Raw genomic sequence first — 122,908 nt, 5'->3', positions numbered from 1 at the left:
TGTTAAGCCAAGAACAGACCCCTGGTTGAACGACACCACCCGTGCTATCAGGCAACATTGCAGGCAGGCGGAACGCAGATTGAAGAAGGACAAACTGCATGTGTCTCTGGAAATGTTAAGGGACTGTCTCACTGATTATCAGAGAGCCGTACGTGAAGCAAAATCTCAGTACCTCTAATATTATTTCTAGCAGCAGTCATTGTCCTAAGGTGTTATTCGATACAATTAATGCTGATGTTAACCCATGTACTTCTGCTGTGACGGATGTATCGATAGCCACTTATGAGAATTTTCTTCTTTATTTTGTTGACAAAGTTGATTCTGTCAGAAGAAACACTAATGTTATTTTGAGTACAAATAAGGATCTGCCTGTTGTCCCAACTCATTCTGCTGTGTTTGATCAGTTTGAGCTGGTTTCCCTCTCTTGTCTCTGTGATGTAGTGAAATCTCTGAAGCCTACAAATTGCCTATTGGATATTGTCCCTTCCAAAGTGTTGAAAATGGTTTTCAATACTGTGGGGCCCAGTCTCCTGGTTCTTATTAACTCCTGCCTTAGATTAGGAACTGTCCCAGCAGCCTTTAAAAATGCTGTGGTCAGGCCCCTTCTTAATAGGCCTAATCTTGACCCCTCAATGTTATCAAATTTTAGACCTGTTTCCAATCTGCCCTTTCTTTCTAAGGTTTTAGAAAAAGTAGTTTTTATACAAATACAGTCCTTTCTTGAGGATAACTCTGTTCTTGAGAAGTTCCAATCTGGATTTAGGTCACAGCACTCGTCACAGCACTGAGTCTGCACTGTTAAAGGTGCACAATGATATTGCTCTGTCTGTGGATGCCAAGTGCCCTTTTGCCTTAGTGCTGCTTGATCTCACTGCAGCCTTTGACACGGTGGACCATGCAGTCCTCCTATTACGTCTAAGTAATTATGTTGGCATCCATGGCACTGCATTGAAGTGGTTTACATCTTACTTATCCAGTAGAACCTTCTCCGTTATGGTTGGTGACCTGTCCTCTTTCATTGCTCCTCTCTCCTGTGGAGTCCCACAAGAATCTATTCTTGGCCCTATCCTCTTCTCATTATACATGTTACCACTTGGGTCAATTATAGCCAGGCACAACCTTTCTTTTCACTGTTATGCAGACGATTTACAAATCTATCTGCTAGTGAAGCCAAATAGTAATAGTGCACAATGTTCTTTGTTTGATTGCATTGCTGACATTAAGCAGTGGTTGGCCCAAAATTTTTCTACATTTAAATGATGACAAAACTGAATGTATTGTGTTTGGGGATACTGTGACGGCTGACTTTAGCACCTTGTCTTCAAAGCTCAGTTCAACCGTCAGAAATGTGGGACTGACCTTTGACAGTCATCTGAAGTTTGACAAACAAATTAACAATGTTGTCAGGACTAGTTTTTTCCAGTTGCGTCTCCTGGCCAAAGTTAAAATGTTTTTAAGCCGTCACGATCTTGAGAAAGCCATCCATGCCCTAATAAGTTCAAGGTTAGACTACTGCAATGGACTTTATGTCGGCGACTTCTCTCAGTCGCCTTCAACTTGTGCAAAATGCTGCTGCCTGTCTTTTAACCAACACTAACAGACGTATGCATATCACTCCTGTTCTTAACTCCCTTCACTGGCTTCCTGTCCTTTATAGAATTGATTTTAAACTTTTAATGTTTGTTTTTAAAGCTCTTAACGGCCTCACCCCATCGTATTTACGCATTTACATGTACATTTACATTTACATTTACATTTACATTTACATTTACATATTCTCCATATGGTTCAGTTTTAGCTCTGAATGGGCCTCTTCTCATCTTATTATACCACTGAGAGTACATTTCTGATGGTTCAGTGTAGAGCATTCTATTTTTTCTCCTGACTTCTGCTTTTTTACTCAGGTGGGCACCCAGAGCCGTGAGTTATTTTTTGCCTCAGGTATGGGCAGTTTGTATTCCTTGGAAACTTCTTACTTCATTGCACCTTTTCTGCTTCTCTCTCTTTGTGTTGCCTCTCTGTTGTGTAGTTATTATTCCTCGTGTTGCCTTTTTTCCTTTTCCAAGCTACTCTAGGATCTCTACTAGTTTGTATTCACATACATTGTATTCACATGTCCCAGCAGACTTTAAAAAGACACTTTGTCACTCAGTTGTGCCAAAGGGCACCATAGAGCCAGAGTATCAAGGTTATCCATGATCTTCTATCTCAGGTCAGGTGCCCTTATGTTAAGGTTTTCAGGGCTTTCAAATGGTGCTTCATACCCATTCTCGGATGGTGAAGATGATGATGTATCCCCTGCCCTGTCCCTCCTGGTTAGGGTCTTGACAGGCTTGGCTGCTTTCTCTGTTTTAGTTGGATTGGTGGGCAGATCTAATCTGGTCTCCACCTTCGGGTGGAGTCTTATATCCTGGGCTTGCTCCCGTACACCCGCACGCCATCTAATCACCTGTTGCTGTGCATCTCTGCCATATTGTCCCATCCACTATGGCGGTAAATTAGTTCTCTCAGTTGTTTCCTGTACTTTGATTCAGCCTTTTGGTAACTCTCATTTCTTGCGTCCTTCCAAGTGCTGTGTGTAAAAGACTTAGCAGACCTACCTGTTCTACCCACCTGCCTTGCCTCATGGAACTCAGCTCACAGCCGGATCCATCCTCCCTGTCCTCTAAGTCACCTGCTCCACTTTGGTAACCACTCAACCTGGATGCTCACCTGCCTGCCTACCGCCACAGCCCTACTTGCTCTGAATTCCCCAAGCATCTTCCTCTGAAGAGACTCTCACCTGCCACTATAGAAGTTAGAGTTGAGATTACAGCTTGTTCAGATCCCTTTTCCTCAGACATCCATAAGCGTGCTTTTGTTAATAGATACCAGGGCACAGGCCCAGCACCACAACCCATGCTACCCACCCAGAGCCAGCGTCCATCACCACAGGGTCCTCCAGCGTAAGGTGACCAGATTTATGAAATGAAAATCGGGGACATTGAAGGTGGCAATCAAAAAAATGAGTGACATTACAGTTATCTACAGTTATCAGGTTTACTTGTTGTTCCCAGAGTTTCTAAAAGTAGAATGGGAGGTAGAGCCTTCAGTTATCAGGCCCCTCTCTTGTGGAATAAGCTGCCAGTAAATGTCTGGGAAGCAGACACCCTTTCCACTTTTAAGATTAGGCTTAAAACTTTCCTTTTTGATAAAGCTTATAGTTAGGGATGGCTGAAACATCCCATAGTTAAGCTGCTATAGGCTTAGACTGCTGGGGGACCTCATCTGTCACACCTTTCCTCACTTTGCTCTCTTTTTCCCCCTGTTTAATTTCTCAATTGATTTTATGTACATGTGACATTATTGTGGTTATTAACTTGTGTTTCCCTGTTCCAACAGATATCCTTTGAATGGCGTTATGGTGTTTTTTCCCCCCTCTTTTCTGTCCTCTCAAACTCCAGCTGGTCGAGGCGGGTGGCCACCCTTCCTGAGTCTGGTTCTGACAGAGGTTTCTTCCTGTTAAAAGGGAGTCGTTCCTTTCCACAGTCGCCACAGGCACGCTCGGGATGGGAGATTGGACTGAAGACAAGTTTCGGTGCAATCTGTTGGTTTCCTTAGCTAGGATATTAATTTTTGATTTGGCTCTCATTACTGCTTTCCTGCTTCCCAGAGAATACAAGCTGACATTAGTGGCAGGTCATTATTTTCTATGTATATAGACTATTCCCTTTTGAAATGATTAATAAAATCAGGGTCTTTTAGTAATGATGTATTAAATCTCCAATTTCTAGCTGGTGGTCTAACTCTTATTCTTCAGCATGATAGAGACTGGTGTGTGGTCACTGATAGTGACCACACTATTTTGATTTTGGTGTCTGAAATATCGCTCATCAAGGAACTGCTAACTAAGAAATTAAAAAAACTATTCTGGTGAGAAGAAGGTGTATTCTCTAAGAGTGGGGTGGTGGGAGCGCCAAGCATCACAAAGACCAAAATCATTCATACATTGTTTAACAATATTTATGGACTGCCAGCTCCACTGACTTCCTGTAGTACTGCACCTGTCCACTCCTGAGTCAGATACCATGTTAAAGTCCCCTCCTATGATGAGTGTGTTATCTGAGTGATCAGAAAGTGAAGTGAAAAAGGGGTGGAAAAATGAGGGGTCATCAACTTCTGGGCCTAATGTTGGGTCTAGAGTTTGCTCTCATGTGTATTCTACTGCATTTACTTTCTGTGTTGAACCTGGTTTCTTTTGCTGAATAACTCTCACCTGTTGTCAAGCCCCTAATCACTCCCTCATCATATATCCTCCTGGTTTTCGTTTTCTCCTTGCCGGATCATTGCATGTAGTTCTTTTTCCCAGTAAATTCTGTTGTTTTTTCTATGCTGGGGCATAGCATTTGTTAATTAAGGCCTCAGAGTCCATCCGTTTGTCTTCACCTCCTTCTCTGTCCTGCATTTAGGTGTGTTTCCATCAAACTCATCACAGAATGATCCGGCCACGACAGGCCCCAGTGGGCTACTCAGCCCACAGCCCTAAGGCTTATTTTGAGCGTAGGGTGAGGCTGTCAGGTGAGTGTTTGGCTTTTCTTTATGCAATACCATGGATTCTCTCATCTCTGGGTATGGCAGACCTGGAGGAGGAAGCTATGGCACAGCACAACTATAGTGGAGATATTCCATGTAGAGCAGGAATGTCGACATACAGTCCCCCAGGGCTGCTGTCCTGAAGGTTTAACTGCTTTAACAGGGAACCTAATTCAAATCAATTCATTTCCAAATGAATTTCAAATCATCCATCCATCATCTGCCACTTATCCGGGGGTCGGGTCGCGGGAGCAGCAGCTTGAGCAGAGAAACCCAGACGTCCCTGTCCCCGGCCACTTCCTCCAGCTCTTCCGGGGGGACCCCGAGGCGTTCCCAGGCCAGCCGAGAGACATAGTCTCTCCAACATGTCCTGGGTCTTCCCCGGGGTCTCCTCCCAGTGGGACGTGCCCGGAACACCTCCCCAGGGAAGCATCCAGGGAGCATCCTAACCAGATGTCCGAGCCACCTCATCTGACTCCTCTCAATGCGGAGGAGCAGCGGTTCTTCTCCGAGCCCCTCCCGGATGACTGAGCTTCTCACCCTATCTCTAAGGGAGAGCCCAGACACCCTGCGGAGGAGACCCATTTCGGCCGCTTGTATTCGCGATCTTGTTCTTTCGGTCACTACCCACAACTCGTGACCATAGGTGAGGATGGGAACGTAGATTGACCAGTAAATAGAGAGCTTCGCCTTCTGGCTCAGCACCTTCTTCACCACGATGGGTCGGTGCAGAGCCCGCAACACTGCAGACGCCGCACCGATCCGCCCGTCAATCTCCCGCTCCATTCGTCCCTCACTCGTGAACAAGACCCCGAGATACTTGAACTCCTCCACTTGGGGAAGGATCTCATTCCTGACCCGGAGAGAGCATTCCACCCTTTTCTGGCTGAGAACCATAGTCTCGGATTTGGAGGCGCTGATTCTCATCCCAGCCGCTTCACACTCGGCTGCGAATCGCTCCAGTGAGAGCTGAAGGTCACGGCCTGACGACGCTAACAGAACCACATCATCCGCAAAAAGCAGAGACCCGATTCTGAGGTTGCCAAATCGGACACCCTCAACACCCTGGCTCTGCCTAGAAATTCTGTCCATAAAAGTTAGGAACAGAATCGGTGACAAAGGGCAGCCCTGACAGAGTCCAACTCTAACCGGAAACGTATCCGACTTACTGCCGGCAATGCGGACCAAACTCTGGCACCGGTCATACAGAGACCGAACGGCCCCTATCATTTTTTGTAATTGAGCCAAATAAGTTCTGTTCCAAACTGTCTGCAGTGTATACTGTTTAACCAAATACTGTTTAATTTCATTGTGATGATACTTTGTTGTCTGCATTGAATGTCAAATTTATTTGTATAGCACATTTCATGTACAAAACAATTCAAAGTGCTTTACATAAAGTAAAAGCATTGCAGCAGGGAGTGGAAGATGCATTTAAAATGGATGTAAAAGATTATAAATAGAAAGAAATAAAATAATCAAAATTAATTAAAACAAGCAATAGTCTTGCTAAATTAAAAGATCCCGTGCAGATTTCATTAATAGACACGTGAGAAAAGAAATGTTTTTAACCTGGATTTAAAAATGTCTACATTTGGTGACAGTTTAACCTCCTCTGGCAGTTTGTTCCACTTGTTTGCAGCATAACAGCTAAATGCTGCTTCTCCATGTTTAGTCTGGACTCTGGACTGGACTCAGCTGGTCCAGTCCAGTCCTTGGATCTAAGAGCTCTGCTGGGTTTATATTCTCTGAACATATCACGTATTTAGGGCCTAAACCATTCTGGGATTTGTAAACCATCAGTAGGCTTTTAAAATCTATTCTGTGACTGACTGGAAGCCAGTGTAAAGATTTTAAAACTGGTGTGATGTGTTCAGATCTCTTAGTCCTGGTTAAAACTCTAGCAGCAGCGTTCTGGATGAGCTGCATTTTTGGGAAGTCCAGTTAAAAGACCATTATACAGTAATTGAGTCTACTGGAGATGAATGCATGGATGAGTTTCTCCTGGTCTTTTTGGAAGAGAAAAACTTTAATTCTGTTGATGTTTCTGAGTTGGTAAAAAGCCAGCTTGGTGCCAGCTTTGATGTGGCTGCTGAAAGTCAGATCTGAGTCTATCAACACTCCAAGGTCACGAACTTGGTCAGTGATTGTAAGGGCCCAAGTCTCAAGATATTTACCAATGCTGACCCTCTTCTCTTTGTTCTTCATTCATTCGTCTTAAAGTATTGGTGAAATAAAGACATATAATGCTCTATTTAGAGGCTGCATCATCCCTGCCCTGTTCACTCCGTTATATGGATATATGCCTATCGTGAGTTATCTAAATATCTCCCGAAGGGTGCTGACTTTCGCCAAACTGTTCTCGGTGAGTAGATAAACGTATTTCATGCCAGAAATAAGGTCTAGGTTTAAAAAAACTGGAGTTCCCCTTTCAGGACCGCTCCAGAAAGTCCAACCCATTTTTCCAGCCTGGGAAACAGAATTCTGTGATCTACAGTATCAAACGCAGCGCTGAGATCCAACCGGGACTGAAACATAACCAGAATCAGTACTCAACCTGATGTTGTTTAACACTTTGACCAGAGCTGTTTCAGTGCTGTGATGATGTCGGAAGCCTGATTGAAAGTTATCAAGACTTCAACTTTCATTCAGAAAGTCGTTGAGCTGGTTAAATACAACTTTCTCAATAATCTTGCTTATAAAAGAGAGGTTAGAGACAGGTCTGTAGTTGTTCATCGCAGAGGCGTCTGGAGCTCTCTTCTTTAGGAGTGGCTTAATGGCAGCTGTCTTTAGTGACCTGGGAAAAATGCCTGTTGCCATTGAGCTGTTAACTATTTGTGGGAGATCACTTTCTACTGAGGTAAAAACTGTTTTTAAAAAGTCGGATGGTATCATGTCCAGTGTGCAAGTTGTTGATTTCAGATGCTGATTTTAGATGCTGAACTGTTTCCTTTTACTAAAAAAAATACATTTTTATTATCCACAATAAGTCTAACATTTATAATATATTTTTATTAGTTCTATTCTAGTATTTGTTGAAGACTGCACAAATAATTTATAACTAAAATTATATTAGAATAAATTACCGAGAAAATTTTTATTTTTGTAGTACTGTGTAAAGTTGTAAAAGTCACTGCAACGCAGCTGTTTCAACATAACAGTGGGAGAGTTGACGTAAATGCCTGATGTGGCATTTAATCCAATTTAAATTAAGCCAAGTAGTAACTGGTTCATCTCGGTCTCAACCTACTGGATAAGTTTGGAACCACATTTACAATCAGGCGCCATATTAGATAGACATAACACATCTGCGATCGATGTGAAGGAAGTTGAGCACTATTCCAGATGGACAGGCTTCTCAGGCCGTAGTAGTCGATTTGAAAACAGTCGACGCGAGTCCCATATGGTTGACAAGTAACCGAGTATAACATCCAGGGCAGAGCAGTCCGTGGCGTGTGTTTGTCTCCATTGTTAGTCAATTCTCCAATAGACATGACTTCCTTGACACAGAGAAGTTCGGGCCTCGTACAAAGGCGAACCGAAGCCTCGCGCAATGCTGCCGACAAAGAACGTTCGCTCGGTCAGGAGGACCATGAGCCCAGGCGGGGAGACGAGCAGGAAGATGACGATAAGGGCGACTCCAAAGAAACACGTCTCACCTTAATGGAAGAAGTGTTGTTGTTAGGACTGAAGGACCGCGAGGTAATGGCAAATAAACCTTGTTTTTTTACGCTATAAAACAGGTTAAACGTTTACGCTTGAAGATAGAATGTTATCCGAGCTAACGCGAACAACAGCCAGATCCCACCGGTCACACAGTATAAGGTAACGTTAGCATACTTACTAGCTTTAAAGCTAACAACAATAACGGGCCTCATGTACCAGTTTGAGCTGGCTAATGTGTTTTGGTAAAAAAAACAAACAAACAACTATTTGATTTCAAGAGACGACCTTTGACATGGAATCAGCAGCGAAGGCGTGGAAATCGGGCACGCTCTTATTACACTGCTTTGCACTGCCTTTCTTGTGATGGTTGTGCCAATAGATAAGATTACATGGTTAGCAAGATACACAGGAACGACTGTGTGTTCGGTAAAATGCACAGGGCGGTTATAATGAGCTGCCGGCTGGAATAACACTGAACGGTTTACTACTTTTAGGTTAGTCTTTACACAAGCAGTGATGGACTGAGAGGCACCTCTTCAGTTATATACCGCTCTCTAACTTAAACAATTGATATTTGAATGAATAATCAGATGCTGGTTGGTCGGTGTCGTCATTTTATGACAGCAAACCCAATAGGCCGAACTTTAAGCCCTATTCACAGCTGAGATATGTAACAGTAATGCTTTCACACCTCCACTGAAGTCCTGAAATGTTCTGAAGATATTCATTTGCCTTAGCATGAGAGAATGCAAATGTCCACAACATTTTCTCCAGACATCTTGTGGAGATTTTCCACCCAGCCCCCCCTTGTAAAATACCCTGAACATCAGCAGGTGAGAGTGTGTGTGTGTGCTGCTGAGTTTGTCCTTCCTGCTGACCTGTATGCTGGCAGGGGTCATTATCTATAGTATTTCATAGAGTAAAACTCTACGAAATAAGCTCTTTAAAAGAGATTTTGGGGGAACAAACTGCTGTAACAAAGAACTACACTGTGACAGGAGAAATACCGGGGCTTCTCATCATTCCTTCCAGTCTCTGCCGGCGTAGGAAAGCTGGGGAAAAAAGTGTTTTGTAAGACTGGAAAAGCACTACACAAATGTAGTCTGTTTGCCATTTGGTTTCTGAACATTTTTTCTGAAGCTAAATTAGCTCTGGACTGTGCAGGCTGTGATGACACAAGATTAATGGTCTCACAAGAAAGTCACTGTAAAATGTTAAAACACTGTTTTTGTTTTGTTTTTTTAACCTGATGAGTTCTCAGACATGGAAATGTTATTATACAATTATACATTATACAACACATTATACAAAACAGTGATAAATTAGTTCATTAAAATGTTTTATAAAGTGCATAGCTCAGTGGTTTGGTGGCTTTTCTTACTGAGTGTAGGATTTTTGTAATGGATTGTTTGAGCTCCTTCTCGAAAATTAAAAAAAGATCTTTTGTGATTGGAGAATTTGGATTTGTGTATATGGTATTTAGCAAGTAAAACAAGCAGGTTGATGATGTAATATTCACAAGATAAAAAGTCTGCAACGCTGAAGACACGTTTGTTTCCGTTTGTCTGGCGGTGACTGGACCACCAGTCTAATCAGCCACAATTCATGTCAAATCACACTGTCCCTTTAAAATCTTTCAGAAAATGATGTAAGTGTATTAAATCGTATGGAATCGTTGGCTGAATGCCGTGTATTGTATTGTATCGTGAGATTAGTGTATCGCTACAGCCCTAGTCACAAGATTTATTTCCATCCAGTGTTGCATTAATTTTTCACCAAGATCTTGTATTGATGATGGGAGAGTTGGATCACTGTACAAAGCCTTCTCCAGCACATCCATGGGATCCAGGCATTGTCATCTTGGAATATGCCCGTGCCATCAAGGAATAAAAAAAAATCCATTGATGGAATAATCTGGTCATTCAGTATATTCAGATTGTCAGCTGACCTCATTCTTTGGGCTCATAACGTTTCTGAACCTCGACCTGACCAACGGCAGCAACCCCAGATCATAGCACTGCCCCCACAGGCTTGTACAGTAGGCACTAGACATGATGGATGCAGCATTTCATCCATCTCTCTTCTTACCCTGATGCACCCATCGCTCTGGAACAGAGTAAATCTGGACTCATCAGACCACATGACCTTTGTCCAATCTTTATGCTCCCTAGCAAATTGAAGCCTTTTTTTCCGATTAGCTTCACTGATTAGTGGTTTTCTTAGGGCAACACAGCTGTTCAGTCCCAATCCCTTGAGTTCCTTTCGCATTGTTCGAAGGAAATTGTGGAAATAGTCTTACTTTCGCTATTAAACATAGCCCTGAGCTATACTGTTGTTTTTCGGCGAATTGATTTCACCAAACGTTTAAGTGAGCACGATCAGTGAGGATGTTTTTTCCGACAATATTTCTCCCTTTAAGATGATGGTTCTCCTCTATCCTTCCAGTTTTTAATAATGCGTTGGACAGTTATTAACTCCATTTCAGTAGTTTCTGCAATCTCCTTAGATGTTTTCTCTGCTTGATGCATGCCAATGATTTGACCCTTCTCAAACAGACTAACATCTTTTCCATGACCACGGCATGGTTGTTTAAGAAATGAGAATCTACTCATTGAAAGATAATTGCCCATGCAGTAATTGTGCAATAGGAGGCTCTTGCCTATTTGCTAAATTAAATCCAGGTGGCGATTTTAAATTTTTTTTTTTAATTTTATTTAATTTTTTTGGCCAGGCAGTGTATTAAAATCTGCAGGCGGAGTTGGTTCAAATTTTAGGCCTAAAAAAGGCCAGAGTTGCACCTAAAATCAGAGTTCTTGTGTGATGGAGCCAAGGGGTCTGAAAGGCTTTTTTTGTACATCTTAGCATGTTACATCTATGCGCCAGTTGTCATACCTGTGAGTTAAATTAGGGGTCGGCACCAAATTTTTTTTTAACATTGTAGAGGGCATTAAGGAAGCATTTCGCTACATCGACTTCCTGTTTCATGATGAAACATCAAATTTACCAGGAATACGTTTTGTGAAAATGCACAATTTGATGAAGTTGCATCATTCAACTTACTCATTTATTGTTATTTTTGTTCTGATATACAACCATTGTAAACATTTTAACTGAGCTACATGACTATTTGAATTTCCCACACGGAAGATGAATGAAATATTTTCTATTCTATTGTATTCATGAAAGGTTTACACATATTCTGACAAACCTTCTAGGGTTGCAAGTACTGTGAATCTTGTCAATGTAGAAGCCTTTGAATGATGACAGTAGTGCCTGGAATTTAGTTAGATCTGCAGGATCTTTTGATTTGTGCCATTTCCTTTCTGCAGCCCTGAGGTTGGTGCACAGCGACCAGAGGGTATCATTGAGCCAAGGGTGGGACTGGGAGGATCAAGCGGGTTTGGTGGATAGAAGACACAGACTATCCAGACAAGAGCTCAGTGTAAAGCAGAGGGACTCCGTGGCATCATTAACCTCAAGGGATGAGAATGTGCTGGAGGTTGGAAGAGCAGAGGCAACAACGGAGGAGAAGCGGGTGGGCGACAGGTTGCAGAGGTTGCGGCGGAAGGAAACCATAGGGGTGGAAGCAGTGGATCTTCCCGTGAGACTCACCCAGTATCCAGTGATCGGATTAATGGCTAAATTGCAATAAGATTGAGTTATTCAGTTCATGCAGACACCTTAATCTGACAAGAAATCGAATCGGATTGCGTTACTTGCAATCGAATTAAGACCCCGGGATAACTTAATCCAAATGCCCACTGAACATGCATGTAGACGACAGTGGATCGGATCGAGCGTTCAGCGCATACTCGAGATTTTTTCTTGCAATCGTCACCCGGAAGCCGAAGAAGACGTTATTACTGTTGTTGTCGCCGTAGTTGGAAAGAAATAAACAACGCGATGGAGAATGCGCCGTTGTGCATCGCGTTTGTTCCATAACCACGTTCATCGGGTGGCAACACCCATTCCGAAATCCCACCATTCCGACATGCAAACGTCCCACCATTCCGACAAGGCTTTCAGTATAAGGAAATGTGCGTTACTCAACAGGTGAGCCCCTTCTTTCTGTTCATGCAATTTATATGTTTAACACATGTTTACAGGTAAGCGTTATTAAAAACACAAAGTCTCGGCAACTGGAGGAGGAGAAGCAGATCTTGGTGGTTTTCAATCACACACTCAAATGCCACTTGTTTCAACTTCCGAAAATTTAAACCAGGAAAAAAAGGCTTACAAACATGGACCGAAACGGCTCCATAACACGCACAAGAATCCAAAAGAAACGAAAGTTAACTAAAAGAAAGCAAATAAACAGCATGAAGTGGTCAAAATTGGTTTTACGCATGCCTCTGTGCGTCTGGCACATGCGTCTTCGGGCTCTTCCACGTTGGTTTGTGGATGAAAGCTATATGTTCAGCTGTAATGCCATGTAAAAACAATCTCTACATGACATTTACTCCCAGGTGTAACCAGTTAGGTCCTTAAGATATCAACAGGCTGTATAAAGCTGTGTGTTTGTGCCAAATGCGCAAAGCCCATCCGCGCTTCCCATAATTGGAGCGAGTACTCATAAATCACGTGAATAACATGAATAAACGTTTTTACTGCATTTTGTTGTGTTTTACACGTTCTATGCTGTCATTTCTCTCCTCTTCTATTGGCAAGGCAGAGTGCTCGCAATTGTGTCCTGTACAGTAGCCGTGATATCTGTCGACGCATGGGCTCTGTGGAGAGCTCCGCTCCAGCTGGCTGCTGACAGCTCACCGGCACTGTATTTCTGCTTAATCAGTTTCAGTCTCGCCAGAGTTACATTAATATCTGTATTTTTATATTTGAAATTCAGGGGATTTTGATAATAGATTATTAAAGTTTGTTTGCGAGGCTGTGGCCTCTGCATGTGCAGAGTTTGTGCGCCAAACTTTAGGGCGTATTTGCGCCTGCATATCATTAGTGCAAAATGTTTTGGGTAAAACATAGGCTATTAAAAGGAACTGTCGGAATGGCGGTATGTTTAAAAAAAAAAAAAAAAAAAAACATTCCGACCATAGGAGGAAAAAAGTGTCGGAATGACGGGACGTTTGATAAAAAAATAAGTGTCGCCATTCCGACAATTGGAGACCAATGTCGGAATGGCGAGATGTCGGAATGGCAGCATGTAACCATGCTCATCACAAATGTAGAGGGACGTAGCTTCATCTTGCTCTTGGTTCACTGTCTCAGGGCTGTACGTGCTACATCAAAACATGCCTGTGCTAAGAATTGATCTGCCCTGTAGCATGGGTGCTATGGGCAGATTTAGCCACACAAAAAAAATCTTTTTTCAAATCTTGATTTTTAAAATAAATAAATAAAATGAAAATAATTTTTTAAAAAATCCTTCTGTATGTCTATGATGATAACACGATTATTCTTCCTGGTAGTTGTAGTCAACTGTGGTCAGTGATTAACGTTATGTATTGTGTATTGAACACCAATTCCTCGCGGTCGCAGCTTCGTGCTCTGTCCCATGCGGCTGGGTTGGCACAGATACACAGTGGCTAACGTTACTCCCACGAACCAACACACGAAGAGATTTTATTCAACCTGTTCGCATTGATAAACACGAAACGAATGAAAGACACCCCGGACAACACAGACAATAGCGTAAATTAAGTTAACGAGGATCCACCAACACCGACCGAAAACGCGCCAATGACAAAAGTGAAAGCTAAAATGTATAGCTACACCACCTAGTGGGAGCAGGAGTTCGCCTGGCTCAGGGCTGGAGTGGCTAATCGGGAGGACCGGGACAAATTCCCGTCTGATGTTGGGGCCACAAGGGCCGGTGTTCAGTCATGGCAGTGGGTTGACTACATGCTGCTACCGCTGTCCCTGGGCCACCTTTGTTTGTTTGTTTTTTTGCTGACGCAATACGTCAGTGCACTCAGTCAGTGGTGTTTGAAAAATGGAAAGTAGAAAGCACAGAAGGCTGGAATTAAAAAGAGGAAAGCTCTCGAAACAGACGCAGCTAAATATGCAAATATTTGCAACTTTTTCACTAAAACGAGCTTGCAGTTTGTAACGTTAAATGAGAGGACGATGAAACGGGTAAGGCAATATGGTAAACTCTGCCTGCAAACCACTGTTCAAGTTAATTAATTATCAAGCCAATGAATTGTGTGGCATGTAACTTAACATTATATAATTTAAATAATAGTATGATGTGATGCCACATAACTGGGAAACATTGTCTTATAGCCCCTCAGAGTCAGAAGATACAGCACCAGCCATGCGCCCACAAGTCCAGAGTGGACAGGATTACTCATTGAGTGAATATTATTGTGAGAATGCTGTAAAGAAAAAAAGTGCCCAGAGATGCTAGATGATTCAGCACTACATTAATGAAACTCACCTGAATTGATCAGAAGGCTTTGTAAAAAGGGGAGAATTATGATCATTTTTAAAATGTGATTTAGTGTCAGCAGCAGAGCCAGGAGTGATGAGGGGACTTCGTGTGTGAACAAGCAGGCATTGGTTACAATATAACCACTTTCTATGCCCAAACGATAGTAGTGACCCGTTATACTTTATCATTAAAAGTAAGATAGTAAACACAAAAACCCAAAATTGAAACGGAATAGGATGAAAGTAATATGAAATAAACCAGCATAGTTTGCCATTGAAAATATCAAAATTTGTTTTTCATATAAAATGAAAGGTTATAATTACATTATTTTAATAATAGCTCATGTTCTAACGTGGGCCAGTCTGAGGCATGAAACTCCAGGGCTTGGCCTGGCTAAAGTTTGATGTGACAAAGCTGTAGAGGTGACAGGCATTTTTAGGGTGTGCTACAACTCTGGTCCTGTGCTAAAAAGCTATCAGCCTCTGTAGCACTAGTGCTATGTGCTGAAAAAGTTAACGTACAGCCCTGTGTCTTTCTCAAATGCTAGTTTTGTTGTTGGTGGTGTTGTCAAGTTGTCAACCGTAGCAGCATGTAGTCAACCTCGCGAGATTTGTGAGCTATCCAAACTTCTATTTGTGACCTGTGGGGGCAGTAATACGCCTTTTTTTTTTTTTTTTGTTTCCCCTTGTCCTGTTCAGCATTATGGCAGCAGAATTGTGGTCTGAATACCTTTGATGCCAAACAGATTTGCTTTGCCAAGGGAAGTTTTATAAATGTAAAGCTCCCCTTGATGCCCATTTATTTATTTCTGTTGACAATATATGACATGAACTGAACTGAACCGGACCGGGGGACAAGGAAAGAAGAAGAGGAAAGAAGAAGAAACAGAACAAAAATAGAAACAAAAACCAGAAAACCAGCTGCTACACCTGTAAAAAACAAAACAGACAACAATCCATGGCCTCTGAGGGGAATCCAGCCTTAGAGCCACCAGGAGCACCTGAAAGCAGACAAGAAGAGAAAAAACAAACACACAAACAAACAGAAACAAGCACAAGAAGCGGTAATCGCATACAACACAGCTGTGGATATAGATGACCTGAGACGACATGATAATACATCAACTGCTTAGCGACCATGCTACTGGACTAATGAATGTGTGTGTGTGTGTGTGTGTGTGTGTGTGTGTGTGTGTGTGTGTGTGTGTGTGTGTGTGTGTGTGTGTGTGTGTGTGTGTGTGTGTGTGTGTGTGTGTGTGTGTGTGTGTGTGTGTGTGTGTGTGTGTGTGTGTGTGTGTGTGTGTGTGTGTGTGTGTGTGTGTGTGTGTGTGTGTGTGTGTGTGTGTGTGTGTGTGTGTGCGACAGTGAGACAGAGAGACAGAGAACAGGCAACACCCATGGCACAGGACCTACATGATAACCGTGCTTAGTTATGACTGTATAAGTGTACAGGGCCACAATCCACAGCCCCCCCCCAAGCAATCAGAAGCAGGCAGAGAGGGCCACAAGACCCAGGCCACCAGCAACCCCAACGGAGCACAGAACACAGGAAGCCCACCACAGGGACAACCAGGCATCCACCCAGAAGACTGCAGAGGAAGCCCCCGGCCAGAGCCCCCATAAGCATAGGGCAGAGGCCCTCAGAGAGCCAGGGGCAACAGCCCACCGACCCCGCCAGGCCCCAGCCACCCAGACATGGGCCGTGTAATACGCCTTTACTACGTCTAGCCTGCCAGAACCTCAAGAAGGAAAAGAAGAAGAGGAGGAGACGCAGCAAGCAGGCAGAATGACGTCGGAAAATACCGGTATTACCATTGAAGATGCCCCGCCACTTTCAAATCGTTTGTTTGGCAGCATTTTGGGCACCCGGCAGGAATGATAAATGGTGGAGTGACTGATAAGACATGGATAATATGCAAGCAATGTATGAAAATAATGCCGTACACTGCAGCAATGTAGTTTAAATTTGTGGAAGAAAGAAGTTTATTAAAAGCTCATGCCTACATCATGCGTGTAAAGAGTTATAATAAAACATTTCAAAATGCATGTGCAACTCGGTTAAATAAAAGTCTGTTGGTTCAATCAATTAAATTCAATTCAGTTTTATCTATATAGCACCAAATTACAACAAATGTCATCTCAAGGCACTTAAATAATATAGTCCAATTGGAGTTCAATTCATTGTAATCATAATCCAATGAATTAATGTCAAAATAATCCAATTAATTCATATAGAGCCAATTCAAAAATAATATCCTAGCTAAGGAAACCAACAGATCGCACCGAAACATGTCTTCAGTCCAATCTCCCGTCCTGAGCCTGAGGCGACTGTGGAAAGGAACGACTCCCTTTAACAGGAAGAAACCTCTGGCAGAACCAGAACCAGGAAGAAACCTCTGGCAGAACCAGAACCAGGAAGAAACCTCTGGCAGAACCAGACTCGGGAAGAAACCTCTGGCAGAACCAGAACCAGGAAGGGTGGCCATCCGCCTCGACCAGCTGGGGTTTGAGAGGACAGAAATTAGGGAAACGAGGGGGGAAAAAACACCATAACACCATTCAAAGGATACCTGTTGGAACAGGGAAACACAAGTTAATAACCATAATAATGTACATAATATCATTTGAGAAATTAAACAGGGGGAAAAAGAGAGCAAAGTGAGGAAAGGTGTGACAGATGAGGTCCCCCAGCAGTCTAAGCCTGTAGCAGCTTAACTATGGGATGTTTCAGGATTACCTGAGCCATCCCTAACTATAAGCTGTATCAGAAAGGAAAATTTTAAGCCTGATCTTAAAATTGGAAAGGGTGTCTGTTTACTGGACATTTACTGGCTGCTTATTAAGAGAGGGGCCTGATAACTGTCATATATTTTGTCATTGTAGTTTTCTTAAAGTCTTGTCTTGTTGTCGTGAGTTGAGTGTATCGTTACACCCCTAAAATATATATATATATATATAGTGATAAAATTACTTGCGATTTTCCTCTTTTTTTTATTTCCACATTGCAGGGCTACACTTCGTTCTGGAACGACTGCATTTCCTCGGGGCTGCGAGGATGCATGCTGATTGAATTAGCCCTGAGAGGACGCCTCCAGCTTGAAGCTTGTGGCATGAGGAGGAAAGGTCTGCTAGCCAGAAAGGTAGAAGACATTTTTCTTAGTAAGCTGTAACTACATGAATATAAGAAAAGTTATTTTTAAAATATGCATCAGCTTTGGGAGTCATAAGCATGTGGCATCATACTGCAATCAAAAAGCATTGGTTACCACTAGTGCATTTCCATAAGACAGCTGTGTGAAAGTGAATGGGCCGAGCCTTAATTAACAACAGAATAATTTAGCACCTGTTGCTTCAGATAACTACACCTTGTAACTGGCTGTCTTACTTTTGAATTAAATTCACAGGTGATTTGTAAGTCGGATGCTCCAACGGGAGATGTGCTCCTGGATGAAGCTTTAAAACACATCAAAGACACCCAACCCCCAGAGACTGTGCAAAGCTGGATTGAGCTTCTGAGTGGTGGGTTCAGCTATCTCATGGTCCAACAGACTCACAATGGTTGTTGCATTTTCTTAAGAAGATTTTTACTTTCTAATAACATGTTTATGTTTAACATGTTTAAACATTGACTCGTTTATAAATGAAATGATAATATAGATGCAGCCATTTGCTTCCCACTTTTGGATGACACCATTAACTGGTGGGATTTTTATTCGGTTGCATGTTTGTTAGCTTTTTTTTTTTTTTGCTATAATGGACACAGCTTGAAGAAGTATTTTCTGCCATGTTTCAGGTGGGTGGGTTATGGAGGAAAGAAAAACGGCAATCTTATTTACAAGCGAAATCTGGTTACTTCAGGGCACCAGAGTGAGACTGAAAATCTGTTCAGTGCAACTAACTTATTTATTTAATTGAACTGGTGCATGTACCATTTAGAGGTGGACCAGCTCTGCCCCAGAGATTTTTCTTGGCTGATGTGTGTGCTTTTAAACCTCTGACCTATAGTTTATTCTCAGGCAGCAACATATGCTAGTTACAGGTAAAACGAACACACGTTCCATCACACCAAACCAGTTCCTCAAGCTGAAGAGACGTATTGATTCAGGCCCCTCTCTGTGGAACCAGCTGCCAGTTTGGCTTCAGGAAGCAGACAGCCTCTCTACCTTTAAGATCAGGCTGAAACTTTCCTTTCTGACAAAGCTTATAGTTAGGGATGGCTCAGGTGATCCCGAAACATCCCATAGTTATGCTGCTATAGGCCCAGACTGCTGGGGGAGCTCCCAGGATGCGCATCTCCTCCCTGTGCTCGCTTTACTCTCTGCGTACATATTAGAGCCCGACCGATATGGGATTTTTAAGGCCGATACCAATAAAAATATTTGGTGATTTCAAAAATCCGATATTCCAATATATTGGCCGATATTTATATTTTAAAAGCGAAATTCCAGAAACAAAACATAAACAGATACCCATAATCTTAGTTATATGTAGTTATTTATGAGTCTTTGCTAGAATAATAGGATAATGCAGTTTAAAAATAAACTTGTTTCATTGTCACAACAGAAGAACATCAAAATATATTAAAGTTCTGATGAATAAAATGTATAAAAATACAAACTTAAGATATGAAACTCAAAGTCCTTTGAACAAAAACACTAACAGTTCTCAAAATAAAAGTTCTGATAAATAACAACAGCAAAATATAAACTATATTCAGTATTTGAGGTAGTGTACTGAGTCTATGTGAAGTCTCTGCCAGTATTGTTTGTGGTTGTCACAGTAACCATGCCTGTACTTCACTTCCTGTTTACACTAAACGTATGTTGTGTGATTCATGTATGTCGTCTCTCATTATTGGCGCTGGATCAATCACAGCAAGCCTTTTTGCATCCTGTCTGTACTGTTTACGTTTGGCATTTTAGTCAAGCTTACAGGCAGAAGAGAAGACGAGTACCGTACTTTCCGGACTATTAGCCGCACCTGAATATAAGCCGCAGAAGCTAAATTGCATGATTTGTACATATACAAGCCGCACCTGACTATAAGCCGCAGGTTTTTTATGTTTAATTACCATATGGTTCGGGGATTGTTGGGAAAGAGGCAACTGTTTGGGGAAGCTCCTATTTATTAACATTTCAACACAAGTTGCATATTTGCATAACGTTTTCAACCATTTAGTGCAATAGTAGCTACAGAAGCTACAGAACATATAAAGCTACAACAACAAATAAAGTGCCTGTAACACGACAGTAAGTCTAAATTGCAGTAACACGGCTGCTTAAAATATACGGTTATCAGCCTACCAGAAAAGTTATTACCGTAACCCTCCTCTTCATCTTTGGTGAAGTACACGGCTGTAACCAGAAAAGTCAAGTCATTAATCCTCATCTTCGTCTTCTTCCTCCGTACTAAAACCACAAAATTCCTCATCTTCAGTGTCGGAAACAAATAGGTTCAGGGCTTCGTCAGCCACTCTCCCCTCTCTTTCGATGTCGCTCTCAAAACCAACGAACTCCTCTTCGTCACTGTCGGAATCGAACAGCCTCTGAAAGGCCTCAGGTGTGGCGGCGTCCTCCTCTCCATCACGCAGCAGTCCAGCCTTTCTGAACCCGTTGGTGATTGTGGATTTTTTTACACTCCTCCACGCCATCAGGATCCACTCGCAAACTTGTGCGAAGGTGGCTTTTCTCATGCGACCTGTTTTGGTGAACGATTTATCATCCACGCCTCCCACTGAACGCGTAGTGCCACCTTGAACGCACGGTTGACACTGATGTCGAGTGGCTGCAGATGCTTCGTTGTGCCCCCAGGAATCAAAGCTGGAACAGAGTTTGTGCTCTTGATGGCTGCTTTAACCGAATCTGTTATATGCGCCCTCATACTGTCCAAAACGAGCAAAGCTTTATTTTGCCGAAAGTATCCTCCAGGGCGTTTGACGTAGCACTCATTCAGCCACTCCTTCATTACGCTTTCCATCATCCACCCTTTCTTGTTGACTTTAAAGGAGATGCCGTTTGGGATCTTTTCTTTTGGCATTGTAGTCCTCTTAAAAATCATCATTGGCGGAAGCTTCACTCCAGATGCTGTGCAGCCAAGAACACAAGTGAAATTTGTTCGCTCGTGTCCAGTGGTTCTCAACGTGACGGACGATTCACCTTTCTTGTTAACAGTCCTAGTGAGAGGCAGGTCAAATGTTAATGGCACTTCATCCATATTTATGATCTGGTCCGGTCCGATGGAGTATATCTTTCTTTGTGTGAATTCGCCAAAGTTTGTTATATTTTCCTGGTAGTCGGGAGGGAGTTGCTGGCACACAGTCGTCCGCGCCCTGATGGACAGTCCCTTTCGCTTCATAAATGGGAAACACCAGGATGGTCCACCTCTAAAATGTTCAGTTTTCATTTCGGTGGCAACTGCTTTGGCCTTCAGTCGGATCTGCACGGTGGAAACACCTCGGCCGTCTGTTCTTTGTGTGTTCACCCAATCTTCGAGAACGTCTTCAAGTTCGGGCCATTTGCTTTTGTGACCTCTGAAAGCTTTTGCATTGAGACAATTCTTCCTGCTGGCGTCTCCAACGTCTCACCATTGACTCGTTGATTCCAAGGTTACGTGCAGCGGTTCTATTTCCTTCGTTTACTGCCAAATTGACTGCCTTTAACTTAAAAGCTGCATCATATGCATTTCTACGTTTGTTTTCCATAATGAGGGTGTCTCACAAACTGTCTTGCGCTCGCAATGTCCGTCTTTCTCGCTGTCGTTCTGTCTCGTACCACTCCGGTAGAAGTCTGCTTCCGGAGGACCTCCGCGTTCCCGTGCGCGCGGCTACTTGTGTGTTGAAGCAAATGTGACGTCAACATGGTGGATGGTAAAATCCATAGATTTAGGTATCCCCCTAGTGGCCGTTAGCTGTAAAAACCCATAGATAAGCCGCACTGTTATATAAGCCGCAGGGTCGAAAAATGGGGAAAAAGTCGCGGCTTATAGTCCGAAAATTACGGTAAATGGAAATGGTTGAGCGATCTCATCCATTGTTAGCGTACAGGTAAGTACAGTATGGCTCGACAGACACATTGGGCTACTTTATTAAAAATAAATATGTATGCGAGTTAAAAAGAAGTAGTTTACCCATTTCTGATTTGATTTGGCTTTTTGTGGATTTGGTTTAACAAATATAGTAACAGGAGAGAGACAGTGGAGCGCGAGAAAGAGGTCCGCTGGATGAGTGACATTCACTTTTAACGGGAGAGAGCGCGGCGCACTGCGCTGTCCAAGTTAGTCTACAGCAGAAGGTAATATAAACACAAACAAGTTGGGCAGGGATAATTTCCAACTCTATGTATGTTAGTAAGTATTATTTTTACTATTAAATAGTGGCCCATCCAAAATTGAACTCCTGCACACGTGTTAAATAAAAGCTATCTTTTATGCACAAGCTCATTAATGTTAGCGGTCTTCCACTGATAGTCATGGCATTAGCTAGCTTTGTGGTTTAGCAATGGATATGACGTTATCCATGCTGCTGCAAATGATTGTAAAACATAGTTTCTCCAAATAACGGGCCGGGGAGAGATGCTATGTCTCATTGCTATAACTGTCACGCTATTAAAGAAATACATCTTCAGTCACTTTGTCAAGAGTTAAACCGATAGTCAGTCAACTAACAACAATGTATGAGCTAAATTAGTTTCACTCTGGGCTTACAGTAACAGCAGCAACATTGGACATGGTAGTCATGTATTCTGTGATGCTTATTTGAGTTTAGAGAACTGATGGAGATGTTCTTTTAATTGTTGTTCAAGCAATGTATGTCTCGTGACAGTTGCCAACTTACCATGATCACACTTCACCAATGATAACCCCTTAGCTCTGCCTGACTCTGGCTGGATCAGCTGTTTGTAGGGTTTGTGGCTTCCTTGCCAACAGAAACATTGTGTCCTCTGGTGGACAAACTATGCAACAGCAACACTCGTAACATGGTTGAAGGGTGTTTCGTCCGTTTTTTTAAAATATTAATTTATCTGCCATTATAAATGGAGATACCGATAGTTTGGAAAACACCTAATATCAGCCGATGATATCTGCCGCCGATAAATCGGTCGGGCTCCAGTACATATAACATCATTGTTGTCATTAACTTGTGTTTCTCTTTCTCAGCAGGTACCCATGGCCTGGTGTTACGGTGTTTGTTGTCACCTCTTTTCTGTCTTCTCAAACCCCAGCTGGTTCAGGCAGATGGCCGCCCTTCCTGGTTCTGGTTCTGATGGAGGTTTCTTCCTGTTAAAAGGGAGTCGTTTCTCTTCACAGTCGCCTCATGCACCCTCAGGATGGGATTGGACTGAAGAGAAGTTTCAGTGCAATCTGTTGGTTTCCTTAGCTAGGAATTTATTTATTTTTAATTGGCTCTGGATGTATGAATTGGACCAATATGAAATCGAATTAGTTGGATTATGATTATATTACAACCCCGCCTTTCGCCCTATGACTGCTGGGTTAGGCTCCAGCCCACCCGCTACCCGATTAACGGATTGACGGTATAGAAAATGGATGGATGATTATATTACAATGAATTGGCTGGAATTGGACTGTATATTTGAAGCGCCCCAAGTATCTCCTTAAGATACAGAAATCTCTGGATGTTTCGAGGCGGTCTTGCTTGACATGCCTCTTCAGTACATGGAAGTCAGCACTTGTGGAGTGGCAGACCAGGGTGGTGGTCTTCATTTTTGAAAGGTGGGAACGGAGACTGCGCTCCATCTAATGGGGAATTGCTCTACTCAGCCTCTCTGGGAAAGTTTGGAAAGGAATTGGAAAAGAGGCTCAGTCCGATTGTTGATCCTTGGATTCAAGAGGAGCAGTGGGGTAATTGTCCAGGTTTGACAAACAGAAACACTGGAAGCAGATATTTATCCTCATGGAGATACTGAGAGGGTGATGGGTCCTCTTTTATTTATTTATTTTTTTACTTGGAGAAGGCATATGACTGTGTCCCTGTTTGTGGTGTTCATTATTAGGATCTCAAGGCGTACATTGCATTTTGGTTTGGGAACCATAGGGTTAAATAAATAGATAGATAAAAACTTTATTGATATAGGACTTTTCTAAATAATGTTACAAAGTGCTTAACATAGCAGCAAAATTAAAAAGAAAAGAGGGGACAGACAGCCAGATTAGCAGCAATATAGTATGTAATACATTAATCAGAAAGTATCAAAGGCCCTCAGGAAACGGAAAGTTTTTAGGAGATATTTAAAGGTGTCAAGAGAAGTTGTATGCCTGTGTGCAGTGGGAACAGAGCTCCATAAGGTGGGGGCTCACAAACTGATCTGGGGATAGCTAGAAGAGCACCATCTATGGATCTGAGTGGTTGGGAGGGTACATTCCAGGTCAATACATCAGATGTCTTCAGGGGCAAAGCCATTTAAGACTTTCAAGGTGAGCAGTAAGATTTTGAAATCAATACGAAATCTAAGAGGAAGCCAGCAAAGGGAATCAAGCACAGGGGCGATGTGCGGTGTCTTTTTTTGTATCAGTGATGAGTCCAGCTGTATATTAGTCCAATTCATAGAACAGCAATTTTTTATTTTTTTAAAAAGGAGCCTTGCTAATAAATTCAACAGGTTGCCTCAAAACTTATCTTCAATTAAGTCTTTCATCCTGAATGTACATGAGATGGGAAGAAAAAAAAAACTCCCTTTAAACTGGAAGAAACCTCCTTGAGAACCATGAAGGGTGGCCATCTGCCTCGACCAGCTGGGGGCTGAGAGAACAGAAAAGAGGAGACAACAAGCACCATAACACCAGGCCAGGGAGCTCCCCCAGCAGTCTGGGCCATCCCACCCTGATAAAGCTTTCTGATAAAGCTATAAGCTTTAAGTTTTAAGCCTGATCTTAAAGGTAGAGAGGCTGTCTGCTTCCTGAAGCCAAACTGGCAGCTGGTTCCACAGAAAGGGGCCTGATTAGTGAAGGCTCTGCCTCCCATTCTGCTTTTAGAAACTCTGCGAACAACAAGTAAACCTGCAGCCTGAGAGCAAAGTGCTCTGTTGGGAAAATATCTTACAATGAGACCTTTAAGATATGATGGAGCTCGGTCATTAAGAGCTTTATATGTGAGGAGAAGAATCTTAAATTCTATTCTGAATTTAACAGGGAGCCAATGAAGAGAAGCTAAAACTGGAGAAATATGATTTACAAGAACAAACTGGAGCTCTGAACTTAAATTCAGTCAGGAACTGTGTCGAGATTTTTTTTGAGAAATTGAATTTATTCAAATTTGAAATGCACATTTTTCAAATGTATTTTGTACTTCTGGAAGGCAGGTTGCTGAAGTTAAGCCACACGTGATCTTACTCTCAGGATGGCTGTAACATCAGTTGTGAGGGGGAAAAAATCATGACGTCATGTGTGCCCTTTTTATTAAGGACGTAACGATCCAGTGCAATGTGCTAGTCAACATTCTCAATACCAAATTTGATTTGAAAAATAGGTTCTCGCAATGTTTGTAAGAGTGAGTAAACTGTGGTGTTTGTTCCCACACATATGCATGCACACACAGGTTTTTACCCACTGAAGATAAAGCACTGCGTCTACTAAATTTTAGTAAGTTGCAGCAATCAACTCACCATGAGGAGCTACAGTACTACACAGAAACGTGTGCATGACAGTATCTGCATCTGTTCTTAGTCAACATTAACTTTCCCGTCCTGTCTCTCTCCCCCCTCCCCACAAATATGCCCAATATTCAGGGGAGACATGGAACCCCTTGAAGCTACATTATCAACTGAGGAATGTCCGTGAACGACTGGCCAAAAACTTGGTGGAAAAAGGTGTCCTCACCACCGAGAAACAGAACTTCTTGCTTTTTGATATGACCACACATCCACTCACCAACAACAACATCAAACAACGGCTCATCAAGAAGGTTCAGGAGGCCGTTCTAGACAAGTGGGTGAATGACCCTCATCGAATGGACAAGCGGTTGCTTGCACTTATTTTCTTAGCCCATTCATCTGATGTTCTCGAAAATGCCTTTGCCCCTCTGCTAGATGACCAGTATGACCTGGCGATGAAGAGAGTGCGACAGCTTCTAGAACTTGAGCCTGAGGGGGAAAGTATGAAGACCAACAGCAATGAGCTGTTGTGGGCTGTGGTAGCTGCTTTCACTAAGTGAAGCACAGCAAGCAGTTCTGGGATTCAAATGGTAATTTGTGTACTGTGGGGTGAGAATCCCAACATGAGGACTTGAATGGAGTTGATCTCTGCCTGGACTTGAAATGGGCTGCCCTGTTCTTTTAGCACTTCTCATTCCTCTTTTATTTATTTTTTTTCTGATAAGGTTTCTTGTCAGTCCTTCATGGCCCTTCATACCATGGGTATCCATGGGTACCATTTAGCTAAAAATGACAGCTTCCATGGAAGTTTGAATGACATGGTTGGTAAAGAAAAAGGTGGGACAAAAATCAAGACATCAATTTATGGTCCTATTTCTTTTCTAATAGGTTTATCTGTTATTTTACAGGAGCAGTTTGTGTGTCAAAGGTTACTGAAGATAAAATTAGGACATTCCTGAGAGTACACTAACCAACTGCGTTGTACATCTTACAAACTCATGTGGAGAGCAGTTATCCTGTAGGGAAGTAGCAGCTTAACCAATTATGTCAGCATGTCTTTAAATGGTTATCATCCTCCAAATGTAAGGCCTCGCTCACATTACAGAATTTGAGCCTGATTTTCATTTCTCAGACAAATCATGTAGCCTGCAGGCAAAAACCACAGATATTTGGCAAACTGGCAGTTCAGACAGCAGCCATCCATTGCTGTGTGTTAAATCTCCAAAGATAAAAATCTGCAAGGCCCAAAGATGCCTGCCAGTCCCAGACTGGATATCTGGCACGTTTGATATTCCAAACCAGAGTGCAAGAGATGGGATCAGGTGACTGGAGGTCAGGGGAAACCAGGAAAAGGAAAACAAACTAATGTAAAACAATATGAAAGCACTTGGTAAAGAGACTACCATCTACCCAGGAAATTCCTCTGAATGTGGTGAAGTGTATTTCCCTGGTGTTTCCTGCGTGCAACATAACTCGAGGGGTGAAACGCACTTTCTTCTCAACAAGCAGGTGAACAGAACAGACTGAGTCACAACAAGCTGCTCTGTGTTGTGTATACTGTGGCATTATTGTGGATACACCTACGTACATGACAGCTGTAACTGCTCGATAGAGATCGGTCAAATGAATCTAGGGTTCAGTCTGGTTGTGTGTGAGCTCCTGCTACATATCAGCCATGTAGTATGAACATGCTACAGCTTTAAAACTCTTAAACACAAAGAAACAAGTATGTTTCTGTGAGAGATACAATGTTCCAACAACCCTGAAAATGTTGTAGTCTGAACGAGGCTAAAACCAACTGTAAAAGTATAATGTTTGTGGTGTCACTTGATTTATTCTGAGATCTAGGAGGCAGCTAATGTGTGGAGATACAAAAGTCTGCAGCTTTCCTCTTTGCGCTGACGTTGATAACTAATTTCCACATTTTTACCCCTTACCACACCCCATCTATCTATGCATTGTCCATGCGTTGCTGCTCGTCCTGTGCAGAGCCCGGGGAAGCTGTCCAAGCAGACACTGGTCTAAGAGCAACGTGCATATACTGGTCACCAGTATATCATTATTCCGACATGAAAATCCAAAATTTTATACTTCACATCACCTACATGACCCCCATTCCAGAAGACTTTGTTGCTACAGTGCCACCTGAAATGTACAGTGTTTCTTAGGTTGAACGGTCAGCACATACATTGAAGCCATATTCAGTCCTGGGGACATGAAGTTGAGTTGGAGTTTGCTTGTTTGGCTTATCAGATACTTAAAGTCCCAGTGGTACCACGGAGAATCTTTCAAATGAAATGGCTAACTCATCTAAGGCCCTGTGTAAGAATATGCTTCTTCAATCTCTGTGGTACCTGTAACTGAACTTTATTTTACATCCAAAATGAAACATACATTTAGCCCCCCCATCACAGATGAAACAACGGCAGCTGTGAACTGGTACTAATCAGGGTAAATCCTGGATGGTGTTGAGGAGAAAAAAGACAGTCATGTAAAAAAAGAATCTAACATTTCAAATGCATTTAATCATGTGGTTTGATCAGCAGCACCCTGGGTGGAGCTCAGTCTCTCACTCACTGCTTCTGCATTCTATCCAATAAATAAGGACAAAGTGTAACGTGTCATGTTCTGTTATTCATTTGAGGTTGGATTTACTGAATGCTCTTAATATGTAACATGCCAGAGCTGTCCTGTTTTTTTCTTTATTCTGTATTTAATTCAGTCCAGAAGGTGTTCTACACCCTGGGCTTCAGTCCAGTGAGAAGTTACTGTATTCAGTTGGGTGTAAACATACTGAAACTGTAAAGAAGATCTTCTGTTTGGAACCATTTCTTGACCAACACCTGCTGTTTCAAAGCCCTTTGTGTAGGGTCTCTGCTGTCAGGCTGCTCTCACCCACAGTTCGTATGAAAACGTACGAAAAGTTATGCTAAGGTGACCAGATTTCTGAAGTGAAAATCGGGGACATTTTCATTGCAGTGGTGAAAAATCATCAAATATCATCATTATGAAATAAAAAAACGGGGACAAGTACTTTTTCATGTATCTTAACCAGCTTTTACACAAAAAGTGGCAATCAAAAAAATTCCACTTCAGGAGCCTGGGTAGAATAAGAGCAGAGGAGAACATGAGAAAAACATGTCATCACCTGTGTATCTCTATTATTTTATGTATAATTCACTAATGACAGATATGTAAACAGTGTCATAATGTAACGTTCACCCACTTTTATAATGTTATGTTAGGTCTTCAATTCAGAAAAACAATCATACCTACTTTAATGTTACATGAAGAATGACTCGAAATCCTAATTCACAGCTCATACAATACAAAATTCTTCATAGAACACACTATACAGGACAAAGGATGTTCAGGATGGGTCTGACACACTCAAACATCTGCTCACATTGCACAGATAACACACCTGATGATTATGCACACGCTTTGTGGTTCTGTGCACCTGTTCTGGCTCAAGTGTAGCATCCCTGCATGCCCCACACTGTGCATACTGGGTGACTTAGACAACATCAACATGGAAATTAACTCAGCACACATGGTTCTCACAGTGTTATGTATCGCAAAGAAAACTATTCTCATGAACTGGAAAGCGAAGAACAATCTGTGTATTAACCAGTTTAGAAATGTTCTTTTAGACTATATTAGCATGGAAACAATGTCTGCCTCCTCAAAACATCAATTGGCTGAATTTAATTCTCTCTGGTCCCCTCTGATTAGCTTTATCACATAGTAGTGGTGGTGGGTTGCTGTCCCGTGGCTCTGGGCGGTTGGGTGTGTGCTGGGGGGGGCTGTGTGGCTTCGGGCGTCTGGTGGTCTCTCGGGTCGTGGGGACCGGGTTGGTCATTGCTGGGGGGGACTGTGTGTCGGGCTTGGAGGGCAGTTTTGGGGGCTTGCGGGTGGGACTGTCTTGCGGTGTGGGGCGGGGTCCCTTAGGGGCCTTGGGGTGGTGGCTGCTGGCTGCTGGGACTGGTGTGACCGGGTGGTTTGTTTGTTTGTTTGTTTGTAGAGGTCCTCCGGGGTGGGGTTGGGTTGAGTGGAGTGGGGTGGGGCGGGATGGGTACCTTCTGGGGGTACAGTAGCTCCCGGAATATGGTCGCTGCAGGCCCAGAGCCTGGTGGACATCAGGCCGTCCTGCCCTGTGTTGGCTCCCAGGTAGCGGGGATGCCTATTGCAGCCAGTCCCTGGCTGCCCTCTCCGGCGGAGAGCTACAGGTGTAGCAGCTGGTTGTCTGGTTTTTGTTTCTATTTTTGTTCTGTTTCCTCTTCTTTCCTCTTCTTCTTTCCCGGTCCGGTTCAGCTATGTTATATATTGTACACAAAAATAAATAAATGGGCATCAAGGGGAGCTTTACATTTATAAAACTTCCCTTGGCAAAGCAAATCTGTTTGGCATAAAAGGTATTCAGACTACAATTCTGCTGCCATAATGCTGAACAGGACAAGGGGGGGAAAAAAAAAAATATGTTACATCACTTCACACACACGCTCGCACACTCACTCACAGCCAAGTCTACTGCCAGTTCACACAAAATAAATAAGTTAATACACAACATACCATTTATCGCGGCCACTGGTCTCCTTTTCTATCCTTTTTGCCTCCTCTAGATTGTTATTGTACATCTCTGGTGATGCGTTAAATGGCTACCGTAATAACTGGTGTTACTTTGAGTCTGCTTGCATTTTCCCCCATTCAGTGTCAAAATCGGGGACATTTTCGGGGACAGCTTTGACCAGGGACAGGTCACCTTAAGTTATGCACAGATTTTCGTGCATAATTCTACGAATATCCATCAACAAGAGCGACCAGTGCGCCTGTGCAAAGCCTGAAGTCAGGGCTGACGTGCCTATTCACAGAGAAAAATAAACATTTTAAAATAGTTTCAACATAATACATCGGTGAAAGCAAAAAAATGTACGTTTTATTTTTACAGTCTTCCTTCAGGGAATGTATGCAAGCTTTAGTTTGTTAGTTATTAATCTGTAAAATTTATTTTTGTTTCCAACATTGCTATGGTAGTTACTAAGGACGCTACTATCACTTTAGCTTTAGTAAACGTCACCTTAATCACCATAGGCTACTTTTTTTTGTTTGTTCGTTTGTTTGTCGTACATTTGCTTTTGTTCCGGCTTCACTGCTGAAACACGCTATAAAGGAAATACATGCAGGCAACGGAGAAATAAGTTTGTTTTGGATGAACAATAGCGCACCCTGAAAGATCAATGCCCACTGACATCTTCTGCATCGAATCAGAGCGCCGAGGCGAATGGAGAGAGCCGGAATAATTATATTTACAGGAGGATGTATTCACGGAGAGCTGATATATAAACAAATAAAATAAAGATAGGTTTCATTTATCATTCTGATGTGTGACATAAAAACTAAATTGTGTTTCACACATCCACCGTTTGGAGATCAGTGCAGTTAATTTCAATAATAAATAAGGAAACATGGATAAATAAATCAAACAGATAAAAATGGTCAGGGATAAAAGAGAACAAAAATGGTCATTAAATAGGTGCTCTCACAAATAAACAGCTACAGACACCAAACACTTCTAGCAGTTCTGTTTTGAGCTAAACTAACACAGTTGGGACAGGGTGGAGCGAATAAAATGAGACCCAGGCTGGCTGAATTTACTGCAAGATTGAAATGTTAAGAAACACTAAGTGTACGGAAATCCCTTCATCATCTTCACATCATCGCTAACAAACAACATTTGTAAAGCAAAAGTTAAAACTATATATCCAGATATGTATTGGCACTACAATATACTGAAGTCTTGGTCATCTAGGACCATCCTGGCAGCCTGAGGAAAGGGATGCAGTAGGTATAACTGGCCATATTAGGTCATTCGAAAATATAATATGAAACTCACTGTAAATTATGGGGAAAACGGGGTCTAAACTGGTCCAAATTTAAACGTCTGACAGTGTATTAAGCAGATGTCAATATTTTGAACACATGTGGCCACTAACTACTAGTGTTGGGAAGTTCGACTCTGTTGACTGAATCTGATTGACTGAGTCATTTCGTTAATTTTTCCAGCAGGTGGCGCTGTAGCCCTACTGTGGGCGTTGCACAAAACGGCCACGGTTCTAAACACTTAACACTGAGAGCAACATAGTTTGCTTCAGCTGAGCTAACAAAATACAATACACAACATGCCACAAACAATTCAAGCCATGTGAAAACCTGGGAAAGTAAATACACAATAAGGTGACTCTGTCTGTATCCTCCCTGCCATTGTTGTTTAAAGGAGACACTGACTCAGTAGCTGTCACGTGACAAATTAACGAACGAGAACGATCCGTTCAGCCCTGTCACGTGACAGCTGGTAGAGGACAAGTGAATGTAAAACTCAATTAAGTGAGAAAAAAGTAACAATAAGTTCCCTAAAATGTTACATAGTGCATTTATTGTGTCTTATTATTATTATTATTATTATTATTATTATTATTATAATATTATTTTATGGTATAACACAAAATCAATATGTTGATATAATTTTCAAAAGTATCTATTCACATTATCATTTATCTAGTGTGATGGTAAATTTTATGTCTCAGGACTGACAGACTCTCCAATCCACATTAACCATTTGTATCACCCAGACACACTAATTGTTTTAAACTATTTACCTCTTAATTAACTCTCAGACAAGATAATTGTTTTAACCTCCTGTTTCTTAATTATCATCAAGACTGCATCCTGCCCCCCTCTGGAGATGTTGTTACACATCTAAAGGTATAAATGCTCTGTATTTCTTTTGTCTGTATCTTTTCATATCATTCCCGCTGAATGGTGTGGACTGATCTTTTTCCTTGCAACGAAGAATAAAAACTTAGCCGGCCGGCAGAAAAAGTAAGTTTCTCTATTTCATTGCTCATCAGAGGTATTGGGAAGGAAGCGATTGAAAACTTCCATAACACTATTTACACACAACACTATACATATCTACAAGAACCGAAGACCACTAATTAATTATGATTTCATGACAAATGAATGAACATCACAAATCAGACATCATTCATTTCCTCCTTCGTTTCTCAGTCCACAGTAGAGCCCTGTGCAGGACTGTTTTCTTCACCCCGCTCCCGCTGAATTTCTGACCATTACCACCGCAACGTGTGTGTTACACTCGCGGCTGCAGCCGCAAAACTTTGAGAATTTATGCCCGCACAATAATAGAAATGCATTGATTTTGTGTCTTCTCCCGTCCCACAGGAGAAAACACGTCATTTTATAGGCTATTAATAAAGAGATTCACGGACAATTGAGAAACTTCTCCAAATATCACACTTGCCTTGCTTTGTCTTTGCCTTGGAGCAAGATGAAAAACTTTGGTGTAGGACAAAAGTGAATTGGAAAAGTCTTGACCAAGGGAGTAATATATGTAAGTATGAAAATTGTGGGCAGCTCCTGCCCCTCAAAGGTGACCTTTGATCCTTGAACCTGAGACACCTTTGAAGGCTTACAGAGCAGCAACAAAATGGGAAACAGACCAGTTGTAAACAGTTTTTGAAAGCTCTTGACCTATACTACCATCACCTGTAGGACACCTGTAGGGGGCGCCACTAAGTAGGGTCAAAACCCAGAAAAAATGTGATTTCACCCCTTTAACTATAAGCAAGATCAAATCTGACCAAACAGATGTGCTTCCCAACCCCAAAACCTATAATAAGTCTGACAGTTTCCTGTCCACAATTTCACATATTAGAAGAAACACATTCGAACTACAAAACATATGGCGTTGCCCTCCACTGTGTACGGCAGTTTAGTACAAATTGTAGTTTTTATATCGTGCTTCCGGGTTAGGGTCAGGGTTGCAAAATTAGGGTTTAAAAAACATTCTCCAACTGAAAAAGTATAACTCTAGCATCTATGTTCATGTCGTGAGAAAAGCTGTTATGAAAACATAAAAATGCTAATTTAGACATGATTCCTGCCACTCTGTTTCGCCGACGGAAAGGGGTGTGTTCAATAGCTGAAACGAATGGAAGCCATTTTTCACAGCAGAGATTGTGCATGCGCACTGGTCATCATGTCATTGGATATTCGTAGGATAATGCACGAAAATCTACATAGCTTTTCATACGTTTCCATACGAACCCTTTCATGAGAATAGTTGCTGCTGCTGGACATTTATTGTCAGTGGTCTTACTGCATCACATGTATATTTCATCACAGGTGTATTTTTGAAATAGTCAGCTTTAAGTGAAACATCCTGAGGTTCCTTATGAACCACAAATGTATAGCAGCTGCTGGCAGGAGGAAAACGCTTTACTCCTCTCTTGAGTGTGCCTCTTTTGAGAGCTCTCCTACCAATGTGCCAACTGACATAAACTTTGGATATATATATATATATATATATATATATATATAGGAAAGGCAGCAATGCACGTTATAATGGTCAAAACAGACAAACAACAATAACACACAGACAGTAAAAAAAACAACATTTAAAATATTAAAAAGCAAGAAAATAAGAAAAACAGATACAGCAGCAATTTAAGAACATAGGCACTGTTTAAAAGATTTCCATTGTCTTTTTTTAAAAATAGAGCAGAATGCTAGAGGAACAAGTTCTGCAATTTTAAGTTCTGATTGGAGGGCATTCCAAGAAGATGGGGCAGAGAAACTGAATGCTTTTTTTCCTGATTCAGTTCGGACTCAAGGAGCCGAAAGATGCCGAATGTCATTTGAACCTACTGCATAATGGTTTTCGGGTTCTCCGAAGAAAAGTGCATAAAAAAGTGGGAAATAGGCCAAGGAGAGCTTTATACACCAGAGTCATCCAGTTTGTGTAGCTTCTTGTATCTAAGGAAGGCATGCTAGCTTTTGTGTATGATCACAGTGGTGGGTGAGGCAGCTACAACCAGTGATGAACCTCAGAGCACAGTGATGCACTGGAGTCAAGGAGAGAAGGCAGCTGGTTGATGCTGACATATAAACAACATTGCCATAGTCGAGTACAGGCAAGAAAGTGGCTGATATCAGAAACTTACGAGCTCTGAGAGAAATACAAGCTTTATTTCTATAATAAAAACCGAGCTTCACCCTTAATTTTGATATCAAATTTTTGACGTACTTTAAATGAAAGCTCCTCATCAATAATAAAACCCAGCTACTTATAGTTGATGACTAGTTTTATTGTTTCACCCCGGATGGTTCTGATTGAAGGTATATTCTCCAAGGGAACAGATGAATTTGAAAAAATTATTAATTTGGATTTATCAACATTTAAAACCAGTGCAGACGGATCTGCACTGCATCAAAGGCGGACTGTAAAAATTGAAATGCCTGAGCAATTGATTGTGAGTAACAATAAATGACAGTATCATCCGCATAAAGGTGGTATGAGGCATTTGACATGTTTTCACACAAATCGTTAATGTAAATTGTGAACAAAATGGGTCCTAAGACTGAACCTTGAGGTACACCTTTTGTGACCTCAAGAAAGGTGGAGCTAACTCCAGCCATCTGAACACATTGTGTCCTACTGGCCAAATAATCGGCAAACGAAGAGGCAGCTTGTTTGGAGATGCCACTCTTGGAGAGAATTTTTAACAAAAGACTGTTCCACAGTGTCAAATGTCTTAGAAAGGTCAATAAACAGAACCACACAGAACCTTTTCGAGTCCAATGCCTCAAACACGTCACTGAGGACTTTTAGGGAAGCAGTAGTAGTGCTGTGATTCCTAAAACCTGACTGAAGGGGATTTAGAATGTTCCTCGATTCCATAAAAATCTTCAGTCCAATTTTACAGACCAATTTTTACCATAATTTAGAGATGGGCCTGTAATTATTAACAACTGAGGGGTCGCCTCCTTTTAGCAGTGGGACGACAAATATTAAAAATACTAGTTAAAGGCTCAGCAATTAAGTCAGCAGCCAGCTTTAGAAAAAATGGAACCAAACTATCCGGACCAGCTGATTTTTTTGGAATCCAATTTTTTTAGCACACTATGGACCACAGAAGGTTCGAAATGAAAAGAACAATCAACAGGGGGACGGCTTACAACAGAAGGTTCATCAGTTAAAGCATGGCTTTTAAGATCACTGTTAAAAGAATCAAATAAGTGCCCTGCTGTGATAAAATGTTCATTAAAATAATTTAGCATGGCACATTTATCTGTCAGGTTTACAGAATCTTTAACCAAGAAGTTTGGTAATTCAGGATTTCCTGGGATCATTTAGGATTTTAGTGGTTTCCGATAAATAAAATTCAGATTTAGCCTTCTTAATTAAGGACGTACATTTGTTGCGGAGCTGATGAAAAATGATCCAATGAACCTCAGTTTTAGTTTTTTGTGCTCTGGCCCAGGCAAGATCTCTTTCTTTGAGTAGGTTTCCAATTTCAGTGGAAAGCCATTGATTGTTTCTCCCTTTTATTCTAAACTGATGTAAGGGAGCATGTTTATTGATTAACTTTAAGAATTCTGAATGAAAGAGATTCCAGGCCAACTCAACATCATCAAGGAGGGAAATACATTCCCTCTCACAATTTGATAAATCATGCAAAAATGCCTGCTCATGAAAAAGTTTAAAATCTCTTTTAAGTAAGATTCGTGGTTTAGTTTTTGGGAGTTTGGCATTTCTGACCACTGCAATGGCACAGTGGTCACTCGTTCCCGAAAACACCAGCATGTACTGTGATGAAACCGGACGCTGCCAATCTGAACATGTCACTACACAACACATTCTCTGACCCACGCAGCCATTTTTAGACACGTGCTCCCTAACAGATGATAGTTTATGCACTTGCGTGTCAGGCACAAATTTGAAATGATATTTAGTGAAACTCAACTTTTTAAATTGCAGTATACATTTAAGACTCAGCATGAACTGTTGCCTTAAAGCATCACGGGAGGATCTGGGATTCTCCTACAGTTGTGGCATATGTGCAACTGTATATGTGGTATTGTTGTCATGCTTTAGGTGTTGTTAGAAAAGTCAATAAAACACCTCCAGAAGGTAAGGCCATGCTACAGGACTGCAGACATAAACCTGCTGATAAAAAAAGCTTCCAGTTTATCTGGAATACAGTTGGCTTTTATTTTGGTCAAATCAACACCTGTGCAACATGATGCACGTTGTATATATTACAGTTCCATGTGTGCAGAGAACATTTTGAAAACATTTACTCTGAAGCAGAACTGAGGCCGATAAGGTATCAATCTCTGATAAATAATATCAGAACACACTGCTGTGCATTTCTGGTTAGTCATGATACTGAGCAATAAAGTCAATGTCTTGAGTATGTGAACATGTTTCATTAGTTTTATTCCAGGAATCAACCACAGCTTCAATCTCCTCTGATTCACAGAGCAGAGGGAGAAATGATCATGGCCAGATTCTTAGATGAAAGATAATGCTTTATTACAGATGACAGGGTCATACTGCATGTAGCAAAGGGCTGGGAGTGATTGTGGGAGAGGGCTTGATCAGCAGCTTCAGAAAATCGACTAAAGTTGCAGAGTGAAAATGGGATATTTAGTATGCTAACTTAATAGCAGGACCATTAATCTGTGTGAAATGTAATCACTGAACTGATTTTAAAGATGACACAATTTCTCAGGTCTTATTGAATTGTATGAAACAAGCTTTGGTCAAAATACCTGCTACTTTAAACAACCCCCTCTCCCTGAGAGCAGGTTGTTTGGAGGCCCACCCCTACCTTCCCCTCCTGGGGTTGTTATGAGATGCTGCAACTTCTCCCTAACATGACAGTAGTTGAGGTAGTTGCAGGGAGGGAAGAAAGTGTTCCAGCAAGTGACCGAACCAGACCGTGAACAAGTGCGAGCTCCTGAAGATGTTCGACCAACAAGGCTTCAGTGGGACGTCAGGTGAACATTGGGCTCAAAAATAAAGTGCCCAAATATAAGCTCTCAATTACAAAAAAAAAATATCTTTGTGTGAAAATGTCAGTCCAGACACTTTCAGTGGATGTAAATAAATCTGTGTAAACTCATTGAAATGTAGAACAGGGGACAGATACCTGCACACTGCATTTGTCTGCTTTATTATAACATGAGGTTACAGTATGTTGGTGTGTGGAATATCTCACAGCCAAATAAAACAGCAAAAACAAACATTTCAAACCATTTTTTCACACTTAAATTGTGTCTTTAATTTCATAGTTTTATTCGAGGAAGAAAAATAAACCCAACAGGACAGTAGTTTGGCCTCAGTTTACATTTAAAGGTTTCAAAATCAAACTGAAAACATCAGAAATCAGAAAGTGTGAAATTGGGATTTCTGTCACTGTTCTGAGCATTACAGCACAGCTTTTCTGAGATAAAGGAACTAAAACACTACACACGGTTTAGTGTCACAGACATCACATCCAACATGTTAATGTATCAAATTTTTTTCCCCATTGAAATGGATTCAACAGGGTCAACTCATGTTCTGCCATACTGCACGGTTTTTCTTTAACAATCTGAAATCATTTGAAAAGTGCCATACTCAAAGATCAAGTGTGATGAAAGAAATGAAGAAAGAGACTAAAGTATACTTAAAATCAGATTGTCAGTTATAGCTTTGCAATAATAAGGATAAACAAAGAGAAATATCAGTAGTTGCATTTCAGAAAGCACTCTGTATCCCCTCACTGAGGTACACTTTGACCTGGCCCTGAGTTTGAGTTCCAGGTTCACTTCCCTGGCAGATAAGAAACTTATTTGTCTGATCTGTATAATAATTGTCAATTTCCCCAAAAAATGCTTCTGCCCCCAACATGTGAAGAAGAGACTGACACTGCTGCCTACGCTGGAGAGAAGATGGCAAGGACAGTCTTATGGACAGAACTTTACTCCAACACATCTAGTTTATTCTAACTGCCCCATGAAACACAGGGAATGGTCAGTGATGGTTTTGCTGTAGCCAGAGTTGATGATTTTTACAAAATCCAGGGCATAGTCAGTCAACGTGAAAAATACTCTGTCAAGCTAAACCTTCAGAACAATGTTCTATAGGTTCCAACTTTGTCATGCAGTACCAGACAACAAGTTTTTCTATTGTGAGTACTTGGAAGCCCAACACTTCCAAGTACTCACAATAGAAAGACAAGGATGGTGTGATATTAGTCATGTCATGGCTTCCCCTGACCAGGACCCCATTGAACTTGACTTGAGTTTGACTGAAAGGTTTGGACCGTGCAGAAAACAAATGCAGCTGTTGTAGGAACATCTTACAACTGCGCGGGGAGAGGAGGACGCGGAGAGGCGCCGTTCTGCGCAGGGAGATCCATCCTACTGATGGAGGTCAGTTTGCAGAGCTTTTTGAGAGCTTTTTGAGATGAGCTTCCTTCTGAACTGGTGTTTTCACATTTGACTGAAGCCTGTGTTCCACACCTTGATAATTATCGGGTGTATTCATTATTTTATTGTGTAAATAGGATTAAGGATTTATCTGATATCAACTCAATTCAACACCATCACATCAATAAATGTTAAACACATTAATTGGTTTGAATTTGTGAACACATTTACTCTGTTATTGTGTAACAGGATGGCAAATGGTGTTGAAACAGAGCCATGCTCCAATTACGGCTGTACATTCAGGAGCAGCTGAGCTGAAGGTGGCCCTGGACTTGGGTTCCTCCTCCTTTCTTGTTGTTCTTTTGTTCAGGTGCTTGTTGGTATTTGAAATACCCTAGCATCAGCAAATAATTTCAACTTTGACCTCACATAAAAACAACAAACATTACAACAGTACTATGTAAAAATATAATTCAGTTAGCAAACTAATTATTTGAACGCAAAAGAAATAAATTCTAGGTCCAACAATCTAAGTCCACAGACAATTCCCCAAGAAGAATGAAAAATGATACAGTGAATATTTGCAGTCAGTTATCCTCTGGTTTGTATTTCAGTGTCATATATTAAAGCTGCCATATTAAACAGAAGCATGCTTTTTTTTTTTTTTTACATTGTTGCATTATTAGATCATATTACCTTTGCCTTAATGTGTTGATGAACCTAAAGATGACTCATTCAATTCCTTTGACTTTCAGCTCTTCCCGAACTCTGCTGAGGTATTCAGGGTCTGGGTATCCATAGCTGTAAATGGTGACAAAAATTCTTCAACATTACATAGACACTACACTTTATTGATAAAATCATAAGCTTTTAACAAGCCTCTGGTACTGATGATTATATTTACGATATGAAATACAACCCCAACTCCAAAAATGCTTTGCAAAATGGAAATGACTACAAAATGTTATGATCTGTAAATCTCGAACTAATATTTTATTCTCAGTTAAACGTAGAATATAAAATATTGAAAGTTAGCCATTTTACTAATTCATGAAAATATGAACTCATCTTGCATTTAATGACAGCAAACACCAAACTTTTTTGAGGGGTCCATGTTTATAACGGTTTCAAAAACATGAACAAATTTAAACTTTTTCTCCTCTTTTCAACCTAACTACTGCATACTTTCACGAATTTCAACCATTTTGGTATCAAACTGTTCAGCTCCTTCAGGAGATTTCTGCTATGACTATTGGTGTTTATTACTTTTACACTTTTAAAATATTTAACATTTTATTCAAATTGTCGGCAAATTTCACATTTCAACTCTTCCTCCTCTTTCCAACCTAACTACTTCTGCATACTTTCAGCGAGACACACCATTCAAACTTCAAACGGGTCACAAGACATTCAGCTATTACCAGTTGGTGCAGTTTTTTCCAAATATTAAGCCAATTTTGAAATATGACAGTTTCAAAAACATGAACAAATTTAAACTTTTTCTCCTCTTTTCAACCGAACTACATCTACGTACTTACACCGATTTAAACTATTTTGGTCTCAAAACGTTCAGCTTGTTCATGTTCTTGTAACATTTTATTCAAATTTTAGAAAAATTTAAGGCAAATTTCAAATCTTTCTCCTCTTATCAACCTAACTACTGCTACATGCTTTCAGCAAGAGACACCATTCAAAGTTTAAACAGACTCAGCTATTACCAAATGGTTCAGCTTTTTCAAATATTAAGCCAATTTGACAATATGACTGTTTCAAAAACATGACAAAAAACGGCCCTTTCATCAAAACTTCTGCTTTTCCGATAGGTTTAAAATCATTCCACTATTGTTATTTCAACTTCAAATTCCTTCAAGCAAGACTTCAGCAACTGGTTTTTCAGCAATTGAAAGATTTTCCAGTTTTTTTATAGTTTTTAAACTATTCAACTTTTATTCAAATTTCCAAGTCCATCAAATGAATGGGAAATACTTTCAACTCTTCCTCCTCTTTCCAACCTAACTACTTCTGCATACTTTCAGATACAGACACCATTAAAACTTTAAACGGGTCACAAGACATTCAGCTATTACCAATTTGTTCAGCTTCTTCAAATATGAATCCAATTTTGAAATATGACAGTTTCAACAACATGAACATTTTTGCTCCTTCTTGGTTTTTATGAATGAGCAGCCAGAAGAGTGACACACTGATTATTTTAAGCTTTCTCTGATATTAAAAGAAATTCCTCTAACTTTCATACAGTTTAAGATATGATGGAGCTCGGCCATTAAGAGCTTTATATGTGAGGAGAAGAATCTTAAATTCTATTCTGAATTTAACAGGGAGCCAATGAAGAGAAGCTAAAACTGGAGATACATGATCTCTCCTGTTAGTTCTCATCAGAATTCTGGCTGCAGCATTTTGGATCAGCTGGAGGCTTTTCAGAGAATATGTGGGACAGCCCAATAATAAGGAATTACAGCAGTCCGATCTTGAAGTAACAAATGCATGGACTAGTTTCTCTACATCGGCTTGAGACAGGATGTTCCTGATTTTGGCAGTCCTAGAAACCAGTTTTATATGTGCGTCAAATGATAAATTCTGGTCAAAAATAACTCCAAGGTTCCTCACTGTAGAACTAGAAGCCAAGGAAATACCATCTACGATCGAGAGAAACTATATAACTAGACAATTGAAGGGCTCAGGTCCAAAGATAATGACTTCAGTTTTGTCTGAATTTAGAAGTCTCTGTAACAGAATGCTATGATCGACTGTATCAAATGCAGCACTGAGATCCAACAGGACAAGCACAGAAACAAGTCTGCTATCAGACGCTAACAGGAGATCATTGGTAACTTTCACCAGTGCTGTTTCTGTGCTATGATGCACTCTGAATCCTGACTGAAACTCTTCAAATAAATTATTTCTATGTAAATGATCACAAAGTTGAGCTGCAACTATTTTTTCAAGAACTTTAGAAAAAAAAGGGAGATTGGATATAGGTCGATAATTAGCTAAAACTGAATCAAGAGTATTTTTTTTTAAGTAAAGGTTTAATTACAGCAACCTTAAAAGTCTGAGGTACATATCCTGTCAACAAAGACTATCTGGAATATTGATTAAGAGGAAAACCTCCTTAAACAGTCTGGTTGGGATTGGGTATAAAATACAAGTTGATGGTTTAGAAGAGACTATTGCTGTTGTTTGCTCAGAGAGATCAACGGGACAGAAGCTGTGTCATGAGTGTGATCCACACTGTTATGTGCTGTGTATTTGGTTAAGTTGCATGTTTATTTACATTTTGTGTTTTGGATTTTTTCGTTACCATTGTGTTTATTATGATTTCAGTTATTGCATGTATTATGTTTTTTCACACCTGTTGGCTGACCGTGGCGCCAGCCAATCAGGTGCTGGAACAGATTGGCTTTTAACTTAGAGAAACAAATTATACCTTAAAATGTAGGAAAGGTTGTCCTCTTTCAGCTGATGTAACTGCTAAAGAGCTAACATTTACAAAAATTTCAGCTATGAGCCTTGAAGCGAGAGAAACCTTTCGATTTCTCTCACTAACTCCAATGAACATTTGGTCTGACACCAGAGACAGGTTCAACTGTGTTCAACTCGCTGCCGTTTAAATGTTTTTCACTCCATTGAAATAAAAACTACATTGCTGCGTTCCTCCAACCCTTGTGGTTCTGACGGTTTTCAAATGATTTTCCTCGCGCTTACATTTTTCACACAGGAGGTCATAGTATCCATTCAGCCATTTCTGCTAGTTCTACTGGGAGGGGGCTTGTTAAGCCGCAGCTGTTTACAAACATTCCTACCACTGTGAGGACATCTCTCTTCCACTCTCTTACACTGCAGCCATTTTAACTATTACTCACTTGACTTCTGCTAATTTTTTTCACTATTTTCAGCTATTTTTAGCATTGTCAGCTATCCGCATTCAGCTTTTCAGCATTCTCACTGCTGTTTCGCAGGAACAGCTTCTTCTAATTAGTCTAAAGTCTAAAGGTTTTGAGTTATGATCCTGTGAAACTTCAAGTCTTAAGCCTTGCCAGTGGACTTTCATGTTTCCCTGCAAATTTAAAAAATTTGTGGTTGGAAATCTAACGTAGAGCACTAAGTGTAACTTAACTTAACTTAACTTACACTAAGTCTGTGAAGTAGACAAGTTGTGTGTATGTACAACACATGATTATTGAAATTAATTTCTTGGGCCTCCTACACTATACTCATGTAAATTTCAGGGATAAGCGTTTCATTAATAATCCATATATTCTCTTTAGATGCCCAACTGTAACTGTGTACTTGTGACCAACTTTTATTCATATACATTAAGAGGGGAGCCAGGGTATTGTGATGGTAAATTTTATGTCTCAGGACTGACAGACTGTCCAATCCACATTAACCATTTGTATCACCCAGACACGCTAATTGTTTTAAACTATTTACCTCTTAATTAACACTCAGACAAGATAATTGTTTTAACCTCCTGTTTCTTAATTATCATCAAGACTGCATCCTGCCCCCCTCTGGAGATGTTGTTACACATCTAAAGAACAAAACCCCACCTCAGGTATAAATGCTCTGTATTCCTTTTGTTTGTATCTTTATGACGCTGAACTCGAAATGTCGCTTTTGCCAGTTGTAGCATAACTAATTGGCTCTCGTCGTACGACCTCTTCATTCAGAATGGGGAGTAAATTTTCCGTAGAAGCGGTTCAGTCTGCGGAGGGGCCAATTGTGGAAATTATGAAAAAGAGATTTGGGGATAAAAGCTTAAAATATTAAAATTTATGGACAAATGAGCTCAGATTCCCAATAGGGGGGTCCCTTAGTTTAAAAGAAAACAAAAAAAAACAAAGAAAAACTGATTAAAAAAAAATGTTCAATTCAATTCAATTCAATTTTATTTATATAGCGCCAGATTACAACAATTGTCATCTCAAGGCACTTAAGTAATATAGTCCAATTCAAGCCAATTGGAATTCAATTCATTGTAATCATAATCCAATTAATTCATATAGAGCTAATTCAAAAAATTAATATCCTAGCTAAGGAAACCAACAGATTGCACCGAAATGTGTCTTCAGTCCAATCTCCCGTCCTGAGCGTGCCTGTGGCAACTGTGGAAAGGAACGACTCCCTTTTAACAGGAAGAAACCTCTGGCAGAACCAGACTCAGGAAGGGTGGCCATCCGCCTCGACCAGCTGGGGTTTGAGAAGACAGAAAAGAGGGAAAAGAGGGGGGAAAAACACCATAACGCCATTCAAAGGATATCTGTTGGAACAGGGAAACATAGGTTAATAACCACAATAATGTCACATGTACATAAAATCAATTTTGAAATTAAACAGGGGGAAAAAGAGAGCAAAGTGAGGAAAGGTGTGACAGATGAGGTCCCCCAGCAGTCTAAGCCTATAGCAGCTTAACTATGGGATGTTTCAGGATTACCTGAGCCATCCCTAACTATAAGCTTTATCGAAAAGAAAAGTTTTAAGCCTAATCTTAAAAGTGGAAAGGGTGTCTGCTTCCCGGACATTTACTGGCAGCTTATTCCACAAGAGAGGGGCCTGATAACTGAAGGCTCTACCTCCCATTCTACTTTTAGAAACTCTGGGAACAACAAGTAAACCTGCAGTTTGGGAGCGAAGTGCTCTGTTAGGAAAATATCTTACAATTAAATCTTTAAGATATGATGGAGCTTGGTCATTAAGAACTTTATATGTGAGAAGAAGAATCTTAAATTCTATTCTGAATTTAACAGGGAGCCAATGAAGAGAAGCTAAAACTGGAGAAACATGATCTCTCCTGTTAGTTCTCATCAGAACTCTGGCTGCAGCATTTTGGATCAGCTGGAGGCTTTTCAGAGAATATGTGGGACAGCCCAATAATAAGGAATTACAGTAGTCCAATCTTGAAGTAACAAATGCATAAACTAGTTTCTCTGCATCACCTTGAGACAGGATGTTCCTGATTTTGGCAATATTACGAAGGTGAAAGAAGGCAGTCCTAGAAACCAGTTTTATATGTGCGTCAAATGATAAATTGTGGTAAAAAATAACTCCAAGGTTCCTCACTGTAGAACTAGAAGCCAAGGAAATACCATCTAGAGTAACTATATAACTAGACAATTTCTCCCTGAAGCGCTCAGGTCCAAAGAGAACAACTTCAGTTTTATCTGAATTTAAAAGCAGACAGTTCTGAGTCATCCAGGTCTTTATGTCTTTAAGACAGGCTTGTAGCCTGACCAACCTGTAGGTTTCATCTGGTTTCATAGATAAGTACAGCTGAGTATCATCAGCATAACAATGGAAATTTATGCCATGCTGTCTGATAATGTTACCTAATGGAAGCATGTATAAAGTAAAAAGAATCGGTCCAAGCACAGAACCCTGAGGAACTCCATGACTTACTCCAACGTGTGAGGAAGATTCCTCATTTACAAGAACAAACTGGAATCTATCAGATAAATATGACTTAAACCAGCCTAATGCAGTTCCTTTAATCCCAATAACATGTTCAAGTCTCTGTAACAGAATGCTGTGATCAATCGTATCAAATGCAGCACTGAGATCCAACAGGACAAGCACAGAAACAAGTCCGCTATCAGAAGCTAACAGGAGATCATTGGTAACTTTCACCAGTGCCGTTTCTGTGCTATGATGCACTCTGAATCCTGACTGAAACTCTTCAAACAGATTATTTCTATGTAAATGATCACAAAGTTGAACTGCAACTATTTTTTCAAGAACTTTGGACAAAAAAGGGAGATTGGATATAGGTCGATAATTAGCCAACACTTCTGAATCAAGAGTAGGTTTTTTAAGTAAAGGTTTAATTACAGCAACCTTAAAAGTCTGAGGTACATATCCTATCAACAAAGACCGATTGATCAAGTCCAATATGGAAGTGTCAATTAAGGGAAAAACCTCCTTGAACAGTCTGGTTGGGATTGGGTCTAACATACAAGTTGATGGTTTAGAAGAGACTATTGCTGTTGTTAGCTCAGAAAGATCAACTGGACAGAAGCTGTCTAAATACAATTCAGGTTCGAAAGATACTTCTAAAGCTGCTCTACTTGATGATACATCAGTGATAATAATGGGAAGGATTCCATTAATCTTCTCTCTGATAGAAACAATTTTATTGATGAAGAATCTCATGAAATCATCACTGCTGAGAGTTAAAGGAATACATGGCTCAACAGAGCTCGGACTCTTTGTCAGCCTGGCAACAGTGCTGAAAAGAAACCTGGGATTATTCTTATTCTCTTCTATCAATAATGAATAATACGCAGTTCTAGCTTTACGAAGTGCTTTCTTATACGTTATTAAACTATCTTTATAGACTAATTGAGACTCTTCTAAATTAGAGGAACGCCACTGTCTCTCCAGCTTTCTTGCAGTCTGCTTTAACGCACGCAGCTGTGAATTATACCAAGGAGCCAACCTCTTCTGACTGATTACCTTCCTTTTCAGAGGGGCAACATTGTCCAGTGTTGTACGCATTGAAGCTGTAGTGCTGTCAACAAGAGAGTCAAGTTCTACTGGAGTAAAATTTAGGTAGCCATCCTGTGTCATATCAGCACATGGCAGTGAAGAAAAGGATGATGAAATCAACTCTTTAGATCTGGTTACAGCATTCTCTGACAGACACCTTCTATATGTAGAATTCTTCTCAGAAACCGTGTAGTCAAGTAATGTAAATTCAAAAGTTATTAAAAAATGGTCAGACAAGACAGGGTTATGAGGGAACACTGTTAACTGTTCACTCTCAATGCCATAAGTCAGCACAAGGTCAAGGGTATGATTAAGGCAGTGAGTAGGTCTGTGAACACTTTGAGAAAATCCAATAGAGTCTAATATAGAATTAAAGTTAATATTTAGGCTGTCATTTTCAACATCTACATGAATATTAAAGTCACCCACTACAATGACTTTATCTGTACTCACCACTAACTGGGATAAAAACTCTGAGAATTCAGACAGAAACTCAGAATAAGGGCCAGGTGGACGATACACAACAACAAACACAAGAGGTTTTTGTGATTTCCACTTTGGGTGGGAAAAACTGAGAATCAGAGATTCAAAAGAGCTAAAACTAATCTTGGGTCTAGGACTGATTAGTAACCCTGATCTGAAGATAGCTGCCACTCCTCCTCCTCTGCCTGTGGTTCTAGGAACATGAACATTTAAATAGTCAGAGGGAGTTGATTCATTAATGCTAACATGATCCTCCTGCTGCAGCCAGGTTTCTGTAAAACAAAATATATCAATATGATGATCACAGATCAAATCATTCACTAACAGAGACTTCAAAGGGAGAGATCTAATATTCAGCAAACCACATTTAATAGTTGATGTTTTTGTTCAGTTAAAGTTTTTGTTTTAAATTTGTTTTGCACAAGAGGATTTGCTCCTTTTGTGTTTTTTGATTGAGGGGGGGGCAGCATCAGGTGGGAAGCCGCAGAGAAGTGTGTAAGACTACAACTCTGCATCCTGGTCTCAACCCTGGGATGTCATGTTTTTGGATGACTAATAAATTCGTCCATATTTCTAGAAATGAGAGCCGCTCCTTCCAAAGTGGGATGGATGCCGTCTCTCCTCATCAGACCAGGTTTTCTCCAGAAAGATTGCCAATTATCTATGTAGCCCACGTTGTTTGCTGGACACCATCTAGACAACCAGCGATTGAATGAGGACATGCGGCTAAACATGTCATCACTGGTCAGATTTGGCAGGGGTCCAGAGAAAACTACGGTGTCCGACATTGTTTTGGCAAAATTACACACCGATGCAACATTAATTTTAGTGACCTCCGATTGGCGTAACCGGGTGTCATTACCGCCGACGTGAATAACTATTTTACCGTATTTACGTTTATCCTTAGCCAGCAGTTTTAAATAGGATTCTATGTCGCCCGCTCTGGCCCCTGGAATGCATTTGACTATGGTCGCTGGTGTCGCGAATGCCACGTTTCTGACTATAGAGCTGCCAATTACCAGGGTTTTCTCCTCAGCGGGTGTGTCGCTGAGTGGAGAAAATCTATTTGAAACGTGGACAGGTTGATGGTGAACCACGGGCTTGACTTTAGGACTATGACTCCTCTTCCTGACAGTCACCCAGCCACTCTTAAGTCCCGGCTGCTCGGGATCTGCTCGGGGACGACTAACAGAGCTAGCTACGCTAGGTGGCTCCGCACTGACTAAAGGGGCCTGGCTCGCTATCGGGTGGTTTTCAACAGTGCAGAGCCGAGCTTCCAATTCAGAAAGCCTTGCCTCCAAAACTACAAAAAGACTACATTTGTTACATGTACCATTACCACTAAAGGAGGCAGAGGAGTAACTAAACATCTGACACACGGAGCAGGTGAAAGCAGGAGATAGAGGAAGAGAACTGGTAGCCATGCTAAGCTAGAGAACCAGACACACCGCTAAAAAGTGAAAAATAAAAACTAAAGATCTGTAAGAGTGAGCGTTAGAATATAACAAGTATGGGATAGAGTTAACTATGCAAGATGTGTAAATTATAGGGAGAAATAAGGTGATTATTAGTAGTTCAAGAAGAGCGAGAACTGTCACAGTGCACACACAAAGCAACAGGAAGTGATGCAATACGTCTTACCGCAAAGCAAAGCCCTTTGTTGCTTTCTAAAATCTGTCCCAGTAACCTGACAGGCAGGAACTGGATGTGTAAATGAAGCCTTTGTCTAATCTCAACCCCAGAAGGCGTCAGAGTGCTCAGACTATCTGACCTGACACCAAATGCTTCACACACCTTTGTCCACCACACCTCGAACATGACATATGCATATCAATGGCAACTGCAACCACTAACAACCTTTCCTGAGTTTGTTTCAGCAAAAAACACCATTTCAACAGCCTCAACAAACTTCATGACCAAAGAGGACCTGCAGTGTACCACCCATTTGTCACCAGAATCTGACGAATCATACGAGGAAGGCTGGTTCAGGGAGAGGATTGACAAACTAACACTGACACACATTTTTTGGACAGAACATAAATGCGCTGTGTCAGTCTCTCTCACACCAGCTCAATGTAACATGTACAACATGGACTGTTCAGTTCCACACATCCCTCTTGCAAAACACACATCAGATAATTGGGAAGATTTGGGCAAATTTGTGGAGTCATGCAAGCTTGCAACCGATTGGCAAGAAACATCTGATTGATCTGTCCTTTTTTCACCTTCACTGCAGTGCAACTCAAAAAAGGTGACATCTTTTGTGCACACACAAAGAACAGTCAACCGAAAGTATGATGTTAACCTCGCCAAAGATTGTGAAAATGTTGCCATCATTCCAAAATCAGACTTTAAACCTTGCAAGGCTCAATACTCACTTAAACAAAAAGTCATTGATAATATACCACCATGCTTTGAGTCTCTTAAGGCAGTGGGAGTAATTGTTCCATGTAACGATTCTCCAATACGCACGCCTTTGTTTCCTGTCATAAAATCAGAGGCAAAGATCAACCAACACCGTTTTATTTAGGATCTGCAAGCAGGTGACGCAACCAACTAATGCAAAATTCTTTTCAGTGGTTCCTTCAGTGAACGCAACCTTCAGTGTTCCAGGTCACCCAGGAAGCTAATTCTGGTTTGCTTTCAAATTCAATAGGAGGGGCTACACATTCACACGTCTGTGCCAAGGATACTGTGAAAGTCCCACCATTTGCACTGAAGCTCTCAGACAGTTTTGAACCCTTTGTTCTCTCCCCAGACACTGCTTTGTTACAGTATGTTGATGACCTCATGATCTGCAGTCCGACCAATGAGCAGCCAGCACAGTCAAACCCTTGAAACATCTGACTAAAACTGGTCATAAAGCCAGCTTGTCTAAACTTCAATTTGTCCAGGGAAAATTTGTCTTCTTAGGTCATGTCATCACTTCTGAAAGAAAGACTCTTTCACCAAAAAGAGTTGATGCAATTCAGAACCTTCCAAAACCCATCACAATTTTCTTGGTATGTGCTCTTACTGTAGACAGTTCATTTCTCACTATGCCATTCTTGAAGCTCCGCTCGCCTCCCTCATTCATGGCAAAGGCCTGCAAGCAAAACACGAGATCAAATGGACTCCTGAAGCGGAACAATCTTTCACTGAACTAAAACTTACCTTACAAAGCACTCCAACTTTGGGCCGGTCTGACCCTTCCAAACTGTTCACTCAAACAGTAGTTGAAAAAGATGGATGTATGACTTCTGTTTTATTGCAGGATCATGGAAATAAACTGCGGCCTGTAGCTTATTTTTCTTCAAAACTGGACCCCGTGGCTGCAGATCTCCGAAGATATATTCAGATATGTGGCAGCAGCTGAAAAGGCAGTTATGGCCTCCAGAGATATTGTGGCCTATTCTGATGTAACTCTCCTGATCCCACATGATGTGTCCATGATTTTACTTGAACAAAAGACTTTTCACGATACGACACAATGCTTTTAGAAATGTCTATCACCATCAAACGCTCTATGGTAAAACTTGCCACCCTCCTCCCCACACCAGATGACAGAACACAACATAACTGTGTTGCTGTCCCCCAACCGGTTTGCTTGCCAAGAAACGCCATTTACAAACCCGGATTTGGTTCTCTTTGCAGATGGATCAGCTTCACGTGACCCACAAACGGGTCACAACAGAGTTGGTTTTACTGTTGTCACTAATCATGAAACTCTTCTCTCCAGCTCACTCCCTCCTCACCATTCTGCACAGGCAGCAGAACTGATAGCAATGGCAGAGGCATGCAGACTAGCTAACAACAAAGCAGTAACCATCTAATCTGATTCCAGATACGCTTTTGGATTGTCCAGGATTTTGACACTCTGTGGAAACACAGACAATTCCTAAAATCTAATGGCAAACCCTTTCTCCATCATGACAAAGTCACAGCTCTTCTTGATGCCATTTTACTCCAAAAAGTCCATCTCTGTTTGTAAATGCTTTGCTCACACTAACAACACAGGTCCTGTCTCTCAAGGAAATGCAAGAGCGGATGCTGCTGAAAAAGAAGCTACACTCCAACCCACTATAATTTATCCCTGTCATTGTTTCCACCTCTCTCACAACGGTGCAATCTATTGCCACACCACAGGAAGATGTGTGGCGAGGAACCGATAATAAGTCTTGCCTACCTAAACATTGTTTCCCTCATTTTGCGAAATTGACACATAGATTGGACCATGTGTCAAAAGGGGGGACAATGGCTGCCATAACCCAGCACTGATTCACCAAAGGATTTTCAGTTCATGCAGCAGAAGATCAGTCACCCGTGTATGGTTTGTGCAACGCATAACAGGTAAAACCAAAGCAATCACACACATCGCTCACCCATCACCAGACAGACCATTCGAACACTTAATGATGGATTTCATAGAACTGTCACCAGCAGAAGGAAAGAAATGCTGCTTAGTAATAGTTGACGTGGTCAAAATAGATTGAAGTATTTCCAGCAAAACACCAGAGTAGCCAAGTGGTAGCAAAGGCTCTGCTAACAGAGATTACTCCCCATCTGGGAACTACAACTACACCAAAACTGAGCAGCGATAATGGCTCTCACTTTGTCAATTCTGCAATAACCCAAATTAGTGAATTTCTTACCATTAACCTCAGACAACATTGTGTATAACACCCTGCCAGTAGAGACGTTGTCAAACGAGAAAATGGCACTCTGAAACTTCATTTTGACAGACCTCCATCTCTGGGAGTAAAACCTGTAACCAGGCCACTCCCCTCCACTGGCCTATGTGAGGATATATGCTACAATATTGCAAAAACTTATTCTCTCCCTCTCTCTCTCTGCAGACTTCCAACCTGGGTGGTGAGAAACGACTTCAGAAAGGAGCAATGGAATTCCAAACGGTGACGAGATCCATTCTGACAACGCATACCATTGCGAAGATAGCCGAGAGGGCAACGTGGGTTCACGCCATCCACTGCAGGAAGATCCCCGAGGAAACGGAGGAGCCCAGCTGCCAACCTGATCGACGCGAGGACGGATGGACGACACGAGGACGAGCAGAGGCCAAAGACGACGGACGGTGCAAGGACGCACAGACGCCAAAGAGGACGACCCGTGGAATTGGCCCTGTGGATTCAACAAACACCAACTAGACGTGTTCCACCAAACTCCACCATGCATCACCTGATTCTGATGCTGTCATGTTTGGCACAGCTGATGGAGGCTTACACCTACAAACCTGCCAGGACTGTCACTTTGACAGAAGGTCAAAGTGCAACATTCACCTGCCTCGTTTACCCTGAAATTTGGCGATCAGGACGGGTTCAGGCATATTATGCCAAGTATGACAAATACCTATGCAGAGACCCCTGCAGCCCACACGATTGGCACTTGATCGTTGCCACAACTGACAAAACCATTGCTCCAAACAGAAATCCCCGCTTCACAATAACAAAACTTCCAAATTCCAACGGAGCCCAGATCACCATCCCTGATGTCAAACCCACTGATGCAGGCACGTATTGGTGTGGAATTGAATATCCAAGCTCGGATATGTACAGACAACTCACAGTCATAGTCAATGGGCCACCAGACCCACATGACGCCCTACTTAACATGCTGTCAGATGTTAACACGGTCACGCTGACCTCTGGAATTGAAGACAACCACTCCGACGAATATGAGAACATTACCAACATTATCAAACACATGAAAGATGCCATTCAACTCCCTCCTGTAATAGATGACTCATGGTTCCCTTGGCTGAAATCTTTGGGCCAGGGATGGCCAGCATGGTTTTTAACAATAATCCCATATGTAATGATTTTCCTTTTGCTCTGCACCTTAATTCCATGTGTATTGAAATGCCTGTCTAACGTGCTCATGAAAGAGATGCCTCATTCCTCCACACATGTTCAGGTGAACGCCAATAATGCTGATCAAAATTCAACCTCTCTTCATATTCCTGACCCCGATATTTTACCCCAGCTAAGACTCTGACTTTGATAACATTTTGTAAAATTTTATTTCATTTTGTTTTGTTCTTTTTTGGGTTGTTTTGTTTGCTTTGTTTTGTTAGTATTTTCTCTGCTCTAATCAACTACCACGATGATACATTTTCAAATCTGCTTGAAATAGCGTACCGGATACTTAAGTCCATTTTATTTTTCTTAAGTTTGTTTTCTGTTAGTGATTAATTAATAATCAAAAGGGAGAATTGTGATGGTAAATTTTATGTCTCAGGACTGACAGACTCTCCAATCCACATTAACCATTTGTATCACCCAGACACGCTAATTGTTTTAAACTATTTACCTCTTAATTAACACTCAGACTGTTTATTAATTATCATCAAGACTGCATCCTTTCTGGAGATGTTGTTACACATCTAAAAAACAAAGCCCCCACCTCAGGTATAAATGCTCTGTATTCCTTTTGTTTGTATCTGTTCATACCATTGCCACTGAATGGTGTGGACTGATCTTTTTCCTTGCAACGAAGAATAAAAACTTAGCCGGCCGGCAGAAAAAGTAAGTTTTCTATTTCATTGCTCATCAGAGGCATTAGGAAGGAAGCGATTGAAAACTTCCATAACAGTATCCATAATGATCAACCATCATAACTCCACGTTTGGGTATAGCAAGCTGAAATTTAAAATAAGAGACTCTTCTACCCATACATTAAATCCTGTGAAGATGCAAAAGATCGGTAAACCTTGATTTCAAACCTAAATCTAAGAAGGTCTGCAATGCATTGGTCTAGAAAGATTACATTTAGAGTGTTTGTGAAAAAACTGATAATCAAAAGACGTGCAGTCTGATTGGCTGAGAAGGGAATGTGGATCCACCAATTGTGCTGGGTACCTGCTCTCCTGAGTATGTTTTTATGTGAAATGATGCTTATAACTTGATTAAACTTTTGTTATAGTGCAGTTTTATGCTAGCTACATGAGTGGGGCTCCTTAGTCTTAATGCTTTTTAGTTACTTTTGTGGTAAAGATGTGTGACTGCTTATACTCCTCGAGCCCATTGCATCATCATTTTGGTGTGTGTGCGCAATTTTGCTTTGCGGTGACATTTCTTGCTCCTCTTGGACTACTAATAATCACCTTATTTCTCCCTATAATTTACACATTTTGCATAGTTAACTATATCGCGTACTTGTTATATTCTTACACTCACTCTTACAGATCTTTAGTCTTTATTTTTCACTTTTTAGCGGTGTGTTGGGTTCTGTAGCTTAGCATGGCTACCAGTTCTCTTCCTCCATCTCCTGCTTTCACCTGCTCCATAAGTCAGATGTTTAGTTACCCCTCTGCATCCTTTAGTGATAATGGTACCTGTAACAAATGTAGTCTTTTTCTAGTTTTGGAGGCGAGGTTATCTGAATTGGAAGCTCGGCTCTGCACCATTGAAAACCACCCGATAGCAAGCCAGATCGGACGATTTTGGCTATTATAGCTAGCTCCATTAGTCGCCCCCAAGCAGAACCCGAGCAGCCGGGATCCCAGAGTGGCTGAGTGACTGTCAGGAAGAGGAGTCATAGTCCTAAAGTCAAGCCCGTGGTTCACCATCAACCTGTCCACGTTTCAAATAGATTTTCCCCACTCAGCGACACACCCGCTGAGGACAAAACCCTGGTAATTGGCAGCTCTATTGTCAGAAACGTGGCATTAGCGACACCAGCGACCGTAGTCAAATGTATTCCAGGGGCCAGAGCGGGCGACATAGAATCCTATTTAAAACGGCTGGCTAAGGATAAGCGTAAATACGGTAAAATAGTTATTCACGTCAGCGGTAATGATACACTAATCGGAGATCACTAAAATTAATGTTGCAAAATAATGTTTTGCCAAAACAATGGGGGACTCCGTAGTTTTCTCTGAACCCCTGCCAAATCTGATTAGTGATGACATGTTTAGCCGCATGTCCTCATTCAATCGCTGGTTGTCTAGATGGTGTCCAGCAAACAACGTGCGCAACACAGATAATTGGTAATGTTTCTGGAGAAAACCTGGTCTGATGAGGAGAGACGGCATCCATCCCACTTTGGAAGGAGCGGCTCTCATTTCTAGAAATATGGACGAATTTATTAGTCATCCAAAAACATGACAACCCAGGGTTGAGACGGGGATGCAGAGTTGTAGTCTTACACACTTCTCTGCAGCTTCCCACTTGCTGCCCCCCCCCCCCAATCAACAGGATTAGGTCCTCTTGTGTAAAAAAAACAAAACAAAACAAGAACTTAGAGTTGTAGTTTTACACACTTTTCTTCTTCAGGCTTCCCACCTGATGCTTCCCCCACTGAACAACAACCTCAAACCATTAAATGTGGTTTGCTGAATATTAGATCTCTCCTTTCCAAGTCTCTGTTAGTGAATGATTTGATCTGTGATCATCATATTGATATATTTTGTCTTACAGCAACCTGGCTGCAACAGGAGGATCATGTTAGCATTAATGAATCAACTCCCTCTGACTATCTAAATGTTCACGTTCCTCCAACCACAGGCAGAGGAGGAGGAGTGGCAGCTATCTTCAGATCAGGGTTACTAATCAGTCCTAGACCCAAGATTAGTTTTAGCTCTTTTGAATCTCTGATTCTCAGTTTTTCCCACGCAAAGTGGAAATCACAAAAACCTCTTGTGTTTGTTGTTGTGTATCGTCCACCTGGCCCTTATTCTGAGTTTCTGTCTGAATTCTCAGAGTTTTTATCCCAGTTAGTGCTGAGTACAGATAAAGTCATTGTAGTGGGTGACTTTAATATTCATGTAGATGTTGAAAATGACAGCCTAAATATTAACTTTAATTCTATATTAGACTCTATTGGATTTTCTCAAAGTGTTCACAGACCTACTCACTGCCTTAATCATACCCTTGACCTTGTGCTGACTTATGGCATTGAGAGTGAACAGTTAACAGTGTTCCCTCATAACCCTGTCTTGTGTGACCATTTTTTAATAACTTTTGAATTTACATTACTTGACTACACGGTTTCTGAGAAGAATTCTACATATAGAAGGTGTCTGTCAGAGAATGCTGTAACCAGATTTAAAGAGTTGATTTCATCATCCTTTTCTTCACTACCATGTGCAGATATGACAGAGGACGGCTATCTAAACTTTACTCCAGTAGAACTTGACTCTCGTGTTAACAGCACTATAGCTTCAATGCGTACAACACTGGAAAATGTTGCCCCTCTGAAAAGGAAGGTAATCAGTCAGAAGAGGTTGGCTCCTTGGTATAATCCACAGCTGCGTGAGTTAAAGCAGACTGCAAGAAAGCTGGAGAGAAAGCGGCGTTCCTCTAATTTAGAAGAGTCTCAATTAGTCTGGAAAGATAGTTTAATAACGTCTAAGAAAGCCCTTTGTAAAGCTAGAACTGCTTATTATTATATTTTTCAGACAGCTTCTGCCCAGTTTATCTCTCTGACCTAACAACAGCAATAGTCTCTTCTAAACCATCAACTTGTATTTTAGACCCAATCCTTTTAGACCCAAGACTGTTCAAGGAGGTTTTCCCCTTAATTGACACTTCCATATTGGATTTGATCAATCGGTCTTTGTTGACAGGATATGTACCTCAGACATTTAAGGTTGCTGTAATTAAACCTTTACTTAAAAAACCTACTCTTGATTCAGAAGTGTTAGCTAATTATTAAAAACTGAAGTTGTTCTCTTTGGACCTGAGCTCTTCAGGGAGAAATTGTCTAGTTATATAGTTACTCTAGATGGTATTTCCTTTGCTTCTTGTTCTACAGTGAGGTACCTTGGAGTTATTTTTGACCAAAATTTATCATTTGACTCACATATAAAACTGGTTTCTAGGACTGCCTTCTTTCACCTTCGTAATATTGCTAAAATCAGGAACATCCTGTCTCAGGGTGATGCAGAGAAACTAATTCATGTATTTGTTACTTCAAGATTGGACTACTGTAATTCCTTATTATTGGGCTGTCCCACATATTCTCTGAAAAGCCTCCAGCTGATCCAAAATGCTGCAGCCAGAGTTCTGATGAGAACTAACAGGAGAGATCATGTTTCTCCAGTTTTAGCTTCTCTTCATTGGCTCCCTGTTAAATTCAGAATAGAATTTAAGATTCTTCTCATCACATATAAAGCTCTTAATGACCGAGCTCCATCATATCTTAAAGATCTCATTGTAAGATATTTTCCTAACAGAGCACTTCGCTCCCAAACTGCAGGTTTACTTGTTGTTCTCAGAGTTTCTAAAAGTAGAATGGGAGGCAGTTATCAGTTATCAGGCCCCTCTCTGTGGAACCAGCTGCCAGTTTGGCTTCAGGAAGCAGACACCCTCTCTACCTATAAGGTTATAAATCTTATAGTTAGGGATGGCTCAGGTGATCCTGAAACATCCCATAGTTAAGCTGCTACAGGCTTAGACTGCTGGGGGACCTCATCTGTCACACCTTTCCTCACTTTGCTCTTTTTCCCCCTGTTTAATTTCTCAAATTATATTATGTACATGTGACATTATTGTGGTTCTCAACTTGTGTTTCCCTGTCCCAACAGGTATCCTTTGAATGGTGTTATGGTGTTTTTCCCCCCTCTTTTCCCTCTTTTCTGTCTTCTCAAACCCCAGCTGGTCGAGGCGGATGGCCACCCTTCCTGGTTCTGGTTCTGCCAGAGGTTTCTTCCTGAGTCTGGTTCTGCCAGAGGTTTCTTCCTGTTAAAAGGGAGTCGTTCCTTTCCACAGTCGCCTCAGGCACGCTCAGGACGGGAGATTGGACTGAGGAGAAGTTTCGGTGCAATCTGTTGGTTTCTTTAGCTAGGATATTGTCTTTGAAATGGTGATGAAATTTTATCATCACAGCTCATTCACTCCAGTAAGGACGTCCATCGTACTCAAAGTTGTCGTCCACGTTGTCAAAATCTGATAAATATCCTGCCATGTTGCACAAAACTATCAGTAGCAAACTGCGTGTGAAGTTAGCCGAGTGTCACAGAGCACAGGGTAAATAAGCTGTGCTGCATCAGTGTGCGTCGATGATGTTATCCCTGTAGATGAGTGTGTAGAAAGCCCTCAATAAGCCCTGATAGCCGCCAATAACAACAACACAGCAGCTATGAGTGAACAGTGAAATAGTATGCGTTCAGTCATTCATTCTTCTTAAAGTACTGTTGAAATAAAGACAGATAATGCCTTATTTAGAGGCTGCATTGCTATGCCCCCGTTCATTCGTTATATGGACATATGCGGATCTCGAGGAATCTAAATATCTTCCGAAGGACGCCGACTTTCACCAAACTGTTCTCGGTGAGTAGATGAACGTACTTCATGCCTAGAAATAAGGTCTAGGTTTAAAAATACTGGAGTTCCCCTTTAATATTCATTCCCTGTGATCACCATGACTGATACATGCTTTGGTAATGAGCACACAGTTTAACCAACAGAAATACAAACTGCACTTCTATTTTAAAGAATATTGAGGGATTAATCTATTTGGTCGCTGTGTTTAAATATTAAGTTTGACTAAAGAATTATTTTCTTGTAAAGTTGTACTCTTACATTTCCCTGAAAATAAAAATAAAACTTTTTGTAAATTTTTAAGGACTATTCATTTATTTATCGACAAAGCGTCGATAAAAACTTCTTAAAGTGTTTTACTGAAGCTGATACTCTTTTTCTTTTTCTTGTTTAGTCAGCTGCCAACCTTATAAAGGTAGCCTGGCCTCCTTATTATTAAAAATGGTCATGTTTCCCTCTGCAATATGAAATATTTTGCTTGGTATTGGAATGGAGTTTAAAGTTGGAGCAACCCTTTTCCAGCCTCCTGTCGCCCATTGGGCTGCCATCAAATTCCAGATGAGCTCATTTTCATGAAGTGATAAAATGTTTGAATTCCAGATCAGATGTTTTCTGATAATCCACTGTGAATAAAATATTTTTTGTTTGTTTCAAAAGCAAATGAACACACTGGACGACGCTAGAAAACCGAACTGTAATGAAAGTGTGTTCAGTCAAAGGCTTCGTCAGCTCTGCTGCAATGAATAACATTAAATGAGGTGATTCCTGCACACAGCAGTAACTCCACACAAGATGACAACATTATTCCCCATTCTGAGAATGATAAGCTATTATTCACTTCCATTCAATTTATTGGTTTTTTTTTGTTGTAACAAGTTACAATGTGTCCTAACTCCTTTGAAACTGGGGTTCTATGTCAGAAATACTGTCATACCGCCTGCCATTACATGATCAAATTAAATGATGAAATCAAAGCTCAAGACACATTAAGTGGTATTACAATTAATATGTAATGTTGCTAAAGTAAAGTCCTTACTGAGATGGTCCTCCATGTGTGGAGGTCTTGTGATGAATATCATTCCATGTGACCATGTTGTTCCTGCCACTGGTGGTGGATTGACCAATAGTGAAAATGAGTCTCTGATCAAAGGCTCGCTTCAGCAGTTTCAGGATGGCCCTGCCTTCTGACGTGTCTGGCAGATAAGCTGTTCGGGACACGCCTTGGAATGGCTGACCCGGGTTTGGATGCTCCTCCTACAAACAGACAGAACTCTGATAAAATATCTTAATTTATACAGCACCATGTCACAAGGTAAATCAACTTAATGAAATTCTGTCTATGAAGAACTTATTCTTGTCAACAGTCAAACTTAAATATAGGAGAACTGAACATTTGACTGTGTCTGGATAAAAGTTGTCATATCTCCCTCCATGAAAACAGTACTACTGAGCAATACCAGGCCGAGATTGAATTAGACATTGCTATCTAGTATGAGATAATGCTAATTCCGATTCTGATTCCGATTTCTTTATTGCCATTGCAACGAGTACAACAAAAAGTGAGGTGCAGGCTTTCAGTGCACACATAAAAATGCTGTAAAAAGTATATAAAAAACAATATAAAAACAATATGACTATGTATTTACAAAAACAATATATTGCACTTATCACCATGAGGAGTCATTTATGGCTCTAGCAGCAGTTGGAAAGAAACAATTTTTCAGTCTATTTGTCCTGGTTTTGATGGCCCTGTACCGTCTGCCAGACGGCAGTGGCTCAAACAGGAAATGTTCTGGATGGAATGAGTCTTTCAGGATGGTGTTGGCTCTCCTAAGGCAGTAAGAGCCATGAAGGTCCTTCAGTGTGGGTAGAAGACACCCAATGAACTTCTCAGCCATTTTGGTGACTCTCTGGAGTTCTTTCCTGTTTGCCACTATGCAGCTGGCAAACCACGTTCAGAGGCAGTATGTGAGGATGCTCTCCATGGTGGAGCGGTAAAAAGACAAGCAGTCTCTGGCTGATATTGTTCTTCCTGAGGATTCTCAGGAAGTGGAGTCTTTGCTGTACCTTCTTGACCACCTGTGTGGTGTTCTTGTCCCACATCAGTTTCTCCTCTATGTGGACTGACAGGAAGCAGAAGCCGCAGACCCTTTCCACACAGGTCCCACCAATGAAAATGGGCTGAAAGTCTGTTTTATTCCTTCTGAAGTCGATGATTAGCTCCTTTGTCTTGGATGTGTTCAGGAGCAGGTTATTGTCTCTACACCACACAGTCAGCTGTTGCACCTCATCCCGGTAAGCGGACTCATCACCTCCAGTGATGCAACCTACCGCAGTAGTGTCATCCGCATACATAATGAAGTGTTGCTGGCATAGATGGGGGTGCAGTCTGAGGTGTAGAGGGTGAGAATCAGGGGGCTCAGCACGCAGCCTTGAGGGGAACCGGTGCTGAGTGAGAGGGGTGCGGAGGTGTGGGGGCCACTCCTGACCCTGTGTGGGCTCTCTGACATAAAGTTCTTAATCCAGAGGCATGTGGAATGAGGCAGTCCGAGGTTCAGTAGTTTCCTCACGAGACCATGGGGAAGGATGGTGTTGAATGCTGATAAGAAGCCTGCTCTTGAGTATGCCATCGAACAAGCTGCTCTCACCCACAGTTCGTATGAAAACATACGAAAAGTTATGCACAGATTTTCATGCATAATTCTACGAATATCCGTCAACACGAGCAACCAATGCGCCTGCTCAAAGCCTGAAGTCAGGGCTGACGTGCCTTTTATTCAGAGAGGAAAATAAACATTTTAAAATAGTTTTGACAGTATAATACATTGTTGAAAGCGAAAAATGTACTTTTTATTTTTATAATCTTCCTTCAGGGAATGTATGCAAGCTTTAGTTTGTTAGTTATTGTAAAGTTTATTTTTGTTTCGATCAACGCTATGGTGGTTACTAAGGACGCTACTATCGCTGTAGCTTCCATAAACATCATGTTAATCACCATAGGCTACTTTTTTGTTTGTTTGTTTTAATTTGCTTTTGTTCCGGCTACGCTGGACCTTTCCAACACGCTATAAAGGAAATACATGCAGGCAACGGAGAAATAAGTTTGTTTTGGATGAACAATAGCGCACCCTGAAAGATCAATGCCCACTGACATTTTCTGCATCGCATCAGAGTGCCGAGGCGAATTGAGAGAGCCAGAATAATTATTTTTACAGGAGGATGTATTCATGGACAGCTAATATATAAACAAATAAAATAAAGGTAAGTTTCATTTATCATTCTGATGTGTCACATAAAAACTAAATTGTGTTTCACACATCCACCGTTTGGAGATCAGTGCAGTTAATTTCAACAATAAATAAGGAAACATGGATAAATAAATCAAACAGATAAAAATGGTCAGGGATAAAAGAGAACAGAAATGGTCATTAAATAGGTGCTCTCACAAATAAACAGCTACAGACACCAAACACTTCTAGCAGTTCTGTTTTGAGCTAAACTAACACAGTTGGGACAGGGTGGAGCGAATAAAATGAGACCCAGGCTGGCTGAATTTACTGCAAGATTGAAATGTTAAGAAACACTAAGTGTACGGAAATCCCTTCATCATCTTCAAATCATTGTTAATAAACAACATTTGTAAAGCTATGTATGCAAAAGTTAAAACTGTATATCCAGATATGTATTGGCACTACAATATACTGAAGTCTTGGTCATCTAGGACCATCCTGGCAGCCTGAGGAAAGGGATGCAGTAGGTATAACTGGCCATATTAGGTCATTCGAAAATATAATATGAAACTCACTGTAAATTATGGGGAAAACCGGGTCTAAACTGGTCCAAATTTAAAAGTCTGACAGTGTATTAAGCAGATGTGTTTGAATTATTTCATCCAGCTTGAACTTAATAAGGGTCTGAGAAAGTCAGTCGTGAGGTTTTGCTTTGCCGTAAGACGTATTGCATCACTTCCTGTTACCCTGTGCGTTTACTGTGGAATTTCTTGCTCCTCTTGGACTCCTAATAATCACCTTCTTTCTTCCTATAATTTACACATTTTGTATAGTTAACTATATCGCGTACTTGTTATATTCTAACGCTCACCCTTACAGATCTTTAGTCTTTATTTTTCACTTTTTAGCGGTGTGTTGGGTTCTGTAGCTTAGCATGGCTACCAGTTCTCTTCCTCCATCTCCTGCTTTCACCTGCTCCATAAGTCAGATGTTTAGTTACTCCTCTGCCTCCTTTAGTGATAATGGTACATGTAACAAATGTAGTGTTTTTGTAGTTTTGGAGGCAAGGTTATCTGAATTGGAAGCTCGGCTCTGCACTGTTGAAAACCACCCAATAGCGAGCCAGGTCCCTTTAGCCAGTGTGGAGCCACCTAGCATAGCTAGCTCCATTAGTCACCCCATAGCAGAACCCGAGCAGCCGGGACCCCAGAGTGGCTGAGTGACTGTCAGGAAGAGGAGTCATAGTCCTAAAGTCAAGCCTGTGGTTCACCATCAACCTGTCCACGTTTCAAATAGATTTTCCCCACTTAGCAACACAAAACAAAACAAAACCCTGGTAATTGGTAGCTCTATAGTCAGAAACGTGGCATTAGCGACACCAGTGACCATAGTCAAATGTATTCCAGGGGCCAGAGCCGGCGACGTAGAATCCTATTTAAAACTGCTGGTTAAGGATAAGTGTAAATACAGTAAAATAGTTATTCACGTTGACGGTAATGACACCCGGTTACGCCAATCGGAGGTCACTAAAATTAATGTTGCATCGGTGTGTGATTTTGCCAAAACAATGTGGGACTCCGTAGTTTTCTCTGGACCCCTGCCAAATCTGACCAAGACACGTTTAGTCGCATCTCCTCCTTCAATCGCTGGTTGTCTAGATGGTGTCCAGCAAACAACATGGGCTACACAGATAATTGGCAATCCATCTGGAGAAAACCTTCCCACTTTGGAAGGAGCGGCTCTCATTTCTAGAAATATGGACGAATTTATTAGTCATCCAAAAACATGAGAACCCAGGGTTGAGACCAGGATGCAGAGTTGTAGTCTTACACTGAAAAAAATAACTCATAAGATTTACTTAAAAAATATATTGTAAGTATTTGCATGCAAATGATTTAAGTAAACTTTAATCCTGCAATATTAAGTAAAACTCACTTGCCAGTATCAAATAAATGTTACTTTCCATAAAACATTACAGTTGTGAAAATATTAAGTAACATTTACTTTTAAACTTGGATGTAAATCCAAGTTTTAAAGTATATTTATTTAAACAAATTAAGTTTTCAGGAACATAATTTTAATCATCATTTTAAAACTTACAATTTTAAGTAAAATGATGAATCTTATATATCTGTAGAATTTGCATTACATTACTAACTAAAATTAGGTAGTCCACTCATTTTCTATACCGTCAATCCGTTGGTCAGTCATCAGGTGAAAGGCTGGACAGGTCGCCAGTCCAAGAACAATTTAGAGTCACCAATTAACCTAATATGCACGGTGGGAGGAAGCCAGAGTACCCGGAAAGAACCCACGCATACACGGGGAGAACATGCCGGGGATCGAACCTGGAACCCTCCCGCTGTGAGGCGACAGTGCTAACCACCACACAACCGTGCAGCCCAAAATTGGGTAGTTACCAGATCACCAGATATCATTAAATATCTTGCATCACACTACATGCAGATATATTATATATTTTTACAAATTTAAAACAGACCGGTAAAAATGTATCGGTTGTACGTGCTACACCTTGCTGAGCGTGATGCTGCTGTAACGTCCGGAGCAGTGTCACTTCTTGTGCGCATGCGTCGTGCATGCGTTTCGAAACCCTACACTTTCAGAGTAAAGTTTATGTAAATTTTTTAGGGTTTATGGACATACATCTATTAAACATTTAAATGATATGAGGAAACCAAAGTAAAACTTACTTTTCCCCTATAATTCATGTGTTACGTTAATAAAATGTTTAATTTTACTTAAGAAACTCTAGTTCTTACTTATAATACATCTTAAAAATACAAGGTAGAAATTATGACAGTTCTAATAGAATTTATCTCACCAAAAAGTCACTTTTTTTACCCCCCAATCAAAAACCACAAAAAGAGCAAATCCTCTTGTGCAAAAAAAATTTAAGCAAAAACTTTAACTGAAAAAAAAATCAAACTGTTAAATGTGGTTTGCTGAATATTAGATCTCTCCTTTCGAAGTCTCTGTTAGTGAATGATTTGATTTGTGATCATCATATTGATATATTTTGTCTTTAAGGAGGAGTGGCAGCTATCTTCAGATCAGGTTTACTAATCAGATAAAGTCATTGCAGTGGGTGACTTAAATATTCATGTTGATGTTGAAAATGACATTCTAAATATTGAATTTATTTCTATATTAGACTATTGGATTTTCTCATAGTGTTTACAGACCGACTCACTAACTTAATCATAACCTTGATCTTGTGCTGACTTATGGCATTGAGAGTGAACAGTTAACAGTGTTCCCTCATAACCCTGACTTGTCTGACCAATCTTTGATAACTTTTGAATTTACATTACTTGACTATACATCTTCTGAGAAGAATTTTAAATATAGAAGGTGTCTATCAGAGAATGCTGTAACCAGTTTAAAGAGTTAATTCCATCATCCTTTTCTTCACTGCCATGTGCAGATATTACAGAGGATGGCTATCTAAACTTTACTCCAGTAGAACTTGACTCTCGTGTTAACAGCACTATAGTTTCAATGTGTACAACACTGGACAATGTTGCCCCTCTGAAAAGGAAGGGAATCAGTCATAGGAGGTTGGCTCCTTGGTATAATTCACAGCTGCGTGAGTTAAAGCAGACTGCAAGAAAGCTGGAGAGACAGTGCCGTTCTTCTAATTTAGAAGTGTCTCAATTAGTGTGGAAAGATCGTTTAATAATGTATCAGAAAGCCCTTCATAAAGCTAGAACTGCTTATTATTCATCATTGGTAGAAAAGAATAAGAACAATCCCAGGTTCTTTTCAGCACTGCTGCCAGGCTGATAAAGAGTCCGAGCTCTGTTGAGCCATGTATTCCTTTAACTCTCAGTAGTGATGATTTCATGAGATTCTTTATCAATTAAAATTGTTTCTATCAGAGAGAAGATTGATGGATCCTACCCACTATTATCACTGATGTATCCTCAAGTACAGCAGCTTTAGAAGTATCTTTAGAACCTGATTTGTATTTAGACGGCTTCTGCCCAGTTGATCTCTCTGAGCTAACAACAGCAATAGTCTCTTGTAAACCATCAACTTGCATTTTAGACCTAACCCCAACCAGACTGTTCAAGGTTTTCCCCTTAATTGACACTTCCATATTGGATTTGATCAATCTGTCTTTGTTGACAAGATATGTACCTCAGACGTTTAAGGTTGCTGTAATCAAACCTTTACTTTAAAAAAAAAAACAACTACTCAATTCAGAAGTATAGGCTAATTATCGACCTATATCCAATCTCCCTTTTTTGTCTAAAATTCTATAAAAATAGTTGCAGCTCAACTTTGTGAAATAATCTGTTTGAAGAGTTTCAGTCAGGATTCAGAGTGCATCATAGCACAGAATTAGCACTGGTGAAAGTTACTGTTAGAAAAATTATGGAGTTATACTATGAGAAAAGCTGCAAGAATAAAGGTTTTTGTGATGGGGCAGGCTTTCTCCTACCTTTTGGTTCTTATAACACTGTGTAGCAAGCAAAATTTTTTTTGACTGTCTGAACTCATTTTCGCATAACATTGAATGGCTAGTAATGTTAGTTTCCCATAACATTGTGTGGCCAGTAAACATAGATAATATAAATAGCAATAGTACCATTTTGTGAGTCAGGCAACTCTGAACAAGCTTCCTGACAGGTTGTCCGGACTTGTCTCTTTCTTGCAAGAAATAAATGTTTTGTGTGAATAGTAACCAGGGACTCTGATTAGTTTAATTTTGAGAGAATTCTTCTGACATCTTGGTCCTTCGAACCGGATTCCAACATCCTTTCCACCACCCAGGATCGGAGCTGAAACCATGCACGGGGGAGTCCAGGACTCCTAGCTAAAGTCCTCTCAGCGGAGTTACTGATAGAGGCTGGCTACCACTGGCTGAAAAGGTGTGATTATTAAGGCAAAAAATAAAATTAGGCAAAGATTTGTGATTGGTTAGCACCGTCGCCTCACAGCACATGGTTCCTGGTTCTAATCCCAGCTGGGGCCTTTCTGTGTGAAGTTTGCATGTTCTCTCCGTGTATGCGTGGGTTCTCTCCGGGTTCTCCGGCTTCCTCCCATCATCCAAAAACATGCATGTTAGGTTAATTGGTGACTCTAAATTGTCCTTAGGAGTGAGTGTGTGTCATTGTTTGTCTTGTTTGTCTCTATGTGGCCCTGTGATGGACTGGCGACCTGTCCAGGGTGTACCCTGCCTTTCGCCCGATGACTGTTGGGATAGGCTCCAGACACCCCCCGCGACCTGACTGACGGATTGACGGTATAGAAAATGGATGGATGGAAATTTGTGATTATTTAACTAACAACTGTTAGACCAATTAAGTTAAACTGTTGAAGTGGTGAAACAGCTGCTGCAAGCTTTACAGTTTTGTTGTTGGTGAAACGACAGGAGTAATGTTTTACAGATTAGTTCAGATTGAGTTGAAGTGGTGGTGAAACAGTTGCTGCAGACTACGCAGTTTAGTTGTATTGTTGTTTGTGAAACGACAGGAGTAATGTTTTACTGACTAGTACAGATTGAGTTGAAGTGATGGTGAAAAAAATATATAGGCACCCTTTCGTCAAACTAGTTTGACAGGTGACCTGTAAATGACCTGATGTGTTAGGCTGCAGTAGAGGGTAAAGGCGGGGCAGGGGAGGAGTTAGCGGGGAGGAGTTAGGGGACTGGTTTCAGTGACGTCATTTTGAGTGAGATATAATTGTAGAGTGTTTAAATGAAATAATGTTTTATTACAGAATAAATTAAAGAATGGTTCATTATAGAATAGGAAAGGTTGATTTTAGGAGAATTATATAACTCTGGCAGCTTCAGTATTGTGAAGGATCACCTGCGCCATCCTATAAGCTATAAGCTATAAGCTTTATCAACAAGGAAAGTTTTAAGCCTAATCTTAAAAGTGGAGAGGGTGTCTGCCTCCTGGACCTTTACTGGCCGCTTATTCCACAAGTGAAGGGCCTGATAACTGAAGGCTCTGCCTCCCATTTTACTTTTAGAAACTCCGGGAACAACAAGTAAACCTGCAGTTTGGGAGCAAAGTGCTCTTTTAGGACAATATGTTACAATGAGATCTTTAAGATAAGATGGAGCTCGGTCATTAAGAGCTTTATATGTGAGGAGAAGAATCTTAAATTCTATTCTGAATTTAACAGGGAGCCAATGAAGATAAGCTAAAACTGGAGAAACATGATCTCTCCTTTTAGTTCTCATCAGAACTCTGGCTGCAGCATTTTGGATCAGCTGGAGGCTTTTCAGAGAATATGTGGGACAACCCAATAATAAGGAATTACAGTAGTCCAGTCTTGAAGTAACAAATGCATGGAGCAAGTTTTCTGCATCACTTTGAGACAGGATGTTCCTGATTTTAGCAATATTACGAAGGTGAAAGAAGGCAGTCCTAGAAACCAGTTTTATATGCGAGTCAAATGATAAATTCTGGTCAAAAATAATAACTCCAAGGTTCCTCACTGTAGAACTAGAAGCCAAGGAAATACCATCTAGAGCAGGGGTAGCCAACACAGTGCCCGCGGGCACCAGGTCGCCCACAAGGACCACGTGAGTCGCCCGCAGGCCTGTTCTAAAATTAGCTCAAATAACGGCACTTATCAGTGAGCTGCATATATTTTATTTTATTTGTGTTATTCTTGATTTAATCACTCTCACATGTGAATGTGAAATGACAATTTATTCATTTAAAATATTTTTTTAAATGATTAATATAAATTAACTCTGACCTACTCGAGGATCTACTCAAGGTCAGTTCGCGTAGCGAACGTAGGGTTTGTGGAGTAGCCAGAAACACGACGACTGACCCCCAAAAAGATGGCAGAAAAAAGAAAGAAAAACTATCTTTTTCACGATGAATGGGAAGGAGAGTTTTTTTTTACTACTGTGAAAGGAGCCTGCGTGTGTCTCATTTGCGGGGCGACTGTAGCGACGGCAAAGCGACACAATGTGGAGAGACATTTCACAACTTGCCACACAAGCTACAATGCTAATTACCCGCTAGGCAGCGCACTGCGAGCACAAAAAGCTTGTGATTTAAAGGCAGCTCTGAGCAAACAGCAATCTTTTTTCAGGAGACCGGTGAAAAGCTCCCAAAAAGCAACCGAAGCCTCATTAAGAGCTACGCAATTCTTGATTAAGAAAAAGAAGGCCTTTTCAGATGGGGCTGTTGTAAAAGAAGAAATGATGATAATTGCTAAAACTGTGCTTGAAGACGAGAAGTTCGGAACCGATGTTATCTCCACTCTCTCTGATGTTCAACTGGGTGCATCTACAATAGTAAGAAGAGTGTTGGCGATGTCCGCGAACTTGGCCGATCAGTTGGATCGTGATCTGTCGAGGTGCAGGTGGTTCAGTATCCAGTGTGACGAGTCGGTGGGCAGTAGCAGTACAGCGCAGCTGATGATATTCATCAGGATGTCGTTGGATGATTTCTCCACAAAAGAAGAACTTCTGACAGTACTACCCTTAAAGACCACTACCAGGGGGGTTAACATCTATAACGCGGTGAAGGAGTTTTTGGTGGAGAAAAAGGTGCCGCTGGAAAAGCTGGTATCAGTGCTTACGGATGGGGCTCCTGCTATGATTCATTGCTCACTGTAAAGGTGATGCAGATTTCCCAAACTTTCTGCATTACCACTGCATCATCCACCAGCAGTCCTTGTGTGCAAAAGTGATCGGCTTTGAACACGTGATGACTCCCGTTGTAAAGTCATTAACAGCATCCGTTCCAAAGCGAAACAGCACAGAAAATTCAAGGTACTATTGGAGGAGCTGTCAGCTGAATATGGTGACCTGCTACTACACACAGAAATCCGATGGCTCAGCAGGGGACGGATTCTGCATCGTTTTTTGTCACTTTTGGGTGAAAGAGTTCATGCAGTCCAGAGGGGAAGACACCTCACTGCTGGAGGACACTGACTGGACCCTTGACCTTGCATTTTTAACGGACATTACTGAGAAACTGAACAGTTTGAACTGTGAGTTGCAAGGCAAATGTAAGACTTTTGCTGATATGATAAGCGCTTTAAATACATTTAAAGCCAAGATGAGAATTTTCTCTGTGCATTTAAAGAGAAAAAAGGTGCTGCACTTTTCCTCTGTGCAGATGGTGCTGAAAGACAATACTTCTGCATCTGAGGCTTTTGAAAAAGAAAAATATTCTCAGGTCATAGAAAGACTTGGACAAGAGGTTTTGTGACCTGGGTCAGCTTGCACCTTGCGTGTCATTCATTTCTAATCCTTTCATGAATGTGGACATATCAAGCATTGCTGAGCAGTTAAGTGCAACATTCAGCTTTGATGCTGGACAGATGGAGCTTGAAATTGTGACATTGCAAAACGACCTCCATCTCAAAGCCTATCAGGATGCACCAAACTTTTGGGGCCTTGTTGACACAGAAAAGTACAGTGGTGTATGCACAGCAGCTTTGAAGGTTGCAAGCCTGTTTGGTTCTACCTATCTTTGTGAATCAGCCTTTTCCAACATGCACTTCATCAAGAACAAACACAGAACACGCCTCACTGATGCACATCTGCAAGACTCACTCAGAGTTGCAGTGTCAAGTTACACACCAGAGTACAACACACTGGTGGAGCGCATACAATGCCAGGCTTCCCACTAGCTGACAAAGAAACAGATACCAGATTTGGTGTCCAGTTCAAAATGTCATTCATGATTTGTTAAATGTGTTTGTAAAATGTAACATTTGATAGCACAACTGTTAAGTGCATTTTTTTCTTAGGCTTGTGCAGGATGTTTCTTAAAAATGTTAACAATTCTGCGGAGGTACATTGTGATTTCCAAGGACTGTTGTAGAAGTAATTATTTGAAAATGTTCAATTTGGAAAACACTGAAACTTGAAAATATAGAAATAAAGTGTTGCATGTTAATATTAATTTATTTCCTATCTTTTTATCATTGTTGATATTTTTTGTGAGAAATCATTAACATGATCAGTGTCTTCATACAGAAAAATACCATTAATTATTAATAATAACATAATTAAAGCTCAATTGAGGAAATTGGCTATTTCAGAAATGTGTATCGAACTGGTAGCCCTTTGGCTTAATCAGCACCCAGGAAGTAGCCCTCGTTTTCAAAAAGGTTGGGGACCCCTGATCTAGAGCATATGTGTCAAACTCAAGGCCTGCGGGCCAAATCCAGCCCGGCTTGCAATTATATCCGGCCCGTGAGATAATTTCATATTATTGTTACTAATGGCCCGGCGATATGAAACGCTGGTAACACAATAAACTACAGATCCCATAATACAGCGCTTCAGCTGCCTGGCCAAGTGCTTTCCGCGCCGATAAAGTCTAGTGTCTATTGCTGCAAGTTATTGTGAAGCTAGCCCCTCATGATGCCGAAGAGAAAAGTTGATTCTGAAAACAGGCTTTCAAAACCGATGTGAGGCTGAGTATATGTTTACTGACATTGCCGGTAAACCCGTTTGTCTCATCTGTGGCGCTGATGTGGCTGTATTTAAAGAATTTAATCTAAGACGGTACTATGAGACAAAACATCAGGATAACCTAAAAGACCTGAATGCAGAGCAGAAAATATGAAAAGTAGAAGAGTTAAAGAAGAATGGGACATTTCAGCAGATGTTTTTTACCCGTGCAAAATCACAAACTGAAGCTGCTGTGAAAGCAAATTTTATTGTGGCGGAGGAGATCGCCAAAGCAGCCCAGCCATTCACCAAGGAAGAATTTCTGAAGAGCTGCATGATCAAGGTGTGCGACGTCATATGACCAGACAAAAAGCAGATGCTGGCAAATGTAAGCCTGAGTAGAAATACAGTTTCTGATTGAGTTTGTGAGATGGCCACTGATTTAAGAACACAGTTGAGTGAAAGAAGCAAATACTTTATTGCATTCTCTCTTGCTGTGGATGAAAGTACTGACATGACTGACGCTGCACAGCTTGCCATCTTCATCCGTGGGGTGGACTCCAATTTGCGCGTTACAGAGGAAATATTGTACATTAAATCGATGCACAGGACAACAACTGGAAAGGACATTTTTGAAAACGTATGTCAAAGTGTAACCGACATGAAACTGCCCTGGGACAAACTTATTGGACTTACAACTGATGGAGCACCGGCTATGTGCAGTGAAAATAGTGGACTAGTGGGAAGAGTGCGAGTAAAGATACAGGAGAAGAACTGTACTGGTGAGTTAACAGCATATAACTGCATCATACACCAGGAGGCACTATGTGGCAAAGTCCTGAAGATGGCCCATGTAATGAGCACTGTAATGTCAACCGTAAACTTTATCCGAAGTAACGGTTTACATCACCGGCAATTTCAGTCCTTTCTACGGGAGATAGATTGAGAGTTTGCTGACATTCCTTATCACACAGAGGTGCGTTGGCTAAGTCGGGGAAAAGTTCTCAACAGAGTTTTTGAGCTCAGCAACGAAATCTGTCAGTTCATAGACAGTAAAGGAAAAGACTCCACCATTTTGTGGGATGAACAGTGGAAATGTGAGTTGGCGTTTCTGGCTGACATAACAGATCATCTCAATGCCTTAAACCTTCAGCTCCAGGGATGTGACCACATGATCACTGACATGTATGACGCAATAAAGGCATTTCAAGTGAAGCTGCTTTTATGGGAGACACAAATGCACCAGTGCAACTCGCCTTACTTTCCCTGTTGCCAAGTCATGCTGAACCAAGTCGGCACAACGATGTTCCCAAATATGCACTTTGCTGATAAACTGAGCACTGCGCAGGGAGTTTGCACGGCGCTTTGGTGACTTTGAAAAACAAAAAAAGAATTTCGAGTTGCTTCGCAACCCATTTGCCATCGACGTGGAAACTGCACCTGTGGAGATTCAGATGGAGCTGATTGAGCTGCAGTGTAATGGGACACTAAAGGCAAAGTTTGACACTGCAGGGCCCGCAGAGTTTATTCACTCCATTACCGCAGCAATGCCCCAGCTCCCTCTACATGCGGCTCGAACTTTGTGCATGTTTGGTAGCACATATCTGTGTGAGGAGCTGTTCTCAGTGATGAAGACTAACAAATCTGCACACAGGAGTCGTCTCACTGATGAGCACCTGCAGTCCATCCTGAGAATCTCCACAAAGATCTCGCCAAAAAAAGATGCCAAGCATCCAGCTCTGACAAAATGGCATAAGAGCAAAGAAAACTGAATGTTTTGATTTGTTATTTGTTATTGCTGAAAAGCACAAATGTTCAAATATTTCCAGGTTTTTTTTTAAATTTTTTTTTTCAGGAGTCTTTTGAAGCATGTTCATATTTCTAACTTGTATAATTTTGAGAGGATATAGTTTTATGGAGAGCAAGATATTTTAAGTTATTTAAAGTTTAAGTTTATTTATTCCAGAACATTCCTGTCTGTTTTTATTCATATTTATGTTAAAAAAACATTTAGTTTTAGTGTCTTCAATAAATGTTTATTCTGTTTGGCCCGCGACCTAAAGTGTCTTTTGAATTTTGGCCACTTGTGCAATTTAGTTTGACACACCTGATCTAGAGTAACTATATAACTGGACAATTTCTCCCTAAAGCGCTCAGGTCCAAAGAGAACAACTTCAGTTTTGTCTGAATTTAGAAGCAGACAGTTCTGAGTCATCCAGGTCTTTATGTCTTTAAGACATGCTTGTAGTCTGACCAACCTATTGGTTTCATCTGGTTTCATAGATAAGTACAGCTGAGTATCATCAGCATAGCAATGGACATTTATGCCATGCTATCTAATAATATTATCTAAGGGAAGCATGTATGAAGTTAACTAGAATTGGTCCAAGCACAGAAATCTGAGGAACTCCATGACTAACTCTGGTGTGTGAGGAAGATTCTTTATTCACAAGAACAAGCTGGAATCTATCAGATTAATATGATTTAAACCAGCCTAATGCAATTCCTTTAAGCCCAAATACATGTTGAAGTCTCTGTAACAGAATGCTGTGATCGATCGTATCAAATGCAGCACTGAGATCCAACAGGACAACCACAGACACAAGTCCGCTATCAGAGGCTAAGAGGAGATCATTGGTAACTTTCACCAGTGCTGTTTCTGTGCTGTGATGCACTCTGAATCCTGACTGAAACTCTTCATACAGATTATTTCGATGTAAATGATCGCAAGGTTGAGCTCCAACTATTTTTTCAAGAACTTTAAACAAAAAAGGGAGATAGGTCGGTTATTAATTAGCCAACACTTCTGAATCAAGAGTAGGTTTTTAAAGTAAAGGTTTAATTACAGCAACCTTAAAAGTCTGAGGTACATATCCTGTCAACAAAGACAGCTTGATCAAATCCAATATGGAAGTGTCAATTAAGGGGAAAACCTCCTTGAACAGTCTAGTTGGCATTGAGTCTAAAATATAAGTTGATGGTTTAGAAGAGACTATTGCTGTTGTTAGCTCAGAGAGATCAACTGGGCAGAAGCCGTCTGAATACAAATCAGGCTCTAAAGATACTTCTAAAGCTGCTGCACTTGATACATTAGTGATGATAGTGGGAAGGATTCCATCAATCTTCTCTCTGATAGAAACAATTTTATTGATAAAGAATCTCATGAAATCATCACTACTGAGAGTTACAGGAATACATGGCTCAACAGAGCTCAGACTCTTTGTCAGCCTGGCAACAGTGCTGAAAAGAAACCTGGCATTGTTCTCATTCTCTTCTATCAATGATGAATAATAAGCAGTTCTAGCTTTACAAAGGGCTTTCTTATACATTATTGGACTATCTTTCCACACTAATTGAGACACTTTTAAATTAGAGGAACACCACTGTCTCTCCAGCTTTCTTGCAGTCTGCTTTAACGCACGCAGCTGTGAATTATACCAAGGAGCCAACCTCTTCTGACTGATTCCCTTCCTTTTCAGATGGGCAACATTTTCCAGTGTTGTACGCATTGAACTTATAGTGCTGTCAATAAGAGAGTCAAGTATTGCTGGAGTAAAGTTTAGATAGCCGTCCTCTGTCATATCTGCACATGGCAGTGAAGAAAAGGATGATGGAATTAACTCTTTAAATTTGGTTACAACATTCTCTGATAGACACCTTCTATATGTAGAATTCTTCTCAGAAACCGTGTAGTCAAGTAATGTAAATTCAAAAGTTATCAAAAATTGGTCACACAAGACAGGGTTATGAGGGAACACTGTTAACTGTTCACTCTCAATGCCATAAGTCAGCACAAGGTCAAGGGTATGATTAAGGCAGTGAGTAGGTCTGTGAACACAAAATCCAATAGAGTCTAATATAGAATTATAGTTAATATTTAGGCTGTCATTTTCAACATCTACATGAATATTAAAGTCACCCACTACAATGACTTTATCTGTACTCAGCACTAACTGGGATAAAAACTCAGAATTCAGACAGAAACTCAGAATAAGGGCCAGGTGGACGATACACAACAACAAACACAAGAGGTTTTTGTGATTTCCACTTTGGGAAAAACTGAGAATCAGAGATTCAAAAGAGCTAAAACTAATCTTGGGTCTAGGACTGATTTATAACCCTGATCTGAAGATAGCTGCCACTCCTCCTTCTCTGCCTGTGGTTCGAGGAACATGAACATTTAAATAGTCAGAGGGAGTTGATTCATTAATGCTAACATTATCCTCCTGTTGCAGCCAGGTTTCTGTAAGACAAAATATATCAATATGATATGTTTCTGTTGATTTGACTTGTAGACGTGACATCTATTAGACGTCTGTCCGTCCTGGGAGAGGGATCCCTCCTCTGTAGCTTTTCCTGAGGTTTCTTCCACTTTTTTCCTGTTAAAAGGGTTTTTTGTAGGAAAGTTTTTCCTTACTCGAACCAAGGGTCTAAGGACAGAGGCTGTCGCTCACTGTAGAAATTGTAAAGCCCTCCGAAGCAAAATGTGTTTTGTGAATTTGGGCTATACAAATAAAATTTGATTTGATTTCAAATTTGACAGAGAATATAGCTTAAGTTGAGCTTAGGGGTAAGATAAGTGACCCATTTTTGCAAGGACACCGTAAAAACTTGACATTGTGACCAAATATTTAGGAGGAAGGCATCACACTTTTTGGTGGTAAAAAACCAAGCGGATGGAAATTGGCAGTGTAAAAAAAACAAAAACTGGCAGAAGTACATCATTGACAGTGCTAGCAAAGTCCATAGTAACCGCCACAGCAACGATAGAAACCTTGAAAATGATTCGTAATAACTAACAAACGAAAGACCATATACATTCACTGAAGGAATAATATGAGAACAAAATGCAGTTTTTTCGCTAGGAATGTTATCAAAACTCACTTTAATGCCGAAACTATCTTAAAATGCTGCATTTTCCACTGTGAATGAAACAAATGGAAGCCATTTTTCCCTGCAGGGAATTGTGCATGCGCACTGGTCGCTCATGTCATTGGATATCTGTAGGATAATGCACGAAAATCTGTACATAACTTTTCGTACGTTTCCATACGAACCCTTTCATGAGAATATGTTGCATCAAAGACAACTGCCAGTGACAGGTTTCTTGTTTACGTCAATGGATGTAAAACCAGGGAATAAAACCATGGTTGCCAACCTGAAGATTACTACTTTTTCCTATATTTGCACAAGTTGTAGATTGTTGGAGTGCGAAGATGCATAGTTGTTTGTCTCATCTGTCTGTGTGGCACAATGATGAACTTGCAACCTGACCCGGGTGTACCCTGCTTCTCACCCAGTGACAACTGGGATAGGCTACCCCCCCCCCCCCCCCCCCCCCCTCTAGTGGGAGTGGCACTAGAAATACACTGGCTTGCGCTCCCAAGTGGCTGGGCGCTCACACTCACACCAAGAGACAATTTAGAGTCACCAATTAACCTAACATGCATGTTTTTGGGGGGTGGGAGGAAGCCAGAGTGCCTGGAGGGAACCCACTCATACACGCTGAGGACATGCAAACTTCACACAGAAAGTGCTGTGAGGCGACGGTGCTAACCACCACACCACCGTGCAGCCTACTTTCTTCTGTCTTTGACAGTAACAAATACTGGAATATTTCATGATGGTTTGAGAGTTTTCACTTCGAATGCAGACTTAATGTGAAAATATGCGCTCATAAATTTTGCACAGGATAAAAATGTCATACTGGAGGACTGGACAAATGCCATTGTAAAATTGGAATTTTACAAGAAAATATTGAATGGTAGATTACTGAATATTTGCACAAACTTGAGTACATAATCTTTATTTTTCTCTTGAAACATCACTTTCTCCCTCACAGTGTACAGTAAAGTGGTTCTGTTCCTGTTTTTTGTCTCTTACAGATGGGGAACACATCCTGATGGCTGGGAAATTCAGTGTCAGATACCGTGACCCCAGTGTGAACCTGAGAACGGTGGCCCTGAACTACAAAACCCAACAACAAATCAGAAACACAACGACAATTACATTAACCAAACCGGAAGAGGTAGGTACCCTCAGGCGACATGAATCGTCATTGATTGGACTGGTGGTCCGTCCTATGAACCGGAAGGACATGGTTTACAATGTTTTCAAAATATGAGCTGCTTGTGACAACATACGTGCTATTACAGAATATTTTGATGCAGGACATGGATATGACGTGATGCTGGATATGCTGCAGACAATTCACAACATAAACTTGAGTTAGGGCTGGGCGATATGGCCTAAAAAAATATCTGATTTGAATGAATCAATGACATAACTTTGTAAAGAACAGAACCATGAAGAAAGTGAGTTTTTTCAACTTTTTAAAATGTAAAATCTTGAAAAAAAATTGAAATGCTGCAAAAAGGAAAATTATGGCTTTTACACTCTCCGTAGTGTAAAAGAATCTGATTTTTTTTTTTTTTTTTTAAATACGATTCACGATTGAAATTGACCCCCCCCAATCCAAGTTGTTGAAAACAAGTTTTAATTTTATTTAATATTAATTTTTTATTTCAATTCAGTTTGCTTTCAGTTAGTTTCCAGTCTCTTTCCTCGTTTCAGTATTTTATCGTTTAAAAATGTGTTGTATTACACACACACACATGCACACACACACACACACAGTGTGAAGCATGTACTATATGTAATTATGATTAATCATGTAGATTTTGTAGAAATATTGGTATAATGCATCAATTACATTATGCAGCTGTTAATATCACTTGATTTTTACCTACAGTACAGTTCAATCTGTTCCCAAAGCACTGAAGGCTGGGCCACCCATTGTCTTTCAGAGCTTTTAGTATGGTGGAGACGCTGTCTGTGGTCATACAGGTGAGTCAGTCCTCAGCAAGATTCCACGAGCACAGAACGTCTTTTAGCCCCTCGGCAAATATTTTGCCTTTGTGCTCAACGGGAAAGCAAGCCGTTTGGAGGCAGACGCTTCGCAGAGTCCAGTTGTCGTTAAAGAAATGCATGTTAAACTTAGATAGAGCTGCACACAGGTCGGTTATTGCGGAGTAGAACGACACCCCTTCAAGCTCCGTAGCGATCCTTTGGCGTGTACTGTTATACAGGCAAGGCAACTTCAGAAAAATGTTGGCGGCTTGGTAGCAAGTACCTGGGGTCCAAAGCTTTCAGCGGGTGAATAAATCCTGGCTTTTCCACGGTGTATATGGGCACCATACTTTTTGCAATATACATCGCGACTGCATCCGTGATCACTTTCCACCGGGCACCCTTTTTATCATATGGGATACAGTTTGTGAATGTTTCCAAGGCACTAGGTTGTTTTGGGGTGGCAGTGCTTGGGCTGCCTAGGTCTTGTTCCTTTCGTAGGAAGCAACACCTCTCCCACTCGGCAGCATACCTCTGTTTGAGGTGCTGCAGTAAATTGGTCATACTGCTTCCTTTGGTAGCAACAGCCTTTAAACAAACTTGCAGCGAGGTGCTGTTTGTTCCGTGTCTGACGTCACAAACCTGAACCAATTCCATATAATCAAAGACACGTTTCCTTTCTTAGGAATGAGAACTTTACTTCTTACCTCCATTATGTTTGTTTATCAAGCATGCTGCGCACTCTGAACTACGGGAGCTCAGCGGGGGAAAATCATTAAAACAAATCGAAGTAAAGTACAAAATCAAATTAATCGATAAAATCGATTTAACGCCCAGCCCTAACTTGAGTCTGCGTACGCTGCAGACACATTTAAAAGAAGCAGGGCTGAACAGAAGATTCAACTATTCATGTTGCCCAAAGGTACCTAACTTTTCCAGTTTGGTTAATGTCGTTTCTGTTTTGGCATTGTGTTTTCTGATTTGTTGTTGTGTTTTTTTATTTGTTGTTGGGTTTTTTGATTTGTTATTGAGTTTTCTAATTTGCCGTTGCAATTTGCACTTTTGCAAGGACATAACTTTGTAAAAAACAGAACCATGACGAAAGTGAGTTTTTCAACTTTATGAAATGTAAAATCTTGAAAAAAAAAATTGAAATGCAGCAAAAAGAAAAATTAAGGCCTTTATACTCTCCGTAGTGTTAAGGCCATCCCATAACTCTGTGGTATGAGCATACAGTCAGGAACAAGTTCTCAGTGAGAGCGCGCTTCTTTCCTTGTGTGGACGGGGCAGAGCTTCGGTGGAGCTGGAGAGAACGGATCTCAACGGGGAAACAGACTTCGACACAATATCTTATCCACGCAGCTGCAGGTTGTCTGAGTTACAGAACAGAACCGTTCAACTAGAAGGCTTCAGTTAACATAGTAATGTGGGAACAATAATGTTTCATCTTTCAGAAAGTAACAGCAATAACTTCTTAGAAGTTGCTGTACCTCATCTTCATTAGCAAGCTGTTAGCATTAGCTGCTGCTAAAGGAAGAAATACATCAATAAATAAACCATGAGGAATTATTTCTCAGATACTTCCATTTCCCTGCTCTGAAGTTCAGACTCTGAGAGTTGGAACTCTTTGTGGCTCAGTTTCTTCAGTCAAGCGTTGAAATGGACCAAGTTGTTAAAACAGTGGGATGAAAAGCGGTAGCTGCACATACACAGCTACCGTGTAGTATCTTTAGCTAATTCTGCTAGAACATTAGCCTCAGATATAGCTATCCACCGCATGCTCCTCAGTACAGCAGAACTGTACAGAACATTTCCACCAGAAGCTGGCTTCATCCGCCCAGCAGGGTGGATGTGAGTGGGCAGAGCTCAGAGGTGGAGGCTTTGCAGAAGACGTGCAGTAACCTTAAGAAGTGACATAATTTTGTAATGAAAATCAGTTTGGCTGGTCAAACGAGGACATTTTAAAGAAAAAGGCAGTAAAAGAAAGTCAGGGATGTGTTTTTGGGGAGTTTTACACCTGCTGGTGACTTCAGACACCCTATATGTGTCTACGTGAACAAAGGTTGGTGTATGAACTGTGCTTTGGTGAACAGTCACTGCTCCGAGGCAATAGAGTATATGACTGTAAAGTGCCGGCCACACTATCTGCCTCGTGAGTTTACGGCGGTGTTTGTCGTGGCTGTTTTCATCCCACCGGATGCTAAGGCTAACAAAGCGCTTAAGGAGCTTCACAACAACATCAGCTCACTGCAGCACAAGCACCTGGAGGTGTTTTATGTGGTCGCAGGGGATATCAACCACATAAACTTGACAGATACTCTGCCTAAGTTTCACCAGCATGTCACCATACCGACACGGGGAAATAACACGCTGGACAGTGTTTATACCAACAAAAGAGACGCATACAAAGCCTTCCCCCACCCCCACCTGGGCTTCTCCGACCACATCTCCATCATGCTGGTCCCAGCCTATCATCCTCTGCTCAGACGCCACATGCCAGCACAGAGGACCATCATTGTGTGGCCCAGTGATGCAGTCCCCGCACTACAGGACTGCTTTCAGTGCACACACTGGCAGATCTTCAGGGAGGCAGCTGTCTATGAGGGAGAGATAGACCTGGAGGAATACACATCGGCTGTCCTTGGATACATCAGCAAGTGTGCAGAGGATGTCACCACCACCAGGACAGTAACCGATTACCCGAACCAGAAGGCGGAAGTCTGGTCTCTGCTGAAAACCAGGGATGTTGCGTTCAGGTCAGGTGACAGACTGGCACTCGGAGCGGCTAGGAGACAGCTGACTGCAGTAGTTAAAAGGGCCAAGGCTGCGTATGCCCAGAAGATCCAGGGACACTTCACGTCCAACGATCCACGGAGTATATGGAGGGGCGTAAAGTGCATCACAAACTATAAACATCAGAGATGTACAACGCCCCAGGGACCCCTCTCTGCCCGATGCCCTCAACAGGTTCTACGCCCGCTTCGACGATCTGAACACCTCCCCCAGCACCAGACTCACCCCTCCACCAGGATAAGAGCCCCTCAGCATGACCCGAGCAGAAGTGAGGAGGATCGTCCAGAGGATTAATCCACACAAAGCTGCAGGGCCCGATAATATCTCCGGGCGGCTGCTGAGGAGCTGTTCACACCAGCTGACGGAGGTGCTGACAGACATTTTCAACACCTCCCTCCAACAGGCAGCGGTCCCTACCTGCCTGAAGACCGCCACAATCATCCCCATTCCCAAAACCTCCACAGTGACAGGCCTGAATGACTATCGACCGGTAGCCCTCACCCCGATAGTCATGAAGTGCTTTGAGAGGCTGGTTATAGATCACATCAAAGACCGCACTGACGTCACTGTGGACCCACACCAGTATGCATATAGGTAGAACCGAGGACGCCATCTCTTCTGTGGTCCACACAGCCCTCACCCACTTACAGAATATGTTCGCCTGCTCTTTGTGGACTTCACATCAGCATTCAACACCATCAGACCACAGACTCTGGTTCAGAAACTGACCACACTTGGACTGAGCTCCACCCTCTGGGTCCTGGACTTTTTAAATCAGACAAGCCGCAGTCTGTGAGGATCCATGACATCTCCTCCTCTCCCATCACCCTCAGCACAGGCTCCCACCAGGGTTGAGTGCTGAGTCCCCTTCTGAGCTGAGGCGTGTTGGACTGGGGAGCTCAGTCCTGACCTCCTTCTACAGATGTGTGGTGGAAAGCGTCATGTGCTCTTGCATCACCGTGTGGCATGGTAACTGCTCTGTGGCAGAGAAGAAGGCTCTGGAGAGGGTGGTTAAACCTGCACAGAGGACTGTGGGATGCAGCCTACCCACCACCATGGACATTTACACCTCCAGATGCAGGAAAAGGACCTCCTGCATCATGAAGGACCCCACTCACCCCGCACACTCTCTGTTTGCCCCTCTCCCCTCAGGCAGGATGTTGCGACTGAGGAACAGCTTCATCCCAGAAGCTGTTGAACTCTGGAGGTCCCCTGAGTTCATCCTCTGTAGCATGGTGCATTCTTTATCTTATGTAATTATCTTTTATTTGTATTTATACTTATTTTACTAGTTCTATTTTATGCTATACTTTTGTACATTTTGGGCTGCTCTTGGACCAGGGAAAAAAATTTTGTTCCATCTCATGTTAACATGTGCTGAAATGACAAATAAAACTCCTTGAATTCTTAGTATTCATACATACAGAGTGGGTTGTGGGTCCCCACCTATAAGCAGTTATGTAACAGAAACCTTCTGATATCCATCTTGAAATTCTTGGGTAAATATTTGACTTGTTCACAGCAATAGATCTACTCACAGAATCAAAAAGAATATAACTATAATACAAATGTTTTCTTACACTTACATATGGATGTTAATGTAGCTGTGCTAATGTAGCTGTACTCTTACCTTTTGGATGCCATTTGGAATGTAATAGTGGATGATCATCGTTCCATATTTCTCATATCCAGGTAAAGATAAATTGTCTTTGGTGATATTCATTGTGCCTCCATCAGGTTGAATCCCCTTCAAAATGCCATATAACTGTCCACAGATTGGACATACGGGCTTGTAGTTGAAAGCTTTTTTCAGACAGTCTTTGCAGAAAGAATGCTTGCACCGCAGTGTGTTTTTCTCTTTGCTTACTATTGGCTCTATACAGATTGGACATGACTCATTTTGTTTACTTTGTAAAGAGCCTGATGACTTGCTGCTTGGAATGCTGGCTGGAACTGTATCGACTGAATTGTTGCTGGACTGTTGTGAAAGGAACATTATCAGTTTAGCGATATGTGCAAAATGTCCTGTGACTGTGGCCTCATTTTTGTTGTTGCCTGATTTAAAAAGGAGATGTGGAAATTTCACATGCAGGTCCATTTGATCATGTGGACTTAAATGGAGAGATGTGACCTCCAGATCAGAGGCAGTTCTCTGGTAGAAAGAGATGAATCGCTGTCTCACCAAGTCCAAATGTGACATGTCAGCAGGGTGTAACGATTCACATCGTGGTCTAAGAGTCACCAGAACTGAGCCAGGGGGTTTGCTTTGTACAGACCTGGTATCATGCTGTGTTTCAATAAGAAAACATTTACCTTGAATCTTTTTAAGTTTTTCTGCCCAAATTTGCTCAATGTAGTCCATTACAACCCCAGATACAGTCACAGATTTGACAGACGTTGTGGCAAGGTGAATTGTCTGAGCCTGAGTCCATCCATGTGTGGCAGAATTAAAATCTTTTCTTTGTTGCAGTTTAAATACAAGCTTCTCCAGCTCCTGAAAGGTCCCCCTAACTTTGTAGCAGGAACCTGATTTCTCAACGTAACAGGAGGTAAGACTCTCCTTTAATCTTCCAGGCTCTCCATAATTAGCTTCATCTATGATGATTGTGACGTCTGTGAGAAACTGCAACAAAAACAGACAGCTGAAGTTGTTCATTAGGTCTTTGAAACCATCTCAGTTCAGTATGTGACAGTTACATTAATTTTCTCTGCTGGCAATGCACCACATCAAGCACTTTTTATTTTATTTTTAAGATTACGTTTTCTCGCGGGCCCTTTGGATGCAATGTGACTTCTGCTCTGCTCTACCAATATCCTGATTTTTCTTGAACACAGCATCATCTAACCAAACCACCACTGAACTGAGTTGAACACAATGTCTGTGCCGCTATGTCCATATACAATGATCACCCAGACACAGTAACAAGAAGCGAAAAGTCTTTGCTGCTACACTTCTTCCTCTCTGTGGTGCCGGTGTCGGACTGCGGCCACTACAGCCCTGGCTTTGTTTGTCTGTGAGCGCATAAACAGGGGAATACGGTATTTGCGGTTAAGAGCAGCTTTCAAGGTAAAAGCATGATTCCTCTAGATGGTCATTTTCATTTTCACATTTAACAATTTTATAAATTACATTTCACACATAAGTTCAATTTCCCAACATCAGATCAATGTTGACATGAAATGTTGTTTTCACTTACCAATTCCAATTCAGAATACACATCCCCAAAGTCAGTCAGTCGGATTTCAAAATTAAATGTATCTGAAATGCTATAGGCCTTCCCATAGACATATACATAGATGCCGCATCGACTGTGGAAGGGTGTGCCTAAAGCGCCGCCATCTTGGTACAGGGCTAACAGAAGTAGTGGTGCATGAATTTACGAAGGAAAGAGGTACTCCTCAATCTTAAAGTAGAATCATTTGCTGAATTTTGGACCGACTTCCAAACGTATTGATTTTTTAAAAACGTCACACTAGTAGCTATGATACAGAGTGCTTGGATATTATAAAAATGCTGTTTTTCTTCCAGTGGACTTACCTCAGCATTTCCCTGAAGCTGAACCTCATTCCAATGTTGTGAGTATCTGCATGTAACATTTTTCAAACACATGAGAGCATCAAGGCCCTGGTTATATTAAAACCTGTATGGCATTTGCTCTCTGCCACTCATTGTAGACACACTGAAATACACGAGTACACATTAAAACATACTGTAGTGTGTTATGTCCCTGTCACTTAGACAGTTTAGCTCATATCCAGGGTGCAAACAGTTGGACTGAGGCATGAAATTAAGAATGTGGGCCAGCTACATCACAGAGTGATGAGTTATAAACATCATTATATATTTCCATCCCTCTTTCCACGATTACGCTTTGTCTGCTTCTCCCACTGTTCTAAAGGCCAGACTTAGTGAAGCTCTGGCTCGAGTGGGAGAGTCTGGAGAGCGAGAAGAGGAATAGCATGCTCCAGGAGTGAAGGGCGAAAAAAATGTGCACGCTCTTCTCGAGGATCTGAGGGAGAAAATGGAAATACTAATTTGAATATTTTATATAGGTTCTTTAAATAAAGATCTGAATACACCTGAATGTTTTCTGGGTTCTTTTTGTTCTATGTCTGTCTGTCATGTCTGATGTTTGACAACCAAACCTCATGAAAATAGCTTGACAACTGAGTGATTTATGATCACTTTTACTGTGTAGAAACAACATTCCTCTATAGATGTACTGTAGGAGCGAGTGGCACTGTACCAAGATGGCCGCTTTGTAGGCCCGCCCCTCTAGTGAGCGGCAGCAGTCAATGCGGCGTCTTTGTATATGTCTATGGGACTTCCTACCCGAGTCTACCAGACGAGGAATCATTCTTTGAATCATTTTGAAAGCTGCTTTTAACATTGACCGTAATACCAAACGTATGCGCGCACAACAAAACAAAGCCAGGACCGCAGTAAGATGGGCGAGTCTGTCTATTTTATGTAAGCGTACTTGACCGCGAAGCACTCACGCTGCAGAAAACTAAATCCAGTATTGTCTATGTATAACATACTCTGTTGTCTATGCAGTAGTTAAATTTGTCCCGAGGAAGAAAAGGAAAAAAAACAGAGGAGGCGCTCAGCTACCAGAGACAACTGCATAACACCTTCGATCGATCAACGCCCACATCCATTCCACAGACTTATACTTGATTTTAAGTGATGTAGTCTTAAAAGTTGGTTTATTTGCACATTCTCCAGATGTTATGCGGCTTTGCTGATACTTTGTCCTCTCTGAGTACTGCGGGTAGTAGTAACGGTTTGCCCTGCTGTGGAAAAGACGGAAGTTAGAGTGGGCAGAGATCTGACTGAAACTACGTGACTATCTGACTTCTAACTACTAACTGATGTATTTGACTGCGGTGCCCTTAACCTCCGGTGTCATACATCCGTGCAGGTAAAAAACAACCTTTACGTTGCAGGGTAATCTTCCAACCCGGAAGTCGTATTTGAATGTTTTCAAGATAAAATAGTTTGCTTTTGGTGGTACGTAAACCAAATAGACACCATAAAGTTAAACGTTCAGGTATTGTACGAAGAGAACAGTGACGAATGATGACTTTGGTACAATTTCACCAACACCCGTTGTTTCACAGTGTTTCAGCCCCGTTACCCAATCATACATGTTACCAATTGGAACCTACCTCCATTCTGCAAAGGTCTCAGAACGCTTCTGTAGCAACGTTTTTTTTTGTTTTTTTTTTAATCTAACCAAGCAACAACGATGTTTCTGCTACATAAAAACTCACATCGTTTCACTCTGACGTTTTGATTTCCTGTTTCATGAAGTCACCTGGTGGTAACTTTGGAAACAACAGAAACTACCAGTGAAACGGATCACTGCTACATTACAGGGCACACCTCTGCACTGGGTCAAAACTGAGTAGGCTCAAATAGCTAATATACTCACATATTAGCAGATTTATATGTGCCTGTATGGCACGTCCATATCCACTAGATTCAAAATTATACTTTATAATACGGTGTAAACCCTAGTTATCAATACCATATCTGTTAAATTGAGCTGTTTACTTAAAATGTAAAAATGTATATCTCACACATGAAGAGAATATACATCAGTTTTGCTCTATCTTGTGCTTGCTCAACTTAGTAGATGCAAGTGAATTTTTGTTTTGTTTTTAGGGACGATTCCATGTTGGGGAGAACATCTTGCGCCATGTCTGAAAATGAGATATATGTGGACAGCCCTGAAGGCAGCATTCCTGTTTAGATTGCAGTGTGACACTGTCTCCAGCAGAGGTCACTGTAGCTCCATACTGGGATTTTTCTTGGTCTCAGGCATGGACCGAAGTGACATTTCTTACATGGGGCAGATAATAGGAGAAGTGGGCTAAGCAGACTTTGTTTTGACCGAAAATAAAGAAACCCAAACTATTTGTTCCGATGTGAAGCCATGTTCTCCAAACCCCATGTCAACCTATGTAAGCCCTGTTAAAAAAAATGCAAAAGTTAAAATAGCTCCTCGTAATGCACAGGGCTCTTAAATGCTGTACTGTTGGGTTGTTATTATTAACAAGTGATTAAATATTGTGGCTTACTGAGGTAGAGTCAATTATGATTAAATCTTTTTTAAGTCTACATTGCTCTGCTATATTTGCTTTTCAGTGAGTATACGACGATAGTTTTGTAAAGTTCCCATATGTTGACAAACCAGTAAGCAGTTAGATAAATGTATTGGAGTAAAAAGTACCCTATAATATTTTATTCCGTAAAATTGGAGTGAAAGTAGGAAGTGACACAAAATAAAAATATGCCTAGATAACTAAAGTAGATTACATTAGAACTATATGGAAAACAAAAAAAGAAACACAATTTAGTTAGATTTAAACTAGGCAACTATCCAGCACTCCGTGTAACTATTCTAAGCCACAGTAGTTTTATTGTTATTTCCAGATGTCACACGCTATCTTCCCAGTGGCCTAACAGGACTGTCAGAGTAAGGTGCGTGTCCTGTAAGGTGTATAAGGTGTGTGTCCTGTAAGGTGTGTAAGGTGTGTGTCCTGTAAGGTGTATAAAGTGTGTGTCCTGTAAGGTGTATAAAGTGTGTGTCCTGTAAGGTGTATAAAGTGTGTGTCTTGTAATGTGTGTGTCCTGTAAGGTCTATAAGGTGTGTGTCCTGTAAGGTGTATAAGGTGTGTGTCCTGTAAGGTGTATAAAGTTTGTGTCCTGTTAGGTGTATAAAGTGTGTGTCCTGTAAGGTGTGTAAGGTGTGTGTCCTGTAAGGTGTATAAGGTGTGTGTCCTGTAAGGTGTATAAAGTGCGTGTCCTGTAAGGTGTGTAAGGTGTGTGTCCTGTAAGGTGTATAAGGTGTGTGTCCTGTAAGGTGTATAAGGTGTGTGTCCTGTAAGGTGTATAAAGTGTGTGTCCTGTAAGGTGTATAAGGTGTGTGTCCTGTAAGGTGTATAAGGTGTGTGTCCTGTAAGGTGTATAAGGTGTGTGTCCTGTAAGGTGGATAAAGTGTGTGTCCTGTAAGGTGTATAAAGTGTGTGTCCTGTAAGGTGTATAAAGTGTGTGTCCTGTAAGGTGTATAAAGTGTGTGTCTTGTAATGTGTGTGTCCTGTAAGGTCTATAAGGTGTGTGTCCTGTAAGGTGTATAAGGTGTGTGTCCTGTAAGGTGTATAAAGTGTGTGTCCTGTAAGGTGTATAAAGTGTGTGTCCTGTAAGGTCTATAAGGTGTGTGTCCTTTAAGGTGTATAAAGTGTGTGTCCTGTAAGGTGTATAAAGTGTGTGTCCTGTAAGGTGTATAAAGTGTGTGTCTTGTAATGTGTGTGTCCTGTAAGGTCTATAAGGTGTGTGTCCTGTAAGGTGTATAAGGTGTGTGTCCTGTAAGGTGTGTAAGGTGTGTGTCCTGTAAGGTGTGTAAGGTGTGTGTCCTGTAAGGTGTATAAAGTGCGTGTCCTGTAAGGTGTGTAAGGTGTGTGTCCTGTAAGGTGTGTAAGGTGTGTGTCCTGTAAGGTGTATAAAGTGCGTGTCCTATAAGGTGTATAAAGTGTGTGTCCTGTAAGGTGTATAAAGTGTGTGTCCCGTAAAGTGTATAAGGTGTGTGTCCTGTAAAGTGTATAAGGTGTGTGTCCTGTAAGGTGTATAAAGTGTGTGTCCTGTAAGGTCTATAAGGTGTGTGTCCTTTAAGGTGTATAAAGTGCGTGTCCTGTAAGGTGTGTAAGGTGTGTGTCCTGTAAGGTGTGTAAGGTGTGTGTCCTGTAAGGTGTATAAAGTGCGTGTCCTGTAAGGTGTGTAAGGTGTGTGTCCTGTAAGGTGTGTAAGGTGTGTGTCCTGTAAGGTGTATAAAGTGCGTGTCCTATAAGGTGTATAAGGTGTGTGTCCTGTAAGGTGTATAAAGTGTGTGTCCCGTAAAGTGTATAAGGTGTGTGTCATGTAAGGTGTATAAAGTGTGTGTCCTGTAAGGTGTATAAGGTGTGTGTCCTTTAAGGTGTATAAGGTGTGTGTCCTATAAGGTGTATAAAGTGTGTGTCCTGTAAAGTGTATAAGGTGTGTGTCCTTTAAGGTGTATAAGGTGTGTGTCCTATAAGGTGTATAAAGTGTGTGTCCTGTAAGGTGTATAAAGTGTGTGTCCTGTAAGGTGTATAAAGTGTGTGTCCCGTAAAGTGTATAAGGTGTGTGTCCTTTAAGGTGTATAAGGTGTGTGTCCTGTAAGATGTATAAAGTGCGTGTCCTGTGAGGTGTATAAGGTGTGTGTCCCGTAAAGTGTATAAGGTGTGTGTCCTGTAAAGTGTATAAGGTGTGTGTCCTGTAAGGTGTATAAAGTTTGTGTCCTGTTAGGTGTATAAAGTGTGTGTCCTGTAAAGTGTGTAAAGTGTGTGTCTTGTAAGGTGTATAAGGTGCGTGTCCTGTAAAGTGTGTGTCTTGTAAGGTGTGTAAGGTGTGTGTCCTGTAAGGTGTGTAAGGTGTGTGTCCTGTAAAGTGTGTAAAGTGTGTGTCTTGTAAGGTGTGTAAGGTGTGTGTCCCATTAAGTGTATAAAGTGTGTGTCCTGTGAGGTGTATAAAGTGTGTGTCCTGTAAGGTTTATAAGGTGTGTGTCCTGTAAGGTGTATAATGTGTGTGTCCTGTAAGGTTTATAAGGTGTGTGTCCTGTAAAGTGTATAAAGTGTGTGTCCTGTAAGGTGTGTAATGTGTGTGTCTTGTAAGGTGTGTAAGGTGTGTGTCCCATTAAGTGTATAAAGTGTGTGTCCTGTGAGGTGTATAAAGTGTGTGTCCTGTAAGGTGTGTAAGGTGTGTGTCCTGTAAGGTGTATAAAGTGCGTGTCCTATAAGGTGTATAAGGTGTGTGTCCTGTAAGGTGTATAAAGTGTGTGTCCCGTAAAGTGTATAAGGTGTGTGTCATGTAAGGTGTATAAAGTGTGTGTCCTGTAAGGTGTATAAGGTGTGTGTCATGTAAGGTGTATAAGGTGTGTGTCCTGTAAGGTGTATAAAGTGTGTGTCCTGTAAAGTGTATAAGGTGTGTGTCCTTTAAGGTGTATAAGGTGTGTGTCCTATAAGGTGTATAAAGTGTGTGTCCTGTAAGGTGTATAAAGTGTGTGTCCCGTAAAGTGTATAAGGTGTGTGTCCTTTAAGGTGTATAAGGTGTGTGTCCTGTAAGATGTATAAAGTGCGTGTCCTGTGAGGTGTATAAGGTGTGTGTCCCGTAAAGTGTATAAGGTGTGTGTCCTGTAAAGTGTATAAGGTGTGTGTCCTGTAAGGTGTATAAAGTTTGTGTCCTGTTAGGTGTATAAAGTGTGTGTCCTGTAAAGTGTGTAAAGTGTGTGTCTTGTAAGGTGTATAAGGTGCGTGTCCTGTAAAGTGTGTGTCTTGTAAGGTGTGTAAGGTGTGTGTCCTGTAAGGTGTGTAAGGTGTGTGTCCTGTAAAGTGTGTAAAGTGTGTGTCTTGTAAGGTGTGTAAGGTGTGTGTCCCATTAAGTGTATAAAGTGTGTGTCCTGTGAGGTGTATAAAGTGTGTGTCCTGTAAGGTTTATAAGGTGTGTGTCCTGTAAGGTGTATAATGTGTGTGTCCTGTAAGGTTTATAAGGTGTGTGTCCTGTAAAGTGTATAAAGTGTGTGTCCTGTAAGGTGTGTAATGTGTGTGTCTTGTAAGGTGTGTAAGGTGTGTGTCCCATTAAGTGTATAAAGTGTGTGTCCTGTGAGGTGTATAAAGTGTGTGTCCTGTAAGGTGTGTAAGGTGTGTGTCCTGTAAGGTGTATAAGGTGTGTGTCCTGTAAGGTGTGTAAGGTGTGTGTCCCGTAAAGTGTATAAAGTGTGTGTCCTGTAAGGTGTGTAATGTGTGTGTCTTGTAAGGTGTGTAAGGTGTGTGTCCCATTAAGTGTATAAAGTGTGTGTCCTGTAAGGTGTGTAAGGTGTGTGTCCTGTAAGGTGTATAAGGTGTGTGTCCTGTAAGGTGTGTAAGGTGTGTGTCCCATTAAGTGTATAAAGTGTGTGTCCTGTGAGGTGTATAAAGTGTGTGTCCTGTAAAGTGTATAAAGTGTGTGTCCTGTAAGGTGTATAAGGTGCGTGTCCTGTAAGGTGTGTAAGGTGTGTGTCCTGTAAGGTGTGTAAAGTGTGTGTCCTATAAGGTGTGTAAAGTGTGTGTCCTGTAAGGTGTATAAAGTGTGTGTCCCGTAAAGTGTATAAGGTGTGTGTCCTTTAAGGTGTATAAAGCTTGTGTCCTGTTAGGTGTATAAAGTGTGTGTCCTGTAAGGTGTATAAGGTGCGTGTCTTGTAAGGTGTATAAAGTGTGTGTCCTGTAAGGTGTATAAGGTGCGTGTCTTGTAAGGTGTGTAAGGTGTGTGTCCTGTAAGGTGTGTAAAGTGTGTGTCCTGTAAGGTGTGTAAAGTGTGTGTCCTGTAAGGTGTATAAAGTGTGTGTCCTGTAAAGTGTATAAGGTGTGTGTCATGTAAGGTGTATAAAGTGTGTGTCCTGTAAGGTGTATAAAGTGTGTGTCCTGTAAGGTGTGTAAAGTGTGTGTCCTGTAAAATGTATAAGGTGTGTGTCATGTAAGGTGTATAAGGTGTGTGTCCCGTAAGGTGTATAAAGTGTGTGTCCTGTAAAGTGTATAAGGTGTGTGTCCTGTAAGGTGTATAAAGTGTGTGTCCTGTAAGGTGTGTAAGGTGTGTGTCCTGTAAGGTCTATAAGGTGTGTGTCCTGTAAGGTGTATAAAGTGTGTGTCCTGTAAGGTGTATAAAGTGTGTGTCCTGTAAGGTGTGTAAGGTGTGTGTCCTGTAAGGTGTATAAAGTGTGTGTCCTGTAAGGTGTGTAAGGTGTGTGTCCTGTAAGGTGTGTAAAGTGTGTGTCCTATAAGGTGTGTAAAGTGTGTGTCCTGTAAGGTGTATAAAGTGTGTGTCCCGTAAAGTGTATAAGGTGTGTGTCCTTTAAGGTGTATAAAGCTTGTGTCCTGTTAGGTGTATAAAGTGTGTGTCCTGTAAGGTGTATAAGGTGCGTGTCTTGTAAGGTGTATAAAGTGTGTGTCCTGTAAGGTGTATAAGGTGCGTGTCTTGTAAGGTGTGTAAGGTGTGTGTCCTGTAAGGTGTGTAAAGTGTGTGTCCTGTAAGGTGTGTAAAGTGTGTGTCCTGTAAGGTGTATAAAGTGTGTGTCCTGTAAAGTGTATAAGGTGTGTGTCATGTAAGGTGTATAAAGTGTGTGTCCTGTAAGGTGTATAAAGTGTGTGTCCTGTAAGGTGTGTAAAGTGTGTGTCCTGTAAAATGTATAAGGTGTGTGTCATGTAAGGTGTATAAGGTGTGTGTCCCGTAAGGTGTATAAAGTGTGTGTCCTGTAAAGTGTATAAGGTGTGTGTCCTGTAAGGTGTATAAAGTGTGTGTCCTGTAAGGTGTGTAAGGTGTGTGTCCTGTAAGGTCTATAAGGTGTGTGTCCTTTAAGGTGTATAAAGTGTGTGTCCTGTAAGGTGTATAAAGTGTGTGTCCCGTAAAGTGTATAAGGTGTGTGTCCTGTAAAGTGTATAAGGTGTGTATCCTGTAAGGTGTATAAAGTGTGTGTCCTGTAAGGTCTATAAGGTGTGTGTCCTTTAAGGTGTATAAGGTGCGTGTCCTATAAGGTGTATAAAGTGTGTGTCCTTTAAGGTGTATAAGGTGCGTGTCCTGTAAGGTGTATAAAGTTTGTGTCCTGTTAGGTGTATAAAGTGTGTGTCCTGTAAAGTGTATAAGGTGTGTGTCCTTTAAGGTGTATAAAGTGCGTGTCCTGTGAGGTGTGTAAGGTGTGTGTCCTTTAAGGTGTATAAAGTGTGTGTCCTGTAAGGTCTATAAGGTGTGTGTCCTTTAAGGTGTATAAAGTGCGTGTCCTGTAAGGTGTATAAGGTGTGTGTCCTTTAAGGTGTATACGGTGTGTGTCCTGTAAGGTGTATAAAGTTTGTGTCCTGTTAGGTGTATAAAGTGTGTGTCCTGTAAAGTGTATAAGGTGTGTGTCCTTTAAGGTGTATAAAGTGCGTGTCCTGTGAGGTGTGTAAGGTGTGTGTCCTTTAAGGTGTATAAAGTGTGTGTCCTGTAAGGTCTATAAGGTGTGTGTCCTTTAAGGTGTATAAGGTGCGTGTCCTATAAGGTGTATAAAGTGTGTGTCCTTTAAGGTGTATAAGGTGCGTGTCCTATAAGGTGTATAAAGTGTGTGTCCCGTAAAGTGTATAAGGTGTGTGTCCTTTAAGGTGTATAAAGTGCGTGTCCTATAAGGTGTGTAAAGTGTGTGTCCTGTAAGGTGTATAAGGTGTGTGTCCCGTAAAGTGTATAAGGTGTGTGTCCTGTAAAGTGTATAAGGTGTGTGTCCCGTAAGGTGTATAAAGTGCGTGTCCTTTAAGGTGTGTAAGGTGTGTGTCCTGTAAGGTGTGTAAAGTGTGTGTCCTTTAAGGTGTGTAAAGTGTGTGTCCTGTAAGGTGTATAAAGTGTGTGTCCTGTAAAGTGTATAAGGTGTGTGTCATGTAAGGTGTATAAAGTGTGTGTCCTGTAAGGTGTATAAAGTGTGTGTCCTGTAAGGTGTGTAAAGTGTGTGTCCTGTAAAATGTATAAGGTGTGTGTCATGTAAGGTGTATAAGGTGTGTGTCCCGTAAGGTGTATAAAGTGTATGTCCCGTAAGGTGTATAAAGTGTGTGTCCTGTAAAGTGTATAAGGTGTGTGTCCTGTAAGGTGTATAAAGTGTGTGTCCTGTAAAGTGTGTAAAGTGTGTGTCTTGTAAGGTGTATAAGGTGCGTGTCTTGTAAGGTGTGTGTCCTGTAAAGTGTATAAAGTGTGTGTCCTGTAAAGTGTGTAAAGTGTGTGTCTTGTAAGGTGTGTAAGGTGCGTGTCTTGTAAGGTGTGTAAGGTGTGTGTCCTGTAAAGTGTATAAGGTGTGTGTCCTGTAAGGTGTATAAAGTTTGTGTCCTGTTAGGTGTATAAAGTGTGTGTCCTGTAAAGTGTATAAGGTGTGTGTCCTTTAAGGTGTATAAAGTGCGTGTCCTGTGAGGTGTGTAAGGTGTGTGTCCTTTAAGGTGTATAAGGTGCGTGTCCTATAAGGTGTATAAAGTGTGTGTCCTGTAAGGTGTATAAAGTGTGTGTCCTGTGAGGTGTATAAGGTGTGTGTCCCGTAAAGTGTATAAGGTGTGTGTCCTGTAAAGTGTATAAGGTGTGTGTCCTGTAAGATGTATAAAGTGCGTGTCCTGTGAGGTGTATAAGGTGTGTGTCCCGTAAAGTGTATAAGGTGTGTGTCCTGTAAAGTGTATAAGGTGTGTGTCCTTTAAGGTGTATAAGGTGCGTGTCCTATAAGGTGTATAAAGTGTGTGTCCTGTAAGGTGTATAAAGTGTGTGTCCCGTAAAGTGTATAAGGTGTGTGTCCTGTAAGATGTATAAAGTGCGTGTCCTGTGAGGTGTATAAAGTTTGTGTCCTGTTAGGTGTATAAAGTGTGTGTCTTGTAAGGTGTATAAGGTGCGTGTCTTGTAAGGTGTGTAAAGTGTGTGTCTTGTAAGGTGTGTAAGGTGTGTGTCCTGTAAGGTGTATAAAGTGCGTGTCCTGTAAAGTGTGTAAAGTGTGTTTCTTGTAAGGTGTGTAAGGTGTGTGTCCTGTAAGGTGTGTAAGGTGTGTGTCCTGTAAAGTGTATAAAGTGCGTGTCCTGTAAAGTGTGTAAAGTGTGTGTCTTGTAAGGTGTGTAAGGTGTGTGTCCCATTAAGTGTATAAAGTGTGTGTCCTGTGAGGTGTATAAAGTGTGTGTCCTGTAAGGTGTATAAGGTGTGTGTCCTGTAAGGTGTATAAAGTGTGTGTCCTGTAAGGTGTGTAATGTGTGTGTCTTGTAAGGTGTGTAAGGTGTGTGTCCCATTAAGTGTATAAAGTGTGTGTCCTGTGAGGTGTATAAAGTGTGTGTCCTGTAAGGTGTATAAAGTGTGTGTCCCGTAAGGTGTATAAAGTGTGTGTCCTGTAAGGTGTGTAAAGTGTGTGTCCCGTAAAATGTATAAGGTGTGTGTCCTGTAAAGTGTATAAAGTTTTTGTCCTGTAAGGTGTATAAAGTGTGTGTCCTGTAAGGTGTATAAAGTGTGTGTCCTGTAAGGTGTATAAAGGGTGTGTCCTGTAAGGTGTGTAAGGTGTGTGTCCTGTAAGGTATATAAAGTGCGTGTCCTATAAGGTGTATAAAGTGTGTGTCCTGTAAGGTGTGTAAAGTGTGTGTCCTGTAAGGTGTATAAGGTGTGTGTCCCGTAAAGTGTATAAGGTGTGTGTCCTGTAAGGTGTATAAAGTTTGTGTCCTGTTAGGTGTATAAAGTGTGTGTCCTGTAAGGTGTATAAAGTGTGTGTCCTGTAAGGTGTATAAGGTGCGTGTCTTGTAAGGTGTGTAAGGTGTGTGTCCTATTAGGTGTATAAAGTGCGTGTCCCGTAAGGTGTGTAAAGTGTGTGTCCTGTAAGGTGTATAAGGTGTGTGTCCCGTAAAGTGTATAAGGTGTGTGTCCTGTAAGGTGTATAAAGTTTGTGTCCTGTTAGGTGTATAAAGTGTGTGTCCTGTAAGGTGTATAAAGTGTGTGTCCTGTAAGGTGTATAAGGTGCGTGTCTTGTAAAGTGTATAAGGTGTGTGTCCTGTAAAGTGTATAAAGTGTGTGTCCTGTAAGGTGTGTAAAGTGTGTGTCCTGTAAGGTGTGTAAAGTGTGTGTCTTGTAAGGTGTGTAAGGTGTGTGTCCTGTAAGGTGTATAAGGTGTGTGTCCTGTAAGGTGTGTAAGGTGTGTGTCCCATTAAGTGTATAAAGTGTGTGTCCTGTGAGGTGTATAAAGTGTGTGTCCTGTAAGGTGTATAAGGTGTGTGTCCTGTAAAGTGTATAAGGTGTGTGTCCTGTAAGGTGTATAAAGTGTGTGTCCTGTACGGTGTATAAAGTTTGTGTCCTGTTAGGTGTATAAAGTGTGTGTCCTGTAAGGTGTATAAAGTGTGTGTCCTGTAAGGTGTATAAAGTTTGTGTCCTGTTAGGTGTATAAAGTGTGTGTCCTGTAAGGTGTATAAGGTGCGTGTCTTGTAAGGTGTGTAAGGTGTGTGTCCTGTAAGGTGTGTAAAGTGTGTGTCCTGTAAGGTGTGTAAAGTGTGTGTCCTGTAAGGTGTATAAAGTGTGTGTCCCGTAAAGTGTATAAGGTGTGTGTCCTGTAAGGTGTATAAAGTTTGTGTCCTGTTAGGTGTATAAAGTGTGTGTCCTGTAAAGTGTATAAGGTGCGTGTCTTGTAAGGTGTGTAAGGTGTGTGTCCTGTAAGGTGTGTAAAGTGTGTGTCCTGTAAGGTGTGTAAAGTGTGTGTCCTGTAAGGTGTATAAAGTGTGTGTCCTGTAAAGTGTATAAAGTGTGTGTCCTGTAAGGTGTGTAAAGTGTGTGTCCTGTAAAATGTATAAGGTGTGTGTCATGTAAGGTGTATAAGGTGTGTGTCCCGTAAGGTGTATAAAGTGTGTGTCCTGTAAAGTGTATAAGGTGTGTGTCCTGTAAGGTGTATAAAGTGTGTGTCCTGTAAGGTGTGTAAGGTGTGTGTCCTGTAAGGTCTATAAGGTGTGTGTCCTTTAAGGTGTATAAGGTGCGTGTCCTATAAGGTGTATAAAGTGTGTGTCCTGTAAGGTGTATAAAGTGTGTGTCCCGTAAAGTGTATAAGGTGTGTGTCCTGTAAAGTGTATAAGGTGTGTGTCCTGTAAGGTGTATAAAGTGTGTGTCCTGTAAGGTCTATAAGGTGTGTGTCCTTTAAGGTGTATAAGGTGCGTGTCCTATAAGGTGTATAAAGTGTGTGTCCTTTAAGGTGTATAAGGTGCGTGTCCTGTAAGGTGTATAAAGTTTGTGTCCTGTTAGGTGTATAAAGTGTGTGTCCTGTAAAGTGTATAAGGTGTGTGTCCTTTAAGGTGTATAAAGTGCGTGTCCTGTGAGGTGTGTAAGGTGTGTGTCCTTTAAGGTGTATAAAGTGTGTGTCCTGTAAGGTCTATAAGGTGTGTGTCCTTTAAGGTGTATAAAGTGCGTGTCCTGTAAAGTGTATAAGGTGTGTGTCCTTTAAGGTGTATACGGTGTGTGTCCTGTAAGGTGTATAAAGTTTGTGTCCTGTTAGGTGTATAAAGTGTGTGTCCTGTAAAGTGTATAAGGTGTGTGTCCTTTAAGGTGTATAAAGTGCGTGTCCTGTGAGGTGTGTAAGGTGTGTGTCCTTTAAGGTGTATAAAGTGTGTGTCCTGTAAGGTCTATAAGGTGTGTGTCCTTTAAGGTGTATAAGGTGCGTGTCCTATAAGGTGTATAAAGTGTGTGTCCTTTAAGGTGTATAAAGTGCGTGTCCTATAAGGTGTATAAAGTGTGTGTCCTGTAAGGTGTATAAAGTGTGTGTCCTTTAAGGTGTATAAGGTGCGTGTCCTATAAGGTGTATAAAGTGTGTGTCCCGTAAAGTGTATAAGGTGTGTGTCCTTTAAGGTGTATAAAGTGCGTGTCCTATAAGGTGTGTAAAGTGTGTGTCCTGTAAGGTGTATAAGGTGTGTGTCCCGTAAAGTGTATAAGGTGTGTGTCCTGTAAAGTGTATAAGGTGTGTGTCCCGTAAGGTGTATAAAGTGCGTGTCCTTTAAGGTGTGTAAGGTGTGTGTCCTGTAAGGTGTGTAAAGTGTGTGTCCTGTAAGGTGTGTAAAGTGTGTGTCCTGTAAGGTGTATAAAGTGTGTGTCCTGTAAAGTGTATAAGGTGTGTGTCATGTAAGGTGTATAAAGTGTGTGTCCTGTAAGGTGTATAAAGTGTGTGTCCTGTAAGGTGTGTAAAGTGTGTGTCCTGTAAAATGTATAAGGTGTGTGTCATGTAAGGTGTATAAGGTGTGTGTCCCGTAAGGTGTATAAAGTGTATGTCCCGTAAGGTGTATAAAGTGTGTGTCCTGTAAAGTGTATAAGGTGTGTGTCCTGTAAGGTGTATAAAGTGTGTGTCCTGTAAAGTGTGTAAAGTGTGTGTCTTGTAAGGTGTATAAGGTGCGTGTCTTGTAAGGTGTGTAAGGTGTGTGTCCTGTAAAGTGTATAAAGTGTGTGTCCTGTAAAGTGTGTAAAGTGTGTGTCTTGTAAGGTGTGTAAGGTGCGTGTCTTGTAAGGTGTGTAAGGTGTGTGTCCTGTAAAGTGTATAAGGTGTGTGTCCTGTAAGGTGTATAAAGTTTGTGTCCTGTTAGGTGTATAAAGTGTGTGTCCTGTAAAGTGTATAAGGTGTGTGTCCTTTAAGGTGTATAAAGTGCGTGTCCTGTGAGGTGTGTAAGGTGTGTGTCCTTTAAGGTGTATAAGGTGCGTGTCCTATAAGGTGTATAAAGTGTGTGTCCTGTAAGGTGTATAAAGTGTGTGTCCCGTAAAGTGTATAAGGTGTGTGTCCTGTAAGATGTATAAAGTGCGTGTCCTGTGAGGTGTATAAGGTGTGTGTCCCGTAAAGTGTATAAGGTGTGTGTCCTGTAAAGTGTATAAGGTGTGTGTCCTTTAAGGTGTATAAGGTGCGTGTCCTATAAGGTGTATAAAGTGTGTGTCCTGTAAGGTGTATAAAGTGTGTGTCCCGTAAAGTGTATAAGGTGTGTGTCCTGTAAGATGTATAAAGTGCGTGTCCTGTGAGGTGTATAAGGTGTGTGTCCCGTAAAGTGTATAAGGTGTGTGTCCTGTAAAGTGTATAAGGTGTGTGTCCTGTAAGGTGTATAAAGTTTGTGTCCTGTTAGGTGTATAAAGTGTGTGTCTTGTAAGGTGTATAAGGTGTGTGTCCTGTAAAGTGTGTAAAGTGTGTTTCTTGTAAGGTGTGTAAGGTGTGTGTCCCATTAAGTGTATAAAGTGTGTGTCCTGTGAGGTGTATAAGGTGTGTGTCCTGTAAGGTGTATAAAGTTTGTGTCCTGTTAGGTGTATAAAGTGTGTGTCTTGTAAGGTGTATAAGGTGCGTGTCTTGTAAGGTGTGTAAAGTGTGTGTCTTGTAAGGTGTGTAAGGTGTGTGTCCTGTAAGGTGTATAAAGTGCGTGTCCTGTAAAGTGTGTAAAGTGTGTTTCTTGTAAGGTGTGTAAGGTGTGTGTCCTGTAAGGTGTGTAAGGTGTGTGTCCTGTAAAGTGTATAAAGTGCGTGTCCTGTAAAGTGTGTAAAGTGTGTGTCTTGTAAGGTGTGTAAGGTGTGTGTCCCATTAAGTGTATAAAGTGTGTGTCCTGTGAGGTGTATAAAGTGTGTGTCCTGTAAGGTGTATAAGGTGTGTGTCCTGTAAGGTGTATAAAGTGTGTGTCCTGTAAGGTGTGTAATGTGTGTGTCTTGTAAGGTGTGTAAGGTGTGTGTCCCATTAAGTGTATAAAGTGTGTGTCCTGTGAGGTGTATAAAGTGTGTGTCCTGTAAGGTGTATAAAGTGTGTGTCCCGTAAGGTGTATAAAGTGTGTGTCCTGTAAGGTGTGTAAAGTGTGTGTCCCGTAAAATGTATAAGGTGTGTGTCCTGTAAAGTGTATAAAGTTTTTGTCCTGTAAGGTGTATAAAGTGTGTGTCCTGTAAGGTGTATAAAGTGTGTGTCCTGTAAGGTGTATAAAGGGTGTGTCCTGTAAGGTGTGTAAGGTGTGTGTCCTGTAAGGTATATAAAGTGCGTGTCCTATAAGGTGTATAAAGTGTGTGTCCTGTAAGGTGTGTAAAGTGTGTGTCCTGTAAGGTGTATAAGGTGTGTGTCCCGTAAAGTGTATAAGGTGTGTGTCCTGTAAGGTGTATAAAGTTTGTGTCCTGTTAGGTGTATAAAGTGTGTGTCCTGTAAGGTGTATAAAGTGTGTGTCCTGTAAGGTGTATAAGGTGCGTGTCTTGTAAGGTGTGTAAGGTGTGTGTCCTATTAGGTGTATAAAGTGCGTGTCCCGTAAGGTGTGTAAAGTGTGTGTCCTGTAAGGTGTATAAGGTGTGTGTCCCGTAAAGTGTATAAGGTGTGTGTCCTGTAAGGTGTATAAAGTTTGTGTCCTGTTAGGTGTATAAAGTGTGTGTCCTGTAAGGTGTATAAAGTGTGTGTCCTGTAAGGTGTATAAGGTGCGTGTCCTGTAAGGTGTGTAAAGTGTGTGTCCTGTAAGGTGTGTAAAGTGTGTGTCTTGTAAGGTGTGTAAGGTGTGTGTCCTGTAAGGTGTATAAGGTGTGTGTCCTGTAAGGTGTGTAAGGTGTGTGTCCCATTAAGTGTATAAAGTGTGTGTCCTGTGAGGTGTATAAAGTGTGTGTCCTGTAAGGTGTATAAGGTGTGTGTCCTGTAAAGTGTATAAGGTGTGTGTCCTGTAAGGTGTATAAAGTGTGTGTCCTGTACGGTGTATAAGGTGTGTGTCCTGTAAGGTGTATAAGGTGTGTGTCCTGTAAGGTGTATAAGGTGTGTGTCCTGTAAGGTGTATAAAGTGTGTGTCCTGTACGGTGTATAAGGTGTGTGTCCTGTAAGGTGTATAAGGTGTGTGTCCTGTAAGGTGTGTAAGGTGTGTGTCATGTAAAGTGTATAAGGTGTGTGTCCCGTAAGGTGTATAAAGTGTGTCCCCCATTAAGTGTATAAGGTGTGTGTCCTGTAAGGTGTGTAAAGTGTGTGTCCCATTAAGTGTATAAGGTGTGTGTCCCGTAAGGTGTATAAAGTGTGTGTCCTGTAAGGTGTGTAATGTGTGTGTCCTGTAAGGTGTATAAAGTGTGTGTCCTGTAAGGTGTATAATGTGTGTGTCCCGTAAGGTGTATAAAGTGCGTGTCCTGTAAGGTGTATAAGGTGTGTGTCCTGTAAGGTGTATAAAGTGCGTGTCCTGTAAGGTGTATAAAGTGCGTGTCCTGTAAGGTGTATAAAGTGTGTGTCCTGTAAGGTGTGTAAGGTGTGTGTCCTGTAAGGTGTATAAAGTGCGTGTCCTGTAAGGTGTATAAAGTGTGTGTCCTGTAAGGTGTGTAAGGTGTGTGTCCTGTAAGGTCTATAAGGTGTGTGTCCTGTAAAGTGTATAAGGTGTGTGTCCTGTAAGGTGTATAAGGTGTGTGTCCTGTAAGGTGTATAAGGTGCGTGTCCTGTAAGGTGTATAAAGTGTGTGTCCTGTAAGGTGTATAAGGTGTGTGTCCTGTAAGGTGTATAAAGTGTGTGTCCCATTAAGTGTATAAGGTGTGTGTCCTGTAAGGTGTATAAAGTGTGTGTCCCATTAAGTGTATAAGGTGTGTGTCCCGTAAGGTGTATAAGGTGTGTGTCCTGTAAGGTGTATAAAGTGTGTGTCCCATTAAGTGTATAAGGTGTGTGTCCCGTAAGGTGTGTAAAGTATGTGTCCCATTAAGTGTATAAGGTGTGTGTCCCGTAAGGTGTATAAGGTGTGTGTCCTGTAAGGTGTATAAAGTGTGTGTCCCATTAAGTGTATAAGGTGTGTGTCCCGTAAGGTGTATAAAGTGTGTGTCCTGTAAGGTGTGCAAAGTGTGTGACCCGTAAAGTATATAAGGTGTGTGTCCTGTAAAGTGTATAAAGTGTGTGTCCCGTAAGGTGTATAAGGTGTGTGTCCCGTAAGGTGTATAAGGTGTGTTTCCCGTAAAGTGTATTAAGTGTGTGTCCCGTAAAGTGTATAAAGTGTGTGTCCCGTAAGGTGTGTAAAGTGTGTGTCCCATTAGGTGTGTAAAGTGTGTGTCCCATTAAGTGTATAAAGTGCGTGTCCTGCAACGTATATAAGGTGTGTGTCCTATAAGGTGTATAAAGTATGTGTCCTGTAAGGTGTGTAAAGTGTGTGTCCTGCAACGTGTATAAGGTGTGTGTCCTATAAGGTGTATAAAGTATGTGTCCCGTAAGGTGTATAAAGTGTGTGTCCTGTAAGGTGTGTAAAGTGTGTGTCCTGTAAGGTGTATAAGGTGCGTGTCCTGTAAGGTGTATAAGGTGTGTGTCCTGTAAGGTGTATAAAGTGTGTGTCCTGTAAGGTGTATAAAGGGTGTGTCCTGTAAGGTGTATAAAGGGTGTGTCCTGTAAGGTGTGTAAGGTGTGTGTCCTGTAAGGTCTATAAGGTGTGTGTCCTTTAAGGTGTATAAGGTGCGTGTCCTGTAAGGTGTATAAAGTGCGTGTCCTGTAAGGTGTATAAGATGTTTGTCCTGTAAGGTGTGTAAGGTGTGTGTCCTGTAAGGTCTATAAGGTGTGTGTCCTTTAAGGTGTATAAGGTGCGTGTCCTGTAAGGTGTATAAAGTGTGTGTCCTGTAAGGTGTATAAGATGTTTGTCCTGTAAGGTGTATAAAGTGTGTGTCCTGTAAGGTGTGTAAGGTGTGTGTCCTGTAAGGTCTATAAGGTGTGTGTCCTGTAAGGTGTATAAGGTGCGTGTCCTGTAAGGTGTATAAGGTGTGTGTCCCGTAAGGTGTATAAAGTGTGTGTCCTGTAAGGTGTATAAAGGGTGTGTCCTGTAAGGTGTGTAAGGTGTGTGTCCTGTAAGGTGTATAAAGTGTGTGTCCTGTAAGGTGTATAAAGGGTGTGTCCTGTAAGGTGTGTAAGGTGTGTGTCCTGTAAGGTCTATAAGGTGTGTGTCCTTTAAGGTGTATAAAGTGCGTGTCCTATAAGGTGTATAAAGTGTGTGTCCTGTAAGGTGTATAAGATGTTTGTCCTGTAAGGTGTATAAAGTGTGTGTCCTGTAAGGTGTATAAAGTGTGTGTCCTCTAAGGTGTGTAATGTGTGTGTCTTGTAAGGTGTGTGTCCCGTAAGGTGTATAAAGTGTGTGTCCTGTAAAGTCTATAAAGTGTGTGTCCTGTAAAGTGTATAAAGTTTGTGTCCTGTAAGGTGTAAAAGTGTGTGTCCTGTAAGGTGTATAAGGTGTGTGTCCTGTAAGGTGTGTAAAGTGTGTGTCTCGTAAAGTGTATAAAGTGTGTGTCCTGTAAGGTGTATAAGGTGTGTGTCCTGTAAAGTGTATAAGGTGTGTGTCCCGTAAAGTGTATAAAGTGTGTGTCCTGTAAGGTGTGTAAGGTGTGTGTCATGTAAAGTGTATAAGGTGTGTGTCCTGTAAGGTGTATAAAGTGTGTGTCCTGTAAAGTGTATAAAGTGTGTGTCCTGTAAGGTGTATAAGGTATGTGTCCCGTAAGGTGTATAAAGTGTGTGTCCTGTAAGGTGTATAAAGTGTGTGTCCTGTAAAGTGTATAAGGTGTGTGTCCTGTAAGGTGTATAAAGTGTGTGTCCTGTACGGTGTATAAGGTGTGTGTCCTGTAAGGTGTATAAGGTGTGTGTCCTGTAAGGTGTATAAGGTGTGTGTCCTGTAAGGTGTATAAAGTGTGTGTCCTGTACGGTGTATAAGGTGTGTGTCCTGTAAGGTGTATAAGGTGTGTGTCCTGTAAGGTGTGTAAGGTGTGTGTCATGTAAAGTGTATAAGGTGTGTGTCCCGTAAGGTGTATAAAGTGTGTCCCCCATTAAGTGTATAAGGTGTGTGTCCTGTAAGGTGTGTAAAGTGTGTGTCCCATTAAGTGTATAAGGTGTATGTCCTGTAAGGTGTGTAATGTGTGTGTCCTGTAAGGTGTATAAAGTGTGTGTCCTGTAAGGTGTATAATGTGTGTGTCCTGTAAGGTGTATAAAGTGTGTGTCCTGTAAGGTGTATAAGGTGTGTGTCCTGTAAGGTGTATAAAGTGTGTGTCCCATTAAGTGTATAAGGTGTGTGTCCTGTAAGGTGTATAAAGTGTGTGTCCCATTAAGTGTATAAGGTGTGTGTCCCGTAAGGTGTATAAGGTGTGTGTCCTGTAAGGTGTATAAAGTGTGTGTCCCATTAAGTGTATAAGGTGTGTGTCCCGTAAGGTGTGTAAAGTATGTGTCCCATTAAGTGTATAAGGTGTGTGTCCTGTAAGGTGTATAAAGTATGTGTCCCATTAAGTGTATAAGGTGTGTGTCCCGTAAGGTGTATAAAGTGTGTGTCCTGTAAGGTGTGTAAGGTGTGTGTCCCGTAAGGTCTATAAGGTGTGTGTCCTGTAAAGTGTATAAAGTGTGTGTCCCGTAAGGTGTGTAAGGTGTGTGTCCCGTAAGGTGTATAAGGTGTGTGTCCCGTAAAGTGTATAAAGTGTGTGTCCCGTAAGGTGTGTAAAGTGTGTGTCCCATTAGGTGTGTAAAGTGTGTGTCCCATTAAGTGTATAAAGTGCGTGTCCTGTAAGGTGTATAAAGTGTGTGTCCTGTACGGTGTATAAGGTGTGTGTCCTGTAAGGTGTATACGGTGTGTGTCCTGTAAGGTGTATAAGGTGTGTGTCCTGTACGGTGTATAAGGTGTGTGTCCTGTAAGGTGTATAAGGTGTGTGTCCTGTAAGGTGTATAAGGTGTGTGTCCTATAAGGTGTATAAAGTATGTGTCCTGTAAGGTGTGAAAAGTGTGTGTCCTGCAACGTGTATAAGGTGTGTGTCCTATAAGGTGTATAAAGTATGTGTCCCGTAAGGTGTATAAAGTGTGTGTCCTGTAAGGTGTGTAAAGTGTGTGTCCTGTAAGGTGTATAAGGTGCGTGTCCTATAAGGTGTATAAAGTGTGTGTCCTGTAAGGTGTATAAAGTGTGTGTCCCGTAAAGTGTATAAGGTGTGTGTCCTGTAAAGTGTATAAGGTGTGTGTCCTGTAAGGTGTATAAAGTGTGTGTCCTGTAAGGTCTATAAGGTGTGTGTCCTTTAAGGTGTATAAGGTGCGTGTCCTATAAGGTGTATAAAGTGTGTGTCCTTTAAGGTGTATAAGGTGCGTGTCCTGTAAGGTGTATAAAGTTTGTGTCCTGTTAGGTGTATAAAGTGTGTGTCCTGTAAAGTGTATAAGGTGTGTGTCCTTTAAGGTGTATAAAGTGCGTGTCCTGTGAGGTGTGTAAGGTGTGTGTCCTTTAAGGTGTATAAAGTGTGTGTCCTGTAAGGTCTATAAGGTGTGTGTCCTTTAAGGTGTATAAAGTGCGTGTCCTGTAAAGTGTATAAGGTGTGTGTCCTTTAAGGTGTATACGGTGTGTGTCCTGTAAGGTGTATAAAGTTTGTGTCCTGTTAGGTGTATAAAGTGTGTGTCCTGTAAAGTGTATAAGGTGTGTGTCCTTTAAGGTGTATAAAGTGCGTGTCCTGTGAGGTGTGTAAGGTGTGTGTCCTTTAAGGTGTATAAAGTGTGTGTCCTGTAAGGTCTATAAGGTGTGTGTCCTTTAAGGTGTATAAGGTGCGTGTCCTATAAGGTGTATAAAGTGTGTGTCCTTTAAGGTGTATAAAGTGCGTGTCCTATAAGGTGTATAAAGTGTGTGTCCTGTAAGGTGTATAAAGTGTGTGTCCTTTAAGGTGTATAAGGTGCGTGTCCTATAAGGTGTATAAAGTGTGTGTCCCGTAAAGTGTATAAGGTGTGTGTCCTTTAAGGTGTATAAAGTGCGTGTCCTATAAGGTGTGTAAAGTGTGTGTCCTGTAAGGTGTATAAGGTGTGTGTCCCGTAAAGTGTATAAGGTGTGTGTCCTGTAAAGTGTATAAGGTGTGTGTCCCGTAAGGTGTATAAAGTGCGTGTCCTTTAAGGTGTGTAAGGTGTGTGTCCTGTAAGGTGTGTAAAGTGTGTGTCCTGTAAGGTGTGTAAAGTGTGTGTCCTGTAAGGTGTATAAAGTGTGTGTCCTGTAAAGTGTATAAGGTGTGTGTCATGTAAGGTGTATAAAGTGTGTGTCCTGTAAGGTGTATAAAGTGTGTGTCCTGTAAGGTGTGTAAAGTGTGTGTCCTGTAAAATGTATAAGGTGTGTGTCATGTAAGGTGTATAAGGTGTGTGTCCCGTAAGGTGTATAAAGTGTATGTCCCGTAAGGTGTATAAAGTGTGTGTCCTGTAAAGTGTATAAGGTGTGTGTCCTGTAAGGTGTATAAAGTGTGTGTCCTGTAAAGTGTGTAAAGTGTGTGTCTTGTAAGGTGTATAAGGTGCGTGTCTTGTAAGGTGTGTAAGGTGTGTGTCCTGTAAAGTGTATAAAGTGTGTGTCCTGTAAAGTGTGTAAAGTGTGTGTCTTGTAAGGTGTGTAAGGTGCGTGTCTTGTAAGGTGTGTAAGGTGTGTGTCCTGTAAAGTGTATAAGGTGTGTGTCCTGTAAGGTGTATAAAGTTTGTGTCCTGTTAGGTGTATAAAGTGTGTGTCCTGTAAAGTGTATAAGGTGTGTGTCCTTTAAGGTGTATAAAGTGCGTGTCCTGTGAGGTGTGTAAGGTGTGTGTCCTTTAAGGTGTATAAGGTGCGTGTCCTATAAGGTGTATAAAGTGTGTGTCCTGTAAGGTGTATAAAGTGTGTGTCCCGTAAAGTGTATAAGGTGTGTGTCCTGTAAGATGTATAAAGTGCGTGTCCTGTGAGGTGTATAAGGTGTGTGTCCCGTAAAGTGTATAAGGTGTGTGTCCTGTAAAGTGTATAAGGTGTGTGTCCTTTAAGGTGTATAAGGTGCGTGTCCTATAAGGTGTATAAAGTGTGTGTCCTGTAAGGTGTATAAAGTGTGTGTCCCGTAAAGTGTATAAGGTGTGTGTCCTGTAAGATGTATAAAGTGCGTGTCCTGTGAGGTGTATAAGGTGTGTGTCCCGTAAAGTGTATAAGGTGTGTGTCCTGTAAAGTGTATAAGGTGTGTGTCCTGTAAGGTGTATAAAGTTTGTGTCCTGTTAGGTGTATAAAGTGTGTGTCTTGTAAGGTGTATAAGGTGTGTGTCCTGTAAAGTGTGTAAAGTGTGTTTCTTGTAAGGTGTGTAAGGTGTGTGTCCCATTAAGTGTATAAAGTGTGTGTCCTGTGAGGTGTATAAGGTGTGTGTCCTGTAAGGTGTATAAAGTTTGTGTCCTGTTAGGTGTATAAAGTGTGTGTCTTGTAAGGTGTATAAGGTGCGTGTCTTGTAAGGTGTGTAAAGTGTGTGTCTTGTAAGGTGTGTAAGGTGTGTGTCCTGTAAGGTGTATAAAGTGCGTGTCCTGTAAAGTGTGTAAAGTGTGTTTCTTGTAAGGTGTGTAAGGTGTGTGTCCTGTAAGGTGTGTAAGGTGTGTGTCCTGTAAAGTGTATAAAGTGCGTGTCCTGTAAAGTGTGTAAAGTGTGTGTCTTGTAAGGTGTGTAAGGTGTGTGTCCCATTAAGTGTATAAAGTGTGTGTCCTGTGAGGTGTATAAAGTGTGTGTCCTGTAAGGTGTATAAGGTGTGTGTCCTGTAAGGTGTATAAAGTGTGTGTCCTGTAAGGTGTGTAATGTGTGTGTCTTGTAAGGTGTGTAAGGTGTGTGTCCCATTAAGTGTATAAAGTGTGTGTCCTGTGAGGTGTATAAAGTGTGTGTCCTGTAAGGTGTATAAAGTGTGTGTCCCGTAAGGTGTATAAAGTGTGTGTCCTGTAAGGTGTGTAAAGTGTGTGTCCCGTAAAATGTATAAGGTGTGTGTCCTGTAAAGTGTATAAAGTTTTTGTCCTGTAAGGTGTATAAAGTGTGTGTCCTGTAAGGTGTATAAAGTGTGTGTCCTGTAAGGTGTATAAAGGGTGTGTCCTGTAAGGTGTGTAAGGTGTGTGTCCTGTAAGGTATATAAAGTGCGTGTCCTATAAGGTGTATAAAGTGTGTGTCCTGTAAGGTGTGTAAAGTGTGTGTCCTGTAAGGTGTATAAGGTGTGTGTCCCGTAAAGTGTATAAGGTGTGTGTCCTGTAAGGTGTATAAAGTTTGTGTCCTGTTAGGTGTATAAAGTGTGTGTCCTGTAAGGTGTATAAAGTGTGTGTCCTGTAAGGTGTATAAGGTGCGTGTCTTGTAAGGTGTGTAAGGTGTGTGTCCTATTAGGTGTATAAAGTGCGTGTCCCGTAAGGTGTGTAAAGTGTGTGTCCTGTAAGGTGTATAAGGTGTGTGTCCCGTAAAGTGTATAAGGTGTGTGTCCTGTAAGGTGTATAAAGTTTGTGTCCTGTTAGGTGTATAAAGTGTGTGTCCTGTAAGGTGTATAAAGTGTGTGTCCTGTAAGGTGTATAAGGTGCGTGTCCTGTAAGGTGTGTAAAGTGTGTGTCCTGTAAGGTGTGTAAAGTGTGTGTCTTGTAAGGTGTGTAAGGTGTGTGTCCTGTAAGGTGTATAAGGTGTGTGTCCTGTAAGGTGTGTAAGGTGTGTGTCCCATTAAGTGTATAAAGTGTGTGTCCTGTGAGGTGTATAAAGTGTGTGTCCTGTAAGGTGTATAAGGTGTGTGTCCTGTAAAGTGTATAAGGTGTGTGTCCTGTAAGGTGTATAAAGTGTGTGTCCTGTACGGTGTATAAGGTGTGTGTCCTGTAAGGTGTATAAGGTGTGTGTCCTGTAAGGTGTATAAGGTGTGTGTCCTGTAAGGTGTATAAAGTGTGTGTCCTGTACGGTGTATAAGGTGTGTGTCCTGTAAGGTGTATAAGGTGTGTGTCCTGTAAGGTGTGTAAGGTGTGTGTCATGTAAAGTGTATAAGGTGTGTGTCCCGTAAGGTGTATAAAGTGTGTCCCCCATTAAGTGTATAAGGTGTGTGTCCTGTAAGGTGTGTAAAGTGTGTGTCCCATTAAGTGTATAAGGTGTGTGTCCCGTAAGGTGTATAAAGTGTGTGTCCTGTAAGGTGTGTAATGTGTGTGTCCTGTAAGGTGTATAAAGTGTGTGTCCTGTAAGGTGTATAATGTGTGTGTCCCGTAAGGTGTATAAAGTGCGTGTCCTGTAAGGTGTATAAGGTGTGTGTCCTGTAAGGTGTATAAAGTGCGTGTCCTGTAAGGTGTATAAAGTGCGTGTCCTGTAAGGTGTATAAAGTGTGTGTCCTGTAAGGTGTGTAAGGTGTGTGTCCTGTAAGGTGTATAAAGTGCGTGTCCTGTAAGGTGTATAAAGTGTGTGTCCTGTAAGGTGTGTAAGGTGTGTGTCCTGTAAGGTCTATAAGGTGTGTGTCCTGTAAAGTGTATAAGGTGTGTGTCCTGTAAGGTGTATAAGGTGTGTGTCCTGTAAGGTGTATAAGGTGCGTGTCCTGTAAGGTGTATAAAGTGTGTGTCCTGTAAGGTGTATAAGGTGTGTGTCCTGTAAGGTGTATAAAGTGTGTGTCCCATTAAGTGTATAAGGTGTGTGTCCTGTAAGGTGTATAAAGTGTGTGTCCCATTAAGTGTATAAGGTGTGTGTCCCGTAAGGTGTATAAGGTGTGTGTCCTGTAAGGTGTATAAAGTGTGTGTCCCATTAAGTGTATAAGGTGTGTGTCCCGTAAGGTGTGTAAAGTATGTGTCCCATTAAGTGTATAAGGTGTGTGTCCCGTAAGGTGTATAAGGTGTGTGTCCTGTAAGGTGTATAAAGTGTGTGTCCCATTAAGTGTATAAGGTGTGTGTCCCGTAAGGTGTATAAAGTGTGTGTCCTGTAAGGTGTGCAAAGTGTGTGACCCGTAAAGTATATAAGGTGTGTGTCCTGTAAAGTGTATAAAGTGTGTGTCCCGTAAGGTGTATAAGGTGTGTGTCCCGTAAGGTGTATAAGGTGTGTTTCCCGTAAAGTGTATTAAGTGTGTGTCCCGTAAAGTGTATAAAGTGTGTGTCCCGTAAGGTGTGTAAAGTGTGTGTCCCATTAGGTGTGTAAAGTGTGTGTCCCATTAAGTGTATAAAGTGCGTGTCCTGCAACGTATATAAGGTGTGTGTCCTATAAGGTGTATAAAGTATGTGTCCTGTAAGGTGTGTAAAGTGTGTGTCCTGCAACGTGTATAAGGTGTGTGTCCTATAAGGTGTATAAAGTATGTGTCCCGTAAGGTGTATAAAGTGTGTGTCCTGTAAGGTGTGTAAAGTGTGTGTCCTGTAAGGTGTATAAGGTGCGTGTCCTGTAAGGTGTATAAGGTGTGTGTCCTGTAAGGTGTATAAAGTGTGTGTCCTGTAAGGTGTATAAAGGGTGTGTCCTGTAAGGTGTATAAAGGGTGTGTCCTGTAAGGTGTGTAAGGTGTGTGTCCTGTAAGGTCTATAAGGTGTGTGTCCTTTAAGGTGTATAAGGTGCGTGTCCTGTAAGGTGTATAAAGTGCGTGTCCTGTAAGGTGTATAAGATGTTTGTCCTGTAAGGTGTGTAAGGTGTGTGTCCTGTAAGGTCTATAAGGTGTGTGTCCTTTAAGGTGTATAAGGTGCGTGTCCTGTAAGGTGTATAAAGTGTGTGTCCTGTAAGGTGTATAAGATGTTTGTCCTGTAAGGTGTATAAAGTGTGTGTCCTGTAAGGTGTGTAAGGTGTGTGTCCTGTAAGGTCTATAAGGTGTGTGTCCTGTAAGGTGTATAAGGTGCGTGTCCTGTAAGGTGTATAAGGTGTGTGTCCCGTAAGGTGTATAAAGTGTGTGTCCTGTAAGGTGTATAAAGGGTGTGTCCTGTAAGGTGTGTAAGGTGTGTGTCCTGTAAGGTGTATAAAGTGTGTGTCCTGTAAGGTGTATAAAGGGTGTGTCCTGTAAGGTGTGTAAGGTGTGTGTCCTGTAAGGTCTATAAGGTGTGTGTCCTTTAAGGTGTATAAAGTGCGTGTCCTATAAGGTGTATAAAGTGTGTGTCCTGTAAGGTGTATAAGATGTTTGTCCTGTAAGGTGTATAAAGTGTGTGTCCTGTAAGGTGTATAAAGTGTGTGTCCTCTAAGGTGTGTAATGTGTGTGTCTTGTAAGGTGTGTGTCCCGTAAGGTGTATAAAGTGTGTGTCCTGTAAAGTCTATAAAGTGTGTGTCCTGTAAAGTGTATAAAGTTTGTGTCCTGTAAGGTGTAAAAGTGTGTGTCCTGTAAGGTGTATAAGGTGTGTGTCCTGTAAGGTGTGTAAAGTGTGTGTCTCGTAAAGTGTATAAAGTGTGTGTCCTGTAAGGTGTATAAGGTGTGTGTCCTGTAAAGTGTATAAGGTGTGTGTCCCGTAAAGTGTATAAAGTGTGTGTCCTGTAAGGTGTGTAAGGTGTGTGTCATGTAAAGTGTATAAGGTGTGTGTCCTGTAAGGTGTATAAAGTGTGTGTCCTGTAAAGTGTATAAAGTGTGTGTCCTGTAAGGTGTATAAGGTATGTGTCCCGTAAGGTGTATAAAGTGTGTGTCCTGTAAGGTGTATAAAGTGTGTGTCCTGTAAAGTGTATAAGGTGTGTGTCCTGTAAGGTGTATAAAGTGTGTGTCCTGTACGGTGTATAAGGTGTGTGTCCTGTAAGGTGTATAAGGTGTGTGTCCTGTAAGGTGTATAAGGTGTGTGTCCTGTAAGGTGTATAAAGTGTGTGTCCTGTACGGTGTATAAGGTGTGTGTCCTGTAAGGTGTATAAGGTGTGTGTCCTGTAAGGTGTGTAAGGTGTGTGTCATGTAAAGTGTATAAGGTGTGTGTCCCGTAAGGTGTATAAAGTGTGTCCCCCATTAAGTGTATAAGGTGTGTGTCCTGTAAGGTGTGTAAAGTGTGTGTCCCATTAAGTGTATAAGGTGTATGTCCTGTAAGGTGTGTAATGTGTGTGTCCTGTAAGGTGTATAAAGTGTGTGTCCTGTAAGGTGTATAATGTGTGTGTCCTGTAAGGTGTATAAAGTGTGTGTCCTGTAAGGTGTATAAGGTGTGTGTCCTGTAAGGTGTATAAAGTGTGTGTCCCATTAAGTGTATAAGGTGTGTGTCCTGTAAGGTGTATAAAGTGTGTGTCCCATTAAGTGTATAAGGTGTGTGTCCCGTAAGGTGTATAAGGTGTGTGTCCTGTAAGGTGTATAAAGTGTGTGTCCCATTAAGTGTATAAGGTGTGTGTCCCGTAAGGTGTGTAAAGTATGTGTCCCATTAAGTGTATAAGGTGTGTGTCCTGTAAGGTGTATAAAGTATGTGTCCCATTAAGTGTATAAGGTGTGTGTCCCGTAAGGTGTATAAAGTGTGTGTCCTGTAAGGTGTGTAAGGTGTGTGTCCCGTAAGGTCTATAAGGTGTGTGTCCTGTAAAGTGTATAAAGTGTGTGTCCCGTAAGGTGTGTAAGGTGTGTGTCCCGTAAGGTGTATAAGGTGTGTGTCCCGTAAAGTGTATAAAGTGTGTGTCCCGTAAGGTGTGTAAAGTGTGTGTCCCATTAGGTGTGTAAAGTGTGTGTCCCATTAAGTGTATAAAGTGCGTGTCCTGTAAGGTGTATAAAGTGTGTGTCCTGTACGGTGTATAAGGTGTGTGTCCTGTAAGGTGTATACGGTGTGTGTCCTGTAAGGTGTATAAGGTGTGTGTCCTGTACGGTGTATAAGGTGTGTGTCCTGTAAGGTGTATAAGGTGTGTGTCCTGTAAGGTGTATAAGGTGTGTGTCCTATAAGGTGTATAAAGTATGTGTCCTGTAAGGTGTGAAAAGTGTGTGTCCTGCAACGTGTATAAGGTGTGTGTCCTATAAGGTGTATAAAGTATGTGTCCCGTAAGGTGTATAAAGTGTGTGTCCTGTAAGGTGTGTAAAGTGTGTGTCCTGTAAGGTGTATAAGGTGCGTGTCCTGTAAGGTGTATAAGGTGTGTGTCCTGTAAGGTGTATAAAGAGTGTGTCCTGTAAGGTGTATAAAGGGTGTGTCCTGTAAGGTGTGTAAGGTGTGTGTCCTGTAAGGTGTATAAAGTGTGTGTCCTGTAAGGTGTATAAAGGGTGTGTCCTGTAAGGTGTGTAAGGTGTGTGTCCTGTAAGGTCTATAAGGTGTGTGTCCTTTAAGGTGTATAAGGTGCGTGTCCTATAAGGTGTATAAAGTGTGTGTCCTGTAAGGTGTATAAGATGTTTGTCCTGTAAGGTGTATAAAGTGTGTGTCCTGTAAGGTGTGTAAGGTGTGTGCCCTGTAAGGTCTATAAGGTGTGTGTCCTGTAAGGTGTATAAGGTGCGTGTCCTGTAAGGTGTATAAGGTGTGTGTCCCGTAAGGTGTATAAAGTGTATGTCCTGTAAGGTGTATAAGGTGCGTGTCCTGTAAGGTGTATAAGGTGTGTGTCCTGTAAGGTGTATAAAGTGTGTGTCCTGTAAGGTGTATAAAGGGTGTGTCCTTTAAGGTGTATAAGGTGCGTGTCCTGTAAGGTGTATAAAGTGCGTGTCCTATAAGGTGTATAAAGTGTGTGTCCTGTAAGGTGTATAAGATGTTTGTCCTGTAAGGTGTATAAAGTGTGTGTCCTGTAAGGTGTGTGTCCTGTAAGGTCTATAAGGTGTGTGTCCTGTAAGGTGTATAAGGTGCGTGTCCTGTAAGGTGTATAAAGTGTGTGTCCTGTAAGGTGTATAAGGTGCGTGTCCTGTAAGGTCTATAAAGTGTGTGTCCCGTAAAGTGTATAAAGTGTGTGTCCTGTAAGGTGTATAAGGTGTTTGTCCTGTAAGGTTTATAAGGTCTGTGTCCTGTAAGGTGTATAAAGTGTGTGTCCTGTAAGGTGTATAAAGTGTGTGTCCTGTAAGGTGTATAAGGTGCGTGTCCTGTAAGGTCTATAAAGTGTGTGTCCCGTAAAGTGTATAAAGTGTGTGTCCTGTAAGGTGTATAAGGTGTTTGTCCTGTAAGGTGTATAAGGTGTGTGTCCTCTAAGGTGTATAAAGTGTGTGTCCTGTAAGAAGTGTAAAGTGTGTGTCCTGTAAGGTGTATAAGGTGCGTGTCCTGTAAGGTGTAAAAAGTATGTGTCCTGTAAGGTTTGCAAAGTGTGTGTCCCAATAAGTATGTAAAGTGTGTGTCCCGCAAGGTGTGTAAAGTGTGTGTCCTGTAAGGTGTACAAATTGTGTGTCCTGTAAAGTGTATAAGGTGTGTTTCCTGTAAAGTGTATAAAGTGTGTGTCCCGTAAAGTGTATAAAGTGTGTGTCCCGTAAGGTGTGTAAAGTGTGTTTGTCCCGTAAGGTGTATAAGGTGTGTGTACTGTAAGGTGTATAAGGTGTGTGTCCTGTAAGGTGTATAAAGTGTGTGTCCTGTAAGGTGTATAAGGTGCGTGTCCTGTAAGGTGTATAAAGTGTGTGTCCCGTAAAGTCTATAACGTGTGTGTCCTGTAAGGTGTATAATGTGTGTGTCCTGTAAGGTGTATAATGTGTGTGTCCTGTAAGGTGTATAAAGTATGTGTCCTTTAAGGTGTGTAAAGTGTATGTCCCGTAAAGTGTATAAGGTGTGTGTCCCGTAAAGTGTTTAAGGTGTGTGTCCTGTAAAGTGTATAAGGTGTGTGTCCCCTAAGGTGTATAAAGTGTGTGTCCTGTAAGGTCTATAAGGTGTGTGTCCTGTAAGGTGTATAAGGTGCGTGTCCTATAAGGTGTATAAAGTGTGTGTCCCGTAAAGTGTATAAAGTGTGTGTCCTGTAAGGTGTATAAGGTGTTTGTCCTGTAAGGTTTATAAGGTGTGTGTCCTGTAAGGTGTATAAAGTGTGTGTCCTGTAAGGTGTATAAAGTGTGTGTCCTGTAAAGTGTGTAAGGTGTGTGTCCCGTAAGGTGTATAAGGTGTGTGTCCCGTAAAGTGTATAAAGTGTGTCTCATGTAAGGTGTATAAGGTGTTTGTCCTGTAAGGTGTATAAGGTGTGTGTCCTGTAAGGTGTATAAAGTGTGTGTCCTGTAAGGTGTATAAGGTGTGTGTCCTGTAAGGTGTATAAAGTGTGTGTCCTGTAAGGTGTGTAAAGTGTTTGTCCCGTAAAGTGTATAAGGTGTGTGTCACGTAAAGTGTATAAGGTGTGTGTCCTGTAAAGTGTATAAGGTGTGTGTTCCGTACGGTGTATAAAGTGTTTGTCCTGTAAGGTGTATAAAGTGTGTGTCCCGTAAGGTGTATAAGGTGTGTGTCCCGTAAAGTGTATAAAGTGTGTGTCCCATAAGGAGTGTATAAAGTGTGTGTCCCATAAGGAGTGTAAAGTGTGTGTCCCATTAAGTGTATAAAGTGCGTGTCCTGCAACGTGTATAAGGTGTGTGTCCTGTAAGGTGTGTAAAGTGTGTGTCCCGTAAAGTGTATAAGGTGTGTGTCCTGTAAGGTGTGTAAAGTGTGTGTCCCGTAAAGTGTATAAGGTGTGTGTCCTGTAAAATGTATAAGGTGTGTGTCCCGTAAGGTGTATAAAGTGTGTGTCCCCTAAAGTGTATAAGGTGTGTGTCCTGTAAAATTTATAAGGTGTGTGTCCCGTAAGGTGTATAAAGTGTTTGTCCCCTAAAGTGTATAAGGTGTTTGTCCCGTAAGGTGTGTAAAGTGTGTGTCCCGTAAAGTGTATAAGGTGTATGTCCTGTAAAGTGTATAAGGTGTGTGTCCTGTAAGGTGTATAAAGTGTATGTCCTTTAAGGTGTATAAAGTGTATGTCCTGTAAAGTGTATAAGGTGTGTGTTCCGTAAGGTGTATAAAGTGTTTGTCCTGTAAGGTGTATAAAGTGTGTGTCCCGTAAAGTGTATAAGGTGTGTGTCCTATAAAATGTATAAGGTGTGTGTCCCGTAAGGTGTATAAAGTGTGTGTCCCCTAAAGTGTATAAGGTGTGTGTCCTGTAAAATTTATAAGGTGTGTGTCCCGTAAGGTGTATAAAGTGTGTGTCCCCTAAAGTGTATAAGGTGTTTGTCCCGTAAGGTGTGTAAAGTGTGTGTCCCGTAAAGTGTATAAGGTGTATGTCCTGTAAAGTGTATAAGGTGTGTGTCCTGTAAGGTGTATAAAGTGTATGTCCTTTAAGGTGTATAAAGTGTATGTCCTGTAAGGTGTATAAAGTGTGTGTCCTGTAAGGTGTATAAAGTGTATTTCCTGTAAGGTGTATAAAGTGTGTGTCCTGTAAAGTGTATAAGGTGTTTGTCCCGTAAGGTGTGTAAAGTGTGTGTCCCCTAAAGTGTATAAGGTGTTTGTCCCGTAAGGTGTGTAAAGTGTGTGTCCCGTAAAGTGTATAAGGTGTATGTCCTGTAAAGTGTATAAGGTGTGTGTCCCGTAAGGTGTGTAAAGTGTGTGTCCCGTAAAGTGTATAAGGTGTATGTCCTGTAAAGTGTATAAAGTGTGTGTCCTGTAAGGTGTATAAAGTGTATGTCCTGTAAGGTGTATAAAGTGTGTGTCCTGTAAAGTGTATAAGGTGTTTGTCCCGTAAGGTGTGTAAAGTGTGTGTCCCAATAAGTGTGTAAAGTGCGTGTCCTGCAACGTGTATAAGGTGTGTGTCCCGTAAGGTGTATAAAGTGTGTGTTCTGTAAGGTGTATAAAGTGTGTGTCCCGTAAAGTGTATAAGGTGTATGTCCTGTAAAGTGTATAAAGTGTGTGTCCTGTAAGGTGTATAAAGTGTATGTCCTGTAAGGTGTATAAAGTGTGTGTCCTGTAAAGTGTATAATGTGTGTGTCCCGTAAGGTGTATAAAGTGTGTGTCCTGTAAGGTGTGTAAAGTGTGTGTCCCGTAAAGTGTATAATGTGTGTGTCCCGTAAGGTGTATAAAGTGCGTGTCCTGTAAGGTGTATAAGGTGTGTGTCCTGTAAGGTGTATAAAGTGTGTGTCCTGTAAGGTGTGTAAGGTGTGTGTCCTGTAAGGTCTATAAGGTGTGTGTCCTGTAAAGTGTATAAGGTGTGTGTCCTGTAAGGTGTATAAGGTGTGTGTCCTGTAAGGTGTATAAGGTGCGTGTCCTGTAAGGTGTATAAAGTGTGTGTCCTGTAAGGTGTATAAGGTGTGTGTCCTGTAACGTGTATAAGGTGTGTGTCCCATTAAGTGTATAAGGTGTGTGTCCTGTAAGGTGTATAAAGTGTGTGTCCCATTAAGTGTATAAGGTGTGTGTCCCGTAAGGTGTATAAGGTGTGTGTCCTGTAAGGTGTATAAAGTGTGTGTCCCATTAAGTGTATAAGGTGTGTGTCCCGTAAGGTGTGTAAAGTATGTGTCCCATTAAGTGTATAAGGTGTGTGTCCTGTAAGGTGTATAAAGTATGTGTCCCATTAAGTGTATAAGGTGTGTGTCCTGTAAAGTGTATAAAGTGAGTGTCCCGTAAGGTGTATAAGGTGCGTGTCCCGTAAGGTGTATAAGGTGTGTGTCCCGTAAAGTTTAAAAGGTGCGTGTCCTGTAAGGTGTATAAGTTGTGTGTCCTGTAAGGTGTATAAGGTGTGTGTCCTGTAAGGTGTATAAGGTGTGTGTCCTGTAAGGTGTATAAGGTAAGTTTCCCGTAAGGTGTATAAAGTGCGTGTCCCGTAAGGTGTATAAGGTGTGTGTCCTGTAAGGTGTATAAGGTGTGTGTCCTGTAAGGTGTATAAGGTGTGTGTCCTGAAAAATGTGTAAGGTGTGTGTCCTGTAAGGTGTGTAAAGTGTGTGTCCTGTAAGGTGTATAAGGTGCGTGTCCTGTATGGTGTATAAGGTGTGTGTCCTGTAACGTGTATAAGGTGTGTGTCCCGTAAGGTGTATAAGGTGTGTGTCCTGTAAGGTGTAAAAAGTATGTGTCCTGTAAGGTGTGCAAAGTCTGTATCCCAATAAGTGTGTAAAGTGTGTGTCCCGCAAGGTGTGTAAAGTGTGTGTCCTGTAAGGTATACAAAGTGTGTGTCCTGTAAAGTGTATAAAGTGCGTGTCCCGTAAGGTGTATAAGGTGTGTGTCCTGTAAGGTGTATAAGGTGTGTGTCCTGTAAGGTGTATAAGGTGTGTGTCCTGTAAGGTGTATAAGGTGTGTGTCCTGAAAAATGTGTAAGGTGTGTGTCCTGTAAGGTGTATAAAGTGTGTGTCCTGTAAGAAGTGTAAAGTGTGTGTCCTGTAAGGTGTATAAGGTGCGTGTCCTGTAAGGTGGATAAAGTGTGTGTCCTGTAAGGTGTATAAGGTGTGTGTCCTGTAAAGTGTATAAGGTGTGTGTCCTGTAAGGTGTATAAGGTGTGTGTCCTGTAAGGTGTGCAAAGTGTGTGACCCGTAAAGCTTATAAGGTGTGTGTCCCGTAAGGTGTATAAGGTGTGTGTCCTGTAAAGTGTATAAGGTGCGTGTCCCGTAAAGTGTATAAGGTGTGTGTCCTGTAAGGTGTATAAGGTGCGTGTCCTGTATGGTGTATAAGGTGTGTGTCCTGTAAAATGTATAAGGTGTGTGTCCCGTAAGGTGTATAAAGTGTGTGTCCCGTAAAGTGTATAAAGTGTGTGTCCCGTAAGGTGTATAAAGTGTGTGTCCCGTAAAGTCTATAAAGTGTGTGTCCTGTAAGATGTATAAAGTGTGTGTCCCGTAAAGTGTAAAAGGTGTGTGTCCGGTAAGGTGTATAAGGTGCGTGTTCCGTAAGGTGTATAAGGTGTGTGTCCTGTAAGGTGTAAAAAGTATGTGTCCTGTAAGGTTTGCAAAGTGTGTGTCCCAATAAGTATGTAAAGTGTGTGTCCCGCAAGGTGTGTAACGTGTGTGTCCTGTAAGGTGTACAAATTGTGTGTCCTGTAAAGTGTATAAGGTGTGTTTCCTGTAAAGTGTATAAAGTGTGTGTCCCGTAAAGTGTATAAAGTGTGTGTCCCGTAAGGTGTGTAAAGTGTGTTTGTCCCTTAAGGTGTATAAGGTGTGTGTACTGTAAGGTGTATAAGGTGTGTGTCCTGTAAGGTGTATAAAGTGTGTGTCCTGTAAGGTGTATAAGGTGCGTGTCCTGTAAGGTGTATAAAGTGTGTGTCCCGTAAAGTCTATAAAGTGTGTGTCCTGTAAGGTGTATAATGTGTGTGTCCTGTAAGGTGTATAAAGTATGTGTCCTTTAAGGTGTGTAAAGTGTATGTCCCGTAAAGTGTATAAGGTGTGTGTCCCGTAAAGTGTTTAAGGTGTGTGTCCTGTAAAGTGTATAAGGTGTGTGTCCCCTAAGGTGTATAAAGTGTGTGTCCTGTAAGGTGTATAAAGTGTGTGTCCTGTAAGGTGTGTAAAGTGTGTGTCCCGTAAAGTGTATAAGGTTTGTGTCCTGTAAGGTGTGTAAAGTGTGTGTCCCGTAAAGTGTATAAAGTGTTTGTCCTGTAAGGTGTATAAAGTGTGTGTCCCGTAAAGTGTATAAGGTGTGTGTCCTATAAAATGTATAAGGTGTGTGTCCCGTAAGGTGTATAAAGTGTGTGTCCCCTAAAGTGTATAAGGTGTGTGTCCTGTAAAATTTATAAGGTGTGTGTCCCGTAAGGTGTATAAAGTGTGTGTCCCGTAAAGTGTATAAAGTGTGTGTCCTGTAAGGTGTATAAAGTATGTGTCCTGTAAGGTGTGTAAAGTGTGTGTCCCGTAAAGTGTATAAGGTGTGTGTCCCGTAAAGTGTATAAGGTGTGTGTTCCGTAAAGTGTATAAAGTGTGTGTCCTGTAAGGTGTGTGTCCCCTAAAGTGTATAAGGTGTGTTTCCTGTAAAATGTATAAGGTGCGTGTCCTGTAAGGTGTATAAAGTGTGTGTCCTGTAAGGTGTGCAAAGTGTGTGACCCGTAAAGTATATAAGGTGTGTGTACTGTAAAGTGTATAAAGTGTGTGCCCCGTAAAGTGTATAAAGTGTGTGTCCCGTAAGGTGTATAAAGTGTGTGTCCTGTAAGGTGTGTAAAGTGTGTGTCACGTAAAGTGTATAAGGTGCGTGTCCCATAAGGTGTATAAGGTGCGTGTCCCGTAAAGTGTATAAAGTGCGTGTTCCGTAAGGTGTATAAGGTGTGTGTCCCGTAAGGTGTATAAGGTGCGTGTCCCGTAAGGTATATAAGGTGTGTGTCCTGTAAGATGTATAAGGTGTGTGTCCTGTAAGGTGTATAAGGTGCTTGTCCTGTAAGGTATATAAAGTCTGTGTTCTGTAAGGTGTATAAGGTGTGTGTCCTGTAAATTGTAAAAAGTGTGTGTCCCGTAAAGTGTATAAAGTGTGTGTCCCGTAAGGTGTGTAAAGTGTGTCCCGTAAGGTGTATAAGGTGTGTGTCTTGTAAAATGTATAAGGTGTGTGTCCCGTAAGGTGTATAAAGTGTGTGTCCTGTAAAGTGTATAAAGTGTGTGTCCCGTAAATTCTATAAAGTGTGTGTCCAATAAAGTGTATAAGGTGTGTGTCCTGTAAAGTGTATAAGATGCGTGTCCTGTAAGGTGTATAATGTTTGTTTGTCCTGTAAGGTGTATAAGGTGCGTGTCCCGTAAGGTGTATAAGGTGCGTGTCCCGTAAGGTGTATAAGGTGTGTGTCCCGTAAATTCTATAAAGTGTGTGTCCAATAAAGTGTATAAGGTGTGTGTCCTGTAAAGTGTATAAGATGCGTGTCCTGTAAGGTGTATAATGTTTGTTTGTCCTGTAAGGTGTATAAGGTGCGTGTCCTGTAAGGTGTATAAAGTGTGTGTCCCGTAAAGTCTATAAAGTGTGTGTCCTGTAAGGTGTATAATGTGTGTGTCCTGTAAGGTGTATAAAGTATGTGTCCTTTAAGGTGTGTAAAGTGTATGTCCCGTAAAGTGTATAAGGTGTGTGTCCCGTAAAGTGTTTAAGGTGTGTGTCCTGTAAAGTGTATAAGGTGTGTGTCCCCTAAGGTGTATAAAGTGTGTGTCCTGTAAGGTGTATAAAGTGTGTGTCCTGTAAGGTGTGTAAAGTGTGTGTCCCGTAAAGTGTATAAGGTTTGTGTCCTGTAAGGTGTGTAAAGTGTGTGTCCCGTAAAGTGTATAAAGTGTTTGTCCTGTAAGGTGTATAAAGTGTGTGTCCCGTAAAGTGTATAAGGTGTGTGTCCTATAAAATGTATAAGGTGTGTGTCCCGTAAGGTGTATAAAGTGTGTGTCCCCTAAAGTGTATAAGGTGTGTGTCCTGTAAAATTTATAAGGTGTGTGTCCCGTAAGGTGTATAAAGTGTGTGTCCCGTAAAGTGTATAAAGTGTGTGTCCTGTAAGGTGTATAAAGTATGTGTCCTGTAAGGTGTGTAAAGTGTGTGTCCCGTAAAGTGTATAAGGTGTGTGTCCCGTAAAGTGTATAAGGTGTGTGTTCCGTAAAGTGTATAAAGTGTGTGTCCTGTAAGGTGTGTGTCCCCTAAAGTGTATAAGGTGTGTTTCCTGTAAAATGTATAAGGTGCGTGTCCTGTAAGGTGTATAAAGTGTGTGTCCTGTAAGGTGTGCAAAGTGTGTGACCCGTAAAGTATATAAGGTGTGTGTACTGTAAAGTGTATAAAGTGTGTGCCCCGTAAAGTGTATAAAGTGTGTGTCCCGTAAGGTGTATAAAGTGTGTGTCCTGTAAGGTGTGTAAAGTGTGTGTCACGTAAAGTGTATAAGGTGCGTGTCCCATAAGGTGTATAAGGTGCGTGTCCCGTAAAGTGTATAAAGTGCGTGTTCCGTAAGGTGTATAAGGTGTGTGTCCCGTAAGGTGTATAAGGTGCGTGTCCCGTAAGGTATATAAGGTGTGTGTCCTGTAAGATGTATAAGGTGTGTGTCCTGTAAGGTGTATAAGGTGCTTGTCCTGTAAGGTATATAAAGTCTGTGTTCTGTAAGGTGTATAAGGTGTGTGTCCTGTAAATTGTAAAAAGTGTGTGTCCCGTAAAGTGTATAAAGTGTGTGTCCCGTAAGGTGTGTAAAGTGTGTCCCGTAAGGTGTATAAGGTGTGTGTCTTGTAAAATGTATAAGGTGTGTGTCCCGTAAGGTGTATAAAGTGTGTGTCCCGTAAAGTGTATAAAGTGTGTGTCCCGTAAATTCTATAAAGTGTGTGTCCAATAAAGTGTATAAGGTGTGTGTCCTGTAAAGTGTATAAGATGCGTGTCCTGTAAGGTGTATAATGTTTGTTTGTCCTGTAAGGTGTATAAGGTGCGTGTCCCGTAAGGTGTATAAGGTGCGTGTCCCGTAAGGTGTATAAGGTGTGTGTCCCGTAAATTCTATAAAGTGTGTGTCCAATAAAGTGTATAAGGTGTGTGTCCTGTAAAGTGTATAAGATGCGTGTCCTGTAAGGTGTATAATGTTTGTTTGTCCTGTAAGGTGTATAAGGTGCGTGTCCCGTAAGGTGTATAAGGTGCGTGTCCCGTAAGGTGTATAAGGTGTGTGTCCTGTAAGATGTATAAGGTGTGTGTCCTGTAAGGTGTATAAGGTGTGTGTCCCGTAAGGTGTATAAGGTGCGTGTCCCGTAAGGTGTATAAGGTGCGTGTCCCGTAAGGTGTATAAGGTGCGTGTCCCGTAAGGTGTATAAAGTGTGTGTCCTGTAAGGTGTGTAAAGTGTGTGTCACGTAAAGTGTATAAGGTGTGTGTCCTGTAAGATGTATAAGGTGTGTGTCCTGTAAGGTGTATAAGGTGCGTGTCCCATAAGGTGTATAAGGTGTGTGTCCCGTAAGGTGTATAAAGTGCGTGTCCCGTAAGGTGTATAAGGTGTGTGTCCCGTAAGGTGTATAAGGTGCGTGTCCCGTAAGGTGTATAAGGTGTGTGTCCTGTAAGATGTATAAGGTGCGTGTCCTGAAAAATGTATAAGGTGCGTGTCCTGTAAGGTGTATAAAGTGCGTGTCCTGTAAGGTGTATAAGGTGTGTGTCCTGTAAGGTGTATAAAGTGCGTGTCCTTTAAGGTGTATAAGGTGCGTGTCCTGTAAGGTGTATAAAGTGCGTGTCCTGTAAGGTGTATAAGGTGCGTGTCCTGTAAGGTGTATAAGGTGTGTGTCCTGTAAGGTGTATAAGGTGTGTGTCCTGTAAAGTGTATAAGGTGCGTGTCCTGAAAAATATATAAAGTGTGTGTCCTGTAAGGTGTATAAGGTGTGTGTCCTGTAAAGTGTATAAGGTGCGTGTCCTGAAAAATATATAAAGTGCGTGTCCTGTAAGGTGTATAAGGTGTGTGTCCTGTAAGGTGTATAAGGTGTGTGTCCTGTAAGGTGTATAAAGTGTGTGTCCTGTAAGGTGTCTAAGGTGTGTGTCCTGTAAGGTGTATAAGGTGTGTGTCCTTTAAGGTGTATAAGGTGTGTGTCCTGTAAGGTGTGTAAGGTGTGTGTCCTGTAAGGTGTATAAGGTGTGTGTCCTGTAAGGTGTGTGTCATGTAAAGTGTATAAGGTGTGTGTCCCGTAAGGTGTATAAAGTGTGTCCCCCATTAAGTGTATAAGGTGTGTGTCCTGTAAGGTGTGTAAAGTGTGTGTCCCATTAAGTGTATAAGGTGTGTGTCCCGTAAGGTGTATAAAGTGTGTGTCCTGTAAGGTGTGTAATGTGTGTGTCCTGTAAGGTGTATAAATTGTGTGTCCTGTAAGGTGTATAATGTGTGTGTCCTGTAAGGTGTATAAAGTGTGTGTCCTGTAAGGTGTGTAAGGTGTGTGTCCTGTAAGGTCTATAAGGTGTGTGTATGTAAAGTGTATAAGGTGTGTGTCCTGTAAAGTGTATAAGGTGTGTGTCCTGTAAGGTGTATAAGGTGCGTGTCCTGTAAGGTGTATAAAGTGTGTGTCCTGTAAGGTGTATAAGGTGTGTGTCCTGTAAGGTGTATAAAGTGTGTGTCCCATTAAGTGTATAAGGTGTGTGTCCTGTAAGGTGTATAAAGTGTGTGTCCCATTAAGTGTATAAGGTGTGTGTCCCGTAAGGTGTATAAGGTGTGTGTCCTGTAAGGTGTATAAAGTGTGTGTCCCATTAAGTGTATAAGGTGTGTGTCCCGTAAGGTGTGTAAAGTATGTGTCCCATTAAGTGTATAAGGTGTGTGTCCTGTAAGGTGTATAAAGTATGTGTCCCATTAAGTGTATAAGGTGTGTGTCCCGTAAGGTGTATAAAGTGTGTGTCCTGTAAGGTGTGTTAGGTGTGTGTCCCGTAAGGTCTATAAGGTGTGTGTCCCGTAAGGTGTATAAGGTGTGTGTCCCGTAAAGTGTATTAAGTGTGTGTCCCGTAAAGTGTATAAAGTGTGTGTCCCGTAAGGTGTGTAAAGTGTGTGTCCCATTAGGTGTGTAAAGTGTGTGTCCCATTAAGTGTATAAAGTGCGTGTCCTGCAACGTGTATAAGGTGTGTGTCCTATAAGGTGTATAAAGTATGTGTCCTGTAAGGTGTGTAAAGTGTGTGTCCTGCAACGTGTATAAGGTGTGTGTCCTATAAGGTGTATAATGTATGTGTCCCGTAAGGTGTATAAAGTGTGTGTCCTGTAAGGTGTGTAAAGTGTGTGTCCTGTAAGGTGTATAAGGTGCGTGTCCTGTAAGGTGTATAAGGTGTGTGTCCTGTAAGGTGTATAAAGTGTGTGTCCTGTAAGGTGTATAAAGGGTGTGTCCTGTAAGGTGTGTAAGGTGTGTGTCCTGTAAGGTGTATAAAGTGTGTGTCCTGTAAGGTGTATAAAGGGTGTGTCCTGTAAGGTGTGTAAGGTGTGTGTCCTGTAAGGTCTATAAGGTGTGTGTCCTTTAAGGTGTATAAGGTGCGTGTCCTGTAAGGTGTATAAAGTGCGTGTCCTATAAGGTGTATAAAGTGTGT

General features: G+C 41.4%; 3 protein-coding genes and 2 pseudogenes across 4 annotated transcripts; 3 read left to right on the top strand and 2 right to left on the bottom strand.

Annotated features, from left to right (window-relative positions):
* Window positions 1–7,864: 7,864 nt before the first annotated feature.
* On the top strand, window positions 7,865–27,854 carry golph3a (golgi phosphoprotein 3a). The gene is made up of 4 exons (XM_072388606.1): window positions 7,865–8,274; window positions 17,634–17,765; window positions 18,030–18,144; window positions 25,368–27,854. The coding sequence occupies exons 1-4, from the start codon at window positions 8,065–8,067 to the stop codon at window positions 25,790–25,792; spliced, it is 882 nt and encodes a 293-aa protein (XP_072244707.1). The 5' UTR covers window positions 7,865–8,064; the 3' UTR covers window positions 25,793–27,854.
* A 9,389-nt stretch (window positions 27,855–37,243) lies between these two features.
* On the bottom strand, window positions 37,244–85,343 carry LOC140310330 (probable E3 ubiquitin-protein ligase DTX3). Of its 2 annotated transcripts, XM_072388604.1 has the most exons (4): window positions 85,211–85,343; window positions 81,669–82,661; window positions 58,797–59,014; window positions 37,244–39,314 (listed from the first exon to the last, which is right to left on the bottom strand). In XM_072388604.1, the coding sequence occupies exons 1-4, from the start codon at window positions 85,214–85,216 to the stop codon at window positions 39,245–39,247; spliced, it is 1,287 nt and encodes a 428-aa protein (XP_072244705.1). In that variant the 5' UTR covers window positions 85,217–85,343; the 3' UTR covers window positions 37,244–39,244. The 2 variants fall into 2 exon arrangements, with proteins under 2 accessions (XP_072244705.1, XP_072244706.1); XM_072388605.1 differs by lacking the exon at window positions 81,669–82,661 and having other exon boundaries at window positions 85,211–85,325.
* LOC140309232 (uncharacterized) lies at window positions 46,959–47,947 on the bottom strand. The gene has a single exon (XM_072387055.1). The coding sequence runs from the start codon at window positions 47,924–47,926 to the stop codon at window positions 47,039–47,041; it is 888 nt and encodes a 295-aa protein (XP_072243156.1). The 5' UTR covers window positions 47,927–47,947; the 3' UTR covers window positions 46,959–47,038.
* On the top strand, window positions 48,167–55,435 carry LOC140310333 (uncharacterized; annotated as a pseudogene).
* Window positions 61,878–62,742, top strand: LOC140308996 (uncharacterized; annotated as a pseudogene).
* Window positions 85,344–122,908: the final 37,565 nt, after the last annotated feature.

Source organism: Leuresthes tenuis, unplaced genomic scaffold (assembly GCF_036924035.1).
Source record: "Leuresthes tenuis unplaced genomic scaffold, fLeuTen1.0.hap1 SCAF_6, whole genome shotgun sequence".
Taxonomy (NCBI): domain Eukaryota; kingdom Metazoa; phylum Chordata; class Actinopteri; order Atheriniformes; family Atherinopsidae; genus Leuresthes; species Leuresthes tenuis.
Note: the sequence above shows the minus strand (reverse complement) of the source record. Positions and strands in the feature narration are given on the sequence as shown.

Excerpts from the sequence above, each read along its gene's own strand:
- golph3a (XM_072388606.1), top strand. The coding sequence starts at position 8,065 with ATGACTTCCTTGACACAGAGAAGTTCGGGCCTCGTACAAAGGCGAACC. Across the intron at positions 17,766-18,029 it reads AAGGTCTGCTAGCCAGAAAG|GTGATTTGTAAGTCGGATGC; the intron begins GTAGAAGACATT and ends TTAAATTCACAG. Across the intron at positions 18,145-25,367 it reads CTGGATTGAGCTTCTGAGTG|GGGAGACATGGAACCCCTTG; the intron begins GTGGGTTCAGCT and ends CCCAATATTCAG.
- LOC140310330 (XM_072388604.1), bottom strand. Across the intron at positions 59,015-81,668 it reads TTCCAAATGGCATCCAAAAG|GAGGAGCATCCAAACCCGGG; the intron begins GTAAGAGTACAG and ends GTCTGTTTGTAG. Across the intron at positions 39,315-58,796 it reads ACACATGGAGGACCATCTCA|CTATGGATACCCAGACCCTG; the intron begins GTAAGGACTTTA and ends CACCATTTACAG.
- LOC140309232 (XM_072387055.1), bottom strand. The coding sequence starts at position 47,926 with ATGGCTACCAGTTCTCTTCCTCTATCTCCTGCTTTCACCTGCTCCGTG.